The 144179-nt window shown below is 43.3% G+C and overlaps 3 protein-coding genes across 3 annotated transcripts in view; 1 reads left to right on the forward strand and 2 right to left on the reverse strand.

Annotated features, from left to right (window-relative positions):
* The first annotated feature begins 6721 nt into the window (after nucleotides 1–6721).
* Nucleotides 6722–82015, forward strand: PDZD8 (PDZ domain containing 8). The gene is made up of 5 exons (XM_013055668.2): nucleotides 6722–7798; nucleotides 31249–31374; nucleotides 47212–47314; nucleotides 72927–73089; nucleotides 76869–82015. Exons 1-5 carry the CDS (start codon nucleotides 6927–6929, stop codon nucleotides 79070–79072), a joined length of 3468 nt encoding a protein of 1155 aa, XP_012911122.2. The 5' UTR covers nucleotides 6722–6926; the 3' UTR covers nucleotides 79073–82015.
* A 2382-nt stretch (nucleotides 82016–84397) lies between these two features.
* SLC18A2 (solute carrier family 18 member A2) lies at nucleotides 84398–120596 on the reverse strand. Its single transcript, XM_045068980.1, has 16 exons — nucleotides 120486–120596; nucleotides 119933–120068; nucleotides 118173–118524; nucleotides 109955–110013; nucleotides 109614–109697; nucleotides 109215–109307; nucleotides 108356–108445; nucleotides 108151–108194; nucleotides 108019–108079; nucleotides 105275–105370; nucleotides 94925–95003; nucleotides 94689–94740; nucleotides 93591–93654; nucleotides 91647–91766; nucleotides 91379–91512; nucleotides 84398–84766 (listed from the first exon to the last, which is right to left on the reverse strand). The coding sequence occupies exons 2-16, from the start codon at nucleotides 120051–120053 to the stop codon at nucleotides 84662–84664; spliced, it is 1554 nt and encodes a 517-aa protein (XP_044924915.1). The 5' UTR covers nucleotides 120054–120068; nucleotides 120486–120596; the 3' UTR covers nucleotides 84398–84661.
* A 23407-nt stretch (nucleotides 120597–144003) lies between these two features.
* KCNK18 (potassium two pore domain channel subfamily K member 18) overlaps nucleotides 144004–144179 on the reverse strand; it is an 11374-nt gene continuing 11198 nt past the window's right edge. The window contains exon 3 of the mRNA XM_004751852.1: nucleotides 144004–144179. This exon is cut by the window's right edge and continues 621 nt beyond it. Within this exon, the coding sequence (XP_004751909.1) occupies nucleotides 144004–144179 (176 nt within the window).

Consider the following 144179-nt stretch of genomic DNA (forward strand, 5'->3'; position numbering starts at 1 on the left):
ATTCAGGCAATGGGCAGGCAGAGGAAAGGGTGTTAAGGTCAGAAGGAAAAACATTCATTCACATTTTATTTATTTACTTATTTATTTAGAGAGAGAGAGAGAGAAAGAGAGCAAGCATGAGCAGGGAGGAGGAAGGGATAGAGGGAGAGCGAGAACCAGACTCTCTACTGAGCAGGGAGCCCGATGTGGAACTCGATCCCAGGACTCTGGGATCATAACCTGAGCTGAAGGAAGACACTTAACCAACTGAGCCACCCAGGCGTCTCTATTCACATACTCACGAATATTCATTGAGTACCTACAGTGTGCTAGGCAAGAATGACAAAACTAAGGAAAGTAAGGTCATTGTGTGTTCAGGAGCCTGCAAATGGGATTTCATATGGCTAATGAACACAGCCAGGATTAGGCATTCGCCTTGGGCACAAAACTTAAGGGGGTGCCAAAAACCCAATCTTCAAGATAAACAACATTTAGTATAACATTTAAAAAGTAAAAATTAATATGAAATCTATGATAAGCAAAATATTAAGATTTAAAATAAAGACTGCCTTGACAATGACATGCCAAAATATAGTGGAGCCAAGGACAAAAGGAAAAATGTGAATCCCTGCATATACATTTTTATGTTTTTTGTTTTTTTAAGTAGGTTCTACGCCCAGCATGGACCCCAATGCAGGGTTTGAACTCACAACCCTGAGATCAAGACCTGAGCGGAGATCAAGAGTCAACTGCTTAACTGACCAGTTGCCCCATTTTTATGTATTTGTAATGGCTAATGTATTCCAGAACTTTAAACTAGCTGAAAATACATCAGAAGTTTGAAAAGTAGGCACATTAAAGTTTACATCATCTAAACATTTTGTACCCCTAACAAAGTTTATTATAAATTTACTTTCCTGGATTTAAATGGAACCAAATTTGTCAATAGTATCTTCAAATTCTACTTCTGGAGTGGTGAAAAAAGAAGCTGAAGTATAAGCCAAGGCTAGATCACAAAAGCCACTTGTTGACCTTGCTCATGAGTTTGGAGGGCATCCTAAAGGGGTGCTGCCCTAAAATGAAAGGCTGGAGGTTAATCAGCTTGTCCAAATCTCTGCTCTTTCACTTAGCGATCCTTAGTACCTCATCTGCATTAAATGTCTGTTTTCTCACCCATAAACTGGATATGATACTACCTACCCCAAAAGGCAATTGAGAGAATGTCAATGCTTCTAAAGCTCAATGCTTCCCAGTTACAGTGTGCTTGATGAAAGAGGGGCATTTCTATTAATATGGCTTTGGGGAGCCATTGGAGAAATCTTAACAACAAAGGGACAGGATCAGATTTGTCCTGGAAAAGATCACTATAACGACAAGTTATAGGAGGCACGATGGGCAGAGTGACTGGGTAGGGCATAACTGAAGAAGTAAAGTCATGGCAAGTGAGAGGAAGGGGGCAAGAAATGGGCTCTAGTGATAGGGAGACAGGGAGACACATCTGAGATATACTAAGGGGTATAAAGAACATAAGAGAGTAAGGAGGGCAAGTAAAGTTTGAACATGTGGGTGAATGGTAGGGAACACAGAGGAAGAGCCAGCTTGAGAAGGCTGGTTGTAAGGTGAAGCCATTAGGATTCCATTTGACTGAATGCTACAGAAAACCCAAGGCTGCTCTGGTAGTTCCAAGAAGTCATCAAGGACCCAGGCATCTGTCTGCTTTGCCATCTTTTAGCAGATGGCTTCCATCATCAAACTTATCTCAAGGTCCAGAAGAACTGCTGGAGCTCCCCAAATCTTGACTTTATTTCAGACAGCCAGAAGATGGAACAAGAGAGGAGAGCAAAATAGTATCGCTTACAGCTGAGTCAATTCCCTTTGAGAGACTTCCAGAAGGACCTCACCCCATACTTCATACAGATCAGAAATCAGTCATGTGGACACATCCAAGCATAAGGGAGACTGGGGAATAGGAGTCTTTTATCTAGGTGCATTGTCATTTGTGATAAAATGGGAGTTCTCTTATTGAGAAAGAAGGGGAGAAAGACAACAGGCAGGCAACCAGCAGTGTCTGCCAGAGGGGAGACCTTCAGTTTTGATCAAGTTGAGATGAAGACATCTTGAGAATAGGCGGGAGAGAAGGGTGGTTGGAGAGGTGTGAGTTGAAGTCTCCAGAACTGGTCATCATTCAGGTAAAGGATGTGGAGTAAAAATAGAAGAGGGCCAAGTAGAGAATTGTGGAGTCACTCCAAACTCTATAGGCTAGAGGAGGAGGAGGAGCCATAAAAATCAAACCCAAACAAACAAAAACAGAAGGGGAGCACAAGGAGAATGAAGTTGAATCCTATTGAATCACTTGGGGTCCAAAATAATGCAGAGATTTTTAGAGATCAATAACACTTCTCTGCCTTACCTGAATTCTGAACCAACTAGAAATGAGCATTGGTGCCAAGCAGATACCGGGTATGGTGATGGAGAAAAATGCTCAGTTGCTTTGAAAAATGCTCAGTTTCTCCTCCTTGTGATTTACTCTCCCCATCCCAGAACTGGTAAGAATGAAGATCGTAAATTTAAAGATGCAGAGGGGAGGAAGTAGTTGAATTGGCTGAGGTTCTGCAGGTAGAGATAATGGAAAGAAAAAGGAAAATGCCATGGTCTTGGCATAAAAGTCTTTGGAGACTTTACAAAGACTGAAAAACAGAATCTAAACTTGCTTTGACATTCAAACTCTCCCTAATTCAGCTCAAGCCTGCTTTACCATCTCACCTCCACCACCTCACCTCCCTGCACTAGAATTATTTATACCACTCTCCAGCCATCCTGGTCCCAATTTCTCTAAACTGCTGGATTTCCAGCTTCTGAGCTTTGGCCTCCTTCTGATTAGAATGCCCTCCTAGTCATCAAAGGCCAACAAAAATTCTTCAGCCAGAATGAACTGTTCACCCCCTATTGGACTAGAATTGTCATTCTCAGTCCTCTCCACTTTCTTGGCTAAGTTGCTTGACACACCACCAACCAGAAGAGGCAAGCTCCTTGGGTATAAATGATTGGATTGGTATAGTCCTTTCTGGGTTTTTCTCTCCCAATGCTTGATATTGAAACAGAAGGACACATTAGGCACCAGGAACATAGGACCCTCTAGATCTAGGTGCAGAGCTGGTGTCTTCCTAAGCTGTCTACATGCTGAGGTTATGGGGCAGTTGGGAGCCTTGTGGAGGAAAATGGCAGAGACTTGCAGAGAGGTGTAGCAACATGGTACCGGGTAGGTAGGGCGAGAGAAAACGAGCTAGAGAAACAGCCCTCTCTGTCCTAGGTTTCTGAGAGAGCCCCACAAGAGCTGTGCATCTTGAAGCTGAGTTCCTGGGGCTTCCCCAGTATTGTTTACATGAATCCAACTTCAGTCAAGTGAGCTTGGGGCAGTTTCTCCTCCTTGTGATTTACTCTCCCCATCCCAGAACTGGTAAGGCTCTGTTCTGACAGTGCACTGGGTTCCATCTCTTCACATCAGTTATGTCGGTATGTGTCTTCTTCCACCAGGCCCTGGCAGCCCTGAGAGCTGGGACTCTGGGATTCTGGGACTCCGGGACTCTGTCCGATTCATTCCAGACCCCAAGCCGGGCACACATTGGATGCTGAAGCACAGTCACTGAATTCTGTGACAGTTCACAGAATGGTGTGATGTATCATTCTAAAATGGTGTAATGTATCATTCTAAATTTCTCTCTGCTCCCCCCCCCATTTTGTGATATTGAGTCATTTTACATCATTTTTTATCAAATTCATATTTTATGCTACTCACAAATTCTCCATATTCACCTGCTTTGGCTTTCTCATCATGTTTGGTGTTCAGTATAAAGAATTCAGACTTGAACAGCGAAAGTGGTCCATGCCTCTCTCTAGTTGGTGAGGATGCTAGTCTTAGAAGCATCCCGTCTTGCAGGATTCAACCTCCTTTACCCACGAAATGGATACTTCCCATGAAGTCTGTTGGGGCAGCTTAATTTCAATGATGTCACTTAAAACTCATTAAAAGGTCAGCAGGCAGGCTAAATGCAACTTCTTCCTTCAAAAACCGACTCAGAATCATAGATTTTCAGAGCTGGGGCCAAAGGTTCTTAGACTTTTGAGTTTCTATGAACTAGGATTGATTTTTTTTAAAAGGTTGCTGAATTTATGTTCTTCCAGGGAATTCCATTACAAATAATAAGCTTCTATTAGCACAACATCACCTCCTGCAAGGCACAGGACAGCCCCCATAGTAGAGGACCTTCTCGCTCCAAACAGCGATATTGCAGAGGTTAAGAAACCCTGGGTTGGCTAAATGACCTAGCAAAATAAAAGGCAAAAGAAACAAAGGTCCCAAGCTGGTAAACCTTTGCAGGGCGAGACATGGAGTAGGTTGGCCAAGTAGGTTGTGATGGGGTCAGCAAGTCAGGGGCAAGACTCGTTACCCCAGACCTGGATAAGGCCAACACTTATGGACATTTTGATGTTATTATTGTTGTTAGAGACAGAGAGAGAACCCAAGAGCACACACACACAGTGGGGGAGGGGCAGAGGGAGAAAGAGAGAGAGAATCTTAAGCAGGCTCCACATCCAGCGCAGAGTCCCATGATCTCACAACGCAGAGATCATGACCTGAGCAGAAATCAAGAGCAGGGACACTTAACCAACTGAACCACCCAGGCACCCCAAACATTTTGATTTTTAAAAGGAATAAGGCACATAAGATGTTTAACACTGAGCCTGGCACACAGACTGTTCTCTAGAAATATTTTTATTTATGATAACACTGTAATTAATAAAATCATTAGAGGTGTTTAGTAAGTGTTAGCCATTTTTAACAACAGGGAAACATTTTTTTTTATCTTCCCAAAAGGCATGCTGAGCTCCTTCATGGATTTGGAGTGACAAGTTTTGCTGGGGAATGGAGGGACTCTGTAAAATGGATTGAGAAGATTCAGGATTTCCAGAGACAATCAGAGGGGTGAGAAGGGACAGGAAGACGGGAGAGGAGGGAGGAGCCTGTGAGATAGAGTGCCACACCATGGCACATGAGTTATGAATAAGGTTTTTGGGTCAAAACTGAGATAAAGTCTACAATTCCCATTTGGGTTGAAACCATGTAGAACTGAGACAGGAGTCCTGAAGCAGAAGCCAGGAGTCAAAGGCAATCACAAGTAAAGACATTGCCGGAGTTCCCAGAAATCTTAACAGGGCCTTGGACTTCCATAGCATGTGGAGTATGGGGTTTAAGTCCAGCTCCTCAGCCAGCACCTGTCTGACATTCTCCCAGTAAAGGAGCCATTCTCGTCTCACCTGGACAGGAGTAAGGCCTGGTTCCAAAGTTCTGTGCCTGCTCCAGCTGGGTTAAAATGGGATGCAACGCTGTCTTTGTTCTAGAATCACCCATATTTGAGACGATCGCTAGCTTGAAGATCTTCCAGGGCCAGAGAGAGAGGCGGTGCCCTGGCCCTTAGGGCCACTGAAGGTCCTCCTGACTTTTAAGTAGGGAACATCTGTCTGACCTCTGTAGGACTAGAGGTAGAATTGTTGTGGTGTCCAAGCGGCAAGAGCCACATAAGCATTTATGATGTAACAACCAAGTAGCCAGAGGACATGAGAGTCAACACTGTTCTGGGCAAACTGGATTCATTAACTCTGTGGCTTTGGTTCAGGTGCTACCCTGTGCAAAATCCCAAGTTCTTCCTGACCCTCCTCCCCAGCTCACACTTTCTGTGCACCAGGGAACCAGGAAAGCCCCTTCCAACTCTAGCAATTTCGTGGTCACGGTACAGATTAGTAACGAAGGGCTTGGGAGTTAGTTTTAGACAAACCAGCCTCCACTGTGTGACCCGAGGCAACTTCTTTGCCTCTCTGTGCCAGTGTGTGCATCTGTAAAATGGGTGGGGGCTAAGTCTTCTAAGATGGACTTGGCACACACTGCAAGAGCCGGACGGTGAGCCACCATTCATCTTCTCATCATCTGGCAAATTCATCTCACTCATCAGCCCGGCTCCTCCCGGCTCTTTTCCTACCTTCTCATTTAAATCTCGAGTAGCCACTTTGCTGGTAAAGTTCGTTTGCATCTTACGCCTTTCTTCTCGGTCCCTCCTTCCCAGGCCCACCCTTCGCAGGCGCAGAGCGTCTGCTGGCTGGACTGACGGTCGGTCGGCGACGGCGGTCTCTGAGGCAGCTCAGTCCTGTCCTCCGCTTGGGGTGTCTCCGAACGGCCGGCTCAGCTCCTCTGCGGCGCTGCCCTGCAGGGAAAGCCGCTGCCAGCCCATCTCTCAGGGGTGCGAGTGGAAGAACCACACTGCAGCAGAGGTAACAGGCAGGGACCGCGGCCAAAGGGGGGTGGGGAGCAGGCGCGTCAGAAGGTAACGGGAGGACCGGGATCAGGAACGCGCCACACCACCTACGCCCGGCCTCCTTATCCTCCAACAGCGGCCCCAGTTATCTCCCCGGATCCCGTCGGCGACTCCAGAAGTGACAGCCACGTGGACCGCGGGGGAATGGAATGTTGGCGTGGGGGGCGGGGCTGGAAGGGCGCCCGGGAGGTGAAGAGGGACCCGCGTGCGCGCGCCCGGGCGCAGAATGCCAGGCGACACCGCCGGGAGCGAGCACGCCCCTGACGTCACGCGCCGTTCGTCCAATGAGCACAGGCCGGAGGGCGTGCCGTTCCGCCCCCTCCGCCCCGCCGCCGCCGTCGCGGCTGCCGCCGCCACAGCAGCCGCGTCCCGGAGTGTCTGAGGAGTTGCGGGCCGCTGCGGGCTCGGGCGTCGCACCGCGCCTGCCGGAGCCGCCGAACGAGGCCCAGGGAGCCGCCTGCCCCAACCCCGCCGCCCGATGTCCTCAAGATGGAGGCAGCGGGGGCGGCGACGTGAAGAGAGCGGTGCTGTGGGCGCGGGAGCGGGGGCCCGGGCGGCCCGGGCGGAGGCGGTGCCGGGATGGGGCTGCTGCTCATGATTCTGGCGTCGGCCGTGCTGGGCTCCTTCCTCACGCTCCTCACCCAGTTCTTGCTGCTGTACCGCAAACAGCCCGAGCCGCCGCCGGACGAGGCGGCCCGCGCGGGCGACGGCTTCCGCTACATCAAGCCGGTGCCGGGCCTGGCCCTGAGGGAGTACCTTTATGGCGGCGGCGGGGCTGAGGAGCCCTCCGGCGGGCCCCCCGAGGGCGGCGCGACCCCGGCCCCGGCCCTCGAGACCCCCGCCCCGCCGACGCGGGAGACCTGCTACTTCCTCAACGCCACCATCCTGTTCCTGTTCCGGGAGCTGCGGGACACCGCACTGGCTCGCCGCTGGGTCACCAAGAAGATCAAGGTGGAGTTCGAGGAGCTGCTGCAGACCAAGACGGCCGGGCGCCTGCTGGAGGGGCTGAGTCTGCGGGACGTGTTCCTGGGCGAGACGGTGCCCTTCATCAAGACCATCCGCCTCCTGCGGCCGGTGGTGCCCTCGGCCAGCGGGGAGTCGGACGGCCCCGAGGGGGAGACCCTGCCCGCCACCTCCCCCGAGGAGCTGGCCTTCGAGGCGGAGGTGGAGTACAACGGGGGCTTCCACCTGGCCATCGACGTGGACCTGGTCTTCGGCAAGTCCGCCTACCTGTTCGTCAAGCTGTCCCGGGTCGTGGGGAGGCTGCGCTTCGTCCTCACGCGCGTGCCCTTCACCCACTGGTTCTTCTCCTTCGTGGAGGACCCGCTGATCGACTTTGAGGTGCGCTCCCAGTTTGAAGGGCGACCTATGCCCCAGCTCACCTCCATCATCGTCAACCAGCTCAAGAAGATCATCAAGCGCAAGCACACTCTCCCGAGTTACAAGATCAGGTGAGAGGGAGGGAGGTGAGGGAAGGACACCCCTCGGGCGCGGGGACCTAGGCGCGGGGGATCCGGGCCTGGGCGGGGTGCTGCCGCCTGCGTGCAATGGGAAGGGCAGAGGCTCCTCCCCAGCCTTTGCTTTTCCAGGGATCTCCCCAACCCTGGCGGGACACTACCCGGGAAGGGAGGCGAGTAGCGCATACATTCGTCGCTGCCAGAGGGCATCAGGATGAGCCAGAAGCCTTCTCGCGTGTTCGTGGGCACTCAGGGTGCTGTCGGCGTGGGTAGGAGCAGCACGTTGAAAATGGCAGGGCGGCCGGCCCCCCTAGTCGGCTTTGGGACTGGTGAGAAACGGGTCCTGTCTGTGGTTGCGGCATTGAGGGCGGTTTTGCAGCATCACCTTGACCACGTTGAGAAATTGTTGCCGGACCCAAAGTACAGGCATGGGAAAGAAGTGTGGGGAGCCCGAGGCTGTTGTATTTTGCAACTGCAGGCCACTTTTGCAGTTGGTGCTTGGGCAACTTTCAGGGCAGAGATGCAGTATGCGTTGTAAAGGAATACTTCCCACAGCGAATTGAAAGCCGGTTGGGAGCCTCTACCTGTGGTAGTTCTCTGTAGGTTTTGTGTTAATGTCATCTTCCCCTTTGGGGTAGGTTCTGTAGCACAGACTTAGATGCTGCCCTTGGTGTGTCGGCTCTGGCTGCGAGTTTCTCACACAGTACCTGAGATCAGCCTGCAGATGGGATGTTAATGATGGGTAGTGATTGCAACTTTCTAAAGCTCTCCTGTATGTGGTGGCTTCATTTTCATTGAGTATACTGTTTTGATTAATGGTCCAGGGTTTTTGGTTTTGGGTGGCTTGTTTGTTTGTTTGAACGGAAAAGGAAGTTTTGTAGGGATGGGGCTTCATCTACTTTAGTCTGAATTGTTGGAGTGGAAAGGGTCCTACATGGCTGTTTCTTCAAAATCAGCTGAATTTCTTATGTCACTTTCGGTCCTCTAATTTTCTGTTCATTAAAATGCTTGACTCTTGGATTTGTCCTTCCTTATAGAAGTGTGTCAGTCTGGTGTTTGCCTTACCTAGTGTCCTCTAGTTGCATATTTCTGGATCACTAATTTTCTACCAAAGTGTCAAACAACAGTGACCCAGGTAATCCAGAGATATTTTATATTTGGGTTATTGACTTGTGTATGTGGCAGATAGGCCTTCCTAATTATGTTTTGTTTAGGCTAATAGCATAGAGTGAAAGCTTAAAACTGTTGAGTGGCAGGAGAAATTTACTTTATAATGGATATAGTTCCATAGATTTGCAGAGGGTGGTGAACTGGTTGTTCACTGTGTTTGATTTCCCATTCTGTGAAGAACAACATACTTTGCGAAACCTACGCTTCAAGCTTTGGAATGTAAGTGACTAAATTATAAATGAGTTCTGGTATCTAACCAGTAAGATGTTTATTTATAGTAATGTGTTGCTAGGAAAGTAATGAGAAAAAATTACAGATTTTGGTATTCTGTTTTCTGGGTAACTTTCAGGTAATAAAATTTGAGTATGCTCTTATTTGCGGGGTTATTTGCAGAATTGATTATTCTGCAAAGAACAATTAGGTGGCAATTAGGTTGGGTATCATTTTGAGGGTTCTTGTTTTGTTTTGTTTTGTTTTTTTAATGTAGACTTGGAATTCAATTAAATCTGAAGGAAATTATGAATAGCAGGTATGGAGACATTAGTGGGTTTTATTGCTTTGAAGGAACTTTATCATTGAATAGCATCACCATTTAACATACAGCAAAATTGCTTTCATTTACTATGTCCAAAGAGATTTTTTTAAAAACAGCCTGTGTCTGGTTATGTATGATAGTTCAAATTTTAAACCTCAGACATTAAGTAGTCACCTCCAGAAATGTGCACGTTTGTGCTCTTTATATTAGAAGGCATTTCGGTGGTAAATCAGTAAATACTAACAGAATTTACCACTTAATCTGCAAATGTTTGTTGTACACCTGCTGTGTGCTTATCATTGTTTAGGTGTTGGGGCTTCAGTACTGAACAGCCTCAACCATTGTGGAGCCTAAAGTTTAATGAGAACTGAGTTAGCAGTACTTAATATGATTTAACTAGAATGTGATTGATTAGTAGAAGGTTGAAGTAACTAGGCAGCTGATTTTAGGAAGTAAAGGAAAATAATAGGAGTGTGAAGATGAAATGGGCTGCTCCAGGAAGTGTTGAGTTCTCTTCTCTATGTAGCTCTTTTGCCAGAAGTATTTTAAGCTACTGATGTTGTGGAGCGGATTCAGATTTCAGTTAAGAGAATGAATTAAAATACATTTAAGATGCATCACAATTCTCTTAATGAGAATTAAAGTAGCTGTTGTTTACCCTTTTATATAGACAGGGGAGTAGTGCTCAGAGTAGTTAAATAACTTGCTTAAAGTCACACAGCTGTTATGTAGTGAATTCCAGCCCTGATAAAGCCAGAGCTGCCTTTTTCCATTCAACTCTATCAGCTTGTTCTTAACATTTTGTTTTTTGTTTTTTAAAAGTACACTATCAATATAACATATATATATATATATATGGAGGTAACTTTACAAATCAACTGAGAACTCTGAGAAGAGTGTAACTAAAGATTTTTTTTCTTACATTGGAAATTTTGAGAGCGGATCCTTTAAAGGTTAAATCTTTGGGTGCTGCCCCACATAGTATTTCTTTTTTCATCCAGCAGATTTTGTTTCCAAATAGAAGGTCTGCTAGTTTATCCTTTTTAGCCATCTAATCTACTTAGAGCTAAAGCAGTGAAGAAAATTCTATCGAGTCTTGGGATCCTTTGGCACTTTAATTATTATATAACAGAAATACCTTGCCAGTTAACGTTGTTACTTCTCCCCACCCTTTATTTATTTTTCCATTTCATGTTGCTAAAGTGAAGGTGGCCTATGAGGAATGCCAGTTCCTGATGTCTCAATCTAGAGATTCAAGGAGTTCAAGTGGTTGCTTTCTAAGGATTATGATGATTAACACTTCATTTTATCCAACTAACATAGTTTGTAAAACATTATAATATTTTTAAAGGAATTATTATATTACACATTTCCCATATATTATAATTTAGTCTTATTAATATAATTCTAAGTTCATCTCCCTCAAATGTTGTTTTGAATTTTTTCCCTAAAATGTATACTTTAAAATAGTAAATTAAAGTACTAGTATTGGGGGGGAGCTACCAAGTTTTTTTTTTTTTTTTAATTAACCCAAAAATTAGTCTTAGGAAAGAAAGTTTACCACTAATATTTATGATTACATGAAATCTGAGTAATAGTCTAGGGAAGTTTAGAATTTCGGAGTCACCTACTTGAGATTCTTACTGATGCTTCTCTTCCTAGTCTGTTATTGCTGTGTTTTACCCCTGGTTGCATACTGAAAGGCCAAATTCTGTTTGCAGGTACTTTTTATTCGGCCTCACGGTATTTTTGTTTGTTTTGTAATTGCCAGTACTTTAAAAGGGAAGATTTTGCATGATTTGGACTACTGACTTCTCTTCGAAGACATTGGATAATCTTGTTGCACCAGGCCTGCATTCCTTATAGCAATAACAGGTTGGAGAAATAGGTCTGGTAGCAGCTGCAGGAAGTTCTTATGCCCGGTTTATAGTCCCCACCTACTTGCTAATGGTAGTTGTCTGGCCTGGCATCATATGAATTTGAGATCCTTCCTAAATAGGGAGTAATACTGTTGCTAATCAGTGAAAATGGGGAGTACTGGATAGTAAAGGGCGATAATTATTACCCTTCTTTAAACATTATTATCTTTCAAGGGACTTTCATTGAGCAATTTTATTTTATAAAAGACTTTGATATAATGTTGAATTTTTTTTAAAAAAATAATTCTACCAGAAGTTTTTTAAGAATCCTTGGAAACATTTTCCATTCTCTGCAGTACATTGGTAGTAAGTGCACAGTAGTTGTTTCTCAGTTGAGTGTGGTGGATTTTTGCTTCGATGTCAAGTGGGTCATTAACTATATACAAATACTTCTCTGATCTACAAATAAGGAGACATCTACTTGTTGATTTTTGAATTTGATGAGTGCGTGTGGAACAAATATTTGGGGGAAACTTCACTCTTCAGGCTCATGGAATATCTTCTGAATATGGCTATTTTTGTCATAACTGTTCCTTTACTTGTGGAAACTTTTTGAATATTCCTGCTGACTAGAGATCAAGGAGGACCACTGTCCCACCAAAGGCAAGGACTGGACTGTATTTAGTTAGGTAGAGCTTCTTAACATGTTTTTATTTACCTGTGTCTTCTCTAAGTATACCATTAATTTCAGAGAACTAAATTAGGCTTGGTCTGGAAAGCCTCATACTGTATAATGTGGTTTGTAATTGAATTATTTTTTCTTTGTCTTATGAGATGAGGAAGAAAAACATTTACTCATACCGTTAATTATAGCTTTCTCATTTTACTGATTATTTGAAGTAAAGTTGTGTTTTTTTTTTTTTTAAGATTTATTTGTTTTAGAGAGAGAGAGTGCAAGCACATATGTGGGAGGGGCAGAGGGAGAGAGAATCTCAACCAGACTCGGCTCTGAGTGTGAGCCCGACACAGGGCTTGATCGCAGGACCCTGAGATCATCATCTGAGCTGAAACCAAGAGTCAGATGCTTAACTGACTGTGCCACCCAGCCATCCTGTATAGATGAAAAAAAAAAAGCTTTCAAAGTGAATCTACAGAAAGCTGACAAAATCATTTGTAAGTGTCCTGTAGTATATTTATTCACTTAACTCTTCCATACATTTTATGTGGACAACTCTTAAAGGGTGTCTTAGGTTGGAAAATATTTTACAATAGCTTCCAAATTCCTTAGTGATTGTAGGAATTATAGTTTTACTTATTAACATCGGTAGGAAATATAACCTTTGATACTTTGGGAGAGTACAGATAGGGACATTATTGTATCACTGTAGCTGTTCTGGAGTAATGATTTAGTAGTAGCTAGTTTTTTAATCTGTTGTGCTTTGGTTTTCCTGCTTCTCAGATGAATATCTATATAAACAGAATTGAAAGATCATTGTCTTAGATAAATAAAATTGTTTTTAAAATACATATTTTCAATAACTGTTCCCTAAAGACTAGCATACCTAGTGTTATGGTAGGTGTGGTGAAGGATTAAAATGGTTATAATGTAGTTCAAGCTTTTAAGCTGGTTAGTCTTTCTGGAGAAAACAGAACAGTTGAACCTCATTATAATGGCATCTTGGATATATTTGAGACCTTCCGTTTTGTGAGGAACAGAAAGAGGAGAGGTCAGTATCTTTGCTGATGAATGTGTCGTATAATATTTTGTGACCTTAGGTCCTTGGTACACCTAAATATACTCCCATTAATTCTGGTTTTACTTTTTTCAAGTGGGGTTTTCTTAAGCTTTTTTGTGATTTGGACATTTATAACACTTTAGATGGAAAATAACATATTGATAAATTAAATCTCTGCCCTAGAAACGATTCACACATTGAAGGAAGAAGAGTAATTATGAGGAGACTATTAGTTTCTAATGAGTAACGTGCATGTCTGCTGGCTGTCCAGGAAAACCCCAGTTAGTTTCTGGAAATAACCAAAGCCGATCATTATAAAGTAAATTATATGGGAGGGGCATACCCACTGATCAAACACTTAATATTGAGTTATAAATATCACTAATGATCTATCATATGAGGCACAGGCTAGGATAATAAAATCAGTTTGCTAACTATATGCCAAGGACTGTGTGGGCAGTTCTGTACACTTGCTGCCACAATACTTGAAACTACTGTGTGGGAGAGTTTAGTATCTACAGATGTGGAAACTTGAGACTCAGAGGAGGTTAGTGACTTTCTCAAAAAAACAGTTTGTGTTATTTCTGTAGAAGTAAACAACTGTTACTTTCAAATAAGCTGGTGTTAGTCCTTTTGAGTTAAGCATGGTTTTTACATTTTTAAACTTTACATTTAAAGTTAATCGAAGAAGAAGAATGTGAGACACATCATATGCACTCACAGATTCTAAAATATTTACTGTCTGGCCTTTTGTAAAAAAAAAAGTTCTAAACGTTTAAATAAAAAACAAGACAAAAACTATGCTTAAATGCCTACAAAAAAGGAGCAGAGGTACGTATGTGTTGAAAGGTACTTTTTTTGAACGTTTTATCTTTTTGGAGTTTGGAAAGCTAATGGGAAATGTGGCTCTCTGCAGAAAAATGCATAAATAAATTTTCATGTGATTTCATGAAATTTATAGAATACTCAGGGTGCTTAGATTCCAAGTTGAGTAATAAGCACAGACAGAAGGATACAACTTTGTTGCCATAAGTATAACTAAAACTAACATGGTTAAATATTAAACACTTTAATAATTTTGTTGGCCTTCTTAGAAGGCATACGGGACTCATATGGCTCAGGCATTCCTAAAAAATCTCTATCCAAGGAAGTGTAACCAGTCACTCTTTCTTTCTCTCTTTTTTTCTCCTCTTAGTAAGACTCCCTATAGCAGGCAGAGGCTTTTTGAATCAGTTGTTCAGTAAGAATACTCAACATTCAAAGATAGAGTTTCTACCACTCAGTACCATGTTTAGAAGTTAAATATTGACCTGACATTTCTTCCTATCAGATTCTCTCTTTTCTCAGAACACTGTCACCAAGAAACAAGTGCCATTAAATCCCTTTGTTCCATTTCTAGAGTCATAGGACCTACCAACACTTGGCATGGCATCAAAGAACATCATACCTCACTGGAAAGTCATAAAGCAACTACCTAGTTATTAGTACAAGTTTTAAAGAAGTTTAGTTTGAAAATGTTTCTTGTCAGATTGCTAAGGCTTGTATAAAACCACATACTTACTGTACTTGTACCAGTGAAAATGGAGGAATATGTATTAATTATTTATCTTCAGATGAGTGGAACTACACGTGCTAAGTAGAGACTGTCACTATTATTGAAATTATTTTATCCTTTTGGGTTGAGGCTATAGGAAAGTACTTAAATTGTATATCCCAGTTGATAGAGCTTTGGGGGTAAAATGTACCTGACTTTAGCACTCTCCCAAGCAAGAGCCCTTGAACAAGAGGCCTTATCTTCCCTAGTCTCAGTTTCCGTATCTGTAAAATGGAAATGGAAATAATATCTATCTAATTGGCAATATTAAATGCCACATATATGATATCTGCTGAATAAAAGTATCTTCCCTTTAGTAACTAATTGAATGTACATATTTATTGATTATCCTACGTCTGTCAGACACATTACTCAAGATGTGTCAGACATTTGCTAGGTGACACTTGTTTCCCCTTTTAAAGGAATGATAAGCTCGTTGTAAAAATTCAGATAGAAAATATGAAATATCAAAGTGAGAAATCTACTTAATATCTTAAAATGGTTAAATTCCCATACTTTTTCTTAAATATAGGATAATTTTTTATTAATTAATAAAAACAGGATCATCCCTTTCTTAGCATCTTGCCCTTTTATTAAAACTTACTGTATCTCTGCTTTTCCAAATATACCCACTTCATTTATTTTAACAGTTTCTTAGAAATACATTGATCAGAAGTGCTATAAGTTAACCAGTTCCTTACTCATTTTTTTCATTTTTCTAATATAAATAATGATACCATAAACATCTTCTACCCTTATCTTTGTAGATAATCAGTTTTTTCTTCTGATTGTTTCTTCAGGTTGTTTTTTGTTTTTTGTTTGCTGTATTTTTTGCAAATGCACAAATAGTGTTTAGGAACATAAAAAAATTGAAAATGTGCTCCTCTCTCTTTTAATTCCATCCCGCAATATATCCAGTGTTAAGTTTGATGTATACACATAACTCTGCTCAGATACGTATTCAGGCTTCTTGCATGCTGAGGAGGTTCCTCTCTTTTCCTCTCCCATCTTCTATCCCTCTTTCCTTAACAATACAGTGAGGGAGCATTATAATAAATGGGACCCTGCAGATTGGTTTGTAAGAGTATGACATGGATATCCCTCCTGGCAGTTTGTATAGGCCCATCCCATTCGCCATTTTATTTCACTCCTGGTCATGTCTCCAGCTTTGACCTTATCTTCTATAACTCTTCCTTTTACTTAGTCTATTCTGGCCTCCTGGCTGTTCTCACCCTCCACGCATGCACCCATCACAAGGGTTTTCCTGCTTTTTCTTTAGAAATGTTTTCCCCACAGATAGCCAGAGAGCTCACACCATCATTTTTCATGTCCCTGCTGAAATATCATCTTTTGACTATTCTATATGAGAAAGCACATTCCCCTTTAAATGCCAGAATTTTTTTGTTTATTAACTTTTTATTGACATATATATGTGGGTGTTTGTGTGCATGTGTGTGTCTGTGTCTGTCTATGCAGATAGAAACTGTCCTAATCCTAAGTGTATCCTTGGTAAATTTTCACAAAGTGAACTCAGCTATGTAACTTAAGTACTGGAATTTTGAATTCATTCTAAAGAGCTCTGAATTCTTTGAAATTCTTTGAATTTCATAAACAGATACATGTAACATATTTAACCTTTTTTTTTTAAAGGGTAGAAGGTCTTTATTATAAACACATTATAAGTTATAAAATGTTATGTTATAAATAATGTTATGTTACAATGTTGTAAAAACATTATAAGTTAGGTTGCTGATATGTAACCCAATTCTGATTGTAAAATCAATATTGATGAGGAGTACCTCCTCCCTTTACACACACACACACACACACACACACACAGATTATGCTGATTGTAAGTGTCCAGCAATTCACAGTGCTGAGTTAAGGTCTGTTGGGCACCTTAGGGGCACCAGCTCTCCTTTCATTTCCACAAAAACAAAACACGAATGTGTTTGCAGTTTTCTCTGACACTCCAGAAGCTGTGGCTTTTAATTTCACACTCTTAGGAAAGGTCGGTGTAAACTATAGATGATCCTTTCCTTGGACTGATATAGAGTAATAGTAAAACTAATTTTCATTAATCTGGTACATAATTATCAATTTTCATGAAACCAGCAGAATGGTTAGTACAGGTATTTTTTTCTTCTCTAATCAAAACATTGGGTATTTATGCCCATGAATTCTTCATGTATTGTTGGGAGAATGGAGGTGACGATATGGTGGGTGGAGTACTGAGATGTCTGTGCTTTGGTTTGCATAGCTTTGAGAAAAGAGCTAGAAATGTCCCTCTGCCCAGCGTAATTAGTCCTTATTGGTATGTACTTAAAAACCAGAAGACTAGGGGTTCGTCAGTTGAGTGGCTCAGCTGGTTAAGCATCTACTCTTGATCCCAGCTCTTGATCTCAGGATCGTGAGTCCAAGCCCCTCACTGTGCTCTACACTCGGCCTGGAGCCTACTTAACAAAGAGACAAACAAGAATACTGTGATTAGCCCAATAAAAATGTTTTGTTTGGGCTTTTTCCTTTGTATTAAGTATTTGTGTGCATACAGATATTTAAATAGGTATTTGTGACCTCAGTATGTTTAGAAATGGTGTTTCCTATAGGATCAACTCCCATATTGTACCTGTATAATCTGCAATTATAAGTAACTATTGTTTTTTGCTGTAAAATCTTAAATAATAATAATGAGAACATATTTCTATTTAGTAGCTGGCTACAGAAATCTGTATTTTAAAAAATAACTGTGTTCTGTTCTTAAATACAGCCTATTTCATGCAGACATCAACATCTACTAAATAGTGCACCTGGTATTTGTGTTGTGTGCTTACTGTCTTTTCCACACAATAGTCTTTCATATATACTCAGTTATACCCCTACTCATTACTAAGGATGATCGTGGTTGCTGACTACACAGTCTTGCTACATTAGTTATTTGGTCAAGCAAGTAAATAATTCAAAGCTTTTAGTTCTGTGAAACTTGCTGTGGCTAAAGTAAGAGCCATCTGTCATAACTAATTTCAATGTATGATAATCATTTTTATAATGCACTGAAAACCTCATTTTGTTCTTATCATAAGTATAATATTCTGTAAGATTTAGGGCAGGTGATGTTATTTTAATATTTGGAAAGATCATTAGTTCTCAGTTAAAGTTTTTAACTTTGGGTTTTAAACAGGACTAAAGTTTGACATGGAAAGAATTTAAACGTTTGTAGCAAACCACATGTCCTTATATTTACTAATTCTGAAGTGGTAGATAGCACAGATTTTATGTAGTCCAGGCATGTTGAAATTAATCAAATTTAAGGAGAAAATTCCTGACAGTCTTAGTCTGTGATAAAGCCCATGAATACAATTAATCTAAGTTATAGGCCATTTTTTTTTTAGTAATTGTTTATTTGAAATATCTGGGTAAATTATTCAAAATGTTTGGATTTTTAGTGCTATAGACTTAGGATTTGGACTTGTTATTTCGAAAATCATGCCAGCCAACAAGCATTTATTAGGCCAGGCTTTCTGGTAATAATTGTTGGAGCCTTGGGGATACTTTGTGCAGTTAAGGTTTCTTTCGAAAGTAACTCAGCCTCTTGTCCTGCAACAACAGTATTAGATGGCTGGGAATTTCTCTTTTACTTCTAGAATTACTATTGATTTGTTGATTTAGTGTATTTTTAGGCAAGTCATGCAACTTGTTATTTTTAAGACTGAATGAAAATAAAAAGTTTTAAAAATTCGTAGAAAAGAGAATTATGTAATTTTGAGGTGGCATTATTCACTTACCTTATTTGTTTAGAGGTCTCATGTAGAGAGTCTCTCAAATGTGCAACTACAGTAGTAAGTAAAAATTTAGTAAGTTCCAACTTTAGTAAGAGAACCAGAGATACAGATAATACTAAAACCATTTATGTTTCAGGATATGGTGTGCTACTTTTATTTGGATAGAGAAAAAATTAGGAAAAGCTGGACATTTATATAGCCTTAAAGAATTAACTTTTCTCCTGATTTCTCTTGTTTAGATTTTATGCTGTTCCTTCATGTCTCTAATGGAGTTTTGTCTATTTGATACATCTAACTGGCTTAAGATCAGACATCTGTATTACGTAGGTCATTGGTTATGTCTTTACCGTAGTTGGGAAGTGATAATTTTTGCTTTAAGATGTTTTCTCTTTATGCATCCACTAAGACTTAAGAAGAGACTCAGTTTACTTCATAAGTAAACTTTGTCCAGCGCACTATATACTGTAAAGAGAATTAGTGCTAAGAGGGAAGAAATAAAACAAATATAAATAAAACAAATAAAATTCCTTCGATATTTTTTCTTTTAATCTAGTACTGAGAAACAATGTACTTAAAGTAAGATAGAGGGTTAGAACTTAGAGTTTAAGAATTGCCATGATAGCTGTTAACCTTCTAACTTAAGTGGTTTTCAGAGTGTGGCTTGGGGACCACTTTGGATCTCCAAGACCCTTGCGGAACGGGTCTACTATGTCAAAACCATTCTCATAATAATTCAGAAAAAGTGCTATTTGCCTTTTTTAGCCTTATTCTTTCACAAGTGTACAGTGGGGTTTTCCAGGAGTTACATAATGTGTGATGATTTTATCACCCTGACAGCAAATGAAATGTGAGCTTGTGTATTCTTCTGTTTAAAATAATGTTATTTGGGGGGGCACCTTGGTGCCAGAGGGAGAGAGACAAGCAGACTCCCTGCTGAGCAGGAAGCTGTCAGTGGGATGTGGCTTGATCCCAGGAAGAGGATTATGACCTGAGCCTGGAAAGAAAGTTGCTTAACCAACTGAGCCACCCAGGCACCCCTAAAAGTGTTTATTTTTAATTTCTACTGTGGTAAATGCATGTATAAACCATATAAACAGTCGACCTTTATATTCCTTAATGTTTTAAAATGTGTAGGGGTCCTGTGAGCAAAATACAAAAAACTGCTGCTTTAATGTTATTTATTTTTACCATATGGGAAGGAGATATCCCTCTTATATCACTCTCTGAGTCAGCTTTAATGAACATTACATACATACATTATTTTCAATTGATTTATAGTATTTACATCTTGGTGTTATAAGGAGCACAGGTTTGAGTGGATCTGTTGCAGTTATGATTATGAAAGCCACTTGAACTTCCTCATCCTTTGTTTCTTCATATGTAAATAAGACTTACAGTGTTACACATTGTTATGAGTCATGAGAATCAAGGATGTGTATAAAAGTATTATATCATTCACAGACATGCTAGAAATCAATAAAGTAGCAATTTTTGTATTCTTTTATTCAAAGGTATGGTTTTGGGGGAGCTGGTAGAGAGGAGTAGGAGTTTGGACTTGAGGACGGTTCTAATGGTTCTGCCTTTTCTCCCCCTGCTTTGTGAAAGCTGAGAATTTCACTTTTATTGATCATAGGCTATGGTAAGGGACCCTCATGTGTGAGTTGCGATGAGCATAAAAAGACAGGAGATTTATCATATATGTTCAGGAGAATTACTTTGGTTGCTGAGTGGTTCATCTCATTTGACACTGTATCTCTCCCATGCATCGGATATCAGTTACCATTGAACTCAAAGGTGAGTTCTATTATGAGGGACCTGTGGCCTCTGTTACCACTCTTTTATTCAGTGTATATAGTGTATATCTAAAACCACATCAGAAAATTGTGAGGCATTTTAGATCTTGATTCTTCTGTGCAGAATTAGGAGTTTGGATAAAAGTGAATATTTCGTATTAAGTAGAGTGTAGGTGGATGATTGGGAAGAAATTTTTATAACTGTGTTTGTTGTCCTTATTCTTATTAGTTTCATAATTATTCATGGGTACTTTTTTCTCCTTACAAGTACAGGAATTAAAATCACTTTCCCAAGTATAGACTCTGTCAGCATGGTACACATCTAGGAATTCCATAAATAGAACAATTCTCCATAGGTTTCCATAAGTCAGTGTCTTTTACTATATTCAGCTTTAATATATGCTTCAGTTATAAAGCTTAATGATGGAGAGGCAGAAGAGTAATGCCTGAGGTAGGGAGGCATGCTGGCTGTTACTAGTTTCCCTGCACTTGCAAGTTGATATTCTCAGAAAGAACACAATTTTTAAAAAATCAACTGGTGTAATGACTGAAATCATGGCCATATGGAATCTAATCTCCAAGGAAGGCCAACAGCTATGACCTTGAACATCATACTTGGTGAATGCAGACTCCTGAAATGGTTGTTTTTGGAAGGGAAGGAGTTGTTTCTGTGGTATGTCTCTAGGAGACCAACCTTAAAATAGATAAATAGAAAGTTTGGTAGGAAATATTTCTGGAGCACCTCCCTGTGCCTAATGCTTTATGTGAATCTTGTCTAATCCTTACAGTAACCTTATAATATAGGTAGTAATTATTATCTTACTTTTAAAGATGAAGAAACTGAGGCTCTCAAAGTTGAAGTAGCTTGCCCAAGGTCATAAAGCTAGCAGATGTAAGAAACAAAATTCAAAACCCAGCACTGACTCTAAAACTTGTGTGCTCAACAGTGCCTTAAACTGCCTTGTCAAAAAGAAGCTGAGGAGTAAGGGATGCTGATTGCTTTTTATTCTTTAATGTAATTTTTATAACAGCTCTGCCAGCTGGTTGTAGTTTTTCCTATGAGGAAACTGAGGCTTAAAGTCAGAGTATGCCCATGGTTATGTTGCTAAGACAAGGCGGAAAGGATTCCAAGCCAAACTGTTCAAGCTCTAGAGTCTGCTCTTACCCCACTATTCTCCAATAGCTGTCATGTATGTTTCTTTTCTTCCGGCAGCTAACAATTTAGTTGGGAGGAAAGGTTGGCGTGAGGGAGAGCTAAAGAGAAATAGGTGAACAGGGTGATTAGCACATAGGGCTTTTAGAACACAGGTGAGGAAGCGATACCAGGTGGAGGGGACAGTTTATAAAGAAGAGGTGACTTTGAAGTAGAATTTGAATGGTGGAAGAAGCTTACCATGGGGGGACTAGTTATGGGATCACAATGGTTAGGAGGCAAACAGTCTCTCAGGAGAAACAATATGGCAGTACTAGCCTTGGTAAACACGGAGGAATTTGGTGCATGAATTTGTAATGTAGTATCAATCGAATTAAGTAAAATTAAAAATTTGCAATTTAGTTTCATGGTTTACCGATACAGAAAATTAAGAGTATTTTGAACCACTCATACTTTGTTTTCTCTCTAGCTTGTATGTAGTTTTGTGTTTGTATGCCATACTTTGTATAATGATGTGTGCCAGAAAAGTTATAGTGAATTGAGGTTTTGTAATGATACTTATATGCAGCAGGGGAATTCATTATTTAAAGAATACTATGAAGAATAATGAATGAAACATTTTGAAAATGATCACCCCTGCTTTATCTAGTTTAGGTATTTTGTTTAGGAGAATTTGAAGCACATTTAGATTATTTAGTTCCTAATTTGAGAGAGACAAGACTGTTGGACTGAAAGGTAAAAACCACACAGAGTTCCCAATTGCCTCTTGAGAGCTGATTGCTCTGCTCTCTTCCTCAGGCAGGATGTAGTGTTGTTTGTATACCTGAGCATGAAATAAGACTCTAGTCTGAATGCCTGACTTTGGTCTCTCTATTCTCAAGTAAGCACATATGTGGAAAGAGATGAGATGACATTGGAGCTGACCAGCTAAAGGGTAGTTTGTTTATCTTTGGACACAGGGGGATGGGATAGAAGTATAGTGTTGGTGGGAGAAATAGCAAAGGAACTGGAATCAGGACATTGTATGTTTATCTTTAGGGATCCAGTGAGGCAAAGGGGAAGCCAGTTTGATAAGACTTGGAAGAAAACCAGAATTTGTGTGTCTGTTACATGACAGGAACTCCACTAGGTGTTTCACATGTGTGAATTCTCTAAGTCTTGTAATAGTCCTATGAGGTAGTTTTTTATTTAAAAAAAAACAAAAAACAGCAGGCTTTTGTTTGGGATTTTAAAAATACTCTTTTTAAGAAGAAGAAACCTAATTTGGGAAATCACAATCTTCTAATAACCAGTGAAAATCTGAGCCAGGCCAGGGGGGCAACACGAACCAACAGTGGAAGAGACATCTTAGCAATTCCATAGAGGGGAATGGACGTGGAACTGATAGTTGTAAGAAGGGAAAGAGTAGAGTGTAACTGCAGGTTCCCCAGTGTCTATGAAATCCACAGTGCCAGTAAGAAAACAGAAGGGAGCAAGTTTGAAGAAAAGGTGCCTAATTTACTTTTAGGCATCAATATGTAGAACTTGGAGAACCAGTGAGAGCAAATGACATTGCTAAAAAAAAAAAAAAAAAAAAAAAAATTTAAAAAGTATAGAAGAGAAGGGAGACAGGAGGAGAGAACTGAAGTTGTTTTAATGTGCAGAAAAAAAGCCCTTTTAATTCTTCCATTATGGAAAATTTCAAACTTACTCAGAAATTAAGGGAATAGTTCAGTAAACCCCCGTAATCCATAGCAGTCATTAATTTATGGCCACTTTTGACCATCTCTATGTCCCCACACTCCCCTCCCCCTGATTATTTTGAAACAAATCTCTAAGAGTTGGGATTCTGTGATTCTGACTTTTGTGTTGTTTTCATAACACCCTCCTTGACAAGGTCTTGTCCAGCTTCGGTCTGAGTATTTCTAGAGATAGAAAGTATGCAGTGCAGTGAAATGCTGTGCCTTTTTTTTTTTTTACTTGCTCTAATTGTTAGTAAATTTTTCCTTTTATTGAGCTGAAAACGAGCAGATTTATTATTTTGGCAAAGACACACAAGCCCATGCTGAAGTCAAGAGTAGATTTAGACCTCAGACTATTTTTATATTGGGTTTGTAGTAAACCCTCTTTCTCTAAAGATCACAGTGTTTGCAAACAGTTTTACTTCTGCCATGTGATGGAGATGTCACCAGCTGGCGTTCAGGGTGCTTCTAGAGCATTCTTGAAAAAACATCTTAGAGAAAAAAAGTGTTTTAGACATTAAAAAAGATTCAGATCCGCAGAAGAAGGCTTGGCTTCTCTTGTAGGTGTAAAATTTAAATACTGCATATTTTTAAAATGTTACCAAAGTAATGTACATTTTTAAATTAAACATGGTATTTCTTTTAAACTTCTATAGAAATACAACTAACCCCTTAAAATGTGCACTAATTATAAAATTCAGTTCAGTGCATTTTTACAAAGTGAACAGAAGATACAAAGTGAACAGAAGAGCATTCAGAACAAGCAAATAGAATATTACCAGTCACTACCCTCCCTGTTGTGCCTAAAAGTAACTGCTATCTTTACATCTACCACCATTGCTTTAGGGTTGGTTTTATTTTTCTGTTTTTGAACTTTATATAAATTGAGCCATACTGTATGCACTCATTGTTTTTCTAGATTCTTTACGTAGTGCAGCAGTATATTTGTGAAATAAATCCATGTCATTGTGTATGGTGGTAGTTCGTTGTATTTGCTGGGGAGTCTTCCACTGTGTACCTTAGTTTATCCCTTGGTTTATCCCTTCTGGTTTTGAGGAACCGTTGGATAGTGCTGTTATGATTATTGTTATACATTTGTGGGCATTTCTACTGGCTATATCTAGGAGTAGGTTTGCTGGGTCACAGGTTATGTATCTCTTCAGGTTTAGCAAATATTATCACAGAGTTTTCAGAGTAGTTCTGATAGTCTACACTAGCAGTTTCACATCTTCTCCAGCACTTGTTTTTTTTTTTTTTTCATTTTAGTTAATGTACATAATTTAAAAATCGAATAAAAAAGGACTTAAACTGAAAGTCAGCAGTCACTTCCCGAAACCCCCTACTTTCCCCACTTAAGTCATACTCTTCAGAAGCAACCATTTGTAACTGTTTCTGTTTTTTTTTTTTTAAGATTTTATTTATTTATTTGACAGACAGAGATCATAATTAGGCAGAGAGGCAGGCAGAGAGAGAGAGAGAGAAAGGGAAGCAGGTTCCCCGCTGAGCAGAGAGCCCAATGTGGGGGCTCCATCCTAGGACCCTGGGATCACGACCTGAGCCGAAGGCAGAGGCTGAGCCACCTAGGCACCCCACTGTTTCTGTTTTTAACAGCTTTTAAGAGGCTCTGATTAAGAACACAGATTTGGGAGCTTGACTGCTTAGATTCTTACTTAAGCTACACTGCTTACTAACTGTATAACCTTGAGCAAGCTGCTTAACTTCTGCATCTCCATTTCCTCATCTACAAAATGGGAATTATGGTATTCATCTCATAGACTTATAATAATTAATAAATGTCATGCTTTTTATACAGTAAGGACTTGGTAAAGTTAGCTTTGCTAATTAATTATGGTTTGTTGCTCGACAGTGTTGTATTGCGGTTCTTGATTTAACAATTTCAGACATTGTCTGTTGATTAACTTCTTTCCGAGGTAGGTAAGGATTTAGCTAGGTGAAACCCTCTCTTACCTTCCCTCTACCTTCTCCTAATCCAGGTTTGTTTGTTTGTTTGTTTGTTTTTTAATGAATTTTATTTATTTATTTATTTATTTATTTGACAAGAGAGAGCACAGGTAGGGGAAGCATCAGGGAGAGGGAGAAACAGGCTCCTTGTTGAGTGGGGAACCCGATGCAGGGCTCAATCCCGGGACCTAGAATCATGACCTGGGCTGAAGACAGACATTTAACTGACTGAGCCACCCAGGCACCCCTCTTAAGCTAGTTATATCATTGTTTTCAATACATAAATTGAACTACATGCTTATTTCTATGTAACTGATGACATTTATGTTCTGTTCAGAGTTGTCTTCCTTGACCAGTCTGTGTGTTTACATTGTTACTCTGTATAATTTTTCTTTATTGCAGAGCTACCTAATATGCAGGTTTATGTTTCCTTGTCTATATTCTAATTTAAAAGTCTTTGTGCCATTCAAAGCAGTATGTCCCTGAAACTAAGTTTGGATTCTTTATTTTTTACCTAATTGCCTTAGCCAAATTTTCAAGATTTAAATGAAAAAATTAACCTCCCCTCTCATTCCTTCTGCCTCTCTTGTCCATTCCCCTTATTTCCTAGAGATCTTCTTGGAGCCTTCTTCAGCTGTTCCAGACCAGACTAATCTCATGGCTTGGCACATACCTGTCTTCGAAGTGTAGGATGTCCTTGCTTTCTGGACTTGGATACACTGTTTTCTGGATAATTTTCTTCTTTCTTGCTTTATGCCCTCATTTTGCTGGCATTTATTTTCATGCAACTTTGTAATAAAGGATGCAGTCTCCAGCAGTCTCTTTTCTTCTGAACTTGTTTCCTTATCTGTGTGACATGAAGAAACAGTTTGCAGCTGTGCTTCACCATGTTGCTTTATGGATCAAGAACAATAATATATGTGAGACTATGAGTGTCCTTGCTGGGTACCTTCAGGCCAGGTTTAGTGCATTATTCCTGCAGAAAACTGGGTGGCAGTCAAACCAATCTCAGGAACTATAGACCAGGCTCAGGAGTTACATTGGAGTTCTGTTGTGGACTGAATTGTGTCCCCCAAAATTCCTGTGTTGAAGCCCTAACCCTCAGTGTAATGGTGTTTGAGGTAGGGCCTTTCATGAGGTAATTAAGGTTAAGTGAGGTCATAGGTTGGAGCCTTAATTCAGTGGGACCAGTGTCCTTATAAGAAGAGGAAGAAACATCGGGAGTGTGTGTACAGAGAGTAAAAGCCACGAGAGGACACAGCAAGAAGGTGCCTGTCTGCAAACGGAGGAGACTTTACCAGAAACCATACCTCTTGGTACCTTAACCCGGTACCTTGGACTTTCCACCTCCAGAACTATGAGAAAATAAATTTCTATTTTTTAAGCCACACAGTTTGTGATACTCTGTTTCAGCAGACCTAGCAGACTAATATAAGTTCCAGTTTTGGCTTCAGTGTATAGTATTTGTGAGACCTCTAAGACCTAGTTAGACCTTAGAATGCCCAGTTTTGGGGTGGTTGTAAGGATTAAGTGAGCAAATAAGTGGCTTTTAGTCAAAATGTGATCTGGTAACTGTTTAATAAATCTTTGTTTTTCGTAAGCCTTAAAAGGGGCTATAAGTTATTTTATCCTTTTTTTCTTATTTAATCAGATAATTCTAACCAAATATTTATATACCAAAGCTACAAAAAGAAATTCTTTCTAGGTAAACTGGGTTGGGACTTTTCTTTACAGTTTTATTCAGGTATAATTCATATTCCATAAAATTCACCTATTGAAAGCTTACAATTCAATGATTTTTAGTATATTCACAGATATTCACCTCAAAAATAAAACCCCCTCTCCTTCAGCTATTCTCTTTCTAACCTTCATATCACTCCAACCGTGAGTACTCATGTACTTTCTGTCTCTATAGATTCTCTATTCTGGATTTTCATATGAATGGAATCATATAATTTGTGGCTTTAGGGCTTACTGGCAGCCTCTATTATTTCTTTTACTATTTGTTCTGCTCCCCTCCCTCTCCTCCTTCCCCTCTCCTTCCGTCTCTTTGGCATTCCCATTATGTGTGTGTTGGTGTACTTAATGATCTCCCACATTTCTCTAAGGGTTAGTTCATTTTTCTTTATACTTCTTTCTCTTTGTTCTTTGGCTTGCATAACCTCTGTAGCTCTGTCTTCAAATTCACTAGGTCTTTTCTTCTGCCAGCTCATATTTATGGTTGAGAGCCCTTTTGGTAAATTTATTTCAGTTGTTAGTTTTCAGCTCTGGAATTCCCACTTTCTTTTTTTTTTAATATACATAATTCCTATATTTTTATTGATATTCTCTATTTGATATGACATTGGCATAACACCTCCCTTTACCTCTTTAATCATGGTATTAAAATTTTTTGTGAACATATTTGTGATGGCTATTTTGAATCTTTTTCTGTTAAATCCAACACCTGGTCATTTTCACTGGCAGTTTGTTTTGCCTGTTTTCTGCTTTATGGGTCAGAAAGAAATCTGCTTTCCTGATTGTTTGCATTTTTCACAATTTTTGTTGGAAATTAAATATTTTAGATAATATTATAGCAACTTTGAGCACTGGTTCCCCCTCAGGCTTTATTATTTATTTGTTTTTTAGTGCTTGCCTGGGTTATTTTAGTGAAGTCTACCCTACACCCCCATTGTACCTATTGTTTTCACCAGTACCCTAGGGCATATATTGTTCTGCCATCTAATCCAGTCAAATTATGGCTTCTTTGAAGGAATAATTTCTGAGGTCTGAATTTGATACTTGTTCTGATCCCTGGAGACATCGCCCAGCTGTCTTATTTCCTGTAAACTAGGCAGCCTTTATTATAGGCTATATCTTCATTAAATCCATGAATCTCCTCCAGTTGCCTGACATCATAACCTCCATTGTTCTTAAGAGCACGCTTAGGTTTAGGTTTAGTTCCTTCGGAAAGAGATCAGGAGCTTTTTTATGTTTTACAGTGTGCCTTTCCGTTTCAAGCCCCCTTAGCAAATATTTTGAGCCAGGGCTCTGGAGATGGGGGTGGGAACAGTGGCAAGCTTCTCTGTGACACCCCCACTCTAGAAACAGGTGTGAGGTGGGGGGTGCAGCAGCCTCTCTTGACATAGACCCATTGCATCATGAGCCAGAGCAAAATGATCAGGGCGCTGTGCCCAAGGTGAAACCTCCTTTCCACAGATGGGGGCAGGGTCAAGGAAGGGAGCTCCCATCCCTTGACTAGACCTGCCTGGAATTCAGCCTCAGTACTAGGTAGCAGAAGGCCGAATGAGAAACACTGCTGAACTTGCTCTTAGGAGGTCTTAGGAAGGCACTGTGACTCCCTTCGGCTGGGAGCTGGGGGTGAGACCGCTCACTGGCTGCAGTAGTTTACAGAGAATCTCTTCCTTGCTGAGCTCGTTGGAGGGAGCGATCTTGGTGTAGGCACCAAATTCTTACCAAATTTTTGTAGAGTTTCTTGAATTAAAGTTCCTTCCTTTGCTGTTTACCCTTAGGGACATTTCAGAAGCGTTACGTGTTTTCTTTCTGGTTTTGTTTTTATTTTAATAATTTCCACCAGTTTTATTGAAGAGGGGGTCTGTGGAGCTCTCTCATTTCAGAAGTTGATCTTTCTGGGTTGGATTTCTAAGGCTTCTGCAGGAGGAAGTACAAGTAGCTTGTTCAGGGAACTTGAATGAGAAACAGTGACATTTTTAAGTTAATAGGTTAACAGGAGGAAAGGTTTATAAATTCTGAGGAAGGATAATGTGGTAGGATAGGGAGGTAAAAGGAAGGGGTAGCCTGCCTTATTGTTTAGATTGCTCTATGGTTTGGGGATCTTAAAGCCTTGGACTTAAAAGTTTTGAAAAGCAAAGTATCCTTAGAGAATGTGAATATGTGGATTTTATTTAGTAGCTTGGTGAACAAATAGCTTTATCTTAGTGTGTTATTATTAAATGGAATTTAGTTTTGTGATTTTAGTGTACTTTTGTGCATAAACACTTTTAGCAAACGCTGCTAGAGGCATTAATAAATCAAGTTAGACTTAATTCCATGGAACCTTGAAGTCACACACCTGTGGGAAATGTTTTTATTGAATTTTAAGTTTATATATAACAAGAAAAGTTGATTCATAGAGCAGCTATGATTTAGCAGGATTGTTATATTCAAAGTTGGTTGTATATAGTATAGTGATCTTTGTAATGTTTTATGAGTGACATTGATGTAGGAGCCATAAGACGTGTGTGTTACAAGCACTCAATTACAATAATGTAGTAATAATGGATTTAGTTCCTAATTTTTTTCCTTTTAAAAATTCGGTGCCAGGTTGAATCAAATTACTTCAAATGCAAATTCAGGAATTGAGAAGGACTTTCTGCCTTCCCGCTAATTCAGAGGCAGGATAAAAGCGCTGAACATTTGTTTATATACCTACTTATCTTTCCCTAAAGTTTTTCCTTTGATCCTGTTGATTAGGAAACTGTAAACAGTATTTCTCCCCGCTATCAATGTCTTTCAGTATAAACTATAGTAAGCTAGTAATATATTCTAAATGTTTATTTCATTTTTAGTGTTGGATTTTTATAAATCAGCTCAACACACACTTGAGTCCTGATTGTGTGCATGAGGGTTACAAACAGTGTAAGTCACATTTGAGATTTCAAGGCATAAATGCACAGCAATTTAAATGACTGCAAAATAAAGAAGAGTGAAAGCAGTGTGTGCTCTGACCTAAAGCCGATTATAGAAAGCATTTAGGATTTGGCTAGGCTTTGAGAAGTAGGGAAAACATTCAGTTAGTTCAAAAGGCCTGAAAGCAGGAATGTGCATAATATCTTCAGGGTACATGAGGTGACTATACTTTCTAGATAGGAAGGTTTTTTTTTTTTTTTTCTTTTTAAGATTTTATTTATTTATTTGAGAAAGAGATCACAAGTAGGCAGAGAAGCAGGCAGGGAGAGGGGCAGGGGAAGCAGGCTCCCTGTTGAGAGAGAGACCCATGCAGGGCTTGATCCCAGGACCCTGAGACCTTGACCCAAGCCTAAGGCAGAGGCTTAACCTACTGAGCCACCCAGGCGCCCCAGAAGGTTTCATAAGGAAAAATGCCATTAGAAAGATTAATCGTGGTGGACCTTGAATATGAAACCAAAAACTTTGATGGTCTCTTACTCTGTGTGGTTGGTGAGAAGCCATTGAAGCTGCCGTGTCTGGTGACCGTGTGTAAGGTAAATTGAAAATTGTAGGCTCCCCACCCCTGAGCCCAATTTTCTCTTCGTTTTCCTTGTCCTTTGCTGTAATGAAGGAGTATGGATTATATTTCAAATTAAAGTTTTTAAAGCCTATACTTCATAACTCAACAGAAGTGTCTCCATGAAACTCAGAGTATTAAAGAAGCAGCACATATAGGCCTGAATTATTCATAGGTAACTGAAGTGTTTAGGCTTTGATGGAGTCAGACTAGCTTGAATTTTGGTTTTGCCACCCACTGTGTAACATTGAACAAATCCTTTAACTTAGGGAACTCACTATTCTCGTCTGGAAAGGGAAGCTAATTCTGTCATCCTCCCAGGTTTGTGAGCATTACATGAGAGAAAGCTTGGGAAGCTCTTAGCACACTGCCTGGCAAGTAGTAGACAATTCTGACGAATACCTTTGCCACCATTAGTTGTTATTAATCATTATCATGTACAAATTACTGTGAATTATATTGTTTCCAGGAACACGGTATTCTGAATTTTGATCTTACACTGTACAAACACTCTTTCCTTCTGGACCAGAAAGAATCACTGTTCTGTCCCACACAAGTTTCAGGGCCTAATGGTGGTCTTTTGATTTTCTTTTTGTTTTTTATAAGTGTCGTGCCTTGTCAGTGAAGGAATGCCAAAAAAAAAAAAAAAAAAGAAAAGAAAGAAAGAAAACAAAACAACAACAACAACTAAAAAAAAAACTACAGGAGGGCTGGGTGCCATAGAGGAGATACCATCCACTGCCAGTTGTAGGGGAACAGGTATGATAGGCTTTGGATTTTTAAAGCTCATGCAGTATTAGGTTTTTGTTTTATGTTTCAGGTAGGTTTTGTTACTACTACTCTTTAAACTGTGGTGTTCATTGTCCAAAAATTTAGACTTATCTTTACTTTCCTCAGGTTTAAGCCGTTTTTTCCATTCCAAACTTCGCCAGGATTTGAAGAAGATGAAGAAGAGCAAATCCATATACAACAATGGGCACTTACTGAAGGCCGCCTTAAAGTTACATTGTTAGAATGTAGCAGGTATGTTCTTTGTTTCCTCATTGCTACATTATGGAGGAAAAGTGCAGTGAAAATATATTTAAGCATGTTTGTGTTTATTTATTACATATGATCTATAAATCTTTAATCATAAATTTTATAAAACTTGTCCTTTCCAGAACAAGTATAAAATATAAACCATATTTTAGAAAGCATTCTAATGGAGAGGATCGTTTGTTCCTCAGTAATTTCTAAACTTGTTAGATGCTTTATGCTCTTTTGGCATATTTCTAATTTACTAACCATTGGTGAGCTGTTTATAGTATAATATTTTTGAGACTTGTATGTGATAATTGGAAATACCAATTAGAAATATTTAGAGACCTCTGTGATTCTTAAAATTTTAGAGCTGAAAGGGATCTCAGAAATAATCTTGCCCAGCCTCCTTATTTTACTTTGCTTGCCCTGTAGTCTAAACTGTGTTCATTATCTTGCTTAAACTACTTACTGCGCTAACCTTCTTACTTTTCTAATACTGGTTAACAATATAATCACCAGAACTAACTTTTTAAAATGCAAACCTTCTTGTCACTTTCCTGTTTACTTTCATGGCTTCCCTGTTACTAAAATATAGACCCAAATCCTTGCTGTGGCCTGCATGCAACTCTTGCCCCTGGATTCTTGGTCCTCTCGATCCCTCACTCATAGTGCCTCAGCCACATGAGCTTTCCAAAAGGAAGATGTTGGCAAACTTTCTTTCTCAAGGATCAGAGATAGTAAATATTTTAGGCTTTATGATTCACACAGTCTCTGTTGCTCAGCCATATAATATAAAAGCAGTCATAGATAGTACATGGTATAGCTGTGTACCCATAAAACTGTACATAGGAATTTCATAATTTTTATGTGTCATAAAATATTCTTTTAATTTTTTTCAATCATTTTAAAAATGTAAAAATCTTTGGTAGTTCATAGGCTATGCAAGAACAAGCAGGGGGCTGGATGTGGCCCATGGAGCAGAGTTCACTATTCCCTGCCTTAGATATTTTACCATACCAAGCTTCTTGTCTTGACTCCCCACTGTTTTCCAGGCTGAAGGCCCTACCCCATTTTGTGCTTCTTGAAACCAGACTTCCTTGAGCCACTTCAGTAGCTGCCTCTCTAATGCGTCTCCTGATTATTTCAAGTATACTGTCCTTGTGCTACATTTCTATGACTCTTGCTTGTACCACTTATTTGGTTCTTATCACTTCTATTTTTATTTCCAGCCCATAATAAAAACAAGTGCCTGGGTACACAGTTATATGTTGTACCTAATATATTTGTGTCCTTGCTAATAGGTTAATTTTAAGCATACTAATAGTGTGCTAAAGATTTTTTTGTTTTGTCTTGTAGTGATTCAGTATTGTACATCCTCGTGTCAGAAAGACTGAAAAGGAATTCTTTTAGCAAAGAAAGATTAAATATGCTGTAGATTCTGTAAAAGGGACTGTAGTATACAGTAAAATAACATATATAGTAAAAACACAGCTCTACACAAGTCTGAATTTGAATTGGCTAAAGATAATATGGTATGTAAGCATGAGTATTAAATATCTAATTATAATTAGGGTTTGTCATATTAACATTGGGAAGGACATTTTTCAAGTGATCTGTGTCTAAGGAAATTTTGACCAGATCTTTCTTTTTTTCTTTCAGTTAATTTTCTTGTAGATTCACATTTCTTGTAGACTCACAATCATACCATTGGATTATCTTTTCCAAAATAGTCATAGCAACTTTTAAACATTGAAAGGGCAATTTTGGACAAAATTTCTTAACTCTCCTGTATCTACCTAGTCATCTACCCTTTCCCAAACCTTCAAAGATAGCCTTGAAGGAGATTTATTATTCATTTATTCAGCATACATTTGTTTACTATGATGTAGATGATGTGTAATAAAGAGGTAATGTGCTAGGAATTTTTATTTATTTCTATTTAATTTTTAAAGATTTTATTCATTTGGGAGAGAGAGAGAGCACAAACAGGGGGAGAGGCAGAGGGAGGAGAAACAGACTCCTTGCTAAGGTGGAAGCCTGACATGGGACTCGATCCCAGGACCCAGAGATCATGACCTGAGCTGAAGGCAGACACTTAACCATCTGAACCACCCAGGTGACCCCCCAACTCTTTTTTTTTTTTTTTTTAGATTTTATTTATTCATTTGAGAGTGTGCTAGGGATTTTTAAAAACTAGTTCTTTTGCTTTAATGTTGCTGGTGAGGTTATAGATTGATTATATGTCTGTTGGTTGTGGCTATTTAACTATAGCTATTGTTGTCTCTTTTGTTCACCATTCTTTTGCTTTATCTGAGATACTGCTTGCTTAAAGCTTTGCTATCAGCCTTGAGCCAAAGAGCTCATGAAGGCACTGAGCAAGTGTAGTCAGGCATTATTTAGGCCGTGTTGGATTGAGATAGCTGGTACAAAGAAAAGCATTACAGTGTGTGTTTGTATCTTACTTTGTTTTAATGAAGAACTGTGTGATGAATCTCTGAAAGAACACATGAGAAACCAGTAAAAATTCTTACAGGGTATAAGAGAGGGAACTGGATTGATGATGGACGGGGGGTGAAGGTGAGAGTCAGACTTTTCACTATAAACTTTTATCTTGTTTGATTTTTGTTACTGTATCACTGGTCAAAAGATTAGTAAGTAAAGACCACTATTTCTAGGGATTTGATACAGAAAGCATGGACAATAGTTCTTAAGTCTCTCACATTTCTCAAAGTTGAAGGGGAAAGCAGGGACAATAGTCTGTTCCTAAGTTCCTTTTGTAAACTTGGGAGGAAGCAGACTAGTTTTCCAGTCACTATCCTTATAAACCCAGCCATGTAAAGTTACCTAGTATTGTGGTGCTTTGTTATTTTCACACAATTTAAGGATTACTTAAAATTGCTTATGAAGGAAAGAATAAATTGCTGTTTTCTACTCATCTCTGCCCTTTTTGTCTTCGAATTGAATTCTAAACATTCTTTTCATATTCTTCTCATTAAAATCTTACTTATAGAAGCGCCTGGGTGGCTCATTCAGTTGGGCATCTGCCTTTAGCTCAGGTCATGATCCCAGGGTCCTGGAATCAAGCCCCACACTGGGCTCCCTGCTCCGTGGGGAGCCTGCTTCTCCCTCTCCCTCTGCCTGCCACTCCCCCTGTGCTCTCTTTCTCTGTCAAATAAATCAGTAAAGTCTTTTAAAAAATAAACAAATAAAAGAACGGGTTGACTTACCACACCTTAAAAAAAAATCTTATTTACATTGTTTTTCTTCTAAATGTTTTTCTTAATATAAAAAGTAGAACTCTCAGGTCAGATAGAGTCCAAATTTGTATTATTTAAACTAAAAAGGACATTTTATTATAATCTAAGCATTTATATTTAAGTAATTTTTCCTGCTCCTGAATGTACTCTGATCTTGTGTGATATATTGTAAACTCTAAAGCAGAAAAAAAGTGACACTGTAAGGAAAGTGGAAGAAAAAATAAGTGCCCTCTTTTCAAAGGGAGGACAAAAAAAAAATGCTTATTATTTCAATTTTGGAAACTTAAAGGTTTAAGACTCTTGAGATATTTGTTACCATGATTACTTCATTTAGTGATACGAAAAGGTTTGAGGCAAATAGAAGATAATTATTGAATGATCAAATTTTTAAGAGAACATAAACGTTTTTTTATAGATTATTTATGGGCTGCCTGGGTGGCTTAGTGGGTTAAGCCTCTGCCTTCGGCTCAGGTCATGATCTCAGGTCCTGAGATCAAGCCCCGCATCAGGCTCTGTTCAGCAGGGAGCCTGTTTTCCCCTCTCTCCACCGGCTGCTCTCTACCAGCTGCTCTATCTACTTGTGATCTCTCTCTCTCTCTGTCAAATAAATAAATAAATAAAATAAAGATTTATTTATATTTTAGAGAAGGGAGAGCATGTGCTGAGAGGAGGGACAGAGGGAGAGAATCTTCAAGCAGACTCCCAGCAGAGTACAGAGCTCAGTCTTGGGGTTCAGTTCCATGACCCATGAGATCGTGACCTGACGTTCAACCCACTGAGCCACCTAGGCCCCGAAGAACATAAATATTTAAAGCTAAAAAATTTCTGTGGACCATATGTATGTGGATAAATTTATTTTGAATTAGCATGCTGTCATGAGAAAAGTTTCCTGGGTTTTTAGCATTTAGACATACATATTCACATTCTCTAGGTGAAAAGAGACCTACATGTTCAAGTTATTATAACAGCATATGTGTCATTTAGCATTGTTAATAGTTTTAGGTTAACATTCTTAGAAATGCTTATTTCTTAGTCATGTAAAACTTGTCCTTGAATTGGTAAAAATAATGGAAATTTAGTAATTTTTTCCCAAATCCATAAAATAAAACATCAAACTCATTATCCCCAGACAACCATAGTTCTCTGTGAGGATTTCTTTTTCTTTCTTAAGCTTTTTAATTTGGAGTAATGACTGTGTTTGAGGACTTTTTTTTTTAACTTTATTTTAGTATAGTTTCATACTTAGAGTCTGCCTGAAGATTTTTATCAAACTTACCTGTTGTAAGGCTTTAAAATGCATTTTGCCAATGAGGAATAAAATCAGAAGTATCCAAGAAAATACTGAAGTTATGGAAATAATGAAGTGGAAATAATACTGGCATTTGAGTTAGAAAGTGCTGTGTTCATATCCTAGTCATGTGCTCTTACTTCTGTATGTCTTTAGACAAGTTGTGCCTCTCTAGAATAGGCAAGGATGCTTGCTGCCTTGTTGGTAATTGTGATCAGAGATAGGTACATAACTCCTCAGTGCCTGCTGCATACTAAGCCTTTGATAGGGTCGCCTCTTTTTTTTTTTTTTTAAGATTTTTATTTATTTATTACTTTGAGAACCATTGCACAAGCTACAGGGTGGATAGGAACAGAGGGAGAGGGACAGGCAGACTCTGCTGAGCGAGGAGTGCAATGCAGGGCTTGATTCCACAACCCTGAGGTCATAACCTGAGCTGAAATCAAGAATGACATGCTCATCTGACCAGGCCACCCAGGAGCCCCAGTAGTCTCTATTATTATGCCTTAATATAATCATAGTATTTATCAAGAAGAAAACAAATCTTTAAACAAAAGTATATTTTTCTTTGCATATTTGGTTGTGAGAACTGGAAATTTTTTTTTAAGATTTTATTTATTTGAGAGAAAGCACAAGTTGGCAGAGGGAGAGGGAGAAGCAGACTCCCTGCTGAGCTGGGATCCTGATGCAGGACTTGATCCCAGAACCCTGAGATCATGACACAAGCTGAAAGTAGACACTTAACTGATGGACCCACCCAGGTGCCCCCTGGAATTTGAATTTTATTACTTTAGAAGGGTCTCACATGTAAAGGGAAGTTATTTTCTGATTATCTAAAATACAGTTTTGAGTTTCCCAGTTACAATCTTGGCAGCAATAACAGAAATTTCCTTGTAAAAATTGGTTTTAACAGTTTGTTAAATTTTTTTTAAAAAGTCATTCTGGATTTTTTTGCATGAACTAAAACTGATTTTTTTAACCATAGATGAACTCAGTTGCTGTATTCATAGCACTGCTATTAGAAGACTAAATTATTTCACATTTGTGCTATAATCACATTTTTAGATTATTTTTAGATTTACAGTTTATCTCATAAATTATATTCCATCTTAGAAGATTTGAGTATTTTGCAGAGAAAATATATGCCCATGTACAGTTAAATAGAAGATAAATTACATAAAAAATAACCATATAGAGAAGAAAAGATCAATTTTCTGGCAGCAAAGGAAACTTGATGGATTACTTAGCTCTTATTTTCTGGTATACTGTACATATTCTCCAGGGGAAAAGAAATTCTGGCACCAAATTCTAGATGGGATTTGTCATATACATCTTTATGTTAAAAGACATTGATGTAATAGATACATTTTCTTTTTTTTTTTTTTTGGTTTATTTTATCAACCAGTTATATATTAAACAAACTAAGATTGTATTTGGTAAAGGCAAAGCCTATGAAATTTTATTGTTTGAGAATTCTACTCCAAAGCAGTATATTTAGGATAGCCTGTCCTAATTAGAGATAGGAGATTCTAATTAAGGTCAGTTCTTCACTGAGTCAAACTGTTCTAAAGTCTGTGTTTTGTCAGTAGTTCCTTTTAAGTATTTTGTTTTACTGGTTTTCAAAAATACATTATTTAAAAATTTTTCAGATGTTAACACGAAGACAGAAAACCACAGAAGCTGACGTTCTATTCTATTACCAGGAGTCTTCCCTTATTTCCCAATTATTTGTTACCAGCATGGATGCATGGATTCCTTTCTTTTTTTTTTTTCTTTACTCTCCTTAACTATTTTGATGCCTAAGTTTTCCTAAATTTGGCCTCTAAGAGCTTCTTCAAACTGGCTCCTTAATGCTGCATCTGACATAAACTTGTCTTTTTTCTCTTTTTTTGATTTTTTTTTTAAAGGTCTTTACCACTTTGTGGTATAACAGCTGTTCTAGGATCATTTTGTATCTTATCTGTCACACTCCTAGAATCAGCTATTTTTTTCCAAAAAGCCTTAGTTCCTTTTGATAGAAAATAATACTAAAAATCAAGGTCTGGTGTTGGGTGTATTTATTTCTACTCATATATAATCATAGGCCCTTTTACTGGACAGTTAGCAAATACATACATGTGTAGACACTTACAGGTATATGATATATATGACACATACATATTTTAGAAATCATGAATTGACCCAATATTTCCAATTACAGTTCATTCTTATAGGGTTGTTTTTTGCTCCTTTCATATTTATGTCCCTTGAACCCTGACTCCCAGTAGCATCACCAGTTTACTCATTTGCTTAATCCCATAATACCTCTCAGATAGTTCCAGAATTGCTTTGTCTATATAAGTAGAGAAAACATACTTATGAAAAAAAAAATCAGGATTTATTCTCAGTTCTCACCTACTCTACCCAAGATTAAGGGTATATGGTCAAGTACTATAGTCATGAATTAGAGTAATTCTCCCCTTAAGTGTTTTATGTGATTCATTTGAAATATAGCTGGGTTTATTTTTTTCTGTTTGGTTTCAGTGTCCCACCCTCCCTCCCCTGACTTTCCATCCTTATTGATTCTTATTTTAATATGTGGGGTGTTAACATACTTCCAAAACTATACAAAAACTTATATAGACAGTCCTTACTCCACATGGAACTATGTTAACCAAAACCCTGCATATCAGAACAATGCAAAGCAGGGACAGAGTTCTCATATGTTGTAACTCAAAGCAAGGACTGCCTGTACAGTCATTCCGATCTTCTTCATCTTCACTGATTCTTTTAGTCTAGTTCTGTTTATTACTGAATGAAAGTGTGTTTGAATCTTCAAGCAGGACTATGAATTTATCTCTTTTTTTTAGTTTTGTTATTAGGTGCATAATTGTTCTTGATATACTGACCCTTTTGCCTTTACAAAGGGTCCTTTTTTGTTTCATAATATTTCTTGTCTTAATATTTATTTTGTTTAAATTGGTAAAGCTGTTACACTTTTCTTATGTTTGTTTATTTTTTGTTTATTGTTTGTATGGTTTCTATTTTTCTTCCTACAGGTTTTTACTTTCAGTCTTTTTGTGTTTTTATGTTTAGATATAAATGGTTCTTTTTTTTTTTTTTAAGATTTTATTTATTTATTTGATGGAGATCACAAGTAGGCAGAGAGGCAGGCAGAGAGAGAGAGAGGAGGAAGCAGGTTTCCTGCTAAGCAGAGAGCCTAATGTGGGGCTCGATCCCAGGACTCTGGGATCACAACCTGAGCCAAAGGCAGAGGCTTTAACCCACTGAGCCACCCAGGCGCCCCATAAATGGTTTTTTTATGTGTAGTCTAACAATCTCTGCCTTTTCATCAGAGTGTTTAGTTCATTTACATTTAATGTAATGATTAAGTTATATTTAGGTCTGTCATTTTGCCATTTATTTTTTGTCTTATTTGTTTGGTTCAATTTGGTTTTTTGCTCCTCTGTCCCTTCTCTCTGTTCTTCCTGTTTTGTAAATCAAATATTTTTAGAATTTAGACTTGACACAGACCTTCAGTTTGTAAAAAGTATCTTCAATATCTCTGAAACACGATAAAGTGAAGCACAATAAAAGGAGCTATTCTGTATTCAGGGAGACAGCTTCAAGGTGACAGTTTGATAAAAGGAATCAATCCTCTAATAGCACTATGTCCATATTATATAGCAAAATGTGGAGAAGCCTGTTAACATTATGGATTTTGAAATTCATTTACAGGACAAGCTGGTTTAGAAGTTGCAATTTCTACCTTGCATTGGTTTGTGAATCCTTCATTTAGCTTATAGTAATGTTTGATTGCATTCACTTGGTAACTTTTTTCTCTAATGCTAACTTTTAAAAAAATTTTTTTCTCTGAAGCAAAGAAGGCTAAATCTTAACCTTTTTTTCTCCCTGAGTAGTTGATAAATGGATGTTGTTATATTATCTGCATTTACTTTAGTGTTTGATATTTTATCTTTTTTAAAAAGGGCAAACATCTAGCAAAATTTGAAGATATTTGGGAGCATGATTCTGCAAATACTTACATTGTTATTAATAGCATTTATTATCTGCAATATATAATAAGTAGTAGGCACTTTACATTAAATATTTCCAGCTCTCAGAATATCTTTACGAAATTAGTATTATTATATCTATTTTATAGATGATGAACTGATGTTTATTATTACTTGCCCAACACACCCTATCTAGAATTTGAACCTAGGTTTTTCTGACTCCAAAATCCCACATTCTGTTATCTTTATATCCTTTAAAAAATATATTATCAAGGAAAAATCTAGCCCTAAAATATTTCATTTTATGTTAGAAATATATAAGATTTGGAAATTTTTTACCTATTTGAGGACAGGTCATTATTTTTTAAATGTTACTTGGGAAAGATCTTGTGAACTAATAATGAAGTGTCATTTAGATGAAGGCCAAAATCTTTCCTTCATGGAAATTAGCTCAAATATGAGACATTTAAATTTGTATGAATGATGTTGAAAACTGGGAGGAATTACTTGGAATTGTTGTTGAATATTATCCCTTCAGGTTTTAAAGCTACATACATCTATAACAATAAAGGTCTGTAACTCTGAATTTAATATAACCCTATCAGATGATCTGAATTCCAATAGAGATCTTGAGACTACACCTGTATTTATTAGCTGCTGCAGTTCTTCTCAGGGAGAAAAAAAAAGTTATTTTCTTAGTTTCTATACATTTCTCTAGGCTATAGTTAAATAACCCTCCCTATAATTAGGATACTTTTGACTATAAGCAGATTTTTCAGAAGATTGCAAATTTGGAATTCATCTGTCCTTGGTTTCTCTTTTCGTCCCCTAGCTCCTCTTCCCTAAAGTTACTGTGTTGGAAAAGAGTATTGTTTATTTTGCAGTTGCATATATCCACTGCTATTTTATATAGCAAAACAACTGTTTAATTCCTCTGATTTCTGAATTGTAAATGAATTTAAGAAAATTAAATCGTAATTAGCTGACATAGAAACAAAGCTGTGTTTTAAAATGCCAAATTCTAAAATTCTTTAAATGTGATGTTAGTATGCTATTTACTCATATATGATACCTATAACAAAAGTAAAGTGAACTATAAAATGAATTGTGGCCAGAACATAGAATTCAGAAGAATGTTATATCTTTTAATTTTCCCTCTCTTTATACCATTATGCCATAACTGTCAATCAGTACTTTTGGGGTTTTTTATTTGTAGGTAGGATTGATGATAGTAACCAAAAGATAAATGCCTTTTCCCCCCTCTCCTTTTTCTATCAAATGTTCTTGAATTCATTCATCTCAATTTATGTGTAACCCAGACCTTCATTGACTAGCCATGTGTTCTTGGGTAAATTACCCAACCTCTCTGTGCCTTAATTTTTAAATCTGTAAATTAGGGTAATAACAGTACCTATCACATACAGTAATTATAAAAATTAAGTGAGATAATAAACGTAGAAGCTTTTAGAACTGCCCCCATGATAATTGTTAGCTGCCACCTCTGCTCCCAGTTCTTCTGTCACTACTACTATCACTTTGTATAAATAGTATAGTGAATACAGAAAAGTGGGAAATCCAGTGCCTATGCTCTAAAACTTAGAATGTAGTTGGGGCTAACAGACAAAAATAGATGTATATAAAAAAGCCAGCTATACAAGGCTGTCTGGTTTGAAATGAGACTGAGAGAATAAATATTATAGAAATTTAGGGCAAGGAAAAAATATTTTGGAGTTGAAGCTGCTGTGGAAAACCTCATGGATATGAAGACAGAAGGAAGGCAGATTTTAGAAAAAAAGCCAATAAGATAGTGTAGGTGATTCCATTATTATTATTTAACATAGCACTAGAAGTCTTTAGCATTAGTAATCAGACAACAACAACAACAAAAAAAGAAAAGGCATCCAAATCTGCAAGGAAGAGTCTGACTTTAACTATTCACAGATGACATGATACTCTATGTAGAAAACCCGTAAGATTACACACACACACACACACACACACACACACACAAAATGTTAGAACTAATACATGAATTCATCAGAGTCACAGGATATAAAATCAATATATGCAAATCTGTTGCATTTCTATACACCAGTAATGAAGCAGCAGAAAAAGAAATCAAAGAATCGATCCCATTTACAATTGCAACCAGAAACAATGAGAAACTTAGGCATAAACCTAACCAAAGAGGTAAAAGATGTGTATTCTGAAAACTATAAAACATTTATGAAAGAAATTGAAGAAGACACAAAAAAATGGCAAAACATGCTGATGGATTGGAAGAACATCTACACTACCCAAAGAGGTCTACACATTTAATGCCACGCCTATCAAAATACCACCAGCATTTTCACAGAGCTAGAGCAAACCTAAAATTCGGAACCACAGAAGACCCTGAATAGCCAAAGCAGTCCTGAAAAAGAAAAGCAGACTGGAGGCATCAACAATTCCAGACTTCAAGCTAGCTATGTAACAAGGCTATAGTCATCAAGCATTTTGGTACTGGCAAAAACCAGATGCATACATAGATCAGTGGAACAGAACAGAAAACCCAGAAATGAATCCACAACTATATGGTCAACTAATCTTCACAAAGCAGGAAAGAATAGCCAATGGAAAAAAGACAGTCTCTTCAACAAATGGTGTCAGGATAACTGGACAGCAGCATGCAGAAGAACGAAACTAGACCATTTTCTTATACCATACACAAAATTAAATTCAAAGTGGCTAAAAGACCTTAATGTGAGACAGGAATCCATCAAAATCCTTGAAAGGCAAGAACCTTTCAACCTTGGCTGTAACATCTTCTTACAAAATACATCTCTGGAGGCAAGGGAAACAAAAGCAAAAATGAACTATTGGGACTTCACCAAGATAAAAAGCTTATGCACATCAAAGGAAACAATCAACTAAAAGACATTCTGTGAAATGGGAGAAGATATTTACAAATGACCTGATAAGGGATAATATCCAAAATCTATAAAGAATGTATCAAACTCAACACCCAAGAAACAAAAATAGTCCAATTAGGAAATGGTCAGAAGACGTGAATTGACATTTTTTTAAAGAAAACATCCAGATGGCTAACAGACACATGAAAAGGTGCTCAGCATCACTCATCATCAGGGAAATACAGATCAAAACCACAATGAGCTACAACCTCACACCTGTCAGAATGGCTAAAATTAACAACAAAGACAACAACAGTTATTGACTATGGAGAGAGGCCAAATACCCATCACCTAATGAATGGAAAAGGAAAATGTAAGATAGATATATAGATATATATAGATGTAGATAGCAGTATTACTCAGCCATCAAAAAGAATTGAAATCTTGCCATTTGCAATGACATGCATGGAGCTAGAGTGTATTATGCTAAGCAAAATATGTCAGAGAAAGACAAATACCATGTGATTTCCCTCCTGTGAAATTTAAGGAACAAAACAGATGAACATTTGGAAGGGGGGAAAAAGAGGGAAGCAACCCATAAAAGATTCAGGATTCATAACTATAGAGAAAACTGAGGGATGTTGGAGGGAGGAAGGTGAGGGATGTACGTGGGTGATGGGCATTAAAGAGAGTACTTGTTAACGATGAGCACTGAGTGTTATCGATGAGCACTGGGTGAATCACTAAGTTTTCCTGAAACCAGTATTATACTATATGTTAAATACTAGAATTTAAATAAAAGTTTAAAACAAAAACAAAATATAATCATGTAGGTGACTGGGGAAAAAGCCAGTAAGGCAAAAGTGAAAGTTTGAATTTTCAGGGACCTGTCTGAGTGAAATTTAGATGTTTATGTGAAAAGTCAGGGCCAAATTTGCTAGCAGAAGACGTCCAAGGTAGTTATCCTTTAATCAGAGGGAAGTCACCAAAGGTATCTTGAAGGTAACATTAAGAACCACTTGTTTTAAGAAGTTTGTTATTTATAAGGTAGATTGGACAGAGAGAAAGGTTAAAGCCCCAGAGCCTAATTAAGAGGTGTTACAGGGTAAAGGTGAGTGCTTAAAAGGTATGGATCAGGGGGCGACCGGGTGGCTCAGTCGTTAAGCATCTGCCTTTGGCTCAGGTCATGATCCCAGGGTCCTGGGATCAAGCCCTGCATCAGGCTCCCTGTTCAGTGGGGTTTTGGGGAGGGTCCTGGGATCAAGCCCTGCATCAGGCTCCCTGCTTCTCCCTTTCCCACTCCCCCTGCTTGTGTTCCCTCTCTCACTGTGTCTCTCTCTGTCACATAAATAAAATAAAATCTTTAAAAAACTGATATGGATCAGTAGGGACAGAAAGAAAGGACAAATAGAATAACCAGGACAGGGTTTCCAGAGTGGCTGAATATGTGGATGGGTTTAGGTAGGGAGGCAAATGAACAAACTGTTAAAGATTTGAGTTGAATAAAATTGAGTCAAAATTGACTTTGATTTGATCATCAAGTATTGATTGTTTTTCTAGGTATTGGAAGTTATAAAGACCAAGACACAGCTACTGCCTTTCAGGACTAGTGGGAGAAATAGAGGTATTTTTTCAGAGGGTGATAAATGTGATTTTATGTATCTTTAGTAGTAGGATATGGTAGAGGTCCCTGTACAAGTGTTCTGTAAACTTGGGGTTTTAGAAGCAAAGCAGAAGAGAGGTGCAGGGTGGCTTAGTCAGTTGAGCTTCTGGCTCTTGTTTTCAGCTCAGGTCATGGTCTTGGGGTCATTAGATCAAACTCCAAGTTGGGCTCTGCACTCAGCGTGGAGCCTGCTTCGGATTCTCTCTCTCTCCCTCTGCCCATCCTCCCCCTCACGTGTGCACTTTCTCTCTCTCTCTCTCTCAAAATCTTTAAAAAAAAGAAGAAGAAGAAAATAAGTAAAGCAGGAAAAAGACAAGGACTGGACATTAGGTTTGGTTTTTGTCATAGACTAGAGAGTTGGGTTCTGAGTTAGGATGGTTTCAGAGGGAAGGGAGAGGGTAGTATAGGCCCTAAGCGTGTACAGGAGGAGGTCAGTTACGTTTGATTCAACTCACAGCCAGTGAGTTGATATTTGACTCCCTACAGGTGCAAGACTTCCTTCAAATTAATCATTTAAAAAAAAAAAAAGAAGAATTTTTATTTTTCTTTTCTGGTGTAAATTGAGATTCTTATAGAAGGGCACATTGAGAATTACTTTCCTTTTCTCAGTGGTTTGGTCTTGAGTCATATAAATTCTATCTCTTGATAGGTGGTGTTTGTGTTTATGTTTAACATGAGGTTCCAATATACTTTTGCCTTTAAAAAAGTTAACCTTTTGAACTTGGAAAGAACTTTCATAGAACTAATAATATCTCTTTCAGGAGACAGGGATCTAAAGACAATTTCCTTTGTCATTTTGTTCAGCAGTATGTACTCTTCCCCCTTTCAAAGTAGTATAGTAAAAAATTTCTGTACTGCTTCTTGCTTATTCAGCATATATTGAGTGTTCATTTGATTCTAAATATGTATTAGCCAGTGATTGTAACTGTGTATTTCTGGTGTTTATATAATCTGAATGTAAAGCCTTTGTTTAACTCAGGATTGAATTGTAAGTGGCATAGTCCCATTTATTTTTACCCCCTTTGGTACTTGTACATTTGCTTTTCAGTCTTAAACCATTGCCTAAGTCAGGGTCACAAAGATTCTCTTACATTTAGGTCTGTGACTCATTTTGAGTTAATCATTGTTAAGTTTTGTGTTATTCTTTTAAAAAAACATTAAAATGGTGTTATAAAAGTATGACAGAAGTATTATGGTTTCAGGGAAAGATTCTGATTAATGTGCTTTCTCATTCCTAAATCCTGAAGATTAATATATTTTGGGAATTGAGGAGCATTAGCTAGTGCCTACCCTTCTGTGCATGATAGTAAAGGCTTGTAGGTAGTTTACTCTTTTGAACAGATGGTGGCAGCAGAGCTTTGATGAATGAAAATTCTTTTTTCTAAACAATATTTTATAATTATGAATTTTAACTTTTTGGCAGTAGGCTGTTAAGCACTAAGTTTAAATTTACTTTTAAGATTAAAAACTATCTAAATTTAGAGTTGTTTTTGTCTTTGTTTTGCTCTGAGTTTATTCAGGTTTTTAGTTGATGAAGCCAGTTTGTGAAGTATGGACATGATTTGCTAGCAGTCTCCAACCTTAGGACACGGTTTTCTCATATTACTCTAATATGTTTTATTTACCTTTTTTTTTTTTTTAGATTTTATTTATTTATTTGACAGACAGAGATCACAAGGAGACAGAGATCACAAGGAGGCAGAGAGAGAGGAGGAAGCAGGCTCCCCGCCGAGCAGAGAGCCTGGCTCGATCCCAGGACTCTGGGATCATGACCTGAGCCTTAACCCACTAAGCCACCCAGGCGCCCCTCTTTTTTTCTTTCTTTTTTTTTTTTTTTATCTCACTTTTACCCCCATGATCTTTGTGTGGACATAAAATAACAGAGAAGTAGTCAAAATGTTGATTAACGCTAAAGCTATTCTCAAACTTACTCCTGAAATACATTGGTAGACTTATGTTCTGATTTAGAAGACCGGTAGTATGGAAGCTAGACATGTGGGTAATATTTTTTTCCTTCAATAATAAAACTGCTTACATCATCTCAAGATTGGGCCTGAGATTTCCTTTTTAGTTCTGAGTATTAAACAGTAAAATTAGGTGATGCAGGTATTCCTTGACAGTTGTTTTCAGGATAATAGAAATAGCAAACACTTGTGGAACACTTAGTGTCTGCTAGGTGCTGTACTAAATGTCTTGTATGCATTTACCTTCTTTTGTTCTCACAGCAGCTCTAAGTGGTATTATTTTTGCCCTGAATTTTTCAGAGAAGGAGATGGGTTTTGAGAAGTTAATTTGCCTAACTAAACACTATTAGATGAAGAAGTGTGTGGGTATGTTTATAAGTAACTATATTGTACTATCTTAAGTGTGTGTTTTTATAGGGATGGTATGGTACTATGTGTATCACTCTGCAACTAATTTTTTAAATTCAACAGTCTCATTCAAAGATCTGTAACTTTTGCTACTATCTATAGATGTCTGGTCAGTTTGTTTACCTCATGAATACATACTACTACTATCTGCTTGATTTCGTTGGGAAGGAAGTTTGTCCTGGAATTTCACCTAATTTTGGCTTTACTTCACTTTTCCACTAGAGGGTGTACTAAGTGTTTGACGTAATTTTTTTTCTGTTTCCAAAATTATAAATAGTAATGGAGTAGTTTATTATTTCTTGGTATTATAATCAGAATAATTTTATTGTGTATAACTGGTGTAATAGTCTCCCTGTTTTATTTTTATATTGCAGGTTACTCATTTTTGGATCCTATGACAGAGAGGCAAATATTCATTGTACACTCGAGTTGAGCAGTGGTGTTTGGGAAGAAAAACAAAGGAGTTCTATTAAGACGGTACAGTAGATTTGCATAGTTTTACATCTTTCTAAACTTTTGCGTTCTATAAACATACCTTTAATAATGTTTCTATATTTATAGAGTTATTTTTGTTCATGTCAAACAATTGTGAACAACTCTTATTTGTCTTAATGCAGCACAATAGTGAAAAAGTGAATCTCATAAAACTGTGGTGTTCAGATCACTTGCTTGCATTAGAAACCTTTTCTAATTTTCCTTCTAGAGCTTTAAAGTTATTTCACAGGGATAGAATTAGAAAGAATTCTAAACACCTTAGAGAGCAAGAAAATTTAGAGCCTTCTTTCATTGGGTAGATGTTTTATGAGTGCTTACCTTATACTAGGTGCTGTGTTAGATTCAGGAAACAGTCCAGAAAAAGAAAAGACCCTGATTTTATGGTGTTATCATGGGGTAGAGGTTTAGCATGAGGGTTAGAAGAAGAGAGAACTGTATGTTACAGGATGGAGATAGAAAATGACAATAAAAAAAAAAAAAAAAAAAGAAAATGACAATAAATGGGTAAACCAAAAAAGTGAAGGTAATTTCCAGAGATTGACAGATACTGTGAAAAAAATAGGATTATGATAGAACAGATTCTTCAAAGCTGGTGATAATAAGGAAAACCTCTAAAGAGATGACACTGGAGTACAGGATACCCCAGTTAGAATTTCAGATAAGTAGTGAATAATATTGTTTGTTTCAAGTATTTACCTAATTTTTATATGCTAAGTCTGACGACTGTTCACTAAGACAAGGCCTGAATTGTGAAGAGGAGCAAGCCACATGGGGAGTCTGGGGAAATGAGGCAGTGGAAGGCATTTCCAGCAAAGGCAGCAGCAGATGTGTGAGGGCGTGTGAGTTTGAGGAACAAAAAAGAAGGCTAGTATAGCGAGAGCATGATATGAGAGCTAGAGAGTCACGCTTAATCTTGTAAGGGGTTTCATTTCATTATTTGTGGTGGAAGAGTTTTAAGACATGATCTTGTGTACATTTTGCAGTAAATGTTCTGCTTGTATAGACAAAGGATTATAGAAGACAAGAGTAAACCTAGAGCAAGGTTGGTTAGGAGGCATTTAGGGGCATTATTGGTTAATGTAACTAGGTGGTAGCTGAGGAGATAGAAAAAAGAATGGATTTAGGCTATGCTTTTGGTGTATGAAGGACTTAGAGTTCTGGTTTCTTTTTTTTCCTTTTTTTAGTGTATTTTTTTCTTTTTAATGTCATGATTTCTTTTTTGATAAGAAGAAAGGAAACAAACAAACAAACAGTAACCTAAATTGCAAGATTGAAAAACTATAAAGACTTTTAAAATATTTTAAATGCTAGAATTAAAAAAAAAAAATAGTGCTTTGCTCTCAACATGTTTTAAGTAGACTTGGTTGGATTCTTTTGAGCCCTTAAATGAATAAAAATTGTCACTAGTTTTTGGTTAATTTGTTTCCAAAATGAGTTGGTAGTTTCTGAATATTCTGAATAAAAGTTTTAATAGTAATTATTATGTGCTTCTTGTGTTTTGCTTAAATCTAGTAGTCTATTAAAGATTTAGAGTGTTTATCAAAATTATCTACAGAATATCTATACTAAGCCCACGGTGTTTCACAATGGAAACAAGAGTTTCAGAATTTTATGGCTGAAGCAGGGGTGTTGGGGGCAGGCTATGTCCTAAAGGAACAATATCCCCTTTTTTTTAGATAATTTATTTCATTTATTAAGTATATACTGAAATATTATGGGTTTGGTGGTAATAAAATTCCAAGAGTGCTTCTTGGAACCTCCAAACCTTGCTGGAGTTACTTTTTAGTCTTTTGAAAAATAAGATCCATTTAGCACATCATTAGTTTTTTTGCAGGAATAAATTATAATTGTATTCTTTAAAGATGTATTTAAGAACCTAAATAGTTCATTGTTTCTATTACATTTAATTCTTGGTGGCACTAATAATATTAATAATAATTCTTTGTGGCAATATAGCCAGTTCTGTGATTATTATTTGTAGCAAATACTATTTCTCTATTATGTCTTCATTATGGTGAATATGTACTTCTGAACTATGCTACCTAGCTGTTTTATAGTAGTAATGATGTGCTTTTAGTATTTCTAAAATAACCTGTTATTCTTTGTAGCATCTTAAAAAGTAGTCACAGTTCTCAATTTTTAAAATAGGTCTGTAAGCATGTCTCCATGCTCTTGGAGAACATGACTTTTTTTTTTTTTTAATCGAACCACGTTTTATTTTTCTGAACTCCGAATTATCCGAAGGTAGAAACACATTTTTAGTATATTTACAAATAGGATGTGTACTTCAGTGGGATTTCTTCAATCCCCATATTTTAGAGAAGGTACTAGAGCTCTTTCTGGAATATCTAGGTTTAGGTATATATGTCAGACTTAGATGTATTCTAAATATCTGAGGTTATCTGTAATTCTGGTTGAGGATATTTTTATTTTTTATTTTTCTTATTATTAACATATAATGTATTATTTCCTTCAGGGTACATGTCTGTGATTCATCTTTTTTTTTTTTTTAACTTTTTTAATGGTAATGTGGTATTTGAATGTTCCTTTGACCCTAAATTGTTTCTAAATTAACATAATTCCTTTGTGTAATAACTGTTGTGAATATCCTTACAAAAAATTGAGTAGTATGAAATTCTTTTGGAATAAATAGAGTAATTTTGACCAGGGTGGGATAGTAGGGGGGAATAAAGCTGGAAAGGGAGGACAGGCCACAGAGTTTGAATTTATGGAAGTAGTAAAGAGCTATTAAAGATTTTGAGCACAAAATGAAATCTTGCCATTTGCAACAACGTGGATGGAACTAGAGCGTATCATGCTTAGCGAAATAAGTCAAGCAGAGAAAGACAACTATCATATGATCTCCCTGATATGAGGAAGTGGTGATACAACATGGAGGCTTAAGTGGGTAGAAGAAGAATAAATGAAATAAGATGGGATTGGGAGGGAGACAAACCATAAGTGACTCTTAATCTCACAAAACAAACTGAGGGTTGCCGGGGGGAGGGGTTTTGGGAGAAGGGGGTGGGATTATGGACATTGGGGAGGGTATGTGATTTGGTGAGTGCTGTGAAGTGTGTAAACCTGGTGATTCACAGACCTGTACCCCTGGGGATAAAAATATATGTTTATCAAAAATAAAAAATTTAAAAAAAAAAAGATTTTGAGCACAGGGATGACATGGTTAAAATAATGGTTTTTAGGAAAGTCTCCCATTTCTTTGGTGGTCATTCGTACCTCAGCTTTCTTTTAAGTTACATGTCAAACAATTTGAAACAATTCCTCAGAGGAATAAAATAACCAGTTTGTTCTGAATTACATGAATACATGAAAAAGCATTTTTGTTTTATCCAGGTATGAAATGGTCATAACTTGCCATTGCTAATGGCATTTTCAGTTTCCCTTGTTATATTTGCAGAAGTATGAGATTAGACAGCTTTAATATTTTACAGAAAAGGTTAGTAAGACTTTAATCTTGAGTCACAATTTAGGTCTTCACATATGTCATAGGTAGTTTTGGAGAAGAATTCTAGGTTACTAATTACATCTGGTGTCAAAAATGTCAGCAGCAGTTAAGTGTCTCCAGGCATTAAATTACATAGGACTGAATTTAATAACTCTTGGGAGAAGAATTCATTGTGTTCTTTAGGACTACATAAAAGATTACAGAATAGGATTTGATCATTTGCAATATATTGCAAATTGGGATAGAAAAAAAGAACATCATTAAAAAATAAGTGTGTGAAGGTATTTGATGAGTTTAGAAGCTATCTGTATAAATACAGTTTTCAGGCTTAGAATAATTTTTTAAATGTTGAAATTCATTCAGTGAAGAGAGCCACTAATTTCAGTGAATATGTAGAATGAAAGAAACTTAAGTCTTTCCATATTTTAAATGTGTCTTTGAGTCTTTAAAGCATTATAGTGTATCTTATGTTGCTGATAGTGGAAGATCATTAATAATAACAATAGATGAAAAAGCTTTAGGGACACCTGGGTGGCTCAATGGATTAAGCATCTGCCTTTGGCTCAGGTGTCCTGGGATCCAGTCCCAGGTTGGGCTGCCTGCTCAGCAGGGAGTCTGCATTCCTTCTCCTCCTCCCTCTGCTTGTGCTCTATTTCTCACTTTCTTTCTTCCTCAAATATAAATAAATAAAATCTCAAAAAAAAAAAAAAAGAAAGAAAGAAAAGAAAAGCTTTAAGTTTGTAGTGTTGGCATAAATGTTGGGAGGTGGAGATGGAACAGTCTTAATGCCTTAGCTGCAAGTATTAGCAAAACCAAGTGAATAGTGGTTTAAGCAAGAAAAAGACTTATCTTGTATGAGAAGCTGTGAGTTAGGATGGCAGCTCAGTGATACTCTAGGCACAGAGCCTTGGCTCTTAACTGGCTTCCTCCTCCATCACCCCTAGTGTGGGATTTTTATCCTCATAACTGCAAGATGTCTAATGCACCCTGGGTATCCACCTTTCAAGAAAAAAAGTAATGTTGGGGCACATGGGGTGGCTCTGTCAGTTAAGAGTCTGCCTTCAGCTCAGGTCATGATCTCAGGGTCCTGGGATCAAGCCCCACATCAGGCTCCCTGCTCAGGAGGGAATCTGCTTCTCCCTCTCCCTCTGCTCCTTCTCTCTCTCTCTCTCTCAAATGAAATCTTTAAAGAAAAAAATCAAAAGCAGGGGTGAGGTCTAAAGCATGCCAAATGCACATGTCAGCCGGGTTTTGTCCTTTTTAAATGCTTTCCTGGATGGTCCCAGGGATCCACTTGTATCCATTGGCTAGAACTGAGTCACTCAGTGTCCCCAACAGCAAGGAACTACAGAGAATCACTTTAGTTTTTTAGGCTTTGTAGAGTAGAAGGCACAGGTGAAGGTTATGAATGCAGTTTAGGTGCCCAGCCCACGGTCTTCTATCAGAAAATCTTCAAATCTGTCTGAGGACTTATTTTTAAGGGAATTTTTCTTATATATTGGGATGTAAGTGAGTAATTGAAAAGAATATGGATTTCTTCCTGTTTTGAAATGGACAAATAAATAGAAAGGGAGATTCTGGAACAGTTGTGTGTTCAGTAAAAATGGAAGCTCTTCATGTCTTAAGGAACCCAATGTGCAGGCTCCCAAGGGAACTGTGGTTAAAGACATTAGGAGATGTAATGATATTTCAGATCTTCCTGAAAGATAAGAAGTAATAAATCCCTGAAGAGTGTTTTGCTGACATTTGGGGAGAATCCATAAATGATAATTTCGAACTCTTAATCAGAATGAATATATTCAGAGGGTTATATGGTGTCCATTGGTAATGCGCAGTTGGCAACTGCTATAAGAAAGGCTTTAGAGAGGGTCAGCCATACCACAGATTGTGAAGTCAGAAGAATTCACCTCCTAGATTCTAGATTTGATCTGTTTTGACCTGAGTTGTACTTTTTCTTCATTGCTACTTCCCAATCAAAAACCTCAGTTTTTTTAAGGGATCTGATTCTAAAAGATAAATAATTTGTATCAGGCTTCCTCAGTTTTCTTCTTAAACATACCCTTAAAATTAAAGAGGCATCTGAGGAAATGATCCCAATTTTCAAAGAACTGTAAGTATGAGAGAGGCATGGGAACCAAATATATAACATGAGTCTGTGAAATACTTTGCCCAGATAAAAAGAGCCAAAGGCTTTTGCCTATAGGATCTGACCTTGTTCCATTAAATCCCACTACTCTAACAAAGATTGGACTGAGTGGTGTTCTAATAATTAGAAGACATTTGAGAGTGGTAGTAGTGGAATCAGTGTAGAGCAGAGGCAAGGAGACCTCTAAAACTCAGGAGATGGGATCTGAGTGGAAGGATGACCTTCATAATAAAATGAGCCATGCTCAGTTGCCCAAGATTGAGCCTGATTCGGAGGCAATCTGCCTTATTATAGATTACAGTGAGTCTCCCTATACTTTCAAAGTAAAGGTTGAGGCAGCTGAATCCAGGAAACACTTGGTAGAGGGACCGTAATCAGTTGAAAGAAAATACAGTTAATAGGGAACTCATTCCCTGCTTAATCTAATATTACAGTGCTAAACAGCCGTATAGAAGAAATGGAAATAGTAAATGTGTTTCAACTTTCAGAAAGTTTTTGATGAAGAACCATACGAAAGGTTCCTAAATTATTTCTTTAGCAGATATCTGTATCCTTTGTTACAGATAGAGCTGCCTTAAGGATAAAGATGACCAGGTATAATATCTGGAGTGATTGAGTCTAGGACTTTGATCAGTTTTCACAAATTAGCTGAAAACACACTATCCAATGGAAATAAATAGTACACCATTATGTGATTTTAAGTTATCTTGTGGCTGCATTTAAAAAGTAAAAATAAATAAGTGAACTTAATTTGAGTAATGTTTTACTTGATCAGTATACCCAAAACATTGTTATTTCAACATATGATCTACATAAAAAGTGAGGAGTTGGGGATTTTTTTTTCCTTCTAAAGTCTTTGAAATCTGGTGCGTATTTTATAACACATCACAATTCATCCTAATCAGGTTTCAAGTGCTCAGTAGCCACATGTAGCTAGTAGCTATTCTACTGGACAGCACAAACCAAAAAGAAGGATGTACAATATAATATGCAGATTTACACATGGCACAAAACTTTTCTAAGATGCTCCCAAGTTAAGAGGAACAAAATGAAGAAAAAGCTCATAGGACTGTTGCATAAGAATTCAAAACTGTGCTTAAAGTATATGAGCTCTAGGATCCTTAAAGAAATAAATATGTCTTTGTGCCTCCAAACAAAAAATTTCAGCTTAACATGAGAGTGGTGTCACAAAATGAATACACTTATTTAAAAACCGTGAAATTCTCACAGAATTAATTATTTGTGCAATCCTGGTTTTTATAATACAAGTAATTTATGAGAGCTAGATAATGTGGGGAGAAAAAGGTAAAGTTAATATGGCAGTGAGATAGCCATATATAGATAAGTGAATGGGGAAAAGTTAGTGATCTTCAGCTAAAAATACAAAGGTAGGTGAATGATTAATGGAAGCATAAAAACACAAAAAAGAAACAAGATGATCAACAAATATACTGAGCAAGGAAATAGATCTTTAGGGCAATGAAAATAAATCATGTCCCTGATGGTTGATGATCAGATGATATAAATGCTAAAAGAAATTTACTTAAAAGGTCTTTGATAATTCTGCACACTGCCTACTTGCTGGTAGACTTTATAGGGAGACAAGTAATGCTATGTGTATTGTACCTAGTGGACACCCTGAAATGTCCCAGTTGTTCAGTCAGTGTCCTAGGAGGGTAAGTGGAGGATAAGTGATCATTTTGAAATACAAATCTGATCTTTCGGTTGCCTTCTTAAATTTCTCAATGGTTTCATGTAGCTCCTAGAATGAGACAAATTCTTTGATGTCCCCACAAAGCACTCCCTGGCCTGGCCTCTGTTTCTCCAGTCTTCTCTTCTACCCTTCCATTCGGCTTTAGCTATACTGACCATCTTTCACTCTTTCAGACGTGCCATACTCTGTGTACTACACAGCTTTTGAACATGCACACCCTTCCCCAGCCCCTTTTTCTACATGCATACTGTGCCTTTCCCCATTATTCAGATCTCTATGGCAACCCTTAGCTTGTTCACCTTTAGACACATTATTGGGCCTGAGCCCTGCACCATGTATGACAGGGCTGACCTCCACTGGCAGTTTTTCCAGGGCTTTAGTATCAGTTGACTCTCAGCTGTGTTTAACCCATGTGAAGTTCTGATGGGAAGTAGAAGTGGACTGGGGAAGCTGGGGTATTCTTCCTGTTCCCCTTGGCCTTGGACAACAAACATGTTTGGCAGCTATTATCTCTCCTCCAGGACTCTGTGCTTCTCCTAGGACAGACCCACTGTATTTCCTGCTTATGCTGGGTGCTCTATCATCTGGCTGGTTCTAAGACCAATTCCTCCCTCTGTTCTTCCAGCCTAAGGTTGGTAGCGACTTTTGCTAGTATCTGAGTCGCTCCACTGTCTCCTGTTTGGTTTTCAGTTTTATCATTGAGTAATCATTCCCCTATTTTGACGTACCGCTATTTCAAATACTAAGGTGTTTTCTGATCAAACCTTATCAAACCCTGGCTGATACTTCAACCAGTCATCATTCTTCTAGAAAACTTTGCCTAGTGAGCATAAGATACATTGGGAATATCTTTTTAAAAGATTTTTATTTATTTATTAAAGAGAGTGACAGAGAGAGAGTGGTGTGAGCACAGGAGCAGAGGGAGGGGCAGAGGGAAAGGGAGAAGCAGGCTCCCTGCCAAGCAGGGAGCCTGATGTGGACTTGATCCCAGTACCCTGGGATCACGACCTGAGCCAAAGGCAGACGTTTAACCAACTGAGCCACCTAGGTGTCCCAGGAATATTTCTCATAGTTGGGAATTCATACTTACATTTCTATGATAATTTGATTGGTGTTATCTTCACCAGTGTCTTTCTTTATCACAAACACTATGATTGTTTTTACTTATAGCAGTTGGCATTTAGTGGAAATTCAGTGAATGTTTTTGGGAATACTGAAAGTGCCTGACTAGCTGTGAGCCTCCATTTACCCTTGGACTTTTTTCTTCTAGACTTCTAGGTTTCAACATGCCTTAGTCACAAAATGAGATTTACTACCCAGTATTCCTTCTGTTTATAAAAGCCTAGTTTTAATATTTTTTTTAAGATTCTACTTATTTATTTGTCAGAGAGAGAGAGAACACAATCGGGGGTGCAGCAGGTGGAGGGAGAAGCAGGCTTCCCACCGAACATGGAGCCTGATCCAGGACTCAGTCCCAGGATTCCAGGATCATGACCTGAGCGGAAGGCAGGTGCTTAACCGACTGAGCCACTAGGGAGTCCCAAAAGCCTGGTTTTAGTTTACAAATATGGTACATAATGGTATAATGGCACTATTTAAAACATTAAAAGAACTTCCCACTCTATGTATATAGTTCAGTGTAGCCTAAATAAAATGACTGTGATTCAAAATTTACTTGTCTTACTTCCCTTTTGGTTTTGGAGAGTTTTAGAAGTCTTGCTGAATGATAGCTGTCCAGATCTGTCTACAGTTTGTTGACTATACATACAAAGAGTCAAAAAAGATTCCCTAAAGAACTCTGATTACAAGTAAGAACATCTGAGACAGACAAATTTATAAATACATTAGATGCTTCTGAGCTGGCATTTTGGTGTGTTTGCTTAAGGCCAGATGTCTTGCAGATAGCATTTTGGTGTTCCTATTTAACCATTTGCCATTTACAGTCTTAATCTTATCAAAAGGAAGAAAAAGATTAGGGCAAATAAAGCTTTTTTGAAAATGCCAGTTTTTATGAAAACTCTGGTTTAATTCAATTTGATAATATTTGTGAATACAGTAGGGACTCAGTGGAATTTTAATCATATATAATGTTCTGTAATTTGGCTTCTTAAGTAAACTAAATGCCTTTTAAGCTTTAGTTGTAAATTCTATGCAGCATTTCTGCTCTTAGTCTAAATGGTGTTACTCGGGCCACAGTAAACTGGAGGGTCATGAGGAACAAAATTCAAAAACAGTGTTCAAGTTCTACTAATATCAGTGTTTAAAATGAGGGATGCAGTTCTTTGTTTCATAGTTTCTTAGTGTGTTTAATATGATTGTGAAATACTGTGAAAAGAGTAGGAACTTAAGTTAAAATATAGAAACATCAACTCCAATTCACGTAAGGCACTTTGTGAATATGAAAAAGAAGCCCAAGGGGTGCCTGGGTGGCTCAGGCGGTTAAGTGTCTGCCTTCAGCTCAGGTCATGATCTTAGGGTCCTGGGATCGAGCCCTGCGTGGAGCCCCTCATCAGGCTCCTTGCTCAATGGGAAACCTGCTTCTCCCTCTCCTTCTGTCACTCCCCCTGTTTGTCCCCGCTCCATCCCTGTCAAATAAATAAAAGAGAAAAAAAAAAGCTGAATATGAGGTATAAGCAGGGAAGCAGTGAAAAAGTAAGATCAACAGTAGGATCAGCAGTATGGGAGCATAAGTATTATAGTTAGCATTTGAATGTTCTAAGAGAGTTTGAGAACCAAATACTATGGAGGGGAGATAGCATTCTGCTAGGAAAACTGAGAAAGAATAGGAGGTGACATTTGAGCCAAGCTTCCCACGTGTATGTAGTGTTTTGAGATGGTAGGGAGGGCATTTCAAGGTGAAGGACATGAGTTAAAACCAAATAAAGAATGAGAATGGTTGAGTATGTTTAGGATACGTGTTATCCAGACTGACTAAAGAATATGGTAGTGTAGGAAGATTATACAAAACAGCAATAAAAAGGTTGGGCCGTATTACAGAAGTGCTTTAAATACCAGACTAAGAAATTTAGCTGTTACTCTGGAAGACAGTAGGAGTTATGGAAGCTTTTAGAATGAAAGTGATCTCATCAGAATCTTGGTTTAAGACAACTTGGTTCTGAATTTGAGTCGTAGCTAGGTCACGCTAGGTCACTTCTTGGCAGCATGATCTCAGCATCCTCAAATCCATTTCCACAAGCACTTTATTCCTCTATAAAATGGGACTGGTAGTGCTTCACGTGGATGTAGGAGGGATAAATGAAATCTCTATATTAAAATGTCTCGTTCAAGGGACACCTGGATAGCTCATTCAGTTAAGTGTCTGCCTTTAGCTCAGGTCATAATCCCAGGGTGCTGGGATGAGTCCCACATCTGGCTCCTTGCTCAGCGGGGAACCTGCTTCTCCCTCTGCCTGCCACTCCCCTTGTTCATGCGCTCTTGCTTTCTCTCTAACAAATAAAATCTTTAAAAATAAATAAATAAAATGTCTAGTTCAGTATCTGGCATACAGTATTTAGTAACTAATAACTTCACTAAATCTGGCAGCAAATGGATAAAGTCAAACATGATTTATGAGGGAAGGAAGGGAAACAGTAGAGATGAGGGGCAATGAAGTCGGAACCAGAATGGTGACAATGAAAGTGGAAAATAGAATCAGTGTGACTTGGATACCACTAGAAATGCGGCGTTTGGGGAGAGTGAGACGGGAAGCCAGGACTGAAGTCATGAGGTGCCGGGAAGAGGAGAAAGAAGATCTCATTCTGGACATGTTGGGTTTGAGGTACAGTGGTTATCAAAGGTCAGTCTAGACATGGAATTTTGTTCATATGCTGCCTTGATCTGCTGTTTTTTGTTTTTATGCTTCTGATGCTGTCATTTAAGTCTTGACATCTAGTAAGTTGAACACTTTAGTTGGGGTTATATGTGCTCTGTTTTTAGATCTCTTTTTCAAATAAAGAGAATCAGAATGGTTTCACAAAAAAGTAGTAAGAATCTAAAAATTTTTAGAAGAGCTTTTGAAAACAAGTTGAGAAAATAATATTAGTAAAATTTAAACACTGTTTTTGAATTTTGTTCCTCATGACCCTCCAGTTTACTGTGGCCCGAGTAATACTCATTCACTCAGTCCATATTTTGTCATGCACTAAAGCATCCTATTTATGAGGCAGAGTACACCTCCCACAGAAACCCATGTAGCCAAATAGCTCATTTCCCAAGTCATACCCTCAGAAGCCAGTTGCAGAAGTAGGGAATAAACAATTAGAAAAGTGTTGGGTGTTACCAGAGATCCTGCAGTAGCATGCACCTCCCTGCCTACAGGTGTTCAGTCCCCTAGTCATTAGGAGCAGTAACAAGATCTGAGCACTCTCTTGTGCCAGCCATGATTGTAAGACTCTGTATGCAGCAGCCATTTAATTCTCTTAGCAGCCTCATGAAAATAGGCACGCTTGTCATCACCATTTTAGATGGGAGGAAACGGAGGCACACAGAAAGTAACTTACCCAGGTCCCCCAGTCTGCACACCCAGGCAGTGTGACTCCAGAGCTGGTGGTCTTAATTACTGTACCATCCCACCAGTGGTGGGTTCAGATGTGGCCCCTTTGACACTAATTCTGTGCCTGCAGAACAAGTTATTTCCTAGTGTCTCAAATGGACGTACTAGTAACAGTACAAGGGTTAAATACCTGTGAAACACTTGGCACAGTATCCGGCCCATAATAACTATAATAGATAACTATTACCATCAACCTTGACCTGAATCCCACCTCCTTTGCTCCTTTGTTTTTAGTGCTGACATTTTATACATCCTTTTAAACCCTTCCTATGACAAGGTGAGAAGGACAGGGGAATAGCTTCCTCAGTCATGGGATAGTATCGTTTGTTTTGTAAGACTTATGAGCCAAATAGTGACTTTTAAGAACATCAGCAAGTTTTAAAAAAAAAAAAAAAAATGAAGTTTAATAAGGGTTCTTTTAAGAAGGTGGAGATCAGCCAGCTACTGGCCATCTCAAGTGAGGATAAAATATGGACAAGCATTTAAATTTGAGGAAGGTTTAAGATAAATTAAGAATTTTGTAGAGGGGGCACCTGGGTGGCTCCGTGGGTTAAAGCCTCTGCCTTAAGTTCAGGTCATGGTCCCAGGGTCCTGGGATTGAGCCCCACATCGGGCTCTCTTCTCGGCAGGAAGCCTGCTTCCTCCCCTCTCTCTCTCTCTGCCTGCCTCTCTGCCTATTTGTGATATCTGTTTGTCAAATAAATAAATAAATAAAAATCTTTAAAAATTTTTTCATAGAAATAAAGTGTTCATGTCATAGCATAGAAAAAAGCCTAGCTATCTGTCATTAATAGTGTAGTTTTAGAACATTTAGAAAGTAGTAGTATATGGGACTAACCTGAGATCTCTAGCACTGACTTTTTCATTTTACTGTAAATGTGAACTTCTGTCATTTACTAATTGAAATTACTTTCAGATAAATATATTAAAAGTAAAACTAGGTTGAAGGTTTCTTTTCTATCTTCAAATGGGCAAGGGCAAAAGGCAGCAACAACCACACTTAACTCCTGTGTCCTGTTAAACAGTCAGTCTTACTTAGTGTTTCCATAAGGTGCTGTGTATTTCTCCACATAAATATTGAACATGACCTGTTCAAAGTGGGTTTAGGACAGCTGTGTTTCTCATTTGTAAGCATGTTAATTTACATTGATATTGAATCGTACTATACAAATAAGTGGTTATATTGAAAGCTGCTTATATATAAACAGTGTGCTCTATACTAGAAAAGATAAGAATGTTTTATTAATCATTGTAAATAAGACTACTTCTGGGTAACTCATTATATTTCTTTAAACGTTATCAAGAGACTCGTAGGGTATGGACCGATGGCTCACTTTCTAAATGATGTGTGAATTAGCTTTCATAAATTGGTCAACACTGAGAATTTTGTTGGAAGTCTAAGCGGGAAGCCATTGAGCATAAAGCAGCAACATAAGTATCATGAAGCAGAATTTTAATTTCCTTGTGTTATACTCATGAATAAACTAAACAATAAAATCAGCAGTTTCTATAAGATAAAAGTGATATGTTTGGAAATTGCTATAAGCTGTACTTTTTGCCCATATTTAAAAAATTCAGAAAGCTGTAAATAAAACTGTGAAAGCCAACCATAATCCTACTACCCAGGGAGACCACCGTTAACTTTTTAGAAGAACTTTATAAACACAAGTATATACATACTATTCACAGGTTATATTTATGGTTCCTTAAAAAAGAGATCACGTCTTTTATAATCTGCCTTTTTTCCTACTTAATGATATACTGGGGGCCTATTTTTATTTCCATATACATGTGTTATTTTTATTTCTGCTTGATACTCCACTATGTGCCATAATTTATTTAACCAATTACTTATTAACTAACCTGTAGACTTTCCCTTTAAAAAAAAAAAGATTTTATTTCTTTATTTGAGAGAGAGAGAGCATGAGAGGGGGAAGGTCAGGGAGATGCAGACTCTCCACTGAGCAGGGAGCACCGATGCCTGGACTACAGGATCTGACCTGAGTCGAAGGCAGTTGCTTAACTAACTGTGCCACCGAGGTGCCCTTTCCTATTTTCTGATGTTGTAAAGAAATCTCTAATGTCACTGTGAATATATTCATGCACATCCATTGTTGAAGTCATGGTTTGGCATACTTTTTCTATAAAAAGCCAAACAGCAAATACTTCAGGCTTTGTAAGTCAGATAGTCGTATTCACAACTACTCAACTCTTCTGTCTTAACTCTAAAGCAGCTAGAGACAATACTTAACAAATGAGCGTGGCTGTTTTCCAGTAAAACTTCTTTAAATAACAGTCCACAGGTTACAGTTTGTTGACCCTTGATCCAAATGATTCTTTGGTCTGAGACTGTGCAAAAGTAAAAGGCTATTGGTACATATTTCACAGTTGCATTCCTGCTAGAAAAAGGTCTATAGATTGTTTCAGTGTTAATTTTCTGACTTTGATACTTGTATTGTGGTTTTAAGAAAATGGCCTTGTTGAAAATGGCCAAATATTTAGAGGTAAAGGAGGCATTATGTCTGCAACTTATTTTCAGATGGTTCAGAAAAAATATGCAGAGTGAGACCCAAATGTGGCAAAATGTTAACAATTGGGAGGGCTGGATTCAGGATAAAATGGAAATCCTTTGTACTATTTTTGCATCTTTTCCATAAGTTTGAAATGATTTCAAGATTAAAAATAATAATCCGTCTCTAAGACTCTTTAATGAGTCTTTAAGACTCATTATTTGGCATCTATTTTCTATATAAAGCCAAACAGTAAATACATTCTTTAAAGAGTCTTAGCTGTAATACTAAACTTGCTTCTTTTCTTCAAATATGCCTAGCTTTCATCTCCTCATGTCAAAGCTACTGCTCTCATTGTTGGATATATTGCCTCCACTCCTGACCTGGCCTGATAAACTATTATTACTCTTTCAAGTGTCAAATTAAATTTGTTTTTTAGGGATGCCTTCCTTGATTTCTAAATGTTATTAGGCGACGCCCATTAAATCGCATATGTAGTATTGTAATTATTTGTTCAACCTACCTGTTCTTCCTGCTTCCATGAGGCCAGGGAAGCTCATCTGTGTTGTTCACAGCTACACCTCAAGGGCAAGTGCCTAAGCATTTGAATGAGTGAGTGAATCAATTGGTGCATTTCTTCCCATCACTTTTCTTCCTTGGTAGCTTTGCTGTAGGTTTTGGTAAATGTGTGTTTCTTAAATCAACACTGATTTTCTAAAAATGTTACCACCACTTCATTTTGAGAAGAGGAGTTATAGAATACACTGATATGTCTGAAGATCATGAGTGTCTTTTGAAATTGTAATGTAGTGAGAATTCTGGTAGAAAGGTCTTGGTTTATTACCTCATGGACCGGAAAGACTGGGAATAGCTACTTGGCATTTAAAAGCCTGCTGATAAAAGTTCCGGTGTATACTCGTGTTGTGTCCATATGTGTGCACATTGTTGGTGTGCCTTTTCTTCCATCCCTGCCCAGCTACTCTACTAAAAAAGCTGGGAAATAGTTATCAGGGTGTCTTTTTCAGAAATGTACTTGATGAAGAAATACTCAAAAGTATACCTGCTCGTAGTAATTTAGGGTCTTTAACTTACTGATTCTTTTTCTTGGACTTCTCGGTTGTTTGGGGTTTTTTTTTAATCTCCCTCCATGTTAAAAGCTTGTATAGGATAGAACAGTTTGTAAAAGAGCTATATTGATGTGTTATTAAAATATATCCTTTTCTTATCCATTGTATAAAATTATGTGCATGTTAGGAAGGGATTAAAAAATCAATATGTTGTTTTCCCCCCAGGTGAAAATATAGCATCCCAGCTGGGTCCAAGAAAGGCTAAAAGGATGTCAGAGTACGAGAGCTCTTAAAGGCTATCTTGGTGTTTTTACTAAATTGCTCTCCACAAAATAGCTAGAATTTTTTAACCTGTGTCTGACATTATTGGCAAAGTTAAATGCAGCTGTCTGCAATCTTGTATGTATTGACTTGTGATTCAGAGCCTGTAATTGCTGTTTAGTTAGTATGTGTCAGCAATTCTTGACAATTGATAAACTTTTTTGGTATGAAATTCAGAAAATAATAGAAGTAATATTTCTACTCCATTAAAACCTACTTTTTGGTTTTTAACAAAACTCTGGCCAGTTAACACAGACTAAGCCACACAGAAAACACTACATCCTACTTTTATGCTGTATTTGTAACTTTACAGTTGCATAAATACAGCACTTTGAGTTTAATATGAGGTATTTTCTGTGACTGTCTCTAACACTGTATTTGTTAAGTTAGAGCTTATTTGAAACAGGTGTCTACCAAAACTAGCTAGAGCAAAAAAGAGGTACTTTTTTGGTGTTGCACAGATGCCACAGGCAGATGTGAGGGCCACTGTTCATGGTTTTGTGGGTTAGACTCTGCTTAACCTTTAGCAGGAGTGTAGCTAGGCCTTAGAAACAAACTGGAACCAGAAACTAAACCATTGTCAGGCCTCTCCTCCTTCTCTGCTCCTGGCTATTTATATGCCTTATTCTTCACTCTGCAGACTGACTTTGTTTCCCACTTCATAGGAAGATATACCAATGCCTACAGCTAGCTACACTTATATATATCCCATTCAAGGAATCGCTGAATTTGATGAATTCCCACTATCCAGGAAGGAACTCTGATTGGTCCATCTTGGGTCAGGTGTGTGCCCTGGACCAGGTAAGGAGGCAGCGTAGTGGACCGGTGTTATAGAAGTCTGGCTGTTCCCACCATAACCATACTGCAGAGACAGATCCAGAGCAGGGGAGAACGTGGTACATTGTAAATGTTTAATATGTACTAACCTACAACTTTCTTCTTTCTCTTATAAAATATCAGGCATGCCACAAAATTTAGGTTTAAGGAACATATTTGTGGCAAATAGATTTTAGTAGATGTTTATAAATCTATATACATTTGTTGTAAGATTATATATTGTAGGACTTTTTCTCTATTAGTATTATAATACATAGGATTCTGTGATATGTTCTATGAAATGCTGCTGCTTTTTCCTAGTAAAATGTGTTGTTAAAACCAGGGTAAGAATTTTTTCTCCCATTAAATCTCAACTGATACCATCATGATGGTTCTAATTTTCTGATGTGCTCTGAACTCTTGTCTCCATCTCTCTGCTCTAGCAGTGTTACTGTGACCTAGAACGATAGCCTCTCCAGCATTTCCCACACTCCCTGGCCCAACTCCCTACACTGGCTGTCAAATTCTTCTCTTCCGGGGCTCCTGAGTGTCTCAGTGGGTTAAAGCCTCTGCCTTCGGCTCAGGTCATGATCCCGGGGTCCTGGGATCGAGCCCCGAATCGGACTCTCTGCTCAGCAGGAAGCCTGCTTCTCCCTCTCTCTCACTCACTCTGCCTGCCTCTCTGCCTACTTGTGATCTCTGTCTGTCGAATAAATAAATAAAAATTTTTTTAAACAAATCACCTTTAAAAAAAAAATTCTTCTCATCCTTTCAGATAGAACTTAAATGCCATTTTTTACCTGAAGCCTTCCCCAGACCCTTCCTCCAGAGGTAGTTTTCACTTCCCCCTGAATTCCCATAATGCCATATCCATAAATGTCTTGTGGCCCACTGTGCTTTTCTTTTGGAATATCATTTAGATAATCTCTAAAACAATGATAATGAGCATTTAGTCACTGACCACGATGCCTCCAACCCTCTAACGAAGGTAGGATCCTTGTGATCTGAACATTCTCAGGATCCTGGAGTTTGTATTGTTTGTATCACCACAGATTTGGATTTGGAGGATTTGGCTTGAGACTTCCAGACAAATTCCATGAAGTTAACCAGCTGACTGCTCCAAAGGGAAAAGGTTTTGTGGCACCATTTAGTACCGCCCCATTCATTATTTACTATCATTGCTTTACTTGGGACAAGAAGGTTTTCCTTGAAGAAACCTAGAAAGCAAACTTTCATGTCTACAGAGATTTTGATTGAAAATTTTATTAGAGGTTAACTTTTCCTTAATTGTAATTTATCTTTTACAGTAGGGGCTCACCAAGAGTTTGATAGAACCTAAAAATATCCAGTTGGCTGCTTATAAGAAAGGAAAAATTACTGCATGATGATTATTAAGATAAACCCCAGGCCTTCCACCTTAACATTAACATTAACATTTGTTGCCACAGACATTTTGCCTTCACTTTCATCCTCCCCCCCTTTCTCTTTATTTAATAAAGAGTTCATGACCAGGGGTACCTGGGTGACTCAGTCAGTTAAGTGTCCAACTCTTGATTTTGGCTCAGGTGTGATCTCAGGGTTGTGAGATCAAGCCCCACCCATGGTGGGTGTGGGGCCTGCTTGAGATTCTCTCTCTCCCTCAGCCCCCCAAAAAGATTTCATACTCAGCACCCAAAGGACAACATAGTATTGGTCCATGTTCACTTTTTCTTCACAGTACTTTATTTGTCCATAAGAAGTACAGTTTTTCTTACCCTACTGTTCTTTTTGTTCTTTTTGCCCTCTTCCTTTTACTTTTCATCTGATAGGTCTTTAGTCTCCTGCATAGAGAAAACTTTATGAGATGAAAACTTAGAATTTTGTGAAAAGGTAGATATTTATCACCATTAGTTTAATTTCTGCCTCTTTGGAAATAAAGACCCTGCTTGAGCCCATTGAACTTCTAATTGATTTGAACTGGCTGTTCTTTTACCAACTGTTGACACCAGTCACCAAAGAGTCTTTTTCAGTAAGACAGTTTTTTTAAGTCAGTCATAAACTTAGCCCCTCAGTCTTGATCCTACAAAACTAATGTTTGCCTGATATACTTTAAATATTTTAATATCCTGAATTGATGTTTATGTCGTAATAGTTTGCCTTGTTTCCTTAGCTATGTATTGAGTTCATTCCCAGCAGACTGTTTTTTTTTTTTAAGATTTTATTTATTTATTTGACAGAGAGAGAGATCACAAGTAGGCAGAGAGGCAGGCAGAGAAAGAGAGGAAGAAGCAGGCTCCCCGCTGAGCAGAGAGCCCGATGTGGGGCTCCATCCCAGGACCCTGGGATCATGACCTGAGCTGAAGGCAGAGGCCTTAACCCACTGAGCCACCCAGGCACCCCGCAGACTGGTTTTTGAATTTCCTTTTGTGTTACCATTTTTGATTAGTAGTGCTAAGTTTTGCTAGTAACAGTAATAACAACTGAACCTTTTCAGAGCTCCACATTTGAGATAGCTATCTCATCTTACCAGTGACATTAAGAGACGTTAACATTCTGCTCAAGTCATAGTCAAGGGTTATTATAGACATCAACATGTAGATACTTCACCCCTAAGTATTTCAGTATGACTCTTCTAAGAACAGGGCATTTTTCATAACCATAATAAATAGTCACACATAATAAAAAAATTAATAGTTCCCTAATTTTACCTAATAGTCCAAATTAAAATGTCCTCAATGTTCCATAAATACTTTGTAGCCTTTTTTTTCTTTCTAAACTGGTATCAGATCAAGATTCATACATAACATTGGGTTGTGACATCTCTTTAGTTCTGTGTCCTGTTTTATTTGTTATTTAATCTAAAACAGTGTCTCCACCTTTGTGGGGAGTGGTATTCCCAGAAGGTGATTTCTGTAATCTTATAATTTCATACACATTTATTAACTGGCTTCTTTTCGGCAGGAGGCACAGGGTGGGTAAAGAAAACCCTTCAACTGGGTGCTAAATAATATGTAAACGAATGGATAAAGGAATTTAAGAGCTGACTACAGAAGCCATACTTACATAAATTCTACATTTGAAGTGAAAGCTATGTTGTTTGAGGGGAAAAAGAAAAAAAAACTCCCAAGAAAAGCTAAAGGTTCTACAAGACAGAAATTTCAATAATGCTCAGCTTTACAATAAATAATATTTATGTAATTGAGATAGTTGTAAACACTGCTGATCTTTAGCTTTTAGAACCAAACTTAATAATTAGAGTTATAAAACTAATAGTTATCATCTTTGACAGTAGAATTTAGAAGGTAAAGAGGTGAGGTGAAGGGAATGAGAGAAGTCCTAATATCAAGAAAGATGAAAAAGAAATAGAACTATAAGTGTACTAGTTAAAATTATAAAGAGTTTATGTAAGGGAACTAAAAATAGTGATGAGTTCTACTGTATTTGGGGAAAGGAAGATGGTGCTAATCCTTGTCTCTTACAGTAGGAAGTCTGCAAATTGTCTAAAATTTGATACATTAAGAGATAATAATGTTTTCCCTACAGGAAGAAAGGTAATCCCTAAGCAGCTAGGTAGTTGCTGTGGTGTAGGAGTGGGGAGCTTGGAAAAAGAGGACTGTTGCTTTTTAGTATAAGCTATTTTATGTATTTGATTTTTTTTAACCACATGCAAGTATTTGATGAAAATTAAATGTTTATTCATATTCTTTTAATATATTTTCAAGTGGTTTTGTTTCTTTTTCAGACACAGTTCTTCTTATAATTATGTCTGGTTTAATCCAGTATCTACAATGTAGTATTTCTAGTTATCTGTACATAAGAGTGAGGAAACATTTGATTGACATAAATGGAAAAACTATCTAAATGTTGCTCTCCTTCCTGATTGACTTAAGGACCATCTAAATTCATCCCAGATTGTTTTTATTAAATTAAGTAAATTGGAGAACTAAGAGCTATCTGAATAAATTATCAGTAATATATATATATTTAACTATCTTAAGACAAAAATGGTATATTGGCAGTTTTGTTTTTGCTTTATTTTTAATAGCTTTATTAAGGCATCATTTAAATGCAATAAATTCACTAAGAATATAGTTGGTGAATTTTGGTAATTGTATGCAATCATATAGTCTTTACCCCAATCAAGATATAGAATATTTCCATCACCGTGAAAATTTTATTTGTGATACTCTATGCCCTCAGTCTGCAGTCTCCAACCCCCAGTCCTCGACAAGTACTAATCTGTTTTCTGTCACTATAATTTTGCCTTTCTTAGAACTTCATACAAATTGAATCATAGAGCATATGGTCTTTTGTGTTTAACTCCTTTCACTCCACATGTCTTTAAGATTTATCTATTTTGTGTATGCTATATATTGTAAGCCTTGAAATCAGAGAGTATATCCTTGTCCTATTTAAGGATGGGTTTGGGTATTCCAGGTCCTTCACCTTTCTTTGACTTTGCCTCTTCAAAGGCCTGCAGAAATTTCTGTTCGAATCTGTAGATATATTGGGAAGAACTGGCATCTTAACAGTAATGAGTTTTTCAGTCTGTGAACATGGTATTATTTTCCATGTATTTTGGCCTAATTTAATTTTCCTTTGCAGTGTTTTATAGTTTTCAGCATACAGATCCTGCACCTCTTTCATTAAATTTAACCCCAAAATCTTTTATGTTATTGTAAATGAATTTGGAGTCTGTGACCTGATTTCACTTATTAATAGTTGTTTTGTAGCCTTCATAGGATTACTCATTTCTGGTTATAAGATCATGTTATTTGTACATAAAGACCATTTTTCTCCTCTCTTTCCAATCTCTATGCCTTCCCTTTTTCTTGTGTTATGACTGTGATTGTACCCTTCAGTATAATACTGAATTGAAATGGTGAAAGCAGAAATCCTTTTTTATTTCTGATCTCAGGTAGAAAACATTGACTATTATGTTACCTGTAGATTTTTGTGGACGCCCATAATCTGTTTTAAGAGTCCCCTTGTATTTTTAGTTTGTTTGGAACTTTTATCATGAATGGATTTGGGTTTTTTTTTTTCTTTTTTTGTTTTGTTTGTATTTTCTTAATATGGTAAATTATGTTGATTGATTCTCGGCTGCTTAAATCAAACTTAAATTCCTGGATATCAGCTCCACTTGTTTTTAATTATTGTCCTTTTTATACATTGTTAGGTTGAATTCCCTAAAAAAATTTTTAGGAAATTTTGCTTCTATGTTCGAACATTAGAAATATTAGTCTGTAGTTCTGCTTTCTTGTTTTTGTATTTGTCCGGGTGTGGGAATTAGGGGATAGCATTGGCCCTAACATATAATTTGGGAAGATTTCGATAAGATTGCTATTGTTTCTTCCTTGAGAATTCATCAAAGAAGCAGTCTAGACCTAGAGTCTGGGGGTTAGGGGAAAGAGGATTGGGGGAATTATAAATTTGATATAAATAGTAGATATGGCAATATCCAAATTTTCTGTTTTCTGGGGGTATCTTTTGAGGGAATTTTTCCAGTGCATCTAAATTGTCAAGTGGTTTGGCATAAAATAGTCTAAAAATCGCCTTATTCTCTTACTATCTATAGATTTTGTAGTGATAGTCCCTCTTATTTGATTTTGGTAATGTGTCTTTTGTTTCTTCATGAGTCTGGCCTAGAGGCTTATCACTTTTATTACTTCATTAATCAGCTCTCATGATTGATTTCTCTGTTTTTATATTTCATTAATTTCTGCGCTTTATTCTTTCCTTCTGTTTTGAGATTTCTGATTTAATGTAGGAGTTAAGATGACCAATTTTGGATTTTTTGCCACTAGCATAAGCACTGAAAGTAGTAAACACAGCTTTAGTTATATCCTACAGATTTTAATAATTTGTGTTTTCATCATTCCATTCAGAATGTTTTTTAATTTTTCTTGATTCCTTCTTTGGCCATGAATTATATAGGAACACACTGTTTTACTTTGTAAATATTTGGGATTTTCCTAGTCATTGTTAGTTGATTTCTAATTTAATTCCATTCAGAAAACATACCTTGAATTTCAGTCTTTTAAATTTATTGACACTTACTTCATGACCTAGCACATCCTGGTGAACTTACCATGTGCACTTGAATGTGTATTTGTCATTGCTAGGCATCACGTTCTTTTTTTTTTTTTTTAATATGTTATTTATTTGACAGACAGAGATCACAAGTAGGCAGAGAGGCAGGCAGAGAGAGAATGGAAGGGAAGCAGGCTCCCTGCCAAGCAGAGAGCCCGACGCGGGACTCGATCCCAGGACCCTGGAATATAACCTGAGCTGAAGACAGAGGCTTTAACTCACTGAGCCACCCAAGCGCCCCTCACGTTCTTTTCAATGTCACATATATCAGGAGTGATAATGTTCAGAACATCTTGTCTTTCCTTATTTTTTTCTGGTTATATGGATTGCTGAGAGAAGGGTAGAGCAACAAGCTAACCCTCTAATGGTAGGTTGCGTAAGGGAACCATTGCAGAGGGCCGTGCATACGATGAGGACAGTAATTTGTGACCATATTTTATAACCTACCACAGGGTTCATTTTACCTCTTCTCTGGTTTTGTATACATTTTAAATTTTCTATAATAAAATTTTCAAAACCAAAACCTCTCAGGTAATGAGGTGTCCCTTATTTCGGGGGCAGGGGGTACATGCCACATGCAGATATATAAAAAATATTTGGGATTTTTATTTTCACCTCATCATTTAAAGAATTGTATTTTGGCATATGTTTTAGTGTTGCATGGTATATCCAGTAGTCGTATATATGATTTTAAAATACAGATAACTGTGTATGGAGGGGAATTTTTTATTTTTGGCTATTCTTAATTAAAAATAGTTCATATGGAGATACCAGTTTTGTTCCAGAAGTCATGGTATCATTTGGATAGTCTTGTAAACTTTATCATAAATTTGACATTAAAAGGTTTTGTGTGATACTCTTTTTTTTTTTTAAAGATTTATTTATTTGAGAGAAAGAGATAGTAACAGAGGTAGCAAGAGAGAGCACAAGCGGGGAGGAGAGGGAGAAGCAGGCTCCCGCTGAGCAAGGAGCCTGACATGGGGCTTGATCCCGAGACCCTGGGATCACGACCTGAGCCAAAGGCAGGCACTTAACCAGCAAAGCCACCCAGGCACCCCATGTGATACTCATTTTTAAGTGTTTTCTCAGGTTTTTAATTATGAAGTGTTTTTATACTCTTAAAACTTTTGCTGTCAGAACTTAAATTTTTATATTTCTGTTTCAGAGACCACTGTACCTATAATCCCAAAATTAGGTCAGCACTGTGAGTTTAGAAGGAAACAAAATAATTTTAACAAGAGGCAAAAGAAATGGTGTCTTGTTTGGTTCCCTGTGTAAGTTATGAAATCAATAGCATTTAGTATTAATCAGTAGTAAAAAAGGGGGCAGGCAGTAATGTATTATCTACCCTTACTACCGTTCCTCCTGAAAACCCTTAGCCTTTTCCATCTGGAATGTTTACTTCAAGAATCATTTGAAATAAGAAAAGCAAAGGGAATAGTATGATTGGTATATAGAAAATAAAATAAGTCATTTACATAAAACCTGTACGAGCCTCAATTCCCTTCTCAACCTTATCCACCCAACTTCTATTCCATGTTAAGAACAAGGAGTAAATCACAAAAAGTACATTCCAAGTGTTAGTTTTTTAAATTTACAGTTCTCAGATTCATTCAGTTTCCTTTTTTGCCCATCTGGTACTGTTAACTTTCTCATATTAAAAAATGTTACGTTGTAAGTTTTAGATTTGGTATTCTGTATGTTAAGAATATATTTATGTTTGTGGATTTGAAAGAATGTATTCTTAAGGGCTTTTTTAAAGTGAAAACCACTATTAACATTATACAGTGATTATTTACTATATCATAAGGCAAGACTGGACAGAGATTTTTTAGAGGTTTAAATACGTATGTTTTTTAGAAGGGTTTTTTGTTTGTAAACCTTTACATAATCAAAAACTTGACTATATTTCCCATTTCTTGAGTATAATGTGATTAAGATTTTCCTTAATCTAAAAGCAACTTTACAAAATCTAGTAACATCCATATTAAAAAATAATTTCTAGTTAGGTCTCTTTTACTGGCCAACACCATTAGGTAGGAGAATAAAAATTTCTGGCTTTTAAAAGTAGGGTTTATTTATTAAAGCAATACAGACAGTGATATATTAGGATATTAGCAAGTTATTTGAAGGAGTCCCTCATGAGATCTCTTAAAGACCAGAACTAAGAAACATGGGCTGAATGATAATACAATTAGACTGATTTGTAATTTGTTTAACTCAATAAACACAGATTGAATTCTTCTCATCAAGAAGAATGTAGCATTTAATCTGTTTTTTTAAATCAGTAATTTCAATGAGGACCTAACATGTGTTGTCTTTTTAGTTCACAGACGATGTGAATCTGGGCACATATTTTGATAAATTAGGTGATATTTGTTTAGAAAACAAAATGATCTTGATGAGTTAGAGAAGGATAGCTCAATAAGATACCTGTTAACAAAACGAATGTAAACTCTTTTACTTTGCTCCCCAAAAGATAATTTAATAATACATCATAAAAAAAGAAGATATTTCCCATTATATTTCAAAAAAGCAAGACTCAGAATTATATTCACAATGAGATCTTAATTTTGTGTTAAAATACATATATTAGGAGGTATAATATACAGCAGTTCTGGATGATATGATTAGGAGTGTTTTCTTTTCATTTTACCTCTCTATTTCCAAATATTCTACAGTGAGAATGGATCTTAAATAAGACACACTGAAGATAAGAAAGTATTTAATGTTTCTGAACCCCAATTTGTAGTCTGAGCATATGTTAACTTATATTGTCACAGTGAAAATCTCCCCCTCTTTTATTTGTCTGAAAAACAGTCATCATGGCACAAAAGTCAGCATCAGCTACAGTTGTTCCCAGTGAGCTCTTTTCTCACTCACCTACCATGAACCCATTGACTGTTTTCATTTTTTTCTCTTTATCAAAGGTTGAATTAATAAAGGGGAATTTGCAGAGTGTCGGACTTACACTTCGTCTTGTCCAGTCAACTGACGGGTATGCTGGGCATGTCATAATTGAAACGGTGGCCCCAAACTCGCCTGCTGCACTTGCAGATCTTCAGCGGGGAGACCGACTGATTGCTATTGGAGGTAATTGTGCGACACACTTCACACTTACAGAGAAATCAGTGAGCAAATGTGGGAATTTTCCCTGTCTTCATTCTTTCTATGAGCACATGTTACTTTTATAATGGAAAGAGAATAACTTTATTAAAAATAAAAATCTGAAGGGAGTCTTCATTTAAAACACCTGTGCCGTTTTTAGTCCGTAGGTATCAATCTGTAAAACACTTCATCTTACGCCGCTCTTCTGTGAACTTCTCTTGTTTTCCTTTCCATCCACCTTCTGCTCCTCTAGTGTTCGGTGAATGTGGATGTGGTCAGCGGTCCTTCTGTATGACCGCCGTACCACTCTGGGCCCAAAACTGACCGTGTTGGTACTATGACCCCCATCACTTAGGACTAGATAATGACCAGGAGGGAGACTAATATTCCTTGTCCAAGAGGGCACATTTGAACTGTCCTGTGGCCCCCTACTGATGGCTCTGTGTTGTCCCTGATCGACCAGCCATTTGGTAACATGCAGTCACTAGAGTACAGCCCGTATCACTATTGCCCTGGAAGAATGTGTCCCCCGCATGCCTTCCTGTCAGCTGGATAGATGACATAAATTCTGGTGATAGGCAGGTTATTTGCTTGGATGTTTATGAATAAGCAGTAGGATTCCCTGTACACACCAGTGGGAAAAAAGACCAAACCTTTCAGACCTTTGTAGTACCTGCCCCGCCCTCCCACCCCCCATTCTAGGCTTGTCAAGAGATTTCTTAAACATATGGTTGGTCACAGCCGAGCTTCCCAAAACAATATGGTATATTCTTTCACAGCTAAGATAATAAAGAAGGTAGATCAGTTCCTAAAGCAGGGAGTTTGCCTTTGTTACATGTTGAACCTTTGATTCAAAACCATCATGACAGTAAAATAATGACATTTAGTTGCACACCTGGAAACTCAACTAAGTCCATATTTCACATGGAAATCCCTTTGGTGGGTCATAAATAGTGATTCTCAAACCTTCTGACTGTATTCTAGTCATCCAGGCTTGGTGTTAAAATAGGGATTCTGCTTCAGCAGACCTGGACAGGGACCCAAGATTTTGCATTTCTCAGAAGCCCCCAGATGCTGCTGCTCTTCATAGGCACTGAGGATGGCAGAGCCATAAAACAGACACCCACTGTTACATGGTTGTTTCAAATAAACACAGCAATTATTCCCCCTCAGCTAAAAACTAGAATTCAGTATAAATTCTTTATATCCACTTATCCCTTTGTTCTGCAAGATATATTTTCTTTTTTATGACCTTTTATAAAAGGTTTTTTTGTTTGTTTGTTTTTAGTTACACATGTAGTAAATATTCTCCAAAATAAATATCTATTCTCAAAAAGAAAGCAATATAAATGTGTACAGAGTGGAAAAACTAAAGGTCACCCCTTTATAGCTATAATTTATAAAAACAAAGTATTCACTGAGATAAGGAGCAGGTATAATATTTTCTATACCTGTAACTTATTTGTACCGGTATATAATATTTTGAATGTTTAGTAATGGGATTGGTGGTAATTGAAATAAGATCAGCATATAGTGCTTATTATATTTGAAGCTCAATGATGGAGTTCACTTTTCTTCTATTTCCTCTATTTTTGTATATATTTGTAAAATTGCAAAAGAAAAGGAACCCAGATTTGGCCAACTAGCTCTGAGAGGAGCAGTGGTTGTCTCCACAAAGCTCCTGGTGGTTGGGGAAGAGATGAGGCCAGATGTTAAGTCACAAAGAATGAGTTTAGATTAAGTTGAAGTTCTCCTACAGCTCAGTAGAGGGACTTACTTTTCATTGTATATATGTCAGACTACAGTTTTGTGGAACTAGAGAAAAAGAGCAGGCTCGATGAATCATGGAGAGAGCCACATTAGAAACTCTGGATTCCAGTAAGATGAGTTTGTACACAAAAGGTTTCTGAGCCAAAGCTTTGGGGAAATTGGGGAGCAGTATGAAAACAGGGACAGTCGGAGGGGTCACAGCAAGGAGCTGTGGATTCTTGTAACCAAAGCCAGTGATCAGGTGTATCTGAACAGGGGAGGAAAAGGACTAGAACTCTGACAGAACTAAGAGCTCCTGGGATCTAGGGGGTCAGCTGTCTCTGGGGTCTGGATTGGGTTAATTGGGAGAGTGGCAAGTTGATTCACATACTGAAGACAGGAGAAGGAGAAGATCAGAGAAGGGATTTTAACTAAGCTGAATTTGTTACTTCGAGGAAGCATCTAGGTGCTGATCTCCGGAAGTAATTGGATGTAGGAAAAGGATGAAGAAGAGGGGAGACCAACCAAAGAAAATGTTGACAGTTGCAACCACTGAGGTGGTTGTGATCTAGAGAACTAGGACATATAAAACCATGGGGACATTTGGTACAAGGGGCAGATATGGATGGAGAAAAAGAAAGCAGAGGTGGTCAGAACCAAATTAGCACAGTGATGTGAAAAACCAAGAAGAAGGTTTTAAAGGAGAAGAAGGAAGGGAATAAAGATATGAGCCAGGATAGCTGATGGAGCAAAGCCCTGAGGAAGATGGGGAATAGGATCCAAAGTACAAGTAAAGGGCTACTTCATCCTCAGAGATAGATTCACAGTAAAAATGACTGGCTAGGAGAAAAGGCGGCTGCTTGTTGATCTCCAGCAAATAAGGAGAGATCCCCTGCAGAACAAAAGACAGTCGGCAGGGTGGGATTCAGGGTTTGAGGGTGGTGGGCCCAAGGAAGGGGGGCTGGCAAGCTGGGTTCGGAAAGCCAGGTAGGCAGAAGAGGAAAGGACCAGGGCAAAAGAATCCCAAATCTTGAAGAGAACATCAGTGAAATCTTGAGACTAAGGCTGGGGAGAAAAGCAAGTGGTGTCAGGAGACCAGTTGGACAGGACAGCAAAAGAGGAATGATTGGGCCTGGACATCACCACAGAACAGATTCAGTAACAGAGAGCATTGTAACGAGGAGGTGCGAAATAGGAGGTTGTGAGCAGAGATTAATTGCAAGTGAAAGACCTTTGATGTGGAAAATTCCAAGTGATAATTGGGTCTAAAGCATGATCTTGCCTGGGCAACTGAGGTGGGGGGGGGATATAGGTTGAGGAACACTGAAGTCAGGTTGTTAGATGGGGCTGACGTTACTCTGATTTATTTAGGGTGGCCCTAAGACCTTTGGAAAACATAGACCCCTTCTCACCTTTTTCTAAGTCCTACAGAAAGGGCTAGCTTGGGTAAGTACCACTGGGGGAAGGGCGGGGGGAGGGCAGGAAACAAACATCTAAACATTTTTAGAGCCTTTAAAGAAAACACCTAGAGCATCTCTGGAAGACTCCACCATGAAGCTGCTAGCTCTGATTGCCTCAGGAAGAGACAGAGTGGTTGGGAAATACAGGTAGAAGGGAGATTTTTCACTCTACATTTTTTTCTACCTTTTGAATTTCAAACTGTGTTAATGTAGCCACCTATTAGAACATAATAAAATGAAAATTTAAGCTGATATTATCAATGTGGATAATAACCAACTTGTTTAAAGCAATTTATGCTTTCCTTGTTCTTTCTGGTCCTGATAAAAAGATTAGTTTGATGGGTAGGGCTAATAAAAAGAGTATGTAAAAGAGTCCGCTATTCATAACAACAATATTTTGCTAAGTTTACTTCAAGCATCGGGTCTCTGAACTTGATCATTCACCACATTTCTGTTTTGCTTTTCCATAATAACTAATGGCAGTTGCATCCAGCAAACTTAAGTGATTTTCACTGCAGTAATTTACATGTTTTCTCTTTTAAAATCTTACACCAGGTGTGAAAATCACATCTACCCTGCAAGTGCTGAAGCTGATCAAGCAGGCGGGGGACCGAGTGCTGGTGTATTACGAGAGGCCTGTTGGCCACAGCAGTCAAGGTGCAGCGCTGCAAGATACTTTTGGGCAGTTGGAAGAAAACTTTCTGTCAAGCTCATGCCAACCAAATTATGAAGAGGAAACCACTGGGCTGGCAGTAGATGCTGAAAATAGAGATTTGGATTCTGAATTTGAAGACCTGGCAAGTGATGTCAGAGCACAAAATGAGCTCAAAGATGAGGCTCCATCAGTAAGTCACAGCCCCAAACGTACTCCAACAACACTTTCCGTTAAACCCCTTGGAACAATATCACCAGTCTTAAACCGTAAATTAATTGTAGGAAGTCACCCACCACCACCAAAACCTCCATGTAAAGAGGGAAATAAACCCTTGGCCCTAAAAGCTTCTGAGATAACAGACCCAACGCAAGTGTCAAAACCCACCCAAGGATCCACTTTCAAACCACCCGTGCCACCACGACCACAAGTGAAAGTTCCTTTGCCTTCTGCTGACACCCCAAATCAGACAGAACCAGAGGTCCTCCCTGAAAAGCCAGAAAAGGTGCTGCCTCCTCCTCCTGCAGATAAACCTGCAGAAAAGCAAGCGAAAATTATGGATCACCCAGAAGATGTAGCTCCATCTAAGCCATTTTTAGCAAAGCAAGAAGTGACGAGAGATTTTACTTCAGAAAGCTCCTGCCCTCCTAAGGACAGTTCAGATGACCCACAGACGTGGGAATCATCGGAAATTCCTTACCGTAACAAGCTAGGAAAATGGACAAGAACCAGAGCAACCTGTTTCTTTGACATAGAAGCGTGCCACAGATACTTAAACGTTGCACTATGGTGCAGAGATCCTTTCAAGTTAGGGGGTCTTATCTGTTTGGGGCATGTCAGCTTAAAACTTGAAGAGGTGGCTTTGGGGTGCCTGGCTACATCAAACATGGAATACTTCTCCAAGTTCAGACTGGAAGCCCCCTCACCTAAGGCAATGGTGACGAGAACCGCGCTGCGCAATCTGAGTATGCAGAAGGGCTTCAATGACAAATTTTGCTTTGGTGACATTACCATTCACTTCAAATACCTGAAAGAAGGAGAACCAGACCACCCGATAGTTACTAACTCAGAGAAAGAAAAAGAACTCCATTTGGTCGAAGAGGTTTCTGCCCTACCTAAAGAGGAGCAGCTAGTTGGACAGATGGGTTTAACAGAAAATAAGCATAGTTTCCAGGATACTCAGTTCCAGAACCCAACTTGGTGTGATTACTGTAAGAAAAAAGTGTGGACTAAAGCTGCTTCCCAGTGTATGTTCTGTGCTTATGTTTGCCATAAAAAATGTCAGGAAAAATGTCTAGCGGAGACGCCTCTTTGTGGAGCAACTGATAGGCGGATAGACCGGACTCTGAAAAACCTCAGGCTGGAAGGACAAGAAACCTTCTTAGGCCTGCCTCCTCGTATTGATGCTGAAGCTAGCAAGTCAGTCAATAAAACAACAGGTTTGACAAGACACATTATCAATACGAGCTCTCGTTTGTTAAATTTGCGCCAAGTCTCTAAAACTCGCCTCTCTGAACCAGGAACTGATCTAGTGGAACCTTCACCAAAACACACACCCAACACATCAGACAATGAAGGCAGTGACACAGAGGTCTGTGGTCCGAACAGTCCTTCTAAACGAGGAAACAACACAGGAATAAAGTTGGTGAGGAAGGAGGGTGGTCTGGACGACAGCGTTTTCATTGCAGTTAAAGAAATCGGCCGTGATCTTTACAGGGGCTTGCCTACAGAAGAGAGGATCCAGAAATTAGAGTTCATGCTGGATAAACTGCAGAATGAAATTGACCAGGAGCTGGAACACAATAATTCCCTTGTTAGAGAAGAAAAAGAAGCAACTGAATCAAGGAAAAAATCCCTTCTTTCTGCTGCTTTGTCTAAATCAGGTGAAAGACTACAAGCTCTAACACTTCTCATGATCCACTACAGAGCGGGCATTGAAGATCTTGAATCTTTAGAAAGTCTGTCTTTAGACCAGCACTCCAAAAAAATAAGCAAGTACACAGATGATACGGAAGAAGACCTGGATAATGAAATCACCCAACTAATAGACTCCCAGCCATTCAGCAGCATATCAGAGGACTTATTTGGCCCATCTGAGTCTGTTTAACAGACAGCCCGTTTGAACTTTTCGAGTGATTTCGAAAAAGTTACATCTCGAGGAACACAGATAACCCGTGTGTAAGCCCTCTTCTGATGCACTTCGGCCTGCTTCTCCACAGCCATTTGCTTATGTAAAAACAAGAGTGAAAAAAGGTTGTTTTCCAGCAAAAACATGACCAGCTCACTAAATTGGTTGTTTTCAGATTGCATTTATAGCTCTGCTTTTTAGGTTTATACTGGGAATTTATTTTTACTAATTTATTTTTAACTTTTTCTAATTATGTAATTATGTAAGCTAACTTTCCATGTTTATGTACGTGTGATATCTCATTGTGTTATTTTCCTTCATCTTAGTTTTTGAAGGAGTGTTAAATAGGATACTGTCCAGATCCTTGAAATCTTTTCATTTCCATCACGGTTACAAGTTTGCTGCATGCCCAAATTGACAACGGCAATCATTGAGGGAACAGGTTTTTGAATCTTTGTGTTAGGAAGTTTGTCATCTCTATTTGCTTGAAGTTTTTGTTAATTTGGGGTTTTGGGGATGGTTTTTTGTTTTTGCCAAATGTAACGTAAAAGCAGATGCTGCGCCTTTAGTCAGTTACACTGATTTAGTAAAAAATAATAATAATAATAATTTACGCATATTGCTTGCTTTCTATCCTGTGAATTTTTTTCTAGTTTTTGTGCAGTTTTAGTGAGAATATAGTTACTAATTTGAAGAGGTTGCATTGAAAAACAAAATGTAATAGGGAATAGAGAATGCATTTGGTCAAGAATTTTGTAGAGAAGATTACTAAAAAACCAGTAATCAGTAGGATTTTGAAATATAATCTTTTGAAATGTTGATGCTTTCTCCTTTCAAATGGAAGTTCTGAACATTTGATTTTTTATTTATTTATTTTTTTTTTTTTGGCTTCAGTTCTCCCATAGGAAATAAAGCATGTCAAGGATAAAGTTTCAAGGGGCCAGTTCTTAAAATGACCCAGTGTTGATAACTGGGTTTGGCTGTTTTGTTTTAGGAACATTTTCACGCAGGAGGATGTAAAGGAAAGGAATCACGCAAGATAGATTTATTGCTTTTCCTACATGCTGCAGGTTGAAGGAAGGGTGGTCATTCTGAACCCATCTATAGTTCAGTCTTTTGTTTAAGAAAAAAGAAAAATTAACAGTATAGATACATAGGAATTGGGATCAGTTCTCTGATAATAAAGATCTATTCTGATACTCGGTCCTTTGTGTGGACCCCAGTGATATGTAACTAAAGGAAACCATGTGAGCATGACCTCTGTTGGTGTATCATCAAAGTTTTGGCCTTTTATATGTCTGTTTTCCTCTTATAGGTATCTCCTGTGATAATGGGCATATAGTAAAGATTAACATGAATTTAAAGCTAGATGGGACAGTTTCGCTAGCTGGTGGGAAGAGGCAGAGTTAGTTTAAGGTGTGATAGGGTTTTGGCTCAGGGAGACTCCAGACAAGAGTTTAAAGCCAAGCTCTTCCACTGGCCAGTAGTGAACTTTATAACCACAGGAGGTCCCATGCTTCAGTCTCCCCAGCTCCAAAGTAGGAATAAACAGTAACTACCTCACAGGATTGTTGTGAGGAGAACAGAACTGCAAAAGCTCTCTGAAGAGTAAAAAGCGATGCAAACAAAAGGTATGACTCAAATGGGGGACAAAAACATTTTTGAAGGTAGAAAAGTTATTCTACTGTTACTAGTGAAATATTAGAAAGTACCTTTATGGCCAAGTTGATAACAAAAATAGATCTGTGTATCCCCTTTTTTGTTGTTAAGCATGCTTGCATTTTGAAAGAACACTACTACAGAAATCTGTATACACCAACGGCTCTGAAAGCTAAAAAAAAAAAAAAGTTTTGTAACGTGCTTGAAACAATCTGCCCAATGTAATCACCAACTTTTATATTAACAAAAAATAACTTACCGGTGATGACCTGGAAGGCCAGTGTCTGTAAGTGGCTGGCGTGTGACGGATGACACCACAGAAGGTACAGTGACATCCGAGCGCGCTGCTGAAACCGATGTATTTGAAAGAGCTGCAGAAATAACGCAAAATTTGGGTTTCATAAAAATCTCCTGTTTTAAAAGTATTTAACTCTGTAGAACCACAATTATGAAAAGCTCAGTAATGCTGCTAATGATATTTGTAAGATCTACCTTTAATGTAGTGCAATATTTTTATATCTACTGGGACAGGCAGTAGAGGCCTCACAGCTGTGCTTTAGTGCAGGGGAGGGGGGATCACTCCAGATAGCCTAGGGGATCGTGAGGTTCAGGCCTCCGTGGAAACAGTTGTATTCTATTACATTCCTGATGTAATCTTGCTGCCATGCTATGTTATCAATAGCTAAAAAATAATAAAAAGAACTACCACAGAAAACAAGAATATCTTCCTTTGCTACCATCTGAAAGAGATGATTGCTGCCTTCTCTGGAGTGACCGCCTGGTAGAGCTGGGCCGTGCATACAAGCTCTTCACCAAGTCCACTTGCGCTAAACCAAGTTGCTATTTTGAAATTTGCCTAAAAGCATTAAATTCTGGTTTCGCTATTGTTTTTCTAAACTGGAATCTCAGATGTATGGATCAGCCCTGCTACTTATTAAGAATTAGACTATTTTCTGTATTTCTGGTATTTCGGTGAAAAACTAGGTTAAACAATCAAGCTGAACAATATTTTAGCACTGAGTCAGAATTAATATGCTACATTTCCTAAAATCGAGCCCTATAGTCGAGGATCAGAATAGTTAAAACACTATTGGCCATTTTATGATTTTGAGAGGAGGAAACAAGGTGAAGATTGGAGGGTTCTGTCAAGCCCTAAATTTATCTGGATTTTTTGAAAGGCAGATTGAAAATACTTGGCTCCTGATTATAAGGATGAGATCTTAATTTCCCTAAAAGTGAATAAATTTAAAATCACTTTAAAAATGTATTGTCTTTCTTTCTAAATTGAGATAATAGTTTTTCTTCAAGAGAAGGGTTTAGAACCCATCTAGGATCTGAGTAGAACTGCAGTTGTCACACCTGTGAGTCTCACGCCTCAAAGAGACCCACGCACATACCCTGAGTTGTCTGGAGTTCAGGGCCCTGTGCCCTGTGGGCTCACGTGCAAAAGAGCTTAGTTACTCCCGTCAGATACGGTTATTTGTTCACGACAATCAGGAAAACAACGTGACTTTAGAAATGCAGGGGCAACTTACTGGGCTTTTCCACATTGACACCATGGGACTAGTTACAGATTGCAATTCAAGCCAATTTTGCAAAGCCAAAATGTACGGTTCAGACTAACCTGAACTTTACCTGATGCCTGCAAGCAGAGAAGAATAGTTTTTAATTAGATATTCACAGTCAATACCTTACGCATTTTATTCCAGTGATCATGTCTGGTTTATAAAGGAATACAAACAGGCACAGTAGTGTTCAGAAGATTTATTAAGGAAACTAGCTAAAACATGTATGCACATACACTTAGCAGTCAAAAGAAAAAACTGAATATTCTTTGCTACTTCAGTGTTTTTGTATCTACTTTGCCAGGTACAAACATAAAAACCCATCTTTGCTCAAACATTCAGGAAGCTGTATATTCACGGTTAAAGTGATACACAAGTTAAAAGGGGGGAAAAAAGCCTCACTTCACAGTCCTGCTAACCCCAGAATTTTAGTTCTATAAAAGACCTTGTGATTTCCCCCCTCCCAGATAAAACTGATACTTTTGCTCCCCAAAACAGTTCTGAAAAACCTCACGTCTTTTTATGCTCAGTTTTAGAGATCAACAGTGGCCATGCCTCTGCCAGTCATTCTCGAAGAGACTGAAGCCTCAAAGGCAAGAATGAAATTGGAGTAAATCGTACAGTACTGTGGTCAGGGAGAGCCACAAAGTCGCTCCCCTGTGGGAGTAGAAAACAATCCTGCTGTTAGCCATATGAGAATGCTTCTAGAGCCATCTTTCAAAGTCACAGACTCGTGCAAGTTGCCCAGTGCAAATGTGTGAGTAGGAAACTTGTCTGCTTCCACCACACTGCCCCTGAACACCAGATTTCCAGTCACTCCAAGAAGCTTCATAAAGCAGATGGGAAATAGCAGCTACTCTCTTAGAGAACGACGAGGTCAAGTCCTTGTTCTAAAGTTCCTTGCTCCTTGTCCAAGTTAACAGAAACACAACTTTAGCTTAACAAAATACAGACATGGGTAATTTTGTTGATTGCAGAGCTACAGAATTAACAAGTATTATCTGAGACATTCTACACTCCGCACACTCCAGTCACATCTCGCATAAAACATGACGACAACTGACAGTGCTAACACAGTATTTGCTGATGAACTGAAAAGGCACGTCAATGTTGTCATGCTTAGGAAAACCACATTAAACACAGCACTAGATGATAGAAGGATACACAGACATTTCTAGATGTTTCTAGGGTTTTTCTGTCTCTGAAGGGAATGTGTCCTGACCTATTATTTTTACCTGTTTTCCTAACATGATTCAAGATAATTTCATTCTTCCTCCATCTTCATTTAAAATTTGTTTTCACATTGATGTGAACAACCTTCAGAAGTCTAAAAAATAATAGTTGCGATTCGAAACTTAATAGATTGCTAGAAGACACTTGGATAACCTCTTAACAGGTTAAAGATATAGTCAGATTTTTTCACCTCACAGCAGCTATTAGGCTTTTAAATTTCTAAAAGTTGAACTAGACATTAATGTATCTTATCACGCTTAAACAACCTTGACAGTGCAAGGTGTATCTACCCTCAATTTTCTTTCATCCTAAGACAACCAAGTATATATTGGAAAGGGAAAGCTAGTTGTTCATAACCATACTTCTGGGTGCTTTTCTCTGCTTTCACAACATTTACTATTTTTCCCTATTGCCTTTAGTGTCTGCTGCCGGCCACATGACATGTGAATTTATAATTTACAACCATCTGTTTCCAGGTAGATGATTGCATAGAAAACTAATGCCAGCTACAATTTATGCATAAGTCCAAAAGAGATGGACTCAAGTTCCTGTCCTCCGCATTTGAGAATACTAGCTTTTAGCTCATAAATACACACATAGTAATTACAAGGTAACCACCCTCAGTGTCACGACATCATATGCTGTCTTATTTGACTGTTTCTCAGACTTCCTTCTAGTTTCTCAGTGTTGGAAGTGTCTCGGAGATAATGTGTGCTTTAATTTTAAACACTCATTACCAATATTCAGAAAAAATATAAGATTTTTTTGCCCAAGTGTTCATGAATGTAAGTTTTTTTAAAAATTATATTTGATTTGGATTCAAATATTTATAGATTTACACTATATCTATTTCGTCAAAATATATTGTATAATATTTAATAAAATCAAATACATAAAATAAAGTTTTCAACACTATTTATACAAACCCCTAGAAAAGCTGCTTTTTCTTTATAAGGCTGTTGGCAATCAATCACAACCACGGAGAAGAATGAATAACCTTTGGTTGTTTTGCTTTCACCAGGGATGAATGGTATGACTAAGACAGTTCCGGAGGAGCCATTTCACTGGAAACACGGTTTTGTACAATTAAATTTGATGACTTTTGAGGATCTCAGTCACTTTCAGATTCTTCATCATCACCTATCGGATACGACTGGGTGTTATTCTGGGTGTACATTTTTGTTTTAATGGGGCAGTTGTGATCCATGAGAATAGCCTGAAAGAGAGCAAAGTGCAGGTACGTTAACATTTCACAAAGATAAGATGGTTTTAACCTACCATCTTTAAGGATTACTAGCTGGAAAGCTGTGTCTAGCACCACGCACTGTCAACCAGCCCTTCAGTGCCACTGCCAGGCGCCTGGCCCAGAAGCCTTGGGGTTCCACCAGGAGGGTCCCGGGCAAGAGAGACTGCGGACCTGGTCTCCGCCAGGGCTGTGAGGTCCAGTCAGGACCACCTGTGAGCCGTGAGGCAAGGGCTACGGCGGGTCACGCTCAGGAAGAGTTCTATTTAGAATCTTGGAATTGGGACTCGGGGGGATCTTGGAGGTCACCCAGTCCATCTGCTGTGCACGGATTTCACTGTGGCAACACAGGAAGGGCACATGCTGTCCTTAATGAGGTGAACTCCTGTTGGACGTGTGCCTGAGGCTAACCTGTGTCCCTTGTTTCTCGACGTGGATCCAGTTCTGATTCCAGCCATCTTCACAGACTCCTCTTATGGTATTTTAAGACCACCACCATGGCCCCTTAGGTTTCCCTACACTGAACATCACGGGCCCATGTTTTCATAATCAGCATTTCCAGAGCACCTCTCCCCAAATCCTGGGTGTCTTCCTCTTGCTCAAATGTAGGATTTAAAACAACACATACAAAAAAACACTCTCACGAACAGAAAAATCTTGTGCCTTCTCATTGTTACTGAAAAATAAACAGTCCATTGATCCTCAATTGGAAAACATCCTCAGTAAGTCCTGGTAATCATGTTTCCTCTTGAACATGTGCAGACCAAGCCTGCTGTCTGAGCAAACAGCTCCCCCTTATCCTGCCAGGCCCGTGCCAAGCGATCCCGCTGCAAGACCTCCGCTTCACGAGCACTCTCTGAGGTGGGCCAACAACCCTGTGTGTATGCACAGTAATTAGGGAACATGACCTTTACTGCATGTAAAGGAACGTACTGGAACGGGGCAGATGTGCGCCAGACAGCCCTGTGCCAAAGTCTGTTCCTGCTGGAGGGAGGGGGCGACAGCACTGCATGGCAGGACACCGGGTACAACTGACGGACTCTCCCACCAGCTGTGCCTTTCAGAGTCTTACTCCACATAAACTATTCTAATATCTTTGTGTACAGCGTGAAAATCTACATGGAAGCATTCATCTGTTAAAATTTTTATCTCATGTTGGCCTATTGCAACCTATCTTGGTGTTTGTCAGCCGCCCAGGTCTTGCCCCATACATTTGATAAGTTCTGTGACTCCACTCAGTGCCAGCCCATTTATCATTTGCTGAAAAATTCTAAAATTATCTGCCTGGGTGACATGTTAAGATAACGACTTCCTTGACCCTCTACGGCTGTCAGCTCAAAGTGTCTGCTGCAATTTTTTTTTTTTTTTAATGCTTTGTGCCAAGTGACTTAATACATGTATTTAATAGAGCGCTCAATTTCTAAACCTCAGTCACTGAGGCAGCAGACACTGTCCATCAGGGCCATTCTCCCCGTATGGATGTATCCTTGTTACACGAAAGGTTTAACCCCCAAAGAGCTCAACGTCTTGTGTCCTCAGGATAGCGATCCTCAAAGAAACATGTACGGAGGGCACCTGGGTGCTCAGTAGGTTAAGCCTCTGCTTTCGGCTCAGGTCATGATCTCAATCTCCTGGGATCGAGCCCCGCATCAGGCTCTCTGCTCAGCGGGGAGCCTGTTTCCCCCTCACTCTCTGCCTGCCTCTCTGCCTACTTGTGATCTCTGTCAAATAAAATCTTTAAAAATATATATATACAGGAATCGCTTGTGGGGAGGGGGAGTTAAACCTGAAATTCAGGTCCCTAACCCTTCATGGCAGTGGTGTCAACATGCTATGAGAAGCACCAGCCCAGTGACACGGTATCATCCGGAACCGCAGCAGGGCCGACGGCTGGCACCTGCTGCCCTGCCCCCCCAGGTCCATCCTCTCCCTCGCAGCAGCTCTGTGACTTCCCTCGAGGGGAGGACCGGTCCCACCACACTCAGGTGGAACGCTGGCCATGGGTGACGTGCTCAGGGACAGCTGTACAGAGGAGATGGGGCGTGAGCAGCACCTTGAAGGGTGGAAAGGATGGGCACAGCAGAGGAGCTATAGGCACAGCCTGAATTATCTACTTGACAAGCCACTAGGTAAAAGAGGGACACGGACGCCTGGGTGGCACAGTTGGTTAAGCAGCGGACTCTTGATTTTTGGCTCAGGTCATGATCTCCATATTGGGCTCCACACTCAGCATGGAATCTGCTTGGGATTCTCTCTCTCCCTCTCCCTCTGACCTCCCCCTCCCACACCAACCACTGCCCCAACTATCACACTTGCTCACTCTTGTGCTCTCAAAAAACAATAAGTATAAAAATAAAAACAGAAGACACTTAAGTAAGCCAGCGTGGCTGCCACAAAGTTCTGATGATGAGGTACACGGACATTAATTAGCCCAACCACAGCGAGACCGCAGGGCCCTGAATGCCAGGCAAGGGGCCTCGATCCCTGACCACAGGCCCGAGAGCCTTGGGAAGGATGGCCATTGCTCTACCCTGCTCGTAACTGCCTTCTCTCTCTTGGTTCAACCCCCCGCTCCATTAGACCTGACTCTGCATATATGCAGACTTCTTAAGGATCCCAGAAACCTAACACTGGGCACCTAGTATGGACTCAAGCAGCAGTGTTGCAAGGGAAGAAGTTCAGTCATACTGATGACGGGGGCATGGAACAGACTTCAGTGGTCAGAAGTTACCAATGCAGAAAAAATCATATTTGCACACAAAGCCTATTCCAGATAGATAAGGTTTTTTTCTCGAAATACTGTTTCATTTCTTTTACAACCTAGCTTACTGGCTTCTGAACCTCTTTTGAAAGACAGTGTGACAGTTCTGCTTTTATAACAAGTTATATGTGATCAAAGAAGCCCGATGGCATAATGTAATATTCCCAAAGTTCCAGGGACAGAGAGAAGCGAACAGGATCCAGTGGGAAAGTCAAGTATGTAGAGGCCACAAAGAGCCAGGCTCAGGGAGCCACCACGTAATTTAAGCCAGTGGTCTGCTGGGAAACAGTGTCTGACTCTCCACCGAAGACGAGAGGGAAGAGGAGGGTGTATGAATTCACAGCACAGCCCAGAGCTTGAGATTTGAACCTCTGCCAAATGCCTGGTTTTCCTATCAGACACAGAGCAGAATGAGGCTCTCCGAAGTGGCAAAAAGCTTTGTTGGACCAAATGAAGTATATAAATTAAATACCCAGCTGGGGTACTGAGACAGGAAGAGCACTGGAGGGCATACCCAGGCTGGGCAATTTTGAGAGGTGTCAGGCCTGAATGCTAGGAAGTTTTATTTACCATATCTATAGGAAAAAAAAAAATAGAGATGGTTTTGCATATCCACTATGTAAATGTCCTGTAAAGGGATATATTTCTATAAATAGATTAATACAAGCAGGTCTTTGCCTGGCCCCTGCATTCAGGAAACAGTCCCCTGGAAGGACCCTAGAACAACCATGAGAGAGCCAAGAGTCCAGAAACTTCAAGAGTAAGACGCAAGAAACGTGCCCTATCTTCAAAAATAATTTTTCAATCTGAAAAAATATCCGTATCAGCACACAGCTATTCTCAGCCAGATATTCTGAGAGCCATGGGCTGCATGTCATTGTCATGTACCTAACACAGTTGTCGGGGCGCCTCGGTGGCTCAGTGGGTTAAAGCCACTGCCTTCAGCTCAGGTCATGATCCCAGGGTCCTGGGATCGAGCCCCACATCGGGCTCTCTGCTCCGCGGGGAGCCTGCTTCCTCCTCTCTCTCCCTCTCCCTCTCTGCCTACTTGGGATCTCTATCAAATAAATAAATAAAATATTAAAAAAAAACAAACACAGTTGTCCTCACATGGCAGAGTGGTTATTTCTTACACTTGCAGAGGGACCTGAGCGGCAAACAGGTTTTTTTTCCTCCACCGAACTGATGATGAAAGAAAGAGGAAGCGGGGGAGGGGAGGGGGGGGAGGGGGAAACAAAGAAAGAAGGAAATCGAATACACCAAACAGAAGAAACACTCAAGTGCTCACAAACTAATTCATGATTCTGTGACTGGGGACCCATGAAAACGGCATCCGATCTTCCAATATAAAACGGCTTAAGTCCAAACGTCTCATTATCAGAACACTGCCTAATGGAAGAATTACTTGCTCCCGTTTCTAGGCCATTTTCCGGCTCTCCCGTCCCCTGCATTTGGTAACTGCTCATCCTGAAGGCCAGCACTGGTCGGGACTGGATTTTCTCAAGTGGACAGTAACCGGTTCCGTCCCCTCAGTGGCACACTGCCAGCCCAGCCTCCCTCCCCCGATCATGAGGTTTCTTCCCGCTCTGCCGGCTCCGCGAGCAGGCCGCCGCTGTCAGCCACCCTCAAAGGCTACCATTCCACTAGGCAAATGCAACCCGGTGTGATACCTTCAACGAAGGGCAGCAGTTACGAGCAGCGAGATGCACGTTCCTCCCAAGTTTTTAATGATTCCTCTTGCGAGGCATGTATCGAGGACTTTGACATTTTACAGTGAAAGTGGCTTTCTGGAAGCCTGCAATGCTTGCTGCTTTGCCTCTCAAGATTGTCTCTTCCTCTTCCCTCAGCATTTTTAAGTGAACTAAAGCACAGAATTACATGAGGGAAGAGAAGAGGCTCCAGGCGTCTGCCTGCTTCCTGCAGGGCCTCATGGGGACCCCACAGCAGTAGCTGGTGGGCGGGCTGATCCCCCATTCATCCTCAGCCCTCGCTCATTTCCTCCGACGCCCCAGATAAGCCATCACACTGCTGCCGACACACAGATAACCCAACAGCCACTAACGTCCGCTGCTTGGCTAAGGAAACCATTCAGCAATCCTGGGGTCTCAGTAGCAAAAGGAAGTGCTCGCCTCACAGAGGGGACAAAGGGAGGGCAGCAGGGGACCTCTGAGCGGACAGTAAATCAGAGCACTTGGTAAAAGCAAGAAGCATGGGGTGGCACTGGAAATAATAACACATTTATTGAGCATTTACTGTGTGCTGAGCACAGGGCGAAGCAACCTGTAACATTCTTCTCCGAATCCTCACGGCACGGCAATGAGGCAGATGCTTTCATTTCCCCACGGCACAGTTGGGCTCCAAGGCCATTCCAGCCCTTCACCATCTCCCAAGAATCTTAAACAGCTTCTTGGGTGACAGGAGCATTTGTAGGTCTGGTTTTGGACAAAAAGGGTTGGGAATAACCTTCCTTCAGCCTTAAACTGATACAATGGCAACAGAATGACAGTTTTTAGTTGTTGCAGTGTCAGAACTTTCTGACCCTGGCTGGGGCAAGGCACAGTGCCTGGGTCAGGCCAGAAGACAGGTAGGAAGATCAACAAAGCACTACGGGTTGTTCAGAACTGGGGGGGGGGGGGGGTTTCTCAGCAAGAGGAAGGAAACAAAGGGGGGGTCTCCATCGGGATATTTCCGGGATATTTCCACAACTTCCATTCCTTTTCTTTCTGTCAAACGGGTTGTGAGCGATTCAAAATTACCTCAATAAAAGGCATAAGGCCAGTGCCCAATGCTGAATATATTTCTTAAATACATTGAAGGAATTGATGAATAGAAAGAATGCTCCGAACAAATAAAGGCGCCCATAGCCTAACTTTAGAATCTGCATCTGTTTTTAAACCCACTCTTTGGGGAAATTCATAAAAGGGCAGTTTGAGAAATGCCAAAGCATCAATACCCACTTCAGTTCGACCATCAGAAAGAACTTCTGATGTACCCCCAAGAGAGCATCACAAGTGACCCTCATAATCACAAATACCGTCTCTCCCCGCCTTGGTGATCTCATTCATTCTTAACCTAAACCACTCTTCTTCCAGCGGGATGAATCTGTCACCATGTGAGGTTTTAAAAACTCCACCACCAGGTCTGAGGGCTGTCAGGTTAACATGACTATTGCATTTCAAAATTCAAGTTTAAAACCAATACGTGAATCTGTTCAGAAGAGGAACACCTTACACTCAATTCTGTATATTTCATCTGGATGTGACTGTGGTTGTGAAATTGTGAATTTAAAGGTTACCCATGCTTCTGTGTGCCCAGAGGTACATATATGATAGTTTTCCAAAATGCTCTGTTATCTACACCAAAGCCATCTCCAGAATCTTTTGCAATAAGGACTGAAACACTATTACTGAAAGCTGTAAGGCTTAGGAGAAAAGCAGACAGCACCAAAAATGGCTAATCTTGGGACTTGGCACAAGAGGCAAAAAAAAAAAAAAAAAAGAAAGAATGTTCAAGATTTTGAAGAACTGAAGAAAATTACACTGAACTACCTTACCCCGTGTCTGGCTGGCAAAAGAGCTATACAGACTGCTAACATATGTATAAAAATCATTTCATTCTTCACATTTATAAACAAAACTTTTGAGACAGCAAAAGAAATATGGTCCATGTGGTATACACTCAAAAAGAACTCTGACCATTTATGTTTGAGTGTTCTGCCCAAAAGGAGCAGAAATGTATTTCATAACTAAGCCATGAAGAAACTACGCAGAAAACCATGCTAAAATGATCAAGAAACACTTGACTGCATCCTAAAATTTTCTTACCATTTTTTCTTCCTTGGCAGGTGGACTTCGAAGAAAAAAGCAGAGAGGAGCAAAAAGAATATCAATTATTCCAATAATGGTCATGAGCCATGGAAATCCAATTGCCTTTGCGACAGCCCCACCAGCAGAAGGACCTTTCAGGAAAGAGAGAATTAGATCAACCTCTCTCCAGATGTCTCACAGAGAGAAAGACACAAAAGTTTAAATAATTTTCAACCATGATCATGCATTAAGCTGAAACGTTGTTTTGAAAAGCCAGAGCCCTTACCTATGGCATATCCCATGCAGAATGCCACATCGGCAATGGCGTACACACTCCCGTAGACGGACACATGCCGCAGGTCAACCAGGTAGCCCATGATGGGCATCATTGATGAATCCACCATTCCTGCGGACAGTCAGGGAACATGGTCTATGGAGAACGGACATAACCCGAAAACGCGGGGAATATCAGGGACCGTGTCCGAACCTCACAGCCTCATCAGTTCTTCCCCAGTGGTCACTACCCGTCACTGAAGACCGACAGCCAGTCGTGGAGGCTGGGACTAGAACCCAGGCCACCTTTGCCTGTTCTCTACCTTACCTCACCTGTCCTCCACGGTCTGAAGGGCCCATTCTCCAAGGGAGAGCTCCAGTCCTCTGGTGACTCCCAGACCAGGCTTCACATCCAGGGGGGTTGCTGGCTGCCGGCTACCAGCCGTGTGGACCCCCTCACTTGCTCCCAGCTGGTACTTTCCAGATTAACTCTCTTCCGGTCCACAGGCCCCTTGCCCTCACCCAGGGGTCACACCTACAGGCCTCACACCTTAGCCTCACACACGGACCATAAGAAGAAGTTGGAAAGTATCGGGAAAGACGGGAAGGAATCAGGACATGAAGCTGTCTGAGGGATTACCCTGCCCTGCTCTCGGAAGAGACTGAAAGAGATCTGCTAATTTGGGGCTCTAACACCAACACCAAGGCCAGTATTAGAATCCTTTATTCCTTCATCAGTCAGGGACAGGCAGCCTAAAGAAAGAGCATGTGTGCTGAGGCCCCGGCTCATGGCCCTGGCGGGTGAGCACGGCCTTATCTCTCCAAACACTGGCTTTCCCACCCGTAAAATGGTGCAGATAACAGTCGGCTATGACGAGACCGTCTGTGGACACCTCCAGCGTGTGCTCCAGCGCTCGCTCCCTCCCCTCCACCAAGTACTAACGGCAAGAAGGGGAGGGGCGTTTCTTTCATTCAGTGAGTATGTATTCGTGCCCTAACGTGTGGAGGGTGCTGAGGCCATGGGGTGAGCGAAATGGAAGGTTGGACGGGCCGCAGGGAGTTGAAACATGCATCACGGTTGTCACTGACACCATGAGGGGCCGCGCGAGGACAAACCCGACCCAGCCTGGGGAGTGTGCAGAGCCTCCCTTCTCTCTTCCCACTGCACCGAAGATTCACTTCTTGACAGATTTAGCATTTACTCTTATTAGGCCCCATGTGTATATTACAAAGGAGAAACAAATGTATACTATTTATCAAAAGTGTGCTGGGTGCCTGGGTGGCTCAGTGGGTTAAGCCTCTGTCCTCCGCTGAGGCCAGGATCTCAGGGTCCAAGGATGGAGCCCCGCATCGGGCTCTCTGCTGAGCAGGGAGCCTGCTTCCCTTCCTCTCTCTCTCTCTCTCTCTCTGTCTCTCTGCCTACGCATAATCTCTGTCAAGTAAATAAATAGAATCTTTTAAAAAAAAATGTTCAGGAGGTTTTTCCTAACAGGTGACTGTCCCTCACATTACAAAGACTCGTCCCTTTGAAGGCGAGAAGTCCTGCAGCTCGGTGGTGATCAGTGCCTCCGTTCCTCTTTTCTGTACTAAACCTTATAAAAAATACAGGTGAGGTCTATGCCCACACCGGGTTCATGGGAGCAGTTCCGTGCACAGACCTGAGCCCTAACAAACGGGCTCTGAGGGAGGGATTTTCTTGTTTGCCCGAGGCCAGCCACGGAGCAGCCGTTTGCCTCTGTAAATATCAGGCTTTTCAACGTACTGATTTTCTGGAAATAAATGACCAGCAGGCAGAAGCAGGTCTATCTGTCGATAATCGACAGGCTGCCCACAGCCTCCTCTGAGGCTTCCGGAAATTTTAGGTTGAGGAAATAGACTCTGCCCAAATCAGACGAAACCTTTCTTAGTCATGGAGAAAACAAAGTTTCAAATTTCGGCATAAAGTTATGTGACTTACCAATTGCAAAGCCAACTCCAAAGTTAGGAGCTATGAGTCCATAAATGGTTTTTGCAAAAGGAATCTATAAGAGGAAACAACATTACACTAGAATCACAATATCCAACTGTAAATCTTCCAGGAAAATCTTCAGGACACGCTTTCTCAGGCCTAGTGTGCTTGTTTGCTTCTGAGGGAAGTGGGAAGAAGGAAGGGGACGGGGCTTGGGGGGGACCGGGACCTCCAAGCCTTTAGAAGCTGAAGCTGAAATGGGTTTTGCGACCACCAAGGAAAACTCGCTGACTGCCGGAGTCGAGATCGGCCTGGACCTCACTCTACTTCTGACAAGGACCAGGAGGCCTCACTTGCGGTGGATACTGGCCATTGGTAGAAGGTGTTTTATTCTAGGAAACAATCTTGCTATTGTTTCGGCTGGTAGTCTGAAAGTGTTTTATATACATTATTGATATATGTATAAATGTATACATATATATTACACATGCACACACATATATAAATTTATATGTATGTAACTTTATATTTATTATAAACTTTAAATAAATCTATAATTTATATGATCATATACAATTATATAAAATTTTATATTTTATATATAAAAATATAGAATTGTATATAAAAATATATAATTATATAATTATAAAAAAATTGTAAGTGAATTTATAAATAAATTTATAAATTTAAGTGAATTAATTTATAGGTAAATTTATAAATATAAGTGAATTCATTAATAAATTTATAAGTATAAATTTATAAATATATTTTTTGAAAATTTTATAAATATATTTATAATATACATTATAAACATCACAGTGTTTAAGATGTTGGGGGGAGTTGGGCACTGACATACACAGTATGCAAAAAACATGCTACATGACCTCCAACTGATTAACCTCAAATTAAAAATCTATTCCTTGGAGAATCTTGTCCAAAACGTTTAAGAAGATTAAAAAAAAAAAATTAGAGGAAAATGGAAGAGGTCATAAAACCAAATATCAACAAACTTTAAATGGTTATAAAAGGCTTCCTAGGGAGTCTAGTCCAAAGCAATAGTTTTATTTACAGAGCATTACCCCTTGTCAAATATCATCTTTTACTCACACATAAAATGCTGATGCCAACAATTATCATTCCTAGAAGAGCGCAAAGCCACCTGCCAAAAAACAAAACATAAAAAAGCACCTTTAATAAATGACCACTTCGAATTTTTCCTCAGGTCAAATCTTCAGTGGAAATCAAAGCAGTTGCCTGTGATAAGTAAGGCAGAATCATGCAGAATTTGCCTCAAAGAGCTACATTTTTCTAAGACAGTGGGCGCTGTCCGCATATCATCTTACCTCCCCATTTTGTGCGCGAGCATCCCAAAAATATTGGTTCCGATGAGATAAGAGATGCTAGCTGGCAAGAAAGCGATGCCTGTAAATTTATGAAAAGGACACCTTATCAGTATTGATCATCAGTCAACTGTTAGAAAAAGTAATAATTGTCAGACACCACGATGCTGATGAGCACCGAGGAGAGAAGCCCCAGGACCTACACGCAAGCAGCTAATATCCGGTGGCGGACGGATCCAGACTGGACCCCATGGGCCCGATCTGTCCTCACAAAGCTGCTGAGACGCTCCAGAAATGAAATCCGCTCCTCTATCAACAGCTCCATCTTCCCTCCATCTGTGCCTGCTGGTGGCTGCGTGCGACCTGACACGGGCGGCTCCCGCCGCGGGAGTGGGGCCACTGTGACCCCACGCGCGCCCCCGGCCTCACCCCCCTTTGTAACTTTACCACGGAAGGAAGACACAGGCATTAGGGAAAAAACGTGAGAACATTAAGGACCAAGAAAAAAGTTAAAATCATCCCAAACCCCCTCACTCCGAGGATGCTCACGGGGATCTCCTCCCGACAGTTTGTACCCACGAGTTCGCACACACTCAGATAAATGCGCGCACACGGGACTGTAAGAACAAAACAAAACAAAACATGGCTTTATGTTATTGTTCTATGCCCTGCTTCTTTCAACTAGCATTATGAAGATCTTTCCATGTCTGAAAAAAGAAATGTCCATGTGGTCCTTTTCTGTGACCGAGGCACGTGACAGAAATTGACATGTCCAAGGTTCCATGCTCTCCCAGAGACCTGGCATTCCTGGGGCCAACCCTGTGCCAATTTCCAGCTGCGGGTGGCAGTGGTTGCCTTGAACATCGTCTGTGCGTTGAACAGAAAGCCTCCTCGAGTCCCAACTGCCTGGCTGCGGGGATTGGTCCAGATCAGCTCTGTGTGGTCCCCATCTGTCATCACGACAATAGACCATCTCTTCTCGAAAGATGGCTTGTCAAACTAGTCATACTTTTGGTGTTCTTCTTGGACTCAGTTATACCAGGTTTGATTCTAAGCCTTGCCCACAAATGGTGAGCGCTGCTCTGTCCCCAATCCCACGACTGTAACAAGCCAGCACACACGCCAGATGCTAGACGGTCAGCAGGTGGGCACTGCTCTTGAAACGCACAGGGCCCGCGGCCTTTCTCGTCTCGGCAGCTCAGCAGCGCGCAGACAGACAGGTGGGATCTGGCCCCCGTCAAGCATACAGCAGCCTCTCCCTGCAGCTCTGCGAGCACGAAGGCCGTCAAACCCTCCAGGAGGCTGAGCCTGCCAGCACAGGCTGGATTTCAAAATGATCCAAAACCAAATCATCCTGGCCTTGGTGATCTGGGAGATGAGAATAAAGAGCGATCTCACTGCTGTGTTCTGGGAAACCATTTCCACCACGCTTGCATACAGGTGGCGAAATGACAGCTGGGCACAATCAGATTCAGCAAACACGACTGAGAGCATGGGCCCGGCTCAGGGCTACAGCGAAGCCAGTGGCTCTGGTCGCCATGAGCACGTCTCCAAAGGAAGGAATCAGATGACGACTGAACCGGGACGGGGCAATGTCGGGGAGCGACGCAGGTACGGACCCAGTACAGGTACGGAACCCAGAAGCTCCCCAAAGCAGCTCCTAACTAAGCCCAACCTTGAACACAACGTCAGAGAGTTAGTCTGGAGAAAGAAACCATGAAGGCCTTGGTCTCAGGACAGGTGTCTGTGGGGTCTGGGGAGGTTGTAAATGACGGGAGGAGCAAAGTAAGAGCACAGGTGCCGTGAGAAATAGCCTCGACACTGGGCCTCGGTGTCCGAGAAACAAAACATGGGGGGAAGGGCCTGGAGCCCCTCCGAGAAGGCAGCTGCTCGTCTTCCCAGACAGGAGGACCAAGACTGGAATATCTGATTTTTCTAGAAAAGCCTCAACTCGAGGTTCTTACATGAAACCTCTTGGGATGCATAAATGTTGGTGACTAAATGTTAAAAACACAAAGCCCTCACAGACTGACACTGAAGCAGCCAACCAATGCCCCCCCGCCCCCCCACCCCACCCAGGGCTGAACACCTGTGCACTGAACTTGGTCCACAGACATGGCCGTGAACTGGAGCCAGTGGAAGCAGATTGCAGAGAACCCGGCCAGGAGCCCTGCTTCCTGGTGAATCCTGACTCTAGGAGCCAAGCCTCAAGGCAGGGTCGCCAGCGAGCTCCAGAAGAAGCCCCCGATCAGCTACAGCTTCCTGACTTGCCAGTGGGGTGCTAAGCTCACCGTGGGACCCACACGTGGGCGCCCCTTATTTTCCACCGACAGCAGAACCTCTCGGGCCCCAAACTGCAGTGTCATGGCTCTCCAGGAAAAAGCACCAGAAGTCAGGCAAGAAACAAGATGTCCCTTTCACAGACTGGTGGAGGCTCCAGCAGGTCACCGTAACCTCTCAGAGCCCAGGAAACAGCGACCGTTCCTAGAGCACGCAGCTCACGGGAAGGCTTTGAGGTTCAGAGGGCAGCCCACCCTCCCCGTCTGAGCCCCCTGCCCTGTCCCTCCCTGTGGGCGCCTTACTGGCCTTTTACCCTGGTGGCCTGGCCGGCCCCAGACTGCAGCGAGGTCCTAGAGGGCAGGGGGACCACGTCACCTGTTCCGGGAGGCAACCAGGCGGCGCTTGGAACACAGCTGAGCACTTAGGGGAAAAAGATCGTGTGAGGGCACGGACTTCACAGAACCAAAGGTATTGAGGGAGGCCACTGTCCCTCGCAGGCAGAGCCCCCTTTGTGCAGCATCCTGGGGGCGAGAGGCGGCGGTGTGGTCTGGAGCTAGAACCCTCTTTTTCTGACTTCCAGCTTCAGACGTCAGGCTCCAAGCCCCGAGAGCTGTTCTACCACAGCTTCGGCCTCCTCGGCATGGCCAGGGCCCCAGCACAGCACACAACCGACAACCCGTTCTAGGGACTCAAAGAAACCTAGAAACCACAGTGTGCCTCCCGAAGCAGCCTGCCGGGTGTCCTAAGAGACCACCTGGCTTTGCTCAGAGACCCGGGCTGGGAGCCCACTGCTCTTCCAGACAGGTCTGTGAGGACGGCTCCCGCCAGGGGCTGGTGTCCTAACCCCAAGCCCGGAGCTTCCCATCTCTTCCACCCGCTGATCCTGCTGTGCATTCCAGAACCTTCCACCTCCTCCCCCAGCCTGGCCACCAGCACGGTTTGGCTTCCCTGATGAACCACCACCAGGGCTCTGGGTCGTGGCCAGTGACTGAGCACCAGCTGCCTCCCTTGTGTACAAGTTCAAGTGACTCCTCTACCTAGAAACGTGGTGCCCGGGACTGACCCCGCCCAGCTCCTTGCTGGGTGCACAACAGTGACCACTACCATCTGAGGAAGGCCTGGACGATTCACAGGGCTGGCTCCACCATCCGGCCCCTGGGTCACTCTGGGCTCCGGAGGCAGTCACGCCTGCTCTGGCCCCGGGGAGCCACCACTCATGCAGCCCTCATGGGGCTCATGCACACTGACCCGCACCCCCATCACACCCCCGCCGCCCTCCAGGCGGTGTTTTCCACCCCAGGGCAGGACTCTACCTTCTCACCAGAGAGAGTCCTTCTTGTTCCTTTCAGACCTTCATTCTGCCCAGGAAGATCTTTTTGGATCTGTCATGAACGGGTCAATTTGACCCTCCCCAAACCTGTATGCTGTGCAAATGCGACAAGAAGTCTTTGCATCTTCCCAACACAGGAGAGACGTGTGGATCGGCCGGCCTGCACACAGTGTGGGGGCTACACGTGGGAGCCTCTCCTTCTGCTGGGCCCCTGCTCTCCTAACTGGGGTGCCTGTACCTCCATACTTGCCCCTGCACCTACGAGAAAGTGTACCCACAGGGACTGTCCGCCCATGCCTGGGCTTTCGTGGAAAGCCTGGCTTTGACCACAGGTTCGCCGGGCACAAGAGGGTGAGGCTCTACCTGCCACAAAGCCCCCAAGGAACCAATGCTGGACATGCAGCCCCAGAAGGGATGGTGGGGATGCATCCGTGGGCTTCTTCCGAGCTCCCGATCACCCAGTCCTGAGGTCCGCAAGGGCCTGGTCCAGAACCAGAGTGGGGCAATGATCCGGGTTTGGCCTCCCTGGGAGGCTCAGGAGGCTGCAGTCCTCACATCCCAGAGTGACAGCATATGAGCAACCCTCTTGTCTTGGGTACCCAGCCAGGCTGGCCCTGAACATGCCTGAAGGTCAGGGCCGGTTGGGAGTGGAGGGGCTCCCCTGCCCAGCAGCCCGCTATCCTAGCCTCCATCCTGCACTGCAACCTGGACACCTCCTTAAAGAACCAGAAGAATCTGGCTCCACTCTTCTCTGGGCTGCATTGTCCAGAGCTTACGTTCCCTTTCAGTGTTTATAGGCCTCACCAGGAATGGGGTCCCTAAGCCTCCTGGCATCAGGGAGAGGTCATCTGACCCCAGACCTGAGGGAAAGAGAGATGCTGTGAAAGCATTCTCCCCTTCCAACCCAATCTCAGGGCCGACCCCAAGCGGCAGTGGTGTCTGGGCAATGGGCTCATAGGGAGCCCTCTAGAATATCGGCAGCCAACATCTACTGTCTCTAAAAATTATGGCCCAAACCACAGCGTTCAACAAAACAATCATGGATCACCCAGGTAGCTGGTAAGGCTCATGTGCTTTGACTTCAAGCCTTAAGGTCTTTTTCCAGAAATGCTGAGGGAAGCAGAGGGACAGAAGGGCTTCCCTTTTCACACTGGACTGGGGAGAGCTCACACATGGCCTCGCACAGGGAGGGGAGGCTGCCCGGGCCCCCTGCGAATGGCCATGCCCCCTGCCACCAGCCAGTTCTCACCACCACCCGCAGTCCTCATCCGGCACCCCCCACGGGGCCCTCCTCACCCCAAGGCTCCCAGGGCCTGAGGGGCTCTGGGAGAGCCGGGCCACAAGCTGCAGGGCTTGTGCTCCGCTCCCACCGGGGAGGACGGCAGAGCTACGGGATTCTCTTGAAGAAACACAAGATTCTCTTGAAGAAACACAAATCTCTGTCTGAGGCAGGAGGGGAGCCATGGCACAGTGGAAAGGGGCGGTGACCGTCAGACATCTGGCCTAGAAGATAAGCCCTAGGAGAGGACCTCCTGATAAAATCGGGGAGGCCTCCAGCCTGTTATCTGACCCAGAAGGCCCAGAGCCTCTGACGAGCTTTAAGGACTTCATAAAGAAGGCTGTCCAGAGAGGAACCAGCCGAGGAGCCTACTCATGGCCAAGATGCACTTGGTCAGGAAAAGAAGTCAATGAGGTGGGGACATCGGACCCCACAGTGAGCAAGCCACGTGCCCCCAGGACGAGGGGCGCCTCCTGGAAACGCCTGGAAGCCCAAACCACCACGGGGAGAAGAGGCACCCACGGTGTTGACAGCCAGCATTGGCAACAAGACAGGAAGAGCGTCTTCTCATCTTTTAGAAAACTGCTTTCCATTAACCCCCAGTTAGAAAAAGCTCTTCCGTCTGCTAAGTGCTGCGCCTTCCCTGGGAGCTTCAAGTCTCTGGGTTTCCTCTGGTAACTCCCATGCCAGGAGGTTCGAAGCTAAATTTCGGTCTACGAACTAGCCTTACTTTGGCTCCAAGAATCCTTCTACTGTCGCTGAATGTCTCCTGCTGTTTGGGGCTGGGTTTTGATTTTGTTTTGTGACATCATTTATATGCCTGAAACTCACCCTTTGCAAGCGCAGGGTCCAGTGGTTTTTAGAAGAGTCAGAGGGTTGTGCAACCATCAGCCCTATTTATTTCCAAACTACTTTTATCACCCCAAAGACGAACCCCACACCCATCAGCAGCCCACATCATCCTGCCCCGCCTAAACAATTTGGGACTTTTTAAGGAAGGAGTATTTGATGAAACAACACAGAGATTCAGTGGCACATCCAGAAGGACTGAGGTAGCGACAAGCTGGAGATGCCACCCGGAGGGACTAGAAAGTTGCCTGTGGGAAGGTTGGGGGCACTAAAAATGGCAGCTTCCCTTGGAACTGAGAGTCTCCACCCAAAGGTGGACATTTAGAAGCCGAGAGAACAATGAATAGAAAATAAATCCCCAGGGGCGCCCAGGTGGCTCAGTGGGTTTAAAGCCTCTGCCACCACGGTCCTGGGATCAAGCCCCATGGCTGACTCTCTGCTCAGCAGGGAGCCTGCTTCCTCTTCTCTCTGCCTGCCTCTCTGCCTACTTGTGATCTCTGTCTGTCAAATAAATAAATAAAATCTTAAAAAAAGAAAAGAAAAGAAATCCCCAGGAAGGATAATCAATAAATTCTTAAAGAAAAAGGTGTGTGCGCAGGGACCAGCTGCCCAGATATCCAACAATGTCCTAAAGCTCCAGGAATCAAACAGGAAATCACAGACACGGGAATTTCTGCCGACAAACGGAACAGAAGAGAGAACCCAGAGACAGACCCAAGGACACACAGTCATTTCAAGGACGATAAAGTTGGGAAAAATTGGGTGTGCCCTTAGGATAACTGGCTGGTCACACAGCAAACAGTAATCCCTGGTCCTTCTCCACACCATGCGCCTAAATTAAGTCCATGTAAATCCAAGATTTTAATGTAAAAAATAAATCATAAATTAGGGGAAAATATGGATGACAAAAATAATCTTCCCGTGGGGAAGGTCTCCCCGGAGCTTCCCTTGAAATGACAAGGACCTGAAGGGACAGACCGCTCTGACCAGCGGCATCTTAGAGGTTCTGAGTACGCAGTAAAACACATTTCTAAACTCAAAGGACATACAACAAAATAAAGGCAATATTTGTGAAACATCTGATAAAGGATTAATAAACATACCAAGAATATTTAAAATCAGTGAGAACCCAACTCCAAAGAAAAAATGGGCAACCTATCTTAATAAGAAATGCACAATAAAGGAAATAGGCATGCCTAATAAACACATGAAAAGATGCTCAATTGCACTCAAAGAATTTGTAAAAAATAAATCAAAACGAGACACCCCCCCCCCCAACAACCTTCTCACATATGCAACTAGGAAAGGCTGACAGTTCTCATGTTAGCGCAGCGTTACTAATTCCCGAAAGCCCACTGCACTTTCAGGAATTTGCACACAGTTCCACTTCCAATCATGAACAGGAATGCATGTAAGAATATTTTGCTACAGTATGGTTTCTAAATGGCAAAAACCAAAACTAACCTAAATGGCCAATGATAGCAGCTGGTGGAAAATTTATGGTATAACCTTAAAATAGAACAATATCCAATCATTAAGATGAATGATAGGCTTCTGGCTAAACAGGGCAGATTATATCTATAGGTTTTTCCTCCATTCCCAACCCAAATTGTTTTAATTTTAATAAAGGAACAAAAGAAAGCTCCACACCCTCCCCCTCAATGCCCAAAAACAGACGAAAAGAAAAAGGAGAAAATGCAGTGAGAAGAAGAAAGAAGCAGAGAGAGACCAGTGAGGGACACAGCAGAAAACACTGGAACCTTCTACTTGCACATAGGGCAGTCAACAAGAAGCAACAGCTTTTGTGCCTCAGAACCCAGAACATTCAGAAAAATGAAGGCTCCAGGTACTGTGAATGTAAGGGAGGCTGTCAACAGGAAAGATGTTTGAAAGGCTAGTTTAAGAGACTTGGACTCCCCAGTTCTCAACTGCTCACCCTGGCAGGAGACCGCTTCTTTAGGGAAACCAAACTCAACTAGCCCAGGGGCCCCAGGCAGCATGGAGACCAGGGATAGCCTGAGACGCTGTGGCGGGAAGTGAGTGGAAGTCTTCCTACCAAATGGTAAGACGTTGTTATTTCAATGGCCCTTCCACACATACAACACCACTCAGAGTAAATATGAAAGGACTCTTCAAATTTAAGATATGAAGACACCAATTATAAAAATTCATTAGACAGCTTAGAAAATGAAAATTAAGAAATGAGCATAGGGGCACCTGGGTGCCTCAGTGGTTAAGCCTCTGCCTTCGGCTGGGTCATGATCTCCAAGTTCTGGGACTGAGCCCCATACATCAGGCTCGCTGCTCAGCGGGAGGTCTGCTTCTCCCTCTGCCTCTTCCCCTCACTTGTGTGCGAGCTCTCTCTCTCTAGTGAATAAATAAAATCTTAAAAAAAAAAAAAAGAAAGAAAGAAATCCCTGGAAATAAGAAAAGGCAAGATAAATGAAACGGATAAAACACAGAGGGTCCAACATTGAATCAAAAAAATGAATAGTAGAAGAGGGAAAATAGAGTAGGGGGAGGATTAACTAAAGAAATAATACAAAATGGTTTCCCAGAACAGAAAGGAGCAGCTTCTCTGGTGAACAGGCTAACCAAGCAAGTGTCCAGTACAGATGAAAAAGATCCCACTGCAAAAACCATCATGGACATACATAACCTAGAGAGGAAGAGAGCCTTCCAGCACTTACAGAGGATAGGGACTGAGACTGACACTAGCCTCCTCAACAGCAACCCTGGACACCAGAGCACAATAGGTCATTGGCCTCAAAACTGAAGAAAAGAAATCTCCAACCAAGGATCATACACTCAAATAGACTAAGTCAACCAGATAGGAGAATAAAGATGTTTATTGATATGCAGAATCTCTGAAAACTTTACCTGCTATTCACCATCTCTCAGAAAGCAGCTAGAGGATGTGTTCCATCATAATGATAGAGTAAACCAAGAGAAAGGAATATAGAGGAGAAGGATACAGGAAATAGAAGAGAGGGAAAGATACTCAAATACTGGATGACCTAGTAAGTAAGTCCAGACTGGAGCAAGACAGAGTAATGTGCAACAAATGTCCACAAACAAGAAAACACAAATGGGTTGGGCTTGCTGATGTACTTGGCCATATTTAAAGGGCCTTTCCCCTCTGCCAGAGAGTCTGGGAATATGTTCATAAAGGCTACATTGAAAACTAAGAAAACGGGAAGACATGGCAATAACTAACTCTAGGAAAAACAAAAGTCTTTCCATTTTCTTAGTTTTTAATGTAGTCTTTATGGACATAAAGTCTGTAAAAAGAAATAACCATAAAACTCTCTGCAGCTCTTCTTTGAATATTTACCTAGTCACAATAATGGCAATACTGAATGCTAATCTTAACAACAAACAATATAACTTTGAAAAAAACAGAAGTTGAGAAAAACAGGTGAGTTGGCTGTTTGATATTTTCAGGTGGAATAATAATGGCATTAAATCTCCATCTACCACGTTAGGGAGCTGGTAGACAATGTCAGATATTGGACAACTTAAAAAAAAACAGGAGTTACACATATTATTTAGAGAAATAAATTAGCAGAAGAAAAATCTAAAAGCACTGAAGGTGATCAAATCTGAGAAAGTGGGTTGGAGATGGGGAGGCATGGAGCAAAGACTGCTGGCTTTCTCACTATAATTCTAATAATGTTATTTTATTTAAACATTAAGTACATGTGTAACTGATAAAAATTTAAATGTAATTAATTTTGAAAATTACATCAACCCATTCTGACATGAAAATATGAACAAACAAGAGGTCACACAGTGATACAATTGGAAAGATCCCACTTGGGTTGGGCTTTTAAGCATCTCACGCATGGCGATAAATGCAGAACCATTTGGAAAAAGACACAAAACTATTAATGATGAATATCACAGAAGATTGGGCTGGCAGGAAAGATGAACATGAGATTTTAAGACCGACTTCCTTGATCTATATACTTTGTTTTTTTAATAATAAAGCATGTAGTACTTTCTAAATTAGAAGTATTAAAACTAGGGGCACCTGGATGGCTCAGTGTGTTAAAGCCTCTGCCTTCGGCTCAGGTCATGATCCCAGAGTCCTGGGATCGAGCCCCGTGTCGGGCTCTATGCTCAGCAGGAAGCCTGCTTTCCCCCTCTCTCTGCCTGCCTCTCTGCCTACTTGTGATCTCTGTCAAATAAATTAACAAAATCTTTAAAAAAATAAAAATAGTGTTAAAACTAATCGTCTTAAATCCTGCTTGTTAGCCTCTTTCACATAAATTTTACTGCTCTTCACATACATTTAACTAGTCTAATTCAGAAACATGGGGAGATGCTGAATGTATTTTTGTGCTCTCATTTCTGCCCAGATCTGATGCCTCTACGCTAATTCTGCATCCATCAGGGATGATTAAAAAACAAAACAAAACAAAAAACAAACAAACAAACTGGAGTTGAAACAGACCCCAAAGGGCATTGCTATCCTAAGCACAGAGCCCATTAAGTGTCAAACAGAAACCACCATGTTATCATCCTGGTACATGCAGCTTGACAGGGCTACAAAGATAGGACTCGCCCTGGGGACAAAAGTTCTAGAATCAGAAGCTCCCACTCCGGTCCTTACCCAGCTGCCACTTGCGGGAACACATGGTCTCCATCATCCAGATGGGCAGGGCTGGCTCCAGCATGGCAATCCCCATGTTTGCAAAGCAGATGGACCCTGCAAGGAAGGAAGAAGGTTAGTGTGCTTCTGTTTTGGGTCTTGAGCATCTCTGATGCCAAACACAGTTAAACCCCACATGCTGGGGCACCTGGGTGGCTCAGTGGGTTGAGCCTCTGCCTTCGGCTTAGGTCATGATCCCAGGGTCCTAGGATCAAGCCCTGCATTAGGCTCTCTGCTCAGCACGGAACCTGCTTCCTCCTTCCCCTCTCTCTGCCTACTTCTCTGACTACTTGTGATCTGTCTGTCAACTAAATAAATTAATAAATCTCTTTTAAAAATAAATAAATAAACCCCATATGCCCACAAAAGAACAATCCACTGGGAGGCCCAGAACTTCTACTTTTGTGAGGAAAAGATAAATAACAGGTCAAGGGGAGAGTGAGGAGGTTGGGTTTATTATTACTATCATCACCGTTACTAAATAATAATCAAATATTAAGTTAAATCTATTAAAATGAAATACTAATAACTAAAATTAAATATTAAATTTAAACAAAGTATTAAGAAACGTTGTTTTCAAACTAGAATCCCAGAGTCATAAAGGAATTGGAAGGAGTCTCAGACTCCCTCTGACTACCCATCCCAACCTATTGATGAAGGAGTTCTAACTCATTAGCCAAGTAACTTGCCTAAGGACGCCCACCAATGTGGGCCACCCTCCGACCACACCAGACCCCAGCAGCTGGAGGCTCCTGAGCCTGTTTTACTGGGCAATGAACACAGACACCTCTAAAGATGCTTGGGATGTCCCCAAACCCAGTGCATTCAGTACAGATGGGCTGTTGAGGGATTTTTTTTTTTTTTAAATCAACTAACCCTATAGGGTATTTCTACAACTATCCATCACCACCCTGTTAACCAGAACCCTTAGTAAAGGTAGAGCCATCAGGGAAGAAACCTCCCCTGCGGTGCTGGGAGCTTCCTGGGCCGCATCCCTGGGAACCTCTAATTTGCCAGAATCCTGAGTCAAAGAACATTGTGCAACGGTGATTAAGGAGCTCACATAGTAAAGAAAGGGGTTTTTTTTAATGCATCTTGACGTCAGAGATGGAACACAGAAAGGATGCGGACATGACTGGCTCCCATCACCCGTCTGCTGTCTTCCCAGATTCGCAGCTGGTCTATTTGCTGTCTGTGAAGTAGGGTCAAACTGATAGTGTCGCTATGTCTCCCCTGTGACCCAGGGCCCATACTCTGAACCCCTCCTTGTCCACCTCTCACACAGCAAACTGACACCCCGGCCCCAAACCTCCCCAGGGCCAGGCGCCAGGCACCCGGGGACGGCCCCCAGCCCCAAAGCCTGCAGCCCCGCCTTGCTCATCCCACGCCAACCTCTGGCCTAGGCAACCTGCTGCTTCCCCAGGGGGCCCTGAGTGGCATGGTAATAAAATGTTCCTTTCACTAGCACTGATCCCTCTGGGTCATTGCTCAGTCACCTTCATAAGTTAAAATCCCACTAGAACAAGTAAGATAAGCCTGACCCCCGGATCCCTCTGCCGAGGCTGCCTGGAGATGCGGTCACCCAATAGTGCGGGATGGTTCTTTCCTCCCTGAGCCAGGGTGAGGCGGTGAGGGTCGAAGAAAGCCCCAGGCAGTGGGCGCTGGGCTGCAGGGAATCCGCTCTCACCACACAGCTCCTCACTCCGCCCGAGACAGCCCGGGCTCCATAGGTGTCTGGGCACTGGAACGGTCCCCTCATCATGCTAGGGACACAGAGAGATCCCCTGCATAAGGAAGTCACACCAGGTTCGCAGCACTGGTGCCAGCTAGCCTGATGGAGAGGGTCTAGACCAGGGTGACACCGGTGCCCCCCAACCAAATCCAGCAGCAGAAGGCCTCAAGGAAGCCGGCCTGGGGCATGACGAGGCTGAACCGGAACGCTCGCAGGTAGGGCACCGTCCAGCTCAGCGCCAGCCGCGCCCGTGACCGCTGCTTAGACCAACTGCACGCTAACCGCATCTGATGCTACTTCAGGACTGCCCTCTCCTGGCCGACCCCAACGGCCGCTGCCGACCAGGGTGCAGGCCCAGGCAGCAAAAGGCCAGCCGCCTGCCAGGCAGTCCCAGGCCCACCTCACGGAGAGGGTCTTGGCAGGACAGCTTCTTGGATAAATGAGGCCCATTATCCTCCCACAAACCATAGAACCGGGGCTTCCTCTGAGCCCATCTAGGCCAAGCCCCCGAAGCTGGAACCTTCTATAGACAAAGGGGGTTTCCTAGCAGCCTGGCCAGTGCTGCACAGCGTGACGGCTCCACGGGAAGGCAGCTGTCCTCTGGGGCTCTGCCGTCAGCCCTTCCTCATGCACGGCCAGGTCAGTTAGACCGCCCACCCACGATGCCTGCAGTGAGGCCACCAACTCCCTCCTGAAGTTCAAGGCCCAACAGTGACAGCCACTGACACAAACAAAACTCTGGGTCAGGGCATCTCCGTGACCCAGACCTCTGTGCCGCAAATGAACACCAGGAGAGGAACTTGGCTGAGAGTCGGAGATTAATGGTGGAACAAAGTCATTCCTTGTGACGCAGGTAGAGCCCCTGGGCTGCTCATGACTCTCTACGGCCCAGCGTTCTGGTTCTCCCTGGTTCTCACCATCCACCCCCCACGCCTGGGTGGAGAAGACTTGGGGAGACGGAGGGCAGTTTCACCTGCGGCGATGAGGATATACGGGTCCTTCAGCAGAGTGGTTAGCGGCGTCCCCTTCTGGCTCTGTCAGCAGAAGACAGGGGTTAGAAAGGTGGATGTGGCCACCGCCACACGCTCCTTCCCCAGGGGCTTACCTCTGGCTGGACCCGGGACGGCTGGAGCACGAAGAGCTGAATAGCTACGAGGCCGGGGGGGAGGGGAAAAAAAAAAAAAAAGAAAGAAAAGAAAAAAGAAAAAGAAAAGAAAGAGGTGTGGGCACAAGCACCTGCTGAAGTGGGTCACCTGCTGACACAGGTCACGGCCGCCAAGGTCATGGCCAAGGTGCCCACATGGACTCACCTCCATCCAAGAGCACCAGGGCAGCCAGCACCAGGAATGGAGCGGTCTTGCCCACAAACTCGTAGAGCACACTCCCAAAGGGGGGGCCCACTGCAAGGAAGAGAGAGAGAGGCTGGCGCCAGGCCCTGGGACTGATCCCCGCCCCCCCGCACCCACTCCACCAGAACCATCCATTTGTTTCTTGAGTTTGAGTCTGTACTTTGTTCCAAAAACTATTTGGGCCGGCCACCCTACATTCTATTCAGGTCAAGTTGCCTGGGCAATTTCTCCAAGCGGTTCTATACCCAAGACATGGGCAAGAGCATATCAAGGTCCCCCCAAAAGTAAAGAAAGACCAGAGAGAAACCAGAGCCAGGCCACACAACTGTGCTGCTTAAGGAGCACAGGAAAATGGGTCAGCGAGAACCTTGGTCCTTATCAACCAGCATGGGCAGAACTTCGGGCTCCCGAGTGAAGCCCGGGAATGCGACAGAGAAGGCAGAGGACCCAAGTCTCCTCTCCGCCAGCCGGGACGGGGGAGAGACAGACTTGGAAGGTAGCACAGTAGGAAGGTCCTCGGGAGGGATGGTAACCCAGAGAAGGCCCAAGAGAAAGGAGCTTTGCAGACTGTCCTGTTTCAGCCTTCATTTTACATCTGGACCGGTGAAGGTCTGGGATTTTTTCTTTTTTGCCCAAGGTCACCCAGCAGGCTGGGAGGTGGAGGCAGGGGAGCCCACACCCTCCCAGGTCAGGAAGGTCCCACCAGTTTTCACAGGCTCCATGAACGTAGGGGATAACAAGCAAATGAACTCCGAGTGGACTCAGGGAGCACTGGGGCCCTCCTCCCACAGCAGACAGGCCTCCAGGTGCCCTTGCCCACCTAGCACTCCCATGGCCAGGCCTCCCAGGGCGATGCCCATGGCATTGCCTCGCTCTTCGTCATCCGTGTACACACTGGCCAGCATGCCCATCCCTAAACAGGAGAAGAGACGGTCAGCAGTCAAGCTCTCCGGGGAGCACCCAAATAAATCATCTGTGACTCACCGCCCTCCCTCTCCGACCCAGACCTGTGATCTCCCAAATCGGCCAGATTCACAGAAATGGAAGACCAAGCCAAAGCCAAGGAAAAACCAGTACCCTTCCTAAGCACCCCTCCCCAGGCACCATCGGGAATCTCATGATTCCCTACATTATTCCAGCTAATTCTGCAGCCGGGGCAAGGCTGATGCCCCCACCCCCGCCCCGGGGCCCTGACTTACTGGGGCTTTTGCACACCTACCGGCTACAGACGAGCAGGAGGAGCCGATGCCCTGTAGCGACCTGGCGATGAGCAGGAAGGCGTAGCTGCTAGAGAAGGCGAACACTGCGGAGGGAGCGGCCCAGCCGCGTGTCAGTGCCAAGCTGACACCGGGACCTCCCACCGCCAGCTCGCATGGGCATGTGAAGCTAGTCCTTAACCTGATGGTGCTTTTGTGCCATGAACAGCTCGACTGACCCCCTTCTGCAACTGTGGCCAATACACAACACCCTAAACACAGGGCTGCAGCCTCGATTCCCAGTGTGGGGTCCTCGGAGCCCATCCCATGACCCGCGCACAGAAGGCAAACAGCAGACACTTACTAATTGTTGACACAAACATGATGCAGAATCCCGCAAACATTGGAATTGGGTAGCCAATTCTGCAAAAGAGAAGCATGGGGAACGTTTGGCAACCTTCTGTATTTTTCTAAGGCTTTATACAGAGTCTCTCCTGCCTACCCTTTGGGATCAGGCGGATAAGTATTTGGTCAACTTTTCTGAAAATTCATATAGTCGGTGCTTCCTGTGTGACCTTTCCGTGTTTGACTACCTCGAACGTGAATACATTTCACGATTGCCACTCTGAACAGAAATTTCTCTGCAATAAATGTTAACACAATATTGGCAAGTAACACAAAGCATGTCTAAAATATACAACAATTCTTTAATTAATTACTGTCTTTGCTAGAGATTCTCCAAAGGGACAGTGGCAACTGAATGAGTCCAGTAAAAGCTCATCAAGTGATTCAACTGGCGGCGGAGACAATGTGACTACATCTCAGAGGCACTGGGATGCAAGAAAATATTTGAGTCTATCTCCACGTTGACCTCAATGGGACCAGCCTAGAAAAATAGGCCTCGTTTTCTGTGCAAAAATTCAACACCCTGATTGCTCACAAAGACCACAATCCATACAGGGCTCTGCCCTCAGGGTGGACAGGGGTGGTGGGAAGACCCTGCCTGGTCTTTGGGTATCACACTGGCCCACCCATGGGAGCCGAGCTGGCCACCACCCACCTGCCTGCACAGGAGGGAGGACAGAATGAGATATGGATGAGCAACTGCTACCAGGGGACACAGAAGAGGCTCCAGAGAGTGTTTCCTCCCTCACTCTCTTCCTTCTTTCCTCTCTGTGTCTGCAGGCAAGCAGACCGCTTGGTTCCTGCCTATGCATGGGAACGGAGAGTGAAGGCAGCTTCTTGGTCCCTGCTGCCTTGGGAGGGGGTTCAACGCTGGCTGAGCAGCCATGCTTGAGGCAGAATAGCCCAGAACATCTCCAGGCTCTGTGTCCTCCCACGCCCAAACCTTCCCACCCCCAGAAGCTCCTGGACAGGAGCCAAGTGAGGACCAAGGAGTCTTGAGTCCACAGCCACGCAGCCTGGAAGGGCTCTTCTCTTCACCACCTCCCCAGGAAGCCAAACGACGTATGTGGCTTTAAATAGAATCTTTCCAAAAGTTCCTGGTCATACTCAATCCACCCCCCCACACACACACACCTTTTTTTTTTTTTTTAACTGCTTCATGTGCTCCAGAAACTAGCAAAAATACAAATAGCATCTCAAAATCATGCCAGATTCCCAGACAGCCCTCCTCCTACTGTCCCATGCAAAACTTCCCTTACTATGACATGAGATGAGCTTGTAATTCACCAGGTGGGGCTCAGAGCCAACCAGGCAAACAGCAAAGATGCCAGCTCCAACAGCAGCTCAGATGGGCATCAAATGGAAGGGTCTCTAACCTCAGCTAGCTGAGAGCTGGCTGCTCTGTGCTCTTTACTCATTTAGGCAAAAGAACCCCATTTACAATCCCAAGCCCTACACAGCTCTGCTGGATACTGAATAAAAAAACTTCCAGGAGGTTTAGAGAAGAGAACTCACAAGCAGTTCATTTTTCCCAGCAACTCCTCTACATCTTGGGGGAAGAATGGAATATGGCAATGCTCATAGCTGCCCTAGAATAAACACAGGTTTCTCTCCCCCTTTCAACACACTCCTTGGAAAACAATGTATTTGTCAAAGCTGGTGGAAATACCAGGGCCATGACACTCAGTCTGCAGCCCTGATAACTGGCCAGGGCCACCTGGCAGGACACATCTTGAGTAGCTTCTTACCAGGAGGCTCTGGCATTCCCAAGGCCATAAGTAGGAAGCTAGCGAGAGGGTCCCTTGTGATTCCCACTGGCAGGACCCTCATTTTTCAGAAGACTACATTGAGGGCTGGGAATCTAAGTAACTTGCCCCAAACTCAGGATAACAGGCCTATGTTGAGTGCCTGGGATGTGTCCAGTCCTGCTGGCATATACTTACATGGGGATGTCCGTTACAGGAGCATGGGATCACACCACATATGGTTGGTCTATCGTTCAACAGTAGGGAGCTCCGTGCCCACAGGGGTATGTGCTTATATAGGATTCTTGATCCCAAACCCAGGTGCTGCATTTGCTTTAAAACCACTGCAGCTATGCCTTTTTTGTTCTTGTTTTTTTTTTTTTTAATCCCTTTGGCATTTTAATAAGCACATAGGAAATAACCACATGGTCAAACTGGAAAGAAACTCAGAGGCTGGCCACTCCAAACTCTCCTCATGCTGGATGACAGAGCAGAGGTTCAAAGACAGAGTGGCTCACCATGGTGACAGATCGAGCCAACCATTCCGGATACCCCGGGCTCACGCGTTTCCTTCTCATTACCAGACACTCATGCCCCCTATACTTTCAGTGCCCACCAGACCTCTGATTGTGCTACCCAGTAGAAAGTACTAGGCAGCATCTCTGCCCCGGGGCTCAGCCCCAAGTCAGCAGGGCACAATGGGCATATCCTGGAGCCCTCCACTTTCCGATTCTTCTGCCCCAGCCCCCCCAACCAACGCCCACCTCCGAAGGAAAGTTGTCCAAGGCCCAGGGTCACTGAGTGATGGGCCGATCACCAATGCCCTTTCTCCTTCCCCACAATGTCTCCTAAACAGAGACTCAAGTGACATTAGTCATGAAGATCTGAGTCAGTCTCTCATCTCAGCGCTCGGCAGAGCTACATCTGATAGAGCAAACCTTTGGCGAAATATCCCATTACTCTCCCCTTGTGTGTCATCCCAGCCCACGGCCACCCTCTGTAGGGCATCAGGGAGCAGTTAATCCAATCGAAATAAGACTAAGAGTCATATATTGAATCCCCAGGAAAAAGTGCAAAGCAATAAAAGTTCTGTTCATTATATATACCTACGCACCAGTGGAGAAACTCCACAGTCCCTAAAACATCACGGAAAATCAATACCTTTTTCTTTAATACAACTAGCTTATCTTTGCCATAGAGACCAATGCAAGCCCAATTCTCAGGGCTGTTAAAACTCAGGCTCCCTCTGCCTGACACAGAGTAGGGGACCCAGAAGGGTACAAACGACGTCATATGAGACAAGACGTGGCATCTCCCTTTTCAATGATCTTCTGAAAGGTGGCACAGCAAACTTCAGGAAAGAGAGGGACTCCTGACATTTGCTGAAACGCACTAGACGGCTGACGTCCATCATTTCATAGGCAAAAAAAATTCTTAGGTTTAGCCCTTAGGTCTGTCTTGCTCAGCTAGGAGATGCACGGAGTGAGGGATGCAAGCGGGCGTTTCTGACTTTTGTGGGGGTCACCCCCATTCCCTGCCACACAGCTCAAGTGGGGGCTTGGCTCCCGTGAGAAGCCCCCGATTTCACAGGCAGCTTCTCTCCATTTCAGAAGCGAAGACTCGATCAGCCCATCCTAACAACATCTAGGACAGGAGATCCCTCTCCAGAAGAGCTGGTTTCCCTGTCCGCGGAGGAACTGAAAAGGTCACTGCTTATTCCCGTAAAGCCAACTGCAGACCAGCGGCTGAAGCGAAGGAGAAAAGAATCACCCGCCTTCCGTGGCCACTCTGTGCCCTGCGGCTCCCTTCTTGTCATTCAGATGTGGGCTAAGATTTGTGAGGACAAATAACCGGCTTTCAAAGACATGAGGTAACTATGGAAATAAATTAAGCCACTGATGCTGGCTTGATAAAAAGCAGACCAGGGAGCAGAGGAGGACCGAGGGAGGAAGCCGGGGCGCTGAGCCCCAGCACCCCAAGTTAACGCTTTCCCCAGCCATCCGGTGCATCTGGAATAGCTCTTGGTTCTCGAGAGGCAGCTACTACGGAAGCGAGGGGAGACCATGGCGCCCCGTTCTTAACCCGATTTGTGGGGAGAGACATAAAGGTGCTGTTACAGTGTGTGTCTACCTGGAACTTTCCTGGTAGGTCTGCATATGCCTCAGTTTCACTCACGGGGCTAGAGGACAACAGATACTGCTAGCTGAATTCCTTCTACCCCTCCCTAGATGCACAGCTGCTGTCGTGAGATGAATAAACGGAATCAGAAGTCACACAAGCCTCAAAGATAAAAATCAAGTCAACCAAGGCGCATGGAACCCGCGAGCTTTGGAAAGTGTGCTGGTGAGTATGCAAGCACTACCCTTGCCAAAAATCAAAGGTCTTCCGTTCCCTCTCTGGGCACCCGTTTTTTCAATAAAAATATTAACACCTGAAGATGAAATCAAACAGGAATAAAACTTGCATATTAGCAACCCAATGGGCAAGTAAACATTTCTCAGGAAGTGTCATTTGTTACTTTCAGGGTTTGGAAGGAGGGCTCTTAGCCAATACTTACAACAGCAGACAGGCAGCCCGCCTCCCGCGTCACTGGCCTCTAGAGCCACTCAGACAGCGGCATCTTGACCGTGAATAGGAGGGTCCGGCCGTGACACGTGTGAGGGGTGGGTCCCAGCTGCAGCAAAGGGCTCCAGAAAGGAGAGGTTCCAACCAGCCTCGCGGGAGCTTCCCTAGTCTTTGGGGATGTAGGAGGCCTTTCGTTTCCCCACTGTCAGACGTCACCACATGTCCCCATGTCCCCACATGTCCCCACGGCGGACATGCTGGCAAGCAGTGCCAGATCCCACCAGGGGCTAGAAAAAGATTTCTTCCAGGACTGGGGAGGCAAGGGAAGGTCCATGTCCAAAAAAACCACACTGGTTTTTTCTAAACTCCCCACTCGATGATTAAAAACAGCCATCATGGGGCATCTGGGTGGCTCTGTTGGTTAAGTGTCTGGACTCTTGCTTTCAGCGCAGGCCATGATCTCAGGGTCCTGACATCGAGTCCCAGGTCCGGCTCTGTGCTCAGCCCGGAATCTGCTTGACATTCTCTCTCCCTCTACCCCTCCCCCAGCCCATGCGCACATGTTCTCTAATAACTAAACCTCTTTAAAAAAAAAAAAGTATCAATCAACAACTCACTGTTTAGGCTTTTACTTTCACCGGCTCAGCCTGGTGCAATCAGAGAGAGCCCCAACAGATACAGGGAGGACAGATGGTGACGGGCACTGTGGATCCCGAGACGTGAACTGTAAAAACTGTAAATCATGGAGCAGGTGGAAAGAACAGGAAGGGAAGAAAACACCCAACAGAGTCTGGGCACTGGCTCTGCCCTGTGCTGCCCAGGGCGGATGCCTTCTCTTCCCAAGCGGTAAACTCCTTTCCCTACAAAATGGTAGGACCGGCCCCAAAGCCCTCGATCAAGTCCCTTCCAGCTCTGAGGCTCCGGGCTTTTAACTACTTGTTCCTTAATCAGAAACATAATAACCAACCGTAAAATGCTGTATTAAACACACTTGTTCACAACCCTGAAAGTGGGAGTGACACAACTTGTTCATAATTGAGAGTGCAATTGGCACAAATCATGTCAAAAGACTATATCCTCTGCAGGCGCTCACCAGGGCAAGTCCTCTAAAGCAAAAGGAATGGATCCGTCTCTGAGCAGAGCTGTGGGACACCCAGAAATGCCGCAAGTTCCCAAAATTCGTATCTACCGGGCTTGGAAAATACTGAAAAATGCACAAAAACCCGGGTCATTTTGGAGGGACGATCACTACATCAATATTATAACTCGATTGCGTTTCCATATCATAGGGCAGCACTAGAGAAGCTTTTCAATTTGCTGACTAGCTGGGGGAACCCGTTAGGGATTACAGGTTTGCTCTAAATTGGAAAGTGGATTACCCATCATAAGAATAGACCGAATTTCACAGGTCACAAAACAAAATTAGGTTTCTGTTGGAAGGCTTTTTTTCTTTTCTTTTCTTTTCTTTTTTTTTTTTTTTTTTTTTTTTTGAGCCCCAAACAGGAGCCTTGGGTGGCTACAGTCTCAAAGCCTCTGGAGTATTTAATAGGGGAAAAGGTCTCACCAGCTTTAAACAAGCTTCTTCCTCAGGGTGTAAGCAAAGCATTAAAAACAAAAATGGGATTTTTAAAAAAAGCTTTTCCTTTGCCGTTTGCATGTGGATGATTGAACGCTCATGCCAGTTTCTGAACGCTGTGTTACACTCCTCAGCTAGGACGACTGGTGCCCAAGTGACTGACAAGGCATTATTACAGTAATGTCTTCAATTTTGCTCATATAGCCTTTGAGCTGTTCGCTTTCTCGGAACACAAAACCCGGAGACGTGTTCTGCAATTACACCAGATGCATTTTAAGAAGCACTCTTGGAGGTGGAGAAAAACAACCCTGCGATGGCTGTTTGGTTTTCCTCCTGAAGGAGAAGGACACCTGCAAATGGCGCCTTGATAACCCTGCTTCGAGGTGGGCTCCCAGTCAGCCCATCCTTGCGAGGCTCCCGTGCTCAGCCCATGTTAACCCGCAGCTTCATAACGCTGCTTGACATGACAGCGGGGGTGGGGCTTGGGATTGTTGAAATTTATTCAGGGGTACCACTACCCTGCCCAGAGAGTCAGGCTGCAAAAGCTTAAAATAGGCTTCCAGCCAAGTGGCCACCAGTAGGTGACCGTAACCTGTGTGCGCGTCTCGGGGCTGCCTGAGGGGGGTGGGGGGAGTCAGATCCACCTCTCTGAGCCTCTGCCACCACCCCACGGCCCCCCCACTCAACAAACCTCCTCTTCTCTGTCCCAGAGCCGGCCCCCCTCTCACAAGGGCCCTGTGCTTGCTTTAATGCCCTCGTTACAGTCTGGAGATGCTCAATAATATTTGAACAAAGGGTCCTGCGAGTAACAAAGCCGGGCCTGTTTCCCCTACTGCAGACCAGAGCCTGGGTCAAGGTAAAGATGTCCCTGCTCCCAGCCTCCACGGGGTGCCAGGCTGATCTACTGCAAACTGGGCTTGGCTCCCAGACTCTTCAACTTGGCTTTGGAACCTCTAGTGGCTCCCAAGTGTCCCCTAACCCTGAACAAAACCCCCTCCTCTCTCGGCCTGGCCCTTGGAGTCTCTTCCCGCCTTGCCCTAGCCCATCTGCTTGCCCTGCCTTCCTTATTCAGAGCCCACCCTCACCCCCAGGCCTCCGGGCACCCCCCTCTTTACCATTTTCCTGCCTTGAGGGCCACGATGAGCACATGGCAACCCACTGGCCCTCACTCGCACCATGCCAGCTCCCCCTCTTTGCAGCCGATGTCCGCAGGGGCTGCCTCTCCCTTTTCTCAGCAAGCCCCCCGTCCTCAGCATTGAGCCCCCAATGTACCAGGCAGAGCTGGGCCACCTTGGCTGTGATGGCCCAGCCAGGTGGCCACTGACAGTGGAAATGGGAACAATTATTCAAAATTAGGAGATGGTTAAAAAAAAAAAAAAAAAAAGTCCAGAGCATCCAGATGAACCTAAAGCTAGCTTGGGGCATTATTTTGGGCATTATTGGCTGGTTTGACTCATCCAGAAAACAGCCTCGCTTTTCTCTTTGTGCACGTGGACCCAGCTCAGTAACGGGCCGGGGAGCTGTTTACACTTCCCATGGCCTCAGCATTCTAGAAGATTCCATCTACTTAGCAGGAATACTGGTCTTTCTCCACATTCCCTACATCCCACACCCCATCCTGAGGCTTCACCATGTCCGCTGGAAACCAAATCACCCTGGCTCTCTACAGGGAAGTGGATGACCCGAGGGAGAAGACCAGACAAAGCCGAGTGACATACAGAATCCAATGATGATGCCCCGGCGTCTGCAGAGCTCCTGCTGCCCCGGGGCGAGTCTGGCAACTGCACTAATGAAATCCGGCATGTAGACAGAATCCAAGTTCTCCCACTTGGGGAGGGTCCCTTTATTTTCCTTCAAAGGTTTCTTACCTTCTGACCAACAGAGGGGGCAACAAATGCGCAATCAGTGATGAAGGAAAGAAACAAAAGGAAGAGGAGATGGTCTCTCCCCCGCTCACCCACCACCGCTGCTTTTCTACCTTCTGATGAGTGAACAAGAAACAGAACCCCAGGGAGAAATAACCTGGGAACGATAGAAATATAAAACCCCTTGGCCAGGGGTGCCTAGGTGGCCCGGTCGGTTAAGCTCCGGCTCTTGCATCGTGCTCAGGGTCATGGGATCGAGCCCTGTGTGGGGCTCTGCATTCAGTGCCGAGTCGGCTTTGGATTCTTTCTCCCGGGTCCCCCTCTGCTCCTCCCGACATGGGCGCACGTGTGCTCTCAAATAAATAAAAATCTTTTTTAAAAATTCAAAGCAAAAAAATCCTCCTTGGCCAAAATAACGGAGCCTACCTGTTGGTCAACATTCCTATGAAGGGATTGGTGAGGAGCTGGACGGTGGCTTTAGAGGCGAAGAGGAGGCCCACTTGCACGTTTTCGTTCAGGAGGTCCTTGTCCTCGCTGGGACAGTCTGAAGGCGCAGTGGAGGTGTTCGTCACCGTGTGCTGCGTGGCGGCCGGCCGTAGCAGCCCCCTGTGAAGCTCTCGGGTGCTGTTTCCCGTGACCATGGTGGCGTTGTCGTAGTAAGAGAAGATGCTCTCGAAGCTGCCTGAGGTGGAGGCCGTGAGCACGGGCTTGGCGGTCTGGACCTCGGAGCTATTTTTCTCGTGATTAATGCTGTACAGGTAGCTCGGGATGATAGGGACTGTGGACAAAACACAACGGGGAGGCTGCGGCTGCAAGGAAGCCCCCCTCCCCAGGTCAAAGGGCTGCAAAGCTGCAGGCACATCAAATGCCACAGGAGGCCCAGACAGGTCTGCCCCTGGGAGGGCCCCGCCCCGGGTGCTGAGCTCCGGGGAGAAAACAAAGCCCCAGGAGGCTGTGAGAGCTCCGGCTCCTCTCGGGACCAGCTCCTGTGCAGAAGGGACCTGCCCAGGATTCTGCGCCAACGTGGGACGTCTCCTTGACGGGGTTCCCTCCCAGGAATAGGTTAGGAAAGCAAAACGGGGTCTGAAGTCTATTCAGGGCTGACCTGGGGGTCAACGAGAGCTCTTCCGAGAGAGGCTCAGAAAGACCTTTCAGTCCATGAATCCAGGAAATAGAAATCAAAATTTCATGATGGGACTTAGGGGAAGATAAACCCACAGGAAGTAATAATTTGGAAATTCTGCAACAGGCCCGCTTCATGTACGACTTGAGTGGGAGTCCACAATTTCTCATACAGCCTGGGAAGTGTAAAAATTCCTGAGACCTCTATAAAGGCAAAGGAAAATTGATGTAAAAGCAGCCGTGGGCATGTGTAGGACAACAGATCATTCAACACAAAGGAGAGGCGAGGTCCTTGTTACTGAACTCCGAGGAGCCCCGCTACTCTGGTAATCCTGGAGGTGAGAACCGGCAACGGAGAGGAGCGGAATAACCCACGCCTGAGAATCTGAATTAATATACATATATATATTCATTAAAAATTTGGACATTAAGGAAAAACGCACCAAACACTCTGCTATTAATGGGGCTAATTAAGAGACCTGGATTTTAATTGTTTATCAAAAATCCACTATAGGGAAAAGACTGAAACCAACACTGTTCAAATTGCTTTTGAAAAGATCCTGAAACGTTCCAATCTCCAGCCACCCACTGATAAGGTATATTTATGTGTCACTTCCTTCTTTGCAGAGAGGGATGTTGACTTGTTCCTTTAAATGTGAGGTTGAATTGTTAACCCACATTGTGGGCCGGCACAATAATTACTTTAACATTATTTTGAACACCAGGGACTGGCTGGTTCTTAGTCGGAATCTTTCTCATCGTGGTCTAAGTAGGCAGGGGGAAGCAGGAAATTATCAGGAGGAAACACAAGTTCTGGGTCTTAACAAGATGCCACATTCTTTGACCTGACCACCAGAAAAACGAAGCCACAAAAAAAGGGGGGGGCAGAAAAACGAAGCCACAAAACGCGGCTGCAGGGCGCCAGACTCGGGAAGGGGAGGAAGGAGAGGTTTTTGCAAAATGTGTTCTCCCGACTTTCCCGGAGCGCGCTCAGATGGGAGTGTGGGGCGGGGGACACCCAGGGAAGGGGTCCCCGGGGCGGGGGCCGCCCAGTCCGTACGTACCCACGACGGTGAGCAGCATGTTGTCCAGCAGCAGCGCCAGGAACACGATGAACAGGATGAGCTTCCGCGAGTGACGGCTCTCCAGCAGCCAGCGGAGCAGCGCCAGCTCGCTCAGGGCCATGGCTCCGTGGCGGGGCTGCGGGCGCGGCGCGCGGTGAGGGGCCGCGGCCGGCCGGGGGGTCCCCGCACCCGCAGCTCTCCGACCTCGTCCGGGCAGGAGGAGCGGCCCCCGAGCCGCGCGCCCTGTCGGGTCCCCGACGTCCCACTCTCGGCTCACCTGCGGCGGCGGCGTCCTCCGGGCACCCGCCCTCCCGCCCAGGACGCCCGCGGGCGCCGTCAGGGCCCGAATCTGGGGCCCGCGGGCTGCCGCCCCGCTGTCCACCGCCCCCGAGGTCCCCCTTCTCCCATCGGGCGCTCGGGAGGCGCCGCGGAACCCCGCGCCCCGTGCGTCCGGCGCCCCGGCTCGCCGCGGAGACCCCCGCGCGGCGCTGGCGTTCGTCCCCGCTCGCCGCCGGACCCCGCTGTCCCCGCGCCGCCCCTCCGCCCCCGTTACCTCGGGGTCGCCTGCGGCAGTCCGCCCTGTGCCGTGGGCTCCGTCCGTCCGCGCGGCTCCCGGTTGCGTCTCCGCCCCAGCGCCCGGCCGCCGCCGCCGCCGCTCACTTTACCCGGTCCGGCTCTGACGTCACGGCAGCTGGGGGCGGGAGGGCGCCACCTTCCAGAACCGGCCTCGGCGCCCCCGCCCAGACCTGCGCGGGCCTCCGGGGATCTGCGTCTGGGCCGTCCCAGGTGGCCTGGGTGAAGCGGCCGGGGAGTCAAGGGAAGAAGATCAGGGGCCCCAGAGCGAGAGGTCAAGGGTCCTGAGGTTAAGGTCAGAGCCAAGATTACAGCTTTCACCCCTAGGAAGGGGCTGCAGCTGCTCTTGGAGACTCACTGCCCCTGAGATTGGCCTTGAGGACATGAAGGCTGCCAGATGAGAGTGCCAGGGAAAGGGGTCACAGGGTGTTGGGAGACAGGGACACATCTCTTTCCAGGGAAGCCACTCAGAACCCCACCATTCCTCTCCTCTCCCCCGGGGAGCATGAAGCAGGGTGCCACTTGGAACCTTTGACCGGCAGGTCCTTGGGTCCCCTCGGGTTGGGGTGGGGAAACAGGAGGGAAGGGGACACCTCCCACAGTCACCCCCCAGTAGGAGAGGGGATAGAAGACTCCAGCCCCAGAGCCTAGGACTCAGAACTTAGGAGCAGGGTCCTGGGACTCTGGGGCCAGCCAGAGCATGTCACCCTGGACAGGGAACACTAGAGACCAGGTAGGTACCTGGCATTTTCGTAAAAGGACTGGGGAGGCAGCTGGCCCCACCCTGTATGCTGTAGTCCTCTACACTTTGTGCTAGACCGAGGAGAAGGGGAGGTTGGAGGGGGCTGTCTGGTTAAGACAGGCACAGGTGCCTGTGGGATCACAGGAGCTGTAATCCTCACTCCTGAGGGGTAAGGACCCACCTTTGATTTCCAAGTACCTCCATTTTATAAGCCGAACAGAAACAGATGTCCTGACACCGCTGCAGCTTTGGAGACCCTTCTAGAGGGTGGAAGGAACCAGCGCTCTTTTCTTGGAAAGCCACTTAAAATAAATGTTACCCTCCTGTGGTCTAACCATGGAGCCCAGCCTTGTTTTATTAATGTTGGTCTATTGTCAGCTGGAGGCTGCTTACAGCAGAGGGGGGGGTGCGTGGTGCTCCCCTCTCTCAGCTCCTTCCTCCCATACACCCCCATGCTGCCCCTGATGTATGAAGAAGATGGCTGGATAAGTAAGTAGGTCAGTAACATGGGGACTCCGGGAGGTCCCAGGATGTGTCCACTGAAATATTAAACAGGGAGAGAAGGAAAACCACTTAGGAGGAGAGAGCGGATGGCAGGGAGCCGTGTAGATGGCCGTGGACCGTATCACACTCGTGGAGGGCCCCCAAGTGCCTGGAGTTTCAGAACCCAAAGACACAGACTCTGCCCATGCGCCCGTGGGCAGAGATGTGTCATGGTAAAGGGTTCTGGTCAGGATGCCTGGGTCCTGTTCTGCTACTTCCTTGGTAGGTGACCTTTGGCAAATTATGTAGCTCTTCTGTGCCTTGGTTTCCCCTGCCTGACACAGGGATACTAATTTTGATGACTGCAGGGTTGTAGTGAAGATGAAGTTGGAATCCCTTAACAGAGTGCCCTGCCCAAAGGGAAAGCTGGGTGTGTCCGCCATTCATTCAACCAGTAAGGATTTATTGAGTGCTTACTATATGTCAGGCACAATGGTTGATGCTGGGGAGATAGTAATGGTCCAAGCAGACAAAATCACCTTTTGGGGGGTGTCTACACATGCTGGTAGCAGCGCCGTGCAGGTGAACACAGGAAGCCACTCCAACTCCAGCCCCGCCAGCTAGCAGAATCAGGCACCAGGGAAAATGCCACTCTCCTGCTCCCTCCCTGTGATCTCGGCCACCACCCCTGGAACACCATACCTGACAGCAGTGTCTTCAAACTCTTTTGTTCATACCCACCCAAGAATCCTTTAAAAATATGTATGCCCCACACATATTTGAGTTGGCACCTAAAATGTTTTTTTTAATAAATTTAAATGGTTTGGGGTGTATTGTATGTGTTGACCTTAATATATAAACCATCATAGCACTTATTTAAATGTACCCAATGGAACATAAATAGTACAAGAATACAAAACCATCATATTATACTAAAAAACACAATGCAGTTCCTCTTTAAGTCAAAAAATTTACATTATGTTCTTTACGTCTGCAAAGTATATTTTCACTCCACTTCCAACAGAATTTGATCCAAATGTAATGTTTTTATCACAACTTCTTAATTCACCATCTTTTTTTTTTTAAGATTTTATTTATTTATTTGACAGAGATCACAAGTAGACAGAGAGGCAAGCAGAGAGACAGAGAGAGGAGGAAGCAGGCTCCCTCCCGGGCAGAGAGCCCGATGTGGAACTTGATCCCAGGACCCTGAGACCATGACCTGAGCCAAAGGCAGAGGTTTAACCCACTGAGCCACCCAGGCACCCCTTAATTCACCATCTTATCTATTATATGATATATGTAACAAATTATGAATAGGCATTAGTTTTTAAATTTTTTATGGTTGTAAATTTTACAATTCTCTTTACTATCATGTTATTCTAACAATCATTAGTAACATATAAATGATAAAGGCATCATACACACATGAATTTTGATAAATAATTATTATACGTTTATTAGAAAAATTGTATTAGAAGGACATAACTGAATGAGATGGGGGGGCGGTTTGGAGCCTTGACTAAACAGACCCTAACATTTCCTCTGGGTGTTTTTAAGCCTCAGGACGATAGAACACAGTAAGGTGGTAAGAAGCAGGTTGGATGAGAGGTGGGCCTCTTCTTTGACTGGTGGGGGACCAGAGATTATTGAAAGTGATAAAGGGGCAATCTCATGTCTCTACCTGGGTCCATCTCAGCCAGATCAATTTTAAAATAGAGGACATGTGTAAATCGAGGGTCTCCCATGGCTTGGGAAGCCTTCATGTATGTGTGTGTGTGTGTGTGCGTGTGCGCACACACCTAGTGTCCTGGCATTACACGTTGAAGATCCAACCTGGGAAGCCCACTCTGGTCTGGGTCTTTTGGTCTGTACAAACTTTTCTTAGCCCACTTAGCTCTTGCCTTCCCCTTCAGCCACCCTGGTTCCTCTCAATGTTTCTCAGCCTCAGGGCCTTTGCACTGTTCCCTCTGCCTGAGAAGTTCTTCCCCTCCTTCTCCTGGTTATCTCCTTCTCATTCTTTATCATCCCTAACACCACTTCTTAGGAGAAGCCATCCTTTTGTGGACCTCACCTCCAGTATCAGGGCTTTCTCTTTCAAACCCTCATGGAACTATTACTTCCTCCAAAACTTGTCTGTCCATGAAGAATAATATTCCCATAAGTGTGATCAATTACCTCTGTGTCTCCAGATATCAGGACAAGGGACACTCTTTTTTTTCTCATCACCAAGGTCGCCGAACACAGGCAGTGCTCATTAAATAGCTGCAAAAAGTGCATGCACTGAGCAGGGAGAGCTCCCTTCCGACGCGGAGCCGTGGGAACCAGAGAGAAATCCCCTTTGCTTGAAGGGGAAGTTTCCATTCTTCTCTCTCTCCCCCACTGAAGTCCATTCCTTGAGGACCAGGCTCTGAGAAAGCCTCCTAGGAACACATTTGTTCTCCCTGGGAACTCGGACTGGTGAGCTCAGCCTTTCCAAACTCTAGGGACTGGGAAGGTACAAAGGTACCACCAGGGTTGACTTTTTTCAGTAAATTTCAATATTTAGGAAAGATAAGGCATGAATGATAGGGAGCTGCTTAGAACGAAGCAACCATTTGACATAGGCATTGTTTGAAATAAACCAGAATGCATCTCAGCTATGGATAGCCGGGTCCTGACTGGGTCACTCTTACAAATTATATGACTTTGGGCATATACTAAACTCTTTTGCATCTTGTTTCACATCTGTCACTCAAGCACGATAAGAGGTCCCCTCCCAGAGTTGTCACGGGGATTCGGGGAGATGACGCTTGCCTATTGCCAGGTGCACAACAGATGTTCACGCTCATAAAATATTGTCTGGCACTGGAAACAGACACACGAAAAGATGCTCAACATCACTCATCATCAGGGAAACGCGAATCAAAACTACAATGAGATATCACCTCACACCTGTCAGAACGACTAAAATCAACAACACAAGAAAGAGAATATTGGCGACAGTGTGGAGAAAAAGGACCCTGTTGCCCTGTTGGTGGGAATGTATACCGGTGGAGCCCCTGTCCAAAACGACAGGAAAGTTCCTCAAAGAGCTAAAACTAGTACTACCCTATGATCCAGGAATCACTCTACTGGGTATTTATCCTCCAAATAAAAAAAAAAAATTTAATTCAAAGGGCTACATGCACCCCTTTGTTTGGAGCAGTGTTCTTGACCACGGCTAAACTGTGGAACCAGCCTAAGTGTCCGCAGATAGATGAAGGATAAGGAAGATGTGGTGTGTGTCTATAACGGAATATTATTCAGCTGTAAAAAAAAGAGTGAGACCTCATCATTTTGCCCTGACACGAATGGAGCTAGAGAGTGTAAAGCAGAGCAAAATGTCAGTCAGAGTAAGACAGGTACCATATGATTTCACTCCAGTGTGGAACTTAAGAAACAAAACCAAAGAGCAAAGGAGCGGGGAGGCAAACCGAGAAACAGACTCTTCACTACAGAGAACATGCTGCTGGCGACCGGGGGGGAGGTGCGGGGTGTGGGGGGGGTGGGGGGGACACAGGTGCTGGGGATGAAGGGGGGCACCTGTGAGACACACCAGGGGATGAATGGAAGTGTCGAGTCACTATAGTGTTCGTCTGAAACTAAATATAACACTGTTCACTATATTGGAATTACAATGAAATCAAAATTTTAAAAAGTGTTCTCTGGCGTTGGAAAAGTGAGTGTGCTGCGTAACCTGGAAGGCGCAGGCGGTCCGTGGGGAAAATTCTCAGGTCCTCGCCCATGAGAGAACTTGGAATTCGGGAAAACAGACTGAGTGGCTGGGCATTGAACTGTGAAATGCAAACAGTGCCCGGAGCACAAATGAACAAAGGCATCCTGAAGAGACAATGGTTGGGACCATAGCGAAAACCTGATGTCCACGTCAACACAGGGGAGAGCCAGGCACAGGGTGGAGCAGGCGGGTCCCACGAAGAGAAGCCTGAATGGCCACCGAGCTCTTGAGGAGCCACTGGGGCACACCAGTGACGAGAGACACGCCAATCAAAGACCGTGAGAAACAGAGCGACACCCATTGGCCTGGCGACAGTTAGGGACTGGGTTAATGCCACTTGTTGATGATGTAGGGAAATGGGGTTCACCTTGGGGGTGAGGTGGGGGGACTGGGGCAGCCTTTCTGGAGAGCGATCAGGACAGCTTGGGGGAATGAGGCAGCAGTCTCTCCCCCTGCCTGGGTCTCGGGGAAACCCCGAAGGGGGCCAGAGCAAGCAGAGACATTGCAGTGTCCTCCCCAGCGGTGAGCAGCTGGAGGCCAGCCTGGTCTCCATCCCCTGGAAATAAGGAAGGGAAATGAGGAGGAGCCCCCTGGAGCCGTCAGCGGCCGCCTGTCGGATTACCCGCGCGTTTGCGCCCAGATTTCAGTGTGGGGTAGGAAAGCAGGGCGGGGCGGGGCGGGGCGGAGAAGAGCAAGTTCTAGGGCATGATTGCATGTTGGTTCATGAAAAGCGCACAGAGCACCCCTGCCTATGTTGGGGCTTCCTGTCCAAGGCTATGTATTGAGCACGCAGGAGTGGGTGCCTTTTAGGGGGAGGCCCCCAAGCGTGGGGATCCGGGATGAGGTGGGAAACTGGAAAGACGTAGACATAAACCAAGAAATGGGCCTTGCAAGGACCCACGACCATAGTGTGCACAGAACAGAGACAGACCATCAGCTCTCTGCCCACGAGGTTCCTTTCCAAAGGGGCTGTCAGCCGTGGATGCCTGGAAGAGACAAAGGCTTTCCATGTGGAGGTGGCTGTATTGAGCACGTGGCCACACATGGACCGTGTCTCCCAGGGACGGGCAGGGCTGTGCTGCGTCTCTAGCCCGACTGAGGGGAAGTGACAGCCGATGGAAACCCAGATCCTCAGGAAAGAATGAAGAGCTTCGGAAAAGGTAATAAAATACCTGGCTAGCTGCGAAAGACTCAGATGTTTTCTGTTTTCTTTCTCTCTCTTTTTTTAACCATTTTCCTTTACAAACCTTTAACTCTTTAAAAATATAACACTATCTGGGTGCCTGGGTGGCTCACTCATTAAGCAGCTGCCTTTGGCTTGGGTCATGATCCCAGGGCCCTAGGATCGAGCACCGTATTGGGCTCCCTGCTCAGCGGGAAGCCTGCTTCTCCCTTTCCCACTTCCCCCGCTTGTGTTCCCTCTCTCGCTGTCTCTCTCTGTCAAATGAATAAATTAAATCTTTTTCAAAAAAATAAATAAATAAAAATACAACCTTGTCAAACAGAAGTTAAACACTCTTCTGATGGATACATGACATGTGCATGAATTACTTATAACAACGATAACAAAAAGGCGGAGGTGGTTATGAGGCTATGAATTGAGCAGACGTCTCTGTTTTACGTGCAGTGGTAGATTAGTACCTGTAAATGGACTATAAAAAATCAAGGATGTATATTGCAATCTGTAGGGCCACCACTGTAAAAAAAAAAAAAAAATGACTAAATAATGCAAAGGAGACTAGTTAATCAGGAAAGTTAAAATTAAATGGAATTCTACGAAGTATTCAAATAATTTTAAAAGGTGGGAAGGAGGAACAGATGAACCAAACATAGAGGAATCAATAAAATGATAGAGGATATCCAGCTATACCCCAAATCACATTCAGTGGTTAATGGACACTACAATTAAAAGACAGAAATTGTCACAGTGGATTTAAAAAAAAAAAAATAGTCTGAACTCTACACTGCCCGTAAGAGACACTCTTTAAATATAAAGACACAGACGGGTTGAAAGTCAATGGGTGGGGAAAATATACCATGGAAACCGTAGGCACATATGCCAGGAGCAACCATGTTAATGTCAGATCACAAGGATTCCCAAACCAAATGTTAAACGGTGATACAAAGAAGGCGCTCTCCTCGTGATAAGTGATCGGTGTGGCAGGAAGACATTGTCATCATAATGCCAATGTACACCATAACAGAGCTTCAAAACAAAAGAAGCAAAGCCAGCCAGCAAGAAAAAATACAATTTCACTGTCCTAACTGAGGGATTTAATGGAGCCCCTAGACCAAAAGAACCAGCAGGCATTAATATCAACACGATACCAACAACCACGTTGGCTTGATATTTATTTATCCTGAACCACACCGATTTCATTCTTTTCCAGTGCTCAAGGAAGGTCTCAGCCAGGATCTGTCCTATTAAAGGACAGATTCAGCTAAAGCGTTGTTTGTTTGGTTGGTTGGTTTGGGGGGTTTTTTCCTTTAAAGCCAGTTCTATCAGTCATTGAGTCTACATAGAAATAATGAGGCTATGATTGGGAACAAATGCATGTCATTTCCATTCGTTTCTGAGTTCTTCTGCATAGCGCAAAAGAACATTTTCTGTTTAAAATTGAACCAAATCTGTTGTGGTTTAGGAGGGAAGGGCAAAGCCAATGTCAATTTACTTGAAGGATGCCTTGCTGACTGCCGATAAAATTAAGTCATAGATGCTCTAACTTAATAATTCAATCACTGGATTAGCTGGCTTCGTGCGGCATTATCTGTAAAACGCAGGTCTCCAGGTTTTGCCACTTTGATAGAATCGCCAACCTGTCTGAGGACATTCGCTGTAATTGAAGGCTGCAAGGAGCCAGCCAGCTGTGAAGAGAGTGTCTCATCAGCCTCATGCCGTCATATTCCCCCCTCACTCGGACCATTGCAGTCACCCCAGTGGCTACCCCAACGGCCACCCAGACCTCCCACAGTCCAGCCTCCTCACCACCAGCAGGAGAGAGCTCGGAAACACCAGTGTGGTCCTGCCACTCCCTGATCTGAAACCCTTCAGTGGCCTTGCACTTGGGGAAATGTCAGATGTCTTCAGTGAGGCTCAGTAGGACCCTGTCCAGAGTCAACCACTCCCTCCATTTGCCATGTCGCTCTTGTCTCTGATGGAAAATCGGATTTCCTGATGACTAGTTGAGCTCTCACATGGCTTCAGATTGTCCTAAGGGTCCCAGCACTGCAGCCTGAAAGGTCCTCGCCAGCCTCGGTCACGTTGCCTTCGCCCTCTAGGCACTCAAGGCAGGTTCTCTGCCTCTGGGCCTTTGCACTGTCTGCTCCTTCTGCCTGAGAGGTTCTTCCTCTTCCTCTTTGATTATCTTTCTCATTCGGAGTCTCCCGTCTATCTGTAAACCCTGTGTTCCTTCTCACCCCAGAGCCTTTCCTCAGACCATTTCAGCTGCCTGGAAGGTTCTCCCCTCTTCCCATTTATCTACTTAATCCCCCCTTAGCCTTTAGGTTTCAGGTCAAGACATTTAAAAGTGAATGGATGGACTTTTAACGTAAGCCTCACCTTTCATTTTAAAGGTTTCCATAGAAATGTAGTTATTTTATCTTTCAGCCATATGCTAATTTTTCTTCAGCTTCCCAACAGCAAGCATAAAAAGGGAAGCCGATTTCAAGTGGGAAGCGAGGCATTCTCTTGTAGCTCCTCCGGAAATGTTCTGTAGTGTTAAGCAAAGTCTCCTTTTCCTTGATACTAAACTTCTGAAAGAAAAAAAAAGTAAGTAGATGGAAAAGTATTTCCTCTCAGGGAAGTCCTCACCGACCCTTATGCATAGGTCCCTGGGCTGTTTCGATAGGGCCCTAAACCTGTTATTCCTGGCACTAATTATAATCACGATTTTATGGCAACTGTGATTACTGTCTGACTCTGCATCCTTCTCCATGCCAAGCGGAAGCCAGGGCCTCTGGGGTCTTGCCCACCACGTCTTCCCTCCCCCCGACCCCCCAGTGGCACAGAAAACAGCATCCAGTAAATGCTGTGGTTGGCTCACGTGCCTCATCACCTAAGCAGGGAGCAGCAGCTGCGGGGAACGAACTGAACCCACCGGAGCCCTAACAGGGGTCTCACCTGGTCTCCGTCCAGCCCCTGCCTTTGCAAAGGTGACTCCCTCCACCGCAGTGTGCGCCCCCTTCTACCTGTCCAAGCCTCCTCTCCTCCTACCCGGTTTGGCCTGAAAAACTTTTTCCCCACCATCCCACAACTCAGCAAAAAGCCCACTCCATTTCTGATGCCGGGAGGGACGGCTGTCTCTGCTTGTTCTGAAAGACCCGCAGATCCCCTTACCCAAGAATCCAACACTGCCACTGGATGCAATCAGCAAGAGGTTCTTTATTGTTACACAGGTACCGGCAGGTGGTCGGTAGCTCCAGCTAACCGAGCACACCGACCAGAGTGAAGCAGGGTCTTTTATAGGAAGGTACAAACAAGTTTTGGGTGGGGCGCAACTGATTGGTTGACAGTTTGAACTTTGAAAAAGGCATATTTGGAGTTTGCTGATTGGCTCTAAGGACCCGCGCGCAAAGAGAGAGGCGGGAAGGGGGAACAAGCTGATTGGTTCTGGGCCCGCGCACAGGAGGAGAGAGGCGGGAAAGGGGAACAAGAAGGGGGAAGGTAGGAATGCCATCATGGCGTCTCTATTATTTCTATAAGCCAAGCGGTTACAGAAGGGCAAAAGAGCGATTAATAAGCAATTAATAACCTAATTAATAACCTGGTCTATACCTAAAAGCCAGCGGTTTACAGAAAAGCAAACAAGCGGTTAGTTACCCTATCTGTCTACTAAGGGAGGGGTCTTTCTAGGGGAGGGGTCTTTCAGTTCAAGTCTCAGGGAACTGAATCATTCATGCCACCTCCCCTGCAGCCATCCCGGCCCCTTGATCCCCCAACCTCTGTTCCTTCTTGACTTGGAATCTTTGCTTAGAAGATCCCACCACCTCGAAGGACCTTCCTGCCCTTGGGCAAGGGAGACCAGCAAGAAGCGAAATGTCCAGATGTCATCACTGGGGCGGGAGGGGGGGCATTTTCGCCATCGAAGCATGGCCGCGGTAGAGGCTTCCTTCAATTCCACAGAATGGCTCCTCTTTCCTCTTTCCCAACCCCCATCACCAACTCCTGCTCCAGCAGCTTCCTGACCGGCCTCCCTGGCAGCAGGTGCTTCCTCCAATGGGTCAGAAACTCCATGGATCTCCATGAACCACAGCTTCCAAGGACCCCTGCCACAGCTCAAGAGCCTTACATGACTCCCTAATACTCACATCTAAACCCTTCTGCTTAGCTTTTAGGGTCATCTACAATTCCCCCACCCTACCCACCCCCAGCTCCTCTATGCCCCTGTCACAAACCTTATTCACATTTTCCTCAGCCCCCAGAGCCCAGCTGGAGTCCTCTCTGCACATCAAGCCTGGGAAAACTGCTACCACCCTCGCTGGGTTTCTGCCCCCAAAACCCCCATTTTATAAAGCATTGCCAGAGTGCAGTGTGCCCCCACCCCCAACAGGATCATCTGGGCTCATTCTCTTTTCTTTTTTTTTTTTCCCAGCTGGACCTTTAACTCCTTGACAGCGAAAGAAGTGTTCTTGTCCACCTTTGTCTCCCCGAGGAAGCTTGCATGGAGCTACTCGCAGAGTAGGGCCACAGGACTCAAGGTGAGGAGCCCTGCGGCCAGAGCCAATTCTGCCCCAGTCAGCTGCGCCTCGGTTTCGCCGTCTGTGATGCACCAGGTAGACCTGCACCGTCCAATGCAGGAGCCACTTACCCCATGTGGCCTTGAAATGCAGCCAGACTCGAGATGCACCTTTATGTTCTATTTAAATACACACTGAATTGCATGCGACGACTTAGTACAAAAAATGTATTTTGCTAAGAACTTTGGTGTTGTTTACATGCCCAAACAATACTATTTCAGATACGCTGGGTTCAATAAAATATATTATCCAAACTAATTTCACCTGTTGCTTCTTCTTTTAACGTGGCTGCTAGAAAGTTTAAAATTACTTGCATGGCTCAAGTTCGTGGCTCGCTCTCTATTTCTCCTGGCCGTGCTGGGACATCAGGGCTGGAAGGGACCTTGGAGGCTGTGGAGTCTAAAGGCTGCCCTTTCCACACAAGGAAGCACTCAGAGATGGACACAGCCTGGCCCGATGTCACACGGGTGCGAGGCCAGGCAGTGGGGACTGGAACTCTGCTTCCTGGACCTTTATGTTTCGGGGGCAGGAGTGCTCTGACGCTGGGGGTACCAACAGGTGGGGGCCCACAGGTGGTTCTCGGTAGGAGAGGACTCTGGGAGAAAGCACAGATGGGATGCAGCTCTGGGCTACCTACCACCCCCACTTCCCCCCACCCCCACTGCTCAGAGCTGTCTTTGTCCACTTGCTATGCCGACCGCACGCCCAGACATTCGCAGCGCAGGAGATTTTCGTGGCTAATCAATAGTCCAATAGGGCAGGCTGCAAAGACCCAAACCTAATTATTTTGTTCAGAAACTTGTCTGTAACTAAAAGGCATCTGAGAAATCACTGTCACCATCTCCGTGGGGGGGAGAAAGACCCAGTCATTACATCCAATTGAGTTTATATTGACTGTGGTCTTGTTGTAGAAGATGTTGTCTCCCCACAAAACCAGTGCTGGGTGCCGCAGGGAAACACGCACGTAAACACACACGCACGCATGCACGCACGCACACAGAGAGCTTTCCCTTTTCCAGGAGCCTATGGAGAAGGTTCTGGTTCACCCTTTCTGCACAGGTGGCCTGACCCACTGCTACTAGAGAGACTTTCTGGGTCTTGGTCTTGTTTTGTTCCAGATTTTGCAACCTTAAATTCCTCTGAGGGGAGAAGAAAATGAATCCCTTTAATTCATTTAAAAATTAATTTAAGTGGTAATATGAGAGAACATCTCCTACCAGCCCCAACATTCACCAAACCCCCCAAATGGAAGAAAAGACTCAAGGATAAGAAACCTTTTGGAGGGCGCCTGAGTGATTCCGTCCATTGAGCGTCTGCCTTCGGCTCAGGTCATGACCACAGAGACCTGGGATCCAGCCCTACTTCGGGCTCCCTGCTCAGCGGGAAGTCTGCTTCTCCCTCTCATCCCCCTCCAACTCATGCTCTCTCTCTCTTGCTCAAATAAATAAATAAAATCTTTAAAAAAAAAAAAAAAAAGCTTTTGGAAAATTAGTTAAGACGTTTGACTTCAGAACCGTTGGTCAGTAGGAAGAATCTGGAAGCCTCCTGAGCGTGGGCACATTGGGGTCTATGAAATAAGGGGTGGTCACTCTTACAAGGAAATACCAAGTGACCACTTACAAAAATTAGGGAGCGCAGTGCTTACCATAGAAAAACATCCAAGAGATGTTATTCTCCAGTGCAATCAGAGCTCACAGGACAGCATGCCTGTTACAATCCAATTTAGGGAAGCAAGCACATTTATTACCGAGGCTCTACGTGCCGGTGCTGGCGTAAAGTGCACTCAGCTGGGTTCCAGGTGGGTGTTGGTCACCCCCCGAGGGCGCCCATGGTCATCATTTCCAGGGAGTGAGATTGGGAGGGGGGCAGTGTGTAGGAGGCTAAAGATCTTTATTTTCCACTTGTAATTGTATGCCCTTCTATATTTTTAAGTGTTATTTATCACAAGCTCCTGTAGCTTCTCTCTCATATTTTTTTATCATGAGGTGTATGCACAGAAGAAGGCACAGCACACGTATTTATTGTCCAAAGAGGAGTCGTTCAGTAAGCCCCTTGTGACCCCCATCCAGGTCAAGATGTAGAAGCCCCAGAGCCCCTGGGTACCTCCCCTCCAACACAATCACCTCCCCTCCCCTAAAAGTAAGCACTCTCCAGACTTGATTGATGACCTTCCTTGTTCTCCTTCTGGTTCCTTTTGTGCAATGTCACTGGTGAGATTCAGCCGTACCTTGTATAACTGCTGTTCATTCATGTTCATTGCTATCTAGTAGTCCCTGATACGACTGTGTCGAATTTTCCATGTTCATTCTGTGAACAGATGCTGGGGCCTCCCCGATCTGGGGCTCTCATCCGCCAGGCTGTGGTGGAGATGCGTGTCCCTCTCCCTGGTGCACGTAGGCATGTGTGTCCCCAGGGTTTGCACGTGGAAGAGACTGCTGGATTGTGGGGCAGGCACAGCTTCACCCTTTCCAGGCAATGCCAAATGCTTTTCAAAATAGCTGCATGAACACATATCGCTAATTTTAAAGGTTTTTTTAAGATCTTCATGCAAATGAAAAGAAAGGAAGGAGAGAGGAGTAATAGGAAGTAGCCTCACCGCTGCCCCGCTGCCTGCACCCCTGCGTCCCAGGACCTAGGACGCCATGCGCCTTTTGTTGGCACCTGGCTCTCCCACCACCCGAGAACTTGAACCCAAGCCTTCCCCGGCAGGCTCTGCTGCCTCTCCTCGGCTGTTTGATGGCCGGACTCAAGCAGCCATCTGTCAGAGCCTGCCGCATCTCCCTCCGCAAACCCCCAGAGGGCAAGGCTGGCTGTCGCTAAAGGTCAGGTCTCCCCACAGAGCCTTGCACAAGGCTTTGCACACTGAACTGTGCACCATTATTGCCCAGTGACTCTAATTTTGGGAATGATGTCCTTTTGCGACAAACCATTCCGCTAATTTTTTGAAAGATTTTTATGGTGCTTTCGCCTTCCTACAAAAGTACCATATTGACTGCAAAAAGCTGCTTGCAAAAAGTTTCACTTTTAGTGGTTTGAGGGAATCTAGTGTTTAAATGCACGAGGATTCACCTAATTGTTCTCTTTTGATGGACATTTGCACTGTCGGTCAGTGATAAGTGACGTCTGAGGGAATAGTCCCTAGGATCACAGCTTTCCATATCTGTGCAATGATCGCCTTCAGGAAAACCCCTAGAGTGTGCATATGGGGTGGCATATGGAGTCCAAGAGCAGGAAAATTCACAACATGAGTGAAGTCCATTTCAACCTTCCATAGCTGTTCTTTGCAGAGCGCAGATGTTGGGAGGGTTTACAGAGACACTGGCTGGCGTCCTCTCATTCGTCCCCTCTAAGACTCTGGTCACCTCCCCTCATCCGCTCATCCTGAGCCTCTAAGTCTCCTCCCCGAAAAGCAAGTGAGCGCTCCCTCACCCTGCCCTGGTTCTCCTCTAGAGCCCACGACACCCCTCCAGCCTCCAGTCCCACACTGGGCCAGCCTTCGGCCTCACAGACTCAGCTCCTGGCCCCAAACGCCTCCTCCTCCCTAGAAAATCACTTTTGCTCCTTTTAAAAATCCAAAGTCTTCTTGTCTTCTCAAGGAGACATCTGTGTTTTTATTTTCTGCCGTCCTTTGAGCTCTGCTCCAATGAAGCAGTTACCAGGGTTGTGCTGGAAGATTCTTTATGAGGGACTCAAGGAAGAAAACCTTTGAAGAAACAGAAGATGTGAGGGTGAGGTTGTCAAAAAGGGCGGCCCTCAGAGCGGCCCATCCCTTCCAATGTCTGGGGCAAGGCTCTCCCCGACCAAACCTTAGACGTGTTCCTGGGAGCCTTCTTTCCAACCAAGCCTTGCTCTTGGGCCTGTCTTCAGCCGGCCTAGTTCAGCCGTAGCAAGAATCTTCTAAATCAGTTTAGCAAGAACCACCCCCAAACTTTGATATTGATATCTGCTCACCCTCCACATCTGACCGCATTCCATACCCCTCACCCTGGATGTCTGATCGCCCTGGTCTGCCTTCATCGAAAATCCTGTTATGTAGGTTCACCAAGAATCTCTCTACCCTTGCTCCCTGCTCCTGGAGATTTTCATTCCCGGACCCTCTCACTCCTCTCCTTGGCTATTTGTCCCCAGGTGACTCTGCAGGATTTGAACGGAGCCACCTGAAGGCTGGGGAGGGGACAGCCCTCCCCCTCGCCCAGAGCCCTGCCCGGCGCCCATCTGTGGGTGGTCCTCATCATCCACAGGGCCCCCAGGTTCTCATGGAGAGTGACAGTCCCTCCTACCCCGCCCCTGCAGTCAGGGAGTTACAGAAAGGAATGGCTCAAGGAAAGGACATCGACAAAGGGTAAAACTCTCTGTGTTGAGATGCACTTGTGAAGGTGCCATTTCCTCCAACGTGTGGCCGGCCGTTCCCACTTCCAGACTCATCACACAGCCACAAGAGAAGGGGAAGCAGACTGCCCACCGACCAGCTGCTTCGGGCGTCTTCCCTCTGCTCCCCGCAGCTCCCAACTCCCCAGAGGATGAGGGAGGGGTGGGGTGGCAGGCCTGGAGTGTTGGTGACCCTAAACCCCACATATTCCCAGAAGAAGGGGTCCCCCAAGGTGTTGAAGCCAAGAGGTCACTAATCCTTCGCGGCTGGTGGCGAGGGGCTGACTCTGCGGCAGGCCCACCGTGCACCTGGGGCTGCGCAGTGCAAAGCAGGCCGTGGCTTCCACTTCCTGGGATCCTCTGATCTCTGGTGGACCCCAGGATAATAAGGCAAGAGGACAAAATTTCAACAGTCCCCATGTAGTGGGGTAACTTCACCAAGTTCGGGGTATTTTGAATAGGAGCTGTTCTCTAATCCAGAATCTCTGTTTCTTGCACGCATTTAGGATAACATACAGGCTAAAGAAATAAATACAAGGGCACTCGGGCTTGGGGCAAAAATAGCCGCTTGAACCTCCAGTGGGCCCAGGTGGCACATGGCCCTAAATGAGCCTGTTTGGTTTTGCTGCATTAATAAAGCTTTCCTGCAGCTCCTCCAGACAAGAGACGGTCAGTGAAACACCCTTTCCCCAACCTATTTCCTGCTTCCCTGTCCAGAGAGTGTAAATGGCTTTTGGGAAAAACTCGGGTCGCCTTTGTAATGAGGGCCTGGTGTCCTCCAGCCGCCTGTTGGGGAGGGAGAGGGGACGGCAGAGGGCCTGCTCCGCACGCTGCCCACTGGGTTCTCCCCCATTTCGGGAGAAAACCAGGAAGGGCACAGGGTGAGAGTCGGGGCCCAAAGCAGCAGCAGCACCAGCGGGATCCCGGCATCTCATCTAGCAAGTTCTTCAGCACACATCGTGTTCTGAAGCTGCGCTGTCCAGCCGGGCAGAGACGGCAGACCCCGAAGTACCACGGGGCAGGGGCATCGAGGCCAGGGTGGGCAGGGGGAGCTCCGAGGAGGGCGTGTTCCTCAAGGCTGCTGGTCCGGGTGAAGTCCCAAGAGGAAGGGGTGAGGACAGGGCCTTGAGGCCGGGCTGGGATCCCAGGTCTGACAAGGGCAGGTGTCCAAAGCCCCAGGTCTGCTCTTTCCAACACTCAGTGAGGTTCCTGACTGTATGTAAAAGGAAGGCAGGATGTCAGTCACCCAGGTAGAGGAACATCCTGAAGGCAACCTCGCTGTTCTGTCCGTCTCTGTGTGTCCAACCAGCCTAGGGAAGCCACCGTCTCCTTAGCAGTCAGCAACACAGAACATTCCATCTGGAAAAAGCCTTAGGGAATCCTTGGTTAGTGGTTTTCATTCCTGGCCCACCGTTCCCCACCCCCACTTTTTTTTTTTTTTTAAGTTATGAACTTCTTTCTTCCAACAAAATGCTACCGGGAAATAGAGCACGCACATAAAACAGAGCTCAGCAGAGCTACTCAGTCACAAGCGGTGACTGGCATCTCCTTCTTTCCGCATGAAAACCCCTGGACCCAGGCAGCCCCTTGTTTTACACGGGGGAAACTGAGGCACAGAGCAGCGATCGGGTTGGTCTCGTACCACACGGACTCTCCAGCGCCGACCTGGGTCCGGGCACATGGTAGGCGCTCGGTCAGTAATGGCTGGATAGTGACTCCGGGAGGTGCTGACCGCCTCCACTTGGTCATCTCTGTGTCACTGCACACAGGTCGCTTTTTAAAGAGACTACGGGGGTAGATGGGGGAGGGCAGGGGCTGCCACGGCAGAGAGGTCCCCTAATTGCCTAGGTTTTGAATTTGTAGGCTTTGAAAGGGTTTGATTCTTTGATCTAAATGACAAGAACAAAAGCAGAGCATAAAAGGGCCAAAGAGATGAAAAGAAGCCTTAATTTGTGTCCGCGATGGCGGTGCGCTTTGTGGTCCAGCTTCCGAGCTGCTCCAAAGTTCTCTGCCCACCAGACGTGCGTCTGTCACCATGGCAACAGCAAGGGCACGGCTGGGCCTCCAGACCCCGAGGAGCCCCCTGCCAGCCCCGCCCTGTGCCTGGCTCTTCCTGGGAGCTGGGTGAGGAGCCCGAGGACGTCCCTCTCCCGTCCAGCTCAGCCCGGCTCCTCTCTCACCCAGCTGTCTTATGGGTTCTCTGTCAGGAGGAGGGGAACGGCCTGGGCCCATCAGACTGTCTTCACCCACTGTACACCTGTCGGTTGGAGAGTCTACGCCACTAGCACCCGGCGCAGAGCGGTCCCCGGTGGGTGAATGAACAGACGCCCAAAGCCACATACCCATGAAGGGCCTTGTCTACGACCGGCTGCATCGGGGAGGTGCATGCAAAATGGGGCCTGCCCACGTGCCTCTCGAGTCACCGTGGAAGAGAAGAAGACCAAGTCAGGACAGCCTCCCCGGCTTCCGTCTTCAGCACCCGAAAGGCCGGGGCCGCCCATCCCTGTGTGGGGAAGAGCAGGGCCCGAGGGCAGGCTTGGGCTCCATCCCCGACACGTCAAGTGAAGCTGCAGGGGAAGCAGATGTGAACCCAGAGCTCCCGGGTGAAGGACCGGAGATGGTTTTTACAGACGCTGGAGACCACAAGGGAGGCAGTGGAGCCCAGAAGAAATGAAAGGCCTCAGGTGTGAGCTCTGGAGCCAAGGCCATGAGGGAGTGTCAGAGGGCGGTGTGCAACGGAAGCTCAGAGAAAGTGACAAGTACCGGCTGGGGAAGAAGGGCACAGCTGAGCACGGGGGCCACTGCGTGCGAAGAGGGGAGCTGGGAAAGGATGTCCCCCCCCCTTGTGTGCTGGGGTGTTAGCTACAAAATGCACCTCGCCTGGATGGGGGTGCACATCCTGCCTGAGCCTCCAAGATCCAGACCACCCCAGAACCACTGCGGACTCTCACTTGAGCGTGTCCTGCAAACGGAGGCTGAACACACCCTTCCCACCTCGCAGGCAGTGGGGCATGCTGGAGGCAACGCAGCTGTGCCATTTTCTGCCTCCTTTTCATAGTAATGGAAATAGTTAGAAATTTTTTAAGAGCTTGCAAAGCTGGGCCACCATACTTCCCATGGATGACCTTGGTTAGCCTTACAACCCTTTGATATAGGTACTATTTCTAGGTCAATTCGACGGGTAAAGAAACCTAGATTCAAGGCTGGCCAAGCAGCAGCCTGTCACCGTAGGCCAAGGTCTAACCACTGAGCCACACTGTCCCTTCCCGGTCAGTGTGACACCGAGGGGTGCTCTGGAGGAAGATTCTGGACTGGCTAGCTGATTGCCTTCCTCTTCACCCTTTCCATTAGTCATCTTCTTTCTGGGCATCTCTGGATAGCAAGCCGTCCTACACCTGGCAGAAACCAGAGCACTGGTCACTTTACTGTGTGCCCAGGCTGAGGCAGCAGGAAGAGATGTGATATTCCTCAGAAATATGGCTGGACCTCTGTCTGGAGAGGACGTTGTAAGAGCCAGCGGGAGCCTGGCTTAAGAGACTGTTCCTTTGGACACTGTTTCCTTCTTGGCTGGGGTAAGAGGCAATCAGGTGTTATGGATGTTCAACTTAAGGGTCCTCCTGAAAAGAATCCAAAATCACCCAACCCAAACCAGGTGAGAACATGAATATTTGCTTAGAACAAGAACAAATAACAAATTACAATGCTGACAAATACAAAAACACGTCCCTATGCGGCCACATTGTCAGAGCTGCTCTGGGCCATGGAAGGTCCCTGAGCTCTTGTTTTCTTAGCTTCCAGGCAGGTCACCTCTGTCCTTCACACACTGACCTTGATCAGAGTCCGTGGAAGTCTCTGACCCGTAGTTTCAAGCACTGCCTTCTGGGGCTTGGGGCTGCCCACCCAAACTGGGGAAGGGGCAGTAGCAGAAAAGTTTCCAGTAGTTCTGAACTGGGACCACCCCAGTGATTTGGCACAAGCATTCAGGGGCAAAGGCTCTGACCCAAACCCCAACTTGTATCTTCTCTGTAGACGACCCACAGGGATTTATTCACACAAATATGTTTGCCATGAACCTACTCCGAGCCAGCCTCCCACTAGGGCCTGGGGCATACCACCATGATGAACCACACAGAGCTGAAAAGGTTTAGATTTGTAACATGGTTGGAGAGCCTGGCACATACTAGCTGCTCATTAAATGTTGGGTTCCTTCCTTTCTTCCCATCTGGCAGCACCCTTAGAAGCTGAGGCCCAGGCCAGAGCAATGCACCCAGCAGCCACCAGCCAGGGCCCTAGGACACTGGGCCCCTCCTGCTTCCACCCAACAAAGCGGGGGACACCTGCTTTTTTGGCCACCTGGCCCAACACACACACGGTGGAAGCAGGACTACAGGGGCTTTCCTGACAAATCGCCCCCGCCAAGTGGCCCAGAAGCAGGCGTCCAGTTGTTGGGGTCACTCAGCAGAGCAGAGTGGCAGCCAGAACACGCACTCGGTCAGGTGTCCTGACTCCCAGACCCTCTGTCCCCAGTGGCCCATCCCGAGGCCCTCCCAAGCCTCTTGCTGTCAGGTAGGCTTGGCCCTGGCCCGCCTCCCTTAGGGCAGTACTTCTGCTCCGAGGACAAGGGCTCACAAACGTGTCCGCGGCGGCGGAAAGGCGAGGGGCCTCCTCTTTGGGGACCGCGGCGAGGACCGAAGTCTGAAGCCACCACTTGCAGGGAGGCCCTGGCGGACGCGCCACCTGCTGGCCTTGGAGCGCGGGGCCCGAGCGGTCTGGTGGCGCCACCTGCTGGCCACTCTGGGGAGCGCGGTCCAGCCGCCGGACACGTCCTAGTGCGCTGGCGGGAGCGGTTCCTCCGGGTTCCCCACCCTGTGAAGCTCCGAGTCCTCATCTCCCCTGGCAACACCGGCCAGGACCTGTGACCCTTCCCTGGGCAGCGCTCGCTTTCGCAGTCCCCAGGCTCTGCGGGGACTGGGCCTCCCAGGGCGGCTCCTTCGTCCTTCGTCACCTTGAGAGAACTGCTTAACATCCTAGAACAGAGCTTCAGTTTCTTGGGGCGCCTGGGTGGTTCAGCGGGTTAAAGCCTCTGCCTTCTGCTCAGGTCATGATCCCAGGGTCCTGGGATCAAGCCCCACATCGGGTTCTCTGCTCAGCAGGGAGCCTGCTTCACCCGCCCCCTCTGCCTGCCCTCTGCGGGCTTGTGATCTCTGTCAAATAGATAAATACAATCTTATAAAAAAAAAAGAAAATGAAAAAGTTCAGTTTCTTCTTCTGTTAAAAAAAAGGAGGGGTAGACTCTAACAATACCATGTGCTGGTATATGGGCTGGTGCACAGCTGGACAGGCCAACCTTCACAGCCATAGGGCAGTGCCTCCCAAAGGCTTTGGTCCAGGGGCGGAAAGGTCAGAGACAAGCTGTGCATGGGCACCTGGAGTTTCTGCCCCAAGTGGGAGATGCAGTAGGTGATCACCGAAATGGTCCCTTCTGTCCCGGTCCAGGAGCCTCTGGGCCACTTCCCAGTCCCCTAAATGCCCAGGCTGACTCTAGCCAAGCTGAGACCCACAGCCCTTTCTAGAGAGCCCAGTGCTGCTGGGGATTTGATCACGGGCTCCCCTGATCACCAAGAGTTTGGAGAGGACAGAGTGTTAGCTCTTCTGGGGACAGGTCCATTCCAGTCTGCAGGAGGCCCTCCCCGCCGGAGGGTCTACCTCTGCAGGGTGGTTTCCCCATCCAGGAGACCTCATGCCTTCCCCCGGGTGACTGTTCCACCCCACCCCAGCCCCCACCCCCCTGACCGCCAACTGGTGAGTCTCAGGGAGGCTATGAATGCAGCAGTTAGAGCAGTGGTTTTCAAGCTTGAGAATCCAACATTCTAAATCAAATATCAGAATCCTCTGAAGGTCTTCCTAAAACAACACTGAGTTCACTGTCCAGCATTTTGATCTAGTAGGTCTTGGATGGAGCCTGAAAATCTGCATTTCCAACAAGTTCCCAGGGGATGCAGCTATCTGATGCACTTAGAGTCAGCTTTGCCACATCCCTCAGCTAGCTGCTTGGCCTCGGCTTCCTCATCTGTAAAATGGGCACCATTCTCTCAGTGCTACAGGGACTGTTTGATAAGACCATGGGCATGAGGACTCCGCTCAAAGACGCGGATATGGCAAGTGTGCAGTAAGTGGGGGCTGACCTCTGTGGAGTTGGTGTACCTGGTCCTGCCCTCCGTCCCCTCTGTGTATGCGGCAGACACTGCTGACCGGGGGGAGGAGGAGGAGGCATGTGGGGGGCTCAGTCAGTTAAGTGTCCCGCACAGGGATGCAGAAACAACCAGCCCAGGGTGGCTGGAATATGGGGTGCGTGTGAGCAAGAAATGAGAAGCAGGAAGGCGTGCGGGGCCATTTCCCAGAACCGCCGAAGACCGCCCACTAGCAAGTCCCCTAAGCAAATGATCGGGATGCTTAATCTACGTAAAAATGTGTCCCTGACAGACGGCACATTTGCATTGGAACAGGACGTGCCTTTGCCTCCAGAAGGGAGGGGCCGAGATCGAAACCACCTGTAATGACCCCCATGCTTCTGAGGGTGTACCCGCGTCATCCACCTTGCGAGTGGAAAGCAGCAATCACTCCAGAAATGTTTGTAGAACTCAGTGAACCTTGAAGAGCCCTCCGGTCCGATCGTGTGCTCCTATCTGAGAGACCCATCCAGATTGACTCTTGAGTTCAAGGGGGCTTTGCTGCCCCCCCGGGCCTCTGTGGTTTCAGAGAGGTTAAGAAACCCTATAAAAATCCTAATCCTGGTGAGCCACTGCCTGAAATCCCATTTTCGGGGCTTTCTGTCTCTCCGTGGTTCTTGCTTACCCTTTCCTGGGGCAGGTCTTAAAGAGTTGAAGGGTCAGGAACCTTGTGGTTGTGGGGAGGAGGAGGAAAGATCCAGAAAGGAAGACCCGAGGCCGGTCTGAGAGCTGGCCCTTGGCAGTGACCTGAAGCCAAGACAGACCAGAAAAGGTTCAAAAGGTAGGTGCTTCCTTTCCTTTCTAACTGGAATCTCCCAGCACTTCTTATTGGTTTTTGTGATTTTTGTGCTATACCTCGAGCAAGGTTCATCACTTACCTACGGACTCATTTTGTGAATCACCAGATTTCCAAGATCCTCTCAAAGAAGTTTTCCAGAAACACTGATTCTCTCAAATAAAACATTTCTCATGTCTTGGGACAAAGAACAAGTCAAGGAACTAGGAAGACTTGTCCTGCCCCAAGCCTGTCCTGCCCCAACCCTGACTTATTACAGCCTTTCCCCCGCTGGGCTTCCCAGGAGTGGCTCTGGGACAAGGATGCGTGTGCAGGTGGGTCATTGGCAGTGACCTCAAGAGGAATGGAAAAATGAAACCAAGACGAAGGAGGCCAAGACAGGGGGTACAGATGAGCAATGGAGGCTCCATTCCACTGGGGAACTTGGGGAGACGGTGTTGGGTCCGACCCAGAGTCAGCCTATGGGAGGGGAAGGCTATTGGGTACCATCCACCCACCTGCTCCTCAGCTGTTGGCCGTGGGGTGCACCCAGGAGGGCTCACCCCTAACACTTCTAGCCTGCCCCGCCTACGCCCATGCTTTAGGGACGAGGAACACTCCTCGGGCAAAGGAAGCTGGAGTGCCAGGGCATAAGAGTGGGACACCCACAGCATCTGCTACACAGCCCAGCTCATTCACGTGCCAACTCAGTCAGGAACAGCTCAGGCGCGTATCCCCCCGCTGAGAGCCGGCCCCTCCTGTACCAGTCATCCCCCCCGAAGGATCAACATTTGCACGCGCTCCTCACTCAGGAAGCACCAGCTTTCCACCTGAGTGAGAACACTGGTCTGTACAGAATCCAGCAGTCAGAGTATCCGAGGCCCATGGGGACACAGGTGACAATCCCACCCTGGCCTCAATGTATCTTGCGTGGGCTGGGATTGGGCTGGCCTTGCACACATCCGGGAAGCCGTTCAAGAGGAAGAGGACGGTCAGACTCGCCGTTTCATCGAGGGTGAAGACGGAGGAGCTCGGGCAGATTTTAACTGAGCTGAAAGTGCAAACTGCAAGAGCAAACGTGGTTTTTTTCTGGTGACTCAAGAGAAGCTATGACATTCGTAAGGTATTTTCCTCCACAACAGGTGGGACGTTTGAAAAATGAAGACGGAGCTCCCATTAACTGGGCTTTGGAGGATGGTGAGAGTTTTTGTCTAACGTTTTGATATGAAGGGCATTGGCCCCGCTTCCGCTGGGCGTCAGGACCAAAATCAGCCCTCATGCAGGATTTGTCTCTAAGTCCCAAGGTCTCAGGGGACAGGCTGCAGTTCTAACGACCCTGGACCCCAAAAGACAAGGTGAAGAGACCAGCTCTGGCTGGCGTCTGTCACACAAGAGATGGCAGAGATCTCACTTTTTAACAGGCTGGTAAAATACCCCTTTTGCAAAGAACAGCATGAAACTTTTGTAGATGTGAACCAGCCTGTTTTGCACCAACTTGAAAGCAATGCACACGATCTCCATCCCAATGATGATATAAATGGAGAAGAACAAGAAGAAATGGGGGTGCTCTAAAACGGTGTCCC

Source organism: Mustela putorius, unplaced genomic scaffold (assembly GCF_011764305.1).
Source record: "Mustela putorius furo isolate JIRA1106 unplaced genomic scaffold, ASM1176430v1.1 tig00003909_pilon_pilon_pilon, whole genome shotgun sequence".
Taxonomy (NCBI): Eukaryota; Metazoa; Chordata; class Mammalia; order Carnivora; family Mustelidae; genus Mustela; species Mustela putorius.

What these genes read in the sequence shown, in the direction of transcription:
- PDZD8 (XM_013055668.2), top strand. Translation starts at nt 6,927, where the DNA reads ATGGGGCTGCTGCTCATGATTCTGGCGTCGGCCGTGCTGGGCTCCTTC. An exon ending in CTCCCGAGTTACAAGATCAG is followed by an intron (nt 7,799 to 31,248) that starts GTGAGAGGGAGG and finishes TACTTTCCTCAG; the next exon opens with GTTTAAGCCGTTTTTTCCAT. An exon ending in AAAGGAGTTCTATTAAGACG is followed by an intron (nt 47,315 to 72,926) that starts GTACAGTAGATT and finishes TCTTTATCAAAG; the next exon opens with GTTGAATTAATAAAGGGGAA.
- SLC18A2 (XM_045068980.1), bottom strand. Translation starts at nt 120,053, where the DNA reads ATGGCCCTGAGCGAGCTGGCGCTGCTCCGCTGGCTGCTGGAGAGCCGT. An exon ending in GTATATCCTCATCGCCGCAG is followed by an intron (nt 105,371 to 108,018) that starts GTGAAACTGCCC and finishes CCTTCCTTGCAG; the next exon opens with GGTCCATCTGCTTTGCAAAC. An exon ending in CTCGCGCACAAAATGGGGAG is followed by an intron (nt 94,741 to 94,924) that starts GTAAGATGATAT and finishes GTTTTTTGGCAG; the next exon opens with GTGGCTTTGCGCTCTTCTAG.